The 128,885-nt window shown below is 39.1% G+C and overlaps 1 protein-coding gene across 1 annotated transcript; it reads left to right on the top strand.

Moving 5' to 3' along the window:
• The first annotated feature begins 11,879 nt into the window (after positions 1 to 11,879).
• LOC126412208 (sterol regulatory element-binding protein 1) lies at positions 11,880 to 108,533 on the top strand. The gene is made up of 15 exons (XM_050081691.1): positions 11,880 to 12,001; positions 12,573 to 12,793; positions 13,039 to 13,326; positions 25,811 to 25,973; positions 26,108 to 26,298; positions 26,462 to 26,734; positions 28,022 to 28,217; positions 36,022 to 36,206; positions 53,208 to 53,389; positions 58,439 to 58,687; positions 59,508 to 59,917; positions 61,797 to 62,128; positions 65,422 to 65,598; positions 80,194 to 80,329; positions 105,721 to 108,533. The coding sequence occupies exons 1-15, from the start codon at positions 11,881 to 11,883 to the stop codon at positions 105,936 to 105,938; spliced, it is 3,342 nt and encodes a 1,113-aa protein (XP_049937648.1). The 5' UTR covers position 11,880; the 3' UTR covers positions 105,939 to 108,533.
• Positions 108,534 to 128,885: the final 20,352 nt, after the last annotated feature.

Below are 128,885 nucleotides of genomic sequence, written 5' to 3'. Positions count from 1 at the left end.
TTTATACATAAACATAAAAAATGTACAAGACAACTTGCTTCACAGTCGTTCACACACACACACACACACACACACAATCAAGGGGTAGGGAATCCATATTATCTGGACAGGATCCCATCACCATTTCTAACTACCAATTCCTACGACTAACACGGTGTTGGCCAACCCGACTACATATCTACTATTTATTACTTTTTACCTCTAATCTTGTTTTTTCTTCTGAATTCCCTATGTGGCAGACGTCCCTCTTATTGTGCCTGCGAACATGTATAAGACACAACAAACTTAGACATGTGTCAGTCTTACCAAGATTTTTTGTTCGAAGTTTGGTTAGTGCCCTTTATTGTGTTCTATTGCGACACTTCTTCTCTCCTCTATTTTCTTCCCGTTTTCTCCTTTTGTCACGAATGGTTTTATAAGGCCTGTGAACATGTTTCGGATTAGCAATGTCACAATGTTACACTCACAGTTGTTACACTATCTTGGTATCAACAAGTATTTCTGGCGTATCAATGCTGCTGTTCACTCTGTAGATGATTACATCCGGTTCTTTTTAACATGCACTGGGTGCACTAATTCACGCAACTGTGCGTAGCTATCCACCTCTTATGTATTCATGGGCATACAAGATGCGTTGGTGCGTCCTCGTAATGACCTACGGGACTGGCCACCTTAAATATGTTCTCCAATGACGGAAATACAACTATGGGGAACTTTTCTGTAACTTACAGAGTTCCTAATCCATCTTTTTTTTTAGGGGTACACCCAGAAATACTTGTTTTTTCCATTCTTTAATCATGCGTTTTTACAAAATACTCTAGTGCACTTTACTTTCACCACATCTAGAGGCGAGATATTATTATTAATAATGAAAACGCAAAATATCGGCACATATAATCGAGACATTCTACCACTAAGCTCAGTATATACACAAAAAAACAAGACACTTTAACAAAACCCTTATTCTAAGCCTATATTTACTACGTCCGCGCACTGGTCTAGTCATTCGTAATCCTGCCCGTTAATGTGGGATGGACCAGGCTTCAGAGGGCGGACTTCGACAACTTCCTGGTTGTTATTTTGGTAACCAATATTCCTGTTCCTTCCCGATTGCTGATTACCGCCCCACGTCCTTTGTAATTTATTATGTTACACCGGAGAGTGTCGCTCATCTTCTGTGTACCTTCTTTTCGAGTTGCCATTACTCTTATTTTGATTGTGGCCGTTGTAGTTCGGCACTGACCTACTATCCCACTGAGGACCATTATTGCGACGGTTGTTATTTTGTTCACGCTGTCGGCGTTTCTCCCGCGCCTGTTCCTCTTGAAATGCGATTTTACAGTTCGCGCAAAATACCCTTAAATACCTCAGTATCACTACCACAACGACCGGCAAGTGATTGTTGAAACAAGATGAGAAGTTTCATGTAGCATAATCTGTTGATTTCCGCACTGCTACATGGGTTGTCTAGGTACTGGTTCCTTTTTTTCATATTTTCAAAAAATTTGACCGGACTCCGGTACCCTGCCCCTATCTCTGGACATCATAATTTCTTGTTTGATCCTTTCTTGGGTTTCTTTAGACCAATACTTGCCCAAGAAGGCATTTTTGAATTCTTCGAGCGAGACGCTCGTCTTCGCTCCAACACAGTGTTTGCAGTATGTATGTGGAATGAAGCTATTACAAAGCATGCTCAAATAACGCTCGCTGTTCACAGTTTCGTCGAAGAAAAAGGGTCCAATAAGTCTATGACTGGAAATTGCTGCCCACGCTGTAATCCTCAGAGCATAATGTTGTCGTTCATGAAGCACTTGTGGGTTTTCGGTGGCTCAAAAGTGTACATTTTGTTTGTTAACCGGACCGTCTAAATGAAAATGCGCTTTGTCTGAAACCCAAACGTTGTTGAGAGTTTCTTCCCTATCCTCCGCCCACTGAGCAAACAGTAGACTCTGCTGCTTGTGTTCTTCAGTGACCTGCTGTGCACAGGTCATCTTGTATGGAGGTCACTTTTAAGAATGCGTTGAACGGAGCGTTTGGATATTCCCAGTTGCACTGCTGCCTTTCTACACGATTTCCTGGGACTTCTCGTACCACTTCAATATTCTCCAGCAAACAAACAGGCTTAGGCCGAGGTCGCTCCGCTTCCAATACTGTTGCTTCCTGTACAAATTTATCGTACAACCTGTGGATGGTCTTCTTCCAAGGGACGCATCGTGTGTTAAACTGTTGTCGAAAACGACTCTGAGTCACAACAAGGCTTTTCGATTCATGAAAAAGTAACACAACTGCCGATCTTTGCTGTGTCGTCATTCTTCCATTGTCAGCCATTGCTGCTTACTAGTCTCCTAGCGGCGGTATCGTGAATTACACGTCATTTCGTAACTCATTTGTTTTTCCAAGCTCTGCTGGTACTGCTGTAGAGACCCCAGTGGGATATCCAATGTGTGACGTAAAATGTGAAAGAAACAATTGGTAATACATTTCGTGCTCCACCCTGCGGTTTATTGTGTTATTATCCAAAGAGTTACGGAAAAAAGGATACAATTTTTAAATGGAACAATAATTGTTTCTATCATGCACTGGAATCAGTAACACCAGCTGTGTATACATCAATTTAAATTGCATTCGTACCACCTTTAGTTTGGGAGCTACAACCCTTCAAAGTTTCAGGGGTAGATACCACAAACTGTACATAATACATGGCTGTGTGGTGGGTGATGGATGCTCTGGCTGTGGGAAGTTAATTTAAATGAGATGTTCAGATGTGTGTCCATGTTCCTGAATGCACAAAGCAATGCGCCTTCTAATGGATCCGTGGACGAGATGTAAGATCGCCAGTGTCATGGAGCAACATGCATCCTCGATGCACCGTTTTAGATCATCTTGGGATGTGGGCTCAGTGACATAAACACGATCCTTTAGATATCCACACAAAAAGAAATTTAATGGTGTTACATCAGGCAACCTTGAGGGCCATGAAAGAGGACCATGCGCCCCAACCACCTTCCTGCAAACCTGTTGTTTAGTTCTTCCACAACAGCACGCGTCGAATGGGCTGGGTAGACATACAGGTTCAAGGAGACCACCCAAGCTGCGTCGAATGGGCTGGGTAGACATACATGTTCAAGGAGGCCACCCAAACTGTCGACTATAAATTCGCGATACAACTCACCTGTGAGTGTACCTGGGAAATAGTGTGGACCGATGATTTCATCCCCAAGGATTCCACACCATGCATTAATAGACCACCTACATTGACGGTCGACAGGTCGTACCCAGCGAGGATTGTCTGCGGCCCAGTAGTGGATGTTATGGTGATTCACTGCACCATAATGTGTGAACGTAGACTCATCAGAGAACATAACACCTTGTAAAGACTCCAGTGTGAAATTACTCATGGCCCATTCACAGTATGTAACTCTCGCACGGAAATCGTTCCCATGCAGCTCCTGGGTCAGTGACACCAGCGCCTGCAGCTGACTGACACCAGCGCCTGCAGCAATGGCTCGTAAGCTGACATGAGGATCGTGGTGTACTGCAGCTAAAACAAACACCTCCGTCTCCTCACTTCTTGCAGTTCTTCATCTATTATTGCAGTGCATTACCAAGCGGTCTGTTTCCCGAAGTCGTTGTTTGGCACGTAAGAATGTAATGGCTGATGGAGCTCTTCACCAAGGATATCTCAAGGCATATGCCATGGCTGCTTCAGTGGCATCGAGTTGGCACTCGCTGAGCATCTGCAGCATGTCAGTGTACTCGTTCTTTGTGTATGCCATCTTCATCTAATGTCAGTAACTGCAGTATATTGAGACCCGTTTGTGTGGCTCGAGTTGTCGGGTATACGGCCGTGTCCGGCGACAGTCGGCAGTCTAACAGTGCGTCGAGGAAACTTCTCGCTCCATAACACCGGCGACGTTACAACTCGGCGGCACCACATTTAGAAGGAGCATTGCGTTATGTGCAGCATGTGTGGCATATGTCCAAAAAATTCTGAAAGGTTGTAGCTCGCAAACTAAAAGTGATAAGAATGTAATTTAAATTGATATATACACAGTTGGTGTTACTGATTCCAGTGCATGATAGAAACAACTATTGTTCCATTTAAAACATTGTACCTTTTTGCTGTAACTCTTTGGATAAAAACACAATAAACTATGTTCATAGCTCCGCAGACAGTGTAACGTTTCTTATGGTGACCTACTGCAATAAATATTTCTGTCACCTATTAATTCGTAACTTACAAAGGCAAACACATTTAGTGAAAAACTGTGTCATGAAATTTTAATCCTGTATAGCTGATGCCAGTAGGAACCAAAGTTATTAATGTTGTGTAGGTCGATAACATGCAATTTTTAAACTACAGAAACTTGGTGCCACATGCTCAGATTGGCCACGGGACTGCACTGTTTCCAGATGCTCTGGATAACTCATGACCGCATATACTTTGCCTGCCAGACATCGCGATGCGTCCACACTTGGTTAGTCCCTAAACAAAACCCATATACTGTGCCACCATGCTTACTGTATGACTAAATCACATGTGACGTGTGTGCTCCGAAGCGAAGCTTATGTGTGAATGCCTCTGACACGAAGTGGAGACAAACAACAAGACCTATTCGACATGTGTGCAAGTCACATTGGGGCAGTGACAGAACGAGAGACGTTTGCATGTGTGAACTGACAACCATAGCACTTCCCGTCAACTGACAAATGTTAACATGGCAATCCCATGGCCAATCGGAGCTCATGGTGCCAAGTTTCCGTAGTTAAAAAATGATGCGTTCTCGACCATACACTACATCAGTAATTTTGGGTCCTACTGGTATCAGCTATCCAGAGCCATATAAACTACACGATTTGCGAGACCAAGCATTGTGTAAATTGTGTATTAAAGACTGGAAATAGCTCCCGACTACAGCTGTTAAACTAAAAATTAGATATTCAAAATATCTATATCAACGAATACAGTAAGATTCTAAAATCTTGAAATGGTGGCATATATGGTCATGATATTTACATGCCAGCTGTTGGTTATTTTTCCATTACAAACAGCATTTTCGTCTGCAAGTGTTATTCCTTTTATAAATGTGTTTGTGGTCCAAGGTTTTTCCCTGTGCAAAATCTGTTTTCAGATCCAACATTTAGGTTCTATCTTCTTTGTATTTAACTATTGTCACAGTCTTAATACCATTACCTGCATTATAACATTCATACCCACTCTTATAATTTCAATGGACGCGATACTGAAAGCTGTGCAACTACATAGAATTTGTGACATCCTGCCACTACAGAAAGCCACAAGGTGTGGTGCCACATTAGTTGTGTGTGTGAAACTGACTTTAATTTCCAAACTGGAAACAGCTGGTTTTTATTGCCTACCTAAAATAGTGCTGCTTCTTTGAAAATTTGCCTACTTATGTCTGAAAAATGTTTCCTCTGAAACTTATATTTATTTGTGACGATTGTACTTGTTTATGAAAATAACTAGCTGACCTGACGAACTCTGTTCCGCCTTAGAGCAAATAAATAATCAGATTTTGGATGTTAAGTTCAATTTTTTATTAGGAAATACAAATAAAAAATTAAGTATTTTAATGATTCTTTATTCTTTATGTTTTTTGGTGCATACCTTCCGCTCTTCAATTAAGTACCTTGTGGTACACGACATTTTTTGTTTTATTATCAGGCACAAGAACAAACAATGCAGCTGGTCTTCCAACCCATGAACATGCCACATATACTATCTGCACCAAATTAGGTCATTTGGAAACAACTATCGTATTTTTGGGTGTTTGTAAGAAAATGAGGTGATTTGGGTGTTTCGCCACATAGCAATGAATGCAATGGCTTAGGTGGCGGGGTCAATAATGGCAATTTCACTTTCCCACTAAGGCAGCACAATCCGTGCATTTCTCTGGAAAACTTCCATGCGCCACAGTACTCGCAAACAACGTCCATCAGCTCAATGAAAATGCAAGGATGCAAGCAGTAATCAGTGGTGCAATCGTATCTAAACGCTGCTCGATTCAAATCATCACGTGAAAAATCTCTTCTTGTGCGTCGAAAATTATCTACATGTTGATCTCTGTTGTTCGCTCGATGATTTCGCATTGCCAACCGAGCCGTTTCACGGGCTGCCTCACTTTGCACTTGTGATTGAGAAGCACGAAGTCAAGCCATACTAACGCGGCGATCTTCACGGGCAATTTGTTGTTCTTCTTCAGGCCTTTCGTTTGCAATGTTTTGTACCCTTCTTGCATTATGGCTTTGACGAGAAATATTCGATCGTCTTGGTCACGGCATTGTTAATGATGATTCAAAGAAAATACAAATTATTTCTTTAAATTTTTAATTAATGATATATACTGATACTTAACCATAGACGTTTAGCTGTCATTTGCGTTTTGTTATTCCATATCAGATGAGTTTTTTTATACCACGTTTTATAGTGACGTTTAGCTGACATTTGCGTTTTGTTATTCTATGCCAAATGCGTTTTTGTTATACCACATTTTATAGCAGTCGAAAGAAGTATCCTATGTCCGTCTCCTGGTTCAAAGCTACCTCTCAACCAATTTTCAGCCGAATCGGTCCAGCCGTTCTTGAGTTATAAATAGTGTAACTAACACGACTTTCTTTTATATATATAGATGTGTACTGTCTTTTTCGTATTGCTGTTTTATACAGTGAAGCTTCTATAATAGATTCTTCCGTGAATGTTTGGTGTACTTTACAGTGCAGTAGTAAAAACAATCCCTGTATTGTGAATTCTATCAAATGGGTGCCAAATAAATTATATTGAGTGCAGTTATTTTACACAGAGTGTAAAATTTTGGTATCTCTGTTGTACCTCGATGCATTTGTTGTATCAAACTTTCTTACTTTTTTATTTAGATTAAAAAAAATTATTCTGTTACCAAAGGCAAGCTTTACTCACGTAAACTGGACTTCCTAAAATTGCTTAAACTGGACCCCTTACTTTTAACGTCTTCCTGTATTAGTACATACTCTTATTCTCTTGCTGATTCCAAGAGGGTAATAGGAAGGGCTGATAAAAAAGTGGAGTCTATCTAAAATGACTGAAGCTACTTACTGATATAGTTCAGAAACCGGTGAGTTGAAAGAAGGCCATTGAGCAGTTTATGTTGCAAAAACAATTCTTATGAGGGTGTACACTGAGAAGTACAGTATACCTGATGAAGCAGCAAAAACAAAAAGGGCCTGAGTTACACTTTGGGTTAAAAATCTTGAAGAAGAGCCTGATTTAGTACTATCTTGTTATGGAAGCTTGTTTCTTCATGCTCTCTCGCAATGACTTGTGAAGAATGGCTACAGAACTGGCAGAGAGAAACAACACTGAACACCTTTCGACGAAATTGCTGGGAAAATGTCGGTAGTTCCTAAATGACACAAATCTAAACTCTCATAAATCAGTCCTACAGTAATATTTTACAGCAGGGCTGTTTGTTTCAGCAAAGAAAACACACAGAAATTCTAAAACTTTCTGAAAGATGTTATACTATACCTACACTACATCTATAATGTTTTCTCCGATTTAATACCTTCTTCTGATTTTGTTTAGTGCTAATTTGACTATTTGTTTTTGGGATTCGACTTTGGGAGCTATTTTTTGAACTAGATAAGTGTAAAGTTTTTAAAAATGTTTTTCGTAATAGCTTTTCGTTTATTCACTATTTATAAAATGTAAATGGCGCATAACATTATAAAATAAATATTACACACTTTTAAAACAGTTTTTTTACTCTTTTCTATGTGTTAAATAAAAAAGAAATGGGGGTCCGCTTTTAGGCACTTTCCTTTCTACATATGCCATTGCTGCTCATTCACTCACAGCAATTTAAGCAGCAGTCTTAGGTTCCTGCCTAACTGCACCAATGGAAATTGTGACATAGTCGAAAAAGACAGACAAATGTTAATATATTAAAAACACGAAAATTGAAAAAAAATTGATATACAACAAGCGACGAACCTATGAACCAGAACACAGGAATATGACGCCTCTAACCATACAGCTACTTCAAACATTGAGCGTTATAAACAAAGCAATTGTTGATATTGGAATTTACTGATGACATTTTACTTCGAAGCGTCGTTAACTGATATTTAATTATAAGAAATCCTACAAGGGGTGGTATCCTTGTGATAAATTTTCAATGCGCCAAAAAATAACTTTAACAAGCAAACGAATATAATCCTGAAAGAGGGTGAAACATCGCGATTTCCGATTTGCCTTCCAGTTTTGATTTTTCATTGGTCACTTAGTTACAGCAGGGACGACGTGATGGGTAAAGTACAAAACGCTATGTAGTTTCTGTTCTCGCAATGTATTTTAGGTCGAGGAAATAAGCGCAAATCTGTCATGGAGCCAGATATCGATTTTGTTTACAGCGACGATACACATTCTGCGGCAAAGCATTTCGGTTTGCGTGACTATTACAATACGACATTAGGAGGTGACTAAAATAGCTTCTTGGATCTTCCACTGCAATTTCTTTCAACAAGGTCGGCGAGCAACCGAGCTTACGTCTTTTCCAGATCCGTTCACGAACCCAAACACGTCTCTTAATACTTTTATCTTTTTTCTTATGCAACAATTTCACGCAAAGAATCATTATCTCCGCTACAACTCGTACAGCTGCCAAAACTTTCATTTTAGAGAAGCATATGCGGCACTCACAAACGATGAAACTGGAGTGTGCACTGATGGCGGCGTGTCTACAACTATATACGAAACCATTTGCGCACAACTCGTTTCACGCAACGAATGGCGCAAGCCAGTGTTGTCGCGTAAACTAGGCTTAAAGTACTGTCTCGTGTCATGTTAATAACAAAATAAAATAATAAAATGTCAGTGCAATGTAACTACATCGATAGTGTAGTTAGGCCCAATACTATTTATTATTTATATTAATGACTTCCCACAGTGGGTAACGCAAGGAGAATCAGTGTTGTTTGCTGATGACAGCAATATAATAACTACAAACAAGACACCAGAAATGTTAAATGTAAAAGCTGAAAAGGCACTTATGGAAGTTCACAACTGGTCAAATAACAACAAAGTAACTCTTAATGTGAAGAAGACTAATAACATAAACTTCCGTGTAAAGAAAAAACCGAATATGACAAAACTTAAAGTTCAAAATGAAACTGTAGAGTGTGTAGCCAGCATAAAATTTTTGGGTATGTATGTTGATCAACAATTAAAATGGGATGAACATATTAGGATGCTTGGGAAAAAAATTAGCACGGCATGCTATGCCTTACGAATATTAGTCACTGAGTGCAATAGTTCATGCCAGAGAATGACATTTTTTGCAGACATACATTCTATAATAAGTTATGGCACAATATTCTGGGGTGCAAATGCCCAAAATGTGAAATATGTGTTCAGATTGCAAAAACGAGCTGTCAGATTAATGAGCAAGAGTCACAAAGAGCACACTGCAGTGAACTATTTATAAAAGTGGGGTATTCTGACAATCCCAAGTGAATATATCTTGCAAGCTACATTTTTTATTCACAAAAATATTGAGCAGTACTTAGCAAACAGCTGCATACATGATCACCAAACCAGAAACTGTAATTGCTTGTACCTAGACAGAATGAATAAAACTTAAAACCCAAATCATTATGTTTTACCAAGGTGTCAAGAAATACAATAAATTGCCAAAAGAAATCAAAAGCATAAAGGAACTCTGTAAATTTAAAGCATTCCTTAAAGAATATTTATTAAAAAATAGTTTTTACTCGATTAGAGAAATCATGCACCATAAAATTTGCATAAATAAATAATCAGGTTAAAAAAATTATAAAGTGGACATACTAGATTGTAATTTACCCATACAAGTATTAGAGGAGTCTTGTAATATATTTCTTTTGATTGAAGCAGGTTCTTCTGCATTATGTAATTCAATGATAAGTTGTGTGTGTAATATACATATATATATATATTATGAATTTATTATATATAGCTTGTATTTCATTACCTTATATGACAAAATAAGGTACACATGTATGTATAATGACGACATCCATATAAAGAAATTTGTTTATGGATGAAAAAATAAATAAATAAAATAAAAAATCATTCCAAAAGTTTACTTGCAGATACATTTTGATATATTATTACAGACACAGCTTTTACAAAGTTCAAGGTTGGTCTTTATTTATTCTGCTAATTACACTGGCGGAAGTAACTCCGAAAGATGGCCAGGCGATGATGACCGGGCAGTTGAGCGCCCCAAAAACCAAACACCATCATCATCCGAAAGATGACTTCGTGTAGTTTTTAATATGCTGCTGCACTCCTTATATGCAATAAAGAATCGCTTCGCAGTGTGTTTATACGTGCCAGCCACTTCCATAATAATTCTGAAAGTCGATATACAGTGCACACAAGCGTACTTGTAAATTACTTAAGGCTTCCAGCAACGTGTTAAAGATTTTTGCATCAGAATATAAAACTCTTTTCTGAATTCTAGTTGTATGGTCATAGTTTATTTGGAAAGTTTTAGTTCTAGTATTGTGATAGTGAATTCCACAGTTCACCTCCAAATCACTGTAGTTAAGAACCACATATTATGTTAGGAAGTAAAAAAAGTGAAGTTATCTGACTCTTATGGCATTGTTTCAAGGTGTTCCACCACCAGGTTAACACAATGTTCTGACCACACTGTTCTTTAGAAAGAAATGAAACCTACTTGCTTTTGCTACAGTCACATAAGGTTATGGAAATGGTCAGTACTTGGGTTAAAGTGCACTAGCAATCCTCCAGCATCATATCGAATAGATTTCGTTAATTTTCTTGTCTCGTTACGGTAAATTCGCCACGACAAATTAATTGGTGCTATCGCCGTTTTCCTGTTCGCCGTACTGTCAGCCGATCGAAAATCCTCTACTAAAGAATTACAGGCAGCTGTCTTTGTAACTCTGTCGCTGTATTCCCTGCTCTTAATTTTGCACGGACGTGTATGACTCCCGTACATTTCAATAAATTCGCCAATTAACTCTCTAGAGCACTGACGTATATCTGTTACTTTAAAATTCACTGTACCCACACATGTGCGTGAAACGTGAGACTGAACAAACAGTTGACTCAAACATGTTTCGCGCACCAGCTTTGCTGTGATCTTCTGACCACATGCTCCGACCTGTCTGCACAGATGTGATTTACACCTTCAGATTAGCGTTCCAGTTTACCACATTGTATTCGTCTATTTCGACAATCTCCTGACAAAACATCAGGGTAGTCAGTATTATATTTAAATGCATTATGCTTTTATGTTATACTTTCTGACATGTTCCACACCTTCGAGAATCATCTCATTTTTTTGGGTCTATGGAACGAAAATTGAACCTAACCTAAACTAATCTAATTTGATCAGCTGCGCAAACCGCTTGTTCGCACCACAGGCACATACGTCTGTGGTTCACATGCAATTATTGTCTACGCCATTTGATGTGCGCAGCTTTTGGCGCTGACAAATCGGTGCGTTTGGAAGGACCTTAGTAATAACATTCCGGGAGTAGTTCGGATTTACCCTAATGCGGACTGCGTCAATTCAAGCACTCCAGACTTCGCGCCGCCGAGTACAGACAGTAACACAGACAATTTTTTCAGTCAGTGATTCATTAACACGCAAGCACTTGTGTCTACAAACACTTTCTGTACAGACAAGTTGGCGCAAATATTTGAATGTGGAAATTGCTGTTCTGTGCTACACACAAACTGTTCGACTGCTGTGCCACAACAATACCTTCAATTCCAACTTCTACGCACATCGCCTGTGACGTAAAATCGTCTGATTCCTAGCGTCCACGCCATTGGCTGACGAAAGGTGTTTTGATTAATTCGTAAACATGGCGGACCCGGGAGGGTGGAATGTTTCACAGCAACAGGAGTTGGCAGAGTATGATAACGAGAACAGCTTCGCGATGATGAGTGACACGTTTAATATCAGCGACATTAACAACCTAGATGGTAATCAACAGTGTAGACTCATGTCATTTTCAGTGAAACTTGCTTGGTACTTGTTTAAGTTCGTCTGCTGAACGTGGAGTTTGGTTTCTCGTTTCTTTTTTTTCCCCCTTTGCAGTGACATACCAATCATAGCACGCAGCACGTGCTAGTGTTCTGCAAGAATGTGTTGATATTTTGTTGTGTTTATTTATATATTAATTTTCTTTTATGTACGCGCTTGTGCTGCAGTAATCACGGTTGTCGGTTGCACATGTTACAAATATTGGGACTGATATATCACTATATTGCTTGTCGTGTTGGTAGAAAGAGAATTGTTTTTTAATCAAACGTACAGTGTCTTATTAACATTTAAACATGATTAATCGTAAAAATATAAAGTGTGCCATTACGAGGAGAGAAGAGACAGTGACTATTCGTAGCAGCATTACCTAGTAAAGTATGCCGTTTCAGTTATTACTAGTAGTATTCTTTAGAAGTATTATATAGATTGTCGCAGAACTCATATGAAATTTAGCGACACTTATGTATGACATATTTTTTCTTGATATTAGGAGTTTATTATATTTTGCAGATCTGATATCAAACTGCGAGAATGAGTTGTTCTCCAAGAACAGTAACATATTTGCCGATGACGCCCTATTGTCGCAACTGACCGAAGAAGATGAATCATTTGACTTTATGAACGTATCGAGCTCTGTGCCATTTCCAAATACTGTCGTTCAGCAACAGGCAGTGGATCATCAGAAAACAGCTCCACAACTTCAGAACTCTGGACTGGCATTTCAGCAACAAGTAAACTAATGACAGATCTGTTTTTGTTCCTTTGTTTGCAGTTAAAATGCAACATATTGCTTGTATTTTGTCAATTGTTATTTGTTCATTATTCATGTAATATAGATAGTTACAAGGTAGAACAAAGTCATTCCTTTGTTGTGTGAGTGTAATGATGAATGGGCAGTTCTTGTGTTATTCATAAGGAGAAAACTGAATACTGTGATGTAAGTATGCTATTTACCAGTACTTTATTTGCTATTTAGATTTCGCAGACAACTAGGAGCCAAACCGCAATACCAACATGCGTCTCTCAGACGTCTCTTCAGCAGACACCAAAGTTGTTGCATCCAGCTACCCAGCAAGCAACTCCTGCTGGACCTCGCATTCAATATGTTCAGCCACGTAAGCAACAGCCTATAGTGAAGCAAGTGGCACCAGCTCCCACTACACAAAAAACTACTGTTCCTGTGCTACAGAAGGTTCCAGGCCAGTTAAATCAACTTCTCACTCTTCAAGGAATGGGACAAGTTTCGTCTGATAAAGTGCAGCAGGTAAGTAGGACATGACAAACCAGTCGCCATTCAATAGCATTTGCTGTTCACGTGCTTTACGTTGGCCCTTCTTTGATTGGTGGAAGTTGACCAACCTCTTGCCATGTAACTGTAGTGGGATCAAGATGAATGTTCAGTAGGCCTACAAGTCATTGGCTTTGGCCAATGACATAATGTTAATGGCTACTTTAAGATCACCTTTTGGTGCATGTATACAGTTTTGTTGTTTATTGGCTAAACTAACGAATGTGGAACAATAGGAAAACGGGTTTTGGTGATACCGATTTGTAGCTTAGTCCAAGGTATAGGTTAGGCTGGAAGGTAACAAATCCGTAGCTTGGCCCATTCGAAAAATCATCAATAAAATCACGTCATAGTCACCATATTGTTTACGCCATTTGCCATATTTCTTAGGTCACCGGCCAAAGTTGATGCTAGTGATTGTTAATACAAAAAATAAGCAAAGAGGTTCTACTTGGTACTTCAGTGACTTGTCATTACCTTCGTGTTACATTAGTGATGGATTAGTACAATACACATTCATTTCTGTTATTAGCTATAAGCTGACTGTTTTGGGAGGCGGAGGAGGGGTTGTCTCGGCAGCCGATCGCGAGCTTCTGCTCCCAGCATACTCTGCTCAGGTGCCTAGTAAAAGTGTGCAATCAGTAATTTAATTTGAAGACCAACATTCGTATTAGGCTTATGTGCCATAAGCCGCCTCTACCTAAAGATTGTCAGTCATAGGTGGTCATGTGTTGAACAAACTAAATTACAAAGTGTCTGTGACCTGATGTGTTCTCATTTCTTTGCATTTCAACTCCGAGCTCTCTCTCCGCTTTGGCCACCCAGCTTGTGGGTTGTATAAAATGTAAACTATACATTATGTCCAACAATGTCTTCAAGCTTCCATTTTATGGTCATTGTTCATGCTACTTATCTGTTTGTGCTGTTCATATTTCTTACAGCTTTTTCAGCCACATTACCCATTTTAGTGTGTATATCATTAAAGAAATATTTGAATTCCATATTAAGTCAGCGGGAGTTGAAACACAGGCTTGTGATACTGACAGTTTTGAATGCTATGTGCATGTGCATTGAATATTATTGAAGTTATACGGACTTAACTGGAACTTGTGACTTGTCTTGTGTAGCATGGATTTTCTGTCTGATTGCGTGGGGAGGGGGGGGGGGATGCAGTCAGCTCTGAAAGACTTTAGACATTGGCAGGGTGGAGATTCAAGCCCTGAGAAGTGACCTGTTTATGATTTCACTGACACTAAACATTACCAAAACATGTACTGTCAAATTAACAGGCGTTCTGTTGAAAAGGGGTTTTGGGTGATAGTTCTTGTTACTAACAACATGAAGAATTCTACAAATGAGAAAATAAGGAGTTTCATTGGGTACATAAATGTAAATATGTAAACTCCAGGATGGAATGTGACAATATTAGAGAAGAAAAGTTGCTGCTCACCTTATAGCGGAGATGCTGAGTTGCGATAAGCACAACAAAAAGGAGGACAATTATGGCTTTCGGCCATTAAGGCCTTTGTCAGCAATAGACACACATACACACACGCACTCACGCAAATGCAACTTGCACACGTCTGCAGGCTTAAAGAACTGAAACTACAGTGCAAGCAGCAGCACCAGTGCTTGATATGAGTGGTCACTGGGTGGGGTTAAGGAGGAGGCTGGGGCAGGGATGGGGAAGGATAGTATGGTGGGGGTGGTGGAAAGTTTAGACAGAGGACAGGAGAGAAGGTGGGGAGGGAAGGGGGTTTAAGTAACAGAAAGGAGAGAAATTAAAAGACTGGTTGTGGTGGTGAAATGACGGCTATGTAGTGCTGGAATGGGAAGAGGGAAGGGGCTGGATGGATGAGGACAGTGACCAACGACAGTTGAGGCCAGGAGGGTTACAGGAACATAGGATGTATTGCAGAGAAAGTTCCCACCTGCGCAATTCAGAAAATCTGGTGTTGGTGGGAAGGATCCATATGGCACAGGGTGTGAAGCAGTCATTGAGATGAGGGATATCGTGTTTGATAGTGTGTTCAGCACAGGGTGGTCCACTTGTTTTGTGACCACAGTTTGTGGGTGGCCATTCAACAGACAGACAGCTTGTTGGTTGTCATGCCTAGATAGAATGCAGAACAGTGGTTGCAGCTTAGCTTGTAAATCACATGACTGGTTTCACATGTAGCCATGCCTTTGATGGGATAGGTGATGTTAGTGACCAGACTGGAGTAGGTGGTGGTAGAAGGATGTATGGGACAGATCTTGCATTTAGGTCTGTTACAGGGCCATGAGCCATGAGGTAAGTGGTTGGGAGCAGTGATTGTGTAAGAATGGGTGAGTATATGGTGTATGTTCGGTAGACGGTGGAATACCACTGAAGGAGTGGTGGGAAGAACATTTCTCATTTCAGGTCATGACGTGAGGTAATCAAAACCCTGGCAGGGAATGTAATTAAGTTGCTCCAGTCCCGGATGGTACTGAGTTACATGGGGAATGCTCCTCTGTGGCCAGACTGTGGGACTTTGGGTGGTGGTGGCATACTGGAAAGATAAGACATGGGAGATTTGGATTTGTACAACGTTGGGTGCATAATTACTGTCAGTGAAGGCTTCATTGAGACCTTTGGTATTCTTTGAGAGGGACTGCTCGTCACTGCAGATGCGATGACCACAGGTGGCTAGGCTGTACGGAAGGGACTTCTTGGTATGGAATGGGTGCCAAGTGTCGAAGTGAAGGTATTGCTGGTGGTTAGTAGGTTTGATATGGACAGAGGTACTGATGTAGCCATCTCTGAGATGAAGGTCAACATCTAGGAAGGTGGCTTGTTGGGTTGAGTAGGACCAGGTGAAGCAAATGGGGGAGAAGTTGTTGATGTTCTGGAAGAATGTGGATAGGGTGTCCTCACCTTCCATAGAGATAGCAAACATGTCATCACTGAATCTGAACCAGGTGAGGGGTTTAGGATTCTGTGTTTTTAGGAAAGCTTCCTCTAGATGGTCCATGAATAGGTTGGCATAGGATGGTGCCATGCAGGTGTCCATAGCCATACACCAGATTTGTTTGTAGGTAATGCCTTCAAAAGAGAAGTAATTGTGAGTGATCATACAGTTAGTCACGGTGACTAGGAAGGAGGATGTTGGTTTAGAATCTATAGGGCGTCTGGAAAAGTAATGTTCAATAGCAGTAAGGCCATGGGCATTAGGAATGTTAGTGTACAGGGAGGTGGCATCAATAGTCATGAACAGGGCACCGTGTGATAGAGGGACAGGAACTGTGGAGAGTCGGTGGAGGAAATGCTTGGTATCTTTTATATAGGAGGATAGGTTCCGGGTAATAGGTTGAAGGTGTTGGTCTACATGAGCAGAGATTCTCTCAGTGGGGGCACAGTAACTGGCCACAATGGGTCGTCTTGGTGGTTGGGTTTATGGTCTTTAGGAAGCATGTAGAAGATGGGAGTGCGGGGAATGATAGGGGTAAGTAGAGTGACGGACTCAGGGTAGAGTTTCTGTGATGGGCCTAAGGATTTGAGTAGTGACTGGAGATCCTGCTGGATTGTTGGAATGGGATCACTGTGGCATGGTTTGTAGGTGGAAGTATCTGACAGCTGATGGAGTCCTTCCGCCACGTAATCCTTGGGGTTCAAAACAACTGTGGTGGAGCCTTTGTCTGCAGGTAGGATTATAAGGTCAGGATTAGTTTTTAGATGGTGTACTGAAGTTCTTTCTGCGGATGTAATGTTAGTGTGTATGTTGAGGGATTTGATGAATGATGGTGAAGCAAGGTTCGAGGTTAAGAAATTCTGGAAAGTTAACAGAGGGTGGTTTGGAGGCAGTGGGGGTGGATCACGGTTGGATAGAGGAGTGAGCTGAGTTGGGCAAGGTTCAGTATAGGTCTTTGTTTGAGTCTCATTGGTTGAGTTGGTGGTGAAAAAGTGTTTCCACTGTACGGACCTGGAGAAGGAGAGAAGGTCTTTAAAAAGCCCTACATGATTGAATTTGGGGGTGGGGCAAAAGGTGCGGCCTTTGTGGAAAGGACTGATATTTCTGTGGGACTAAGGCTTCTGGAGGAAAGGTTCATGACTGTGTTGCAGGTCTGTTTTTGTTGTGCCTATCGCGACTCAGCATCTCTGCTATTTGGTGAGTAGCAACTTTCCTTCTCTAATATTGTAACTATGTAATTTGTAGTTTATGTAAAAAAATATTATGGTACTTGTTTTCTCCATTTCTGAAACAAACTATGACATTCCAACCAGCCTAAACCATGGATATGCTATAGTTAAATATGTAATTACAGACCCTCATTAAAGACAAAAGTTTCTGCATGTGACACATTTGTTGTCGTCACTAAGCCAAAATCAAACTATAATTTTATAATCTAAAATAGACCTTGGGCTACAAAATAGATCTGATGCTACTGTTCTGATGTGATAGCACTGATCAAAAAAATAGTATTGCAATCTTCAAGGTCTAGTGTACAACATGATCCAATCCCTTAACATGCCCATTAATGGTTTTGCTATCTGTACGAGACCTGTTGAGGTCTGGTAAGCAAATTGATCCAAGCCATCACCCACAAGAAAAAACAACATATTGTAAACAAAGAGTGTGAATGAATGACACCTACAACTAAAACACACAAATCGAAATGTTGCAGATGCCATCTACATAGCGTAATTCACACTTACAAGATTATACCAATAGCTCCTGTTGTTCACCAGACTTGATTACAAGTGAGTTACTAGCTAAATATACAGAGGACAAAGTGATGAAAAGTTAAAACTTCATTACCATAAATCATACTTCATGTATGCAAAGGAAAACGTGTACTAAGTACAGAAATAACACATTGAAAGACTGAATAAAAATGTTTCGATTCCTTAGAAGAAAACAAACAGGTAAAGACTGTTAACCCTTAACTCACGGTGTGTGGTCTCTCAGACCGTGCCAGAATTTCTAAGTCGCTCTCATAGGTCAGCTATGGCAGAATGTTTTTATACACCAGCTACCCTCCTTTATTCACAAACCCTACAAATTATTATTGTTAGTTGCGTTATCACCTTATTTGATTGTTACTGACGTGTTGTTGACATGTGATGTGGTCTCCTAGACCACGTCTCATGAAGTACGCACCTATTTTCATCAGTTCAGTACAAAATGTGTTCGCAATAATGTGACAATTTGACGCATTCTAAGTTTGATGAAATTCTTAGTCAGTGGATGGAGAATGGTGTCAATGACATAGAACAAGAAGTATATAAATAACATAATGATTATTCAGTAGCCAGTGATCAGAATTCTGCTAGCGAACTAGAGGACCATTCAGAGGAAGAACTTCAGTACAGTGGTGATGAGGACCTTTCTGTTTCTCCAACAAAATACTTAGTGTTAGTTAAAATTAAATGTGTTCTGAGTGGAGGTAAAGAAAGATGTAGATCTCAGTAGTGAATATTAATTTGGCAGCCTTTCTTTTACTGGCTATTGAGCTCAGTTTTTATATGCAAGTTTAAACCCCGTAAATTAGTTTTATGCGATAATTTGCTTTTTACAGAGATAACATAATTTTTCAGAATGTAAAATTCAGTTCTCTAACAGTTCATTTATGTGTACTATTGAAAAAGCTTCACGGATGTATGTGATTTACAAAAATAAAATTCTGTTGACTTTATTTAGTGCAATAAAATCAACAAGGAGTACCGGTATTGCCCCCCCCCCCCCCCCCCCCCCCCCCCCCCCAATGAACGATGGACCTTGCCCTTGGTGGGGAGGCTTGTGTGCCTCAACGATACAGATAGCCGTACCGTAGGTGCAACCACAACGGAGGGGTATCTGTTGAGAGGCCAGACAAGCTTGTGGTTCCTGAAGAGGGGCAGCAGCCTTTTCAGTAGTTGCAGGGGCAACAGTCTGGATGATTGACTGATCTGGCCTTGTAACATTAACCAAAACGGCCTTGCTGTGTGGTACTGCAAACGGCTGAAAGCAAGGGGAAACTACAGCCATCATTTTTCCCGAGGGCATGCAGCTTTACTGTATGGTTAAATGATGATGGCGTCCTCTTGGGTAAAATATTCCGGAGGTAAAATAGTCCCCCATTCGGATCTCTGGGCGGGGACTACTCAAGAGGACGTCGTTATCAGGAGAAAGAAAACTGGTATTCTACGGATTGGAGTGTGGAATGTCAGATCCCTTAAACGGGCAGGTAGGTTAGAAAATTTAAAAAGGGAAATGGATAGGTTAAAGTTAGATATAGTGGGAGTTAGTGAAGTTCGGTGGCAGGAGGAACAAGACTTCTGGTCAGGTGAATATAGGGTTATAAATTCAAACTCAAATAGGGGTAATGCAGGAGTAGGTTTAATAATGAATAAAAAAATAGGAGTGCGGGTAAGCTACTACAAACAGCATAGTGAACGTATTATAGTGGCCAAGGTAGACACGAAGCCCATGCCTACTACAGTGGTACAAGTTTATATGCCAACTAGCTCTGCAGATGATGAAGAAATTGAAGAAATGTATGATGAGATAAAAGAAATTATTCAGGTGGTGAAGGGAGATGAAAATTTAATAGTCATGGGTGACTGGAATTCGACAGTAGGAAAAGGGAGAGAAGGAAACATAGCAGGTGAATATGGATTGGGGCTAAGAAATGAAAGAGGAACCCGTCTGTTAGAATTTTGCACAGAGCATAACTTAATCATAGCTAACACCTGGTTCAAGAATCATAAAAGAGGGTTGTATACATGGAAGAATCCTGGAGATACTAAAGGGTATCAGATAGATTATATAATGGTAAGACAGAGATTGAGGAACCAGGTTTTAAATTGTAGGACATTACTAGGGGCAGATGTGGACTCTGACCACAATCTATTGGTTATGAACTGTAGATTAAAACTGAAGAAATTGCAAAAAGGTGGGAATTTAAGGAGATGGGACCTGGATAAACTGAATAAACCAGAGGTTGTACAGAGTTTCAGGGACAGCATAAGGGAACAATTGACAGGAATGGGGGAAAGAACTACAGTAGAAGACGAATGGGTAGCTCTGAGGGATGAAGTAGTGAAGGCAGCAGAGGATCAAGTAGGTAAAAAGACGAGGGCTAGTAGAAATCCTTGGGTAACAGAAGATATATTGAATTTAATGGATGAAAGGAGAAAATATAAAAATGCATTAAATGAAGCAGGCAAAAAGGAATACAAACGTCTCAAAAATGAGATTGACAGGAAGTGCAAAATGACTAAGCAGTCATGGCTAGAGGACAAATGTAAGGATGTAGAGGCTTATCTCACTAGGGGTAAGATAGATACAGCCTACAGGAAAATTAAAGAGACCTTTGGAGAAAAGAGAACGACTTGTATGAGTATCAAGAGCTCAGATGGAAACCCAGTTCTAAGCAAAGATGGGAAAGCAGAAAGGTGGAAGGAGTATATAGAGGGTCTATACAAAGGCGATGGACTTGAGGACAATATTATGGAAATGGAAGAGGATGTAGATGAAGATGAAATGGGAGATACGATACTGCGTGAAGAGTTTGACAGAGCACTGAAAGACCCGAGTCGAAACAAAGCCCCCGGAGTAGACAACATTCCATTGGAACTACTGACAGCCTTGGGAGAGCCAGTCCTGACAAAACTCTACCATCTGGTGAGCAAGATGTATGAGACAGGCGAAATACCCTCAGACTTCAAGCAGAATATAGTAATTCCAATCCCAAAGAAAGCAGGTGTTGGCAGATGTGAAACTTACCGAACTATCAGTTTAATAAGTCACAGCTGCAAAATACTAACACGAATTATTTACAGACAAATGGAAAAACTGGTAGAAGCTGACCTCGGGGAAGATCAGTTTGGATTCCATATAAATATTGGAACATGTGAGGCAATACTGACCTTACGACTTATCTTAGGAGAAAGATTAAGGAAAGGCAAACCTACATTTCTAGCATTTGTAGACTAGAAAAAGCTTTTGACAATGTTGACTGGAATACTCTCTTTCAAATTCTGAAGGTGGCAGGTGTAAAATACAGGGAGCGAAAGGCTATTTACAATTTGTACAGAAAGCAGATGGCAGTTATAAGAGTCGAGGGACATTAGAGGGAAGAAGTGGTTGGGAAGGGAGTGAGACAGGGTTGTAGCCTCTCCCCGATGTTATTCAATCTGTATATTGAGCAAGCAGTAAAGGAAACAAGAAAAATTTGGAGTAGGTATTAAAATCCAGGGAGAAGAAATAAAAACTTTGAGGTTCGCCGATGACATTGTAATTCTGTCAGAGACAGCAAAGGACTTGGAAGAGCAGTTGAACGGAATGGACAGTGTCTTGAAAGGGGGATATAAGATGAACATCAACAGAAGAAAAACGAGGATAATGGAATGTAGTCGAATTAAGTCGGGTGATGTTGAGGGAATTAGATTAGGAAATGAGAGACTTAAAGTAGTAAAGGAGTTTTGCTATTTGGGGAGCAAAATAACTGATGATGGTCGAAGTAGAGAGGATATAAAATGTAGACTGGCAATGGCAAGGAAAGCATATCTGAAGAAGAGAAATTTGTTAACATCGAGTATAGATTTAAGTGTCAGGAAGTCGTTTCTGAAAGTATTTGTATGGAGTGTAGCCATGTATGGAAGTGAAACATGGACAATAAATAGTTTGGACAAGAAGAGAATAGAAGCTTTTGAAATGTGGTGCTACAGAAGAATGTTGAAGATTAGGTGGGTAGATCACATAACTAATGAGGAGGTATTGAATAGGATTGGGGAGGAGTTTGTGGCACAACTTGACAAGAAGAAGGAACCGGTTGGTAGGATATGTTCTGAGGCATCAAGGGATCACAAATTTAGCATTGGAGGGCAGCGTGGAAGGTAAAAATCGTAGAGGGAGACCTAGAGATGAATACACTAAGCAGATTCAGAAGGATGTGGGTTGCAGTAGGTACTGGGAGATGAAGGAGCTTGCGCAGGATAGATTAGCATGGGGAGCTGCATCAAACCAGTCTTAGGACTGAAGACCACAACAACAACATACCGGTATTAAAACAACACTTATATATTTGTAACCATTAACGTTATATAACATGAATTAAATTTTCAAATGATGTACAGCTTAAAACTGGGTTTAAAGATAGGGGTCTTGGAGACCACACCTCGTAGTATACGTTACAGGAAATTCACCTTGTGAGTTAAGAGTTAGACAAATGAAACTGAGTTTCCAGATGACGACTTTGGCATAAATAATGATGCATTCAAATCATTGACCACCAGTTTCACTGATGAAATTTTGACAATGCCAGCAACTGCGTATACTGATCAATCACAAATGCATTTTTAGTTATATATTTCAGCCTCAAGATCTTATATGATACCGTTTTGTTGGGTTTGAGTTATTGCCAAGTTAACACCAGAGAATCATCTGATGATTTGGTAATAAGTTGAAACCGATAGAGAGACCATGTATGCAATCAGAGGCTGAAATATATAACAAAAACATAATGTTTATGAGACTGTCTCTGTGTTTCCCTAAGGCATTGTGACTTGTCTAAGATGATTAGATTTACTCCATAAAATAGTGTTTACAAAATTTACAGACTATACTTCCAAAGTGCAACTCTACTAATAATTTTTATAATTTTCTTTAGTTACAAAGTGATGTTCTTCAAGCTGTGATTATGTTTCTTACACTAGTCTTAAAATTTTGTACTAAGTTGGTAGGATCACACTTGAACTGTTTGTGTGTTAGAGATGAGAAATGAAAGTGCATATCTCAGAAACTTTGATGTGCTTTTCTAACAAAGTACGCCTAAAGCGGTCTGCAGTCAGTATGATCATTCAATATTATTAATTTTCTTCCTGTTGTTGTTGTTGTTGTTGTGGTCTTCAGTCCTGAGACTGGTTTGATGCAGCTCTCCATGCTACTCTATCCTGCGCAAGCTTTTTCATCTCCCAGTACCTACTGCAACCTACATCCTTCTGAATCTGCTTAGTGTATTCATCTCTTGGTCTCCCCCTACGATTTTTACCCTCCACGCTGCCCTCCAATACTAAATTGGTGATCCCTTGGTGCCTCAGAACATGTCCTACCAACCGATCCCTTCTTCTGGTCAAGTTGTGCCACAAACTTCTCTTCTCCCCAATCCTATTCAATACTTCCTCATTAGTTATGTGATCTACCCATCTAATCTTCAGCATTCTTCTGTAGCACCACATTTCGAAAGCTTCTATTCTCTTCTTGTCCAAACTATTTATCGTCCATGTTTCACTTCCATACATGGCTACACTCCATACGAATACTTTCAGAAATGACTTCCTGACACTTAAATCAATACTGGATGTTAACAAATTTCTCTTCTTCAGAAACGCTTTCCTTGCCATTGCCAGCCTACATTTTATATCCTCTCTACTTCGACCATCATCAGTTATTTTGCTCCCCAAATAGCAAAACTCCTTTACTACTTTAAGTGCCTCATTTCGTAATCCAATTCCCTCAGCATCACCCGACTTAATTAGACTACATTCCATTATCCTTGTTTTGCTTTTGTTGATGTTCATCTTATATCCTCCTTTCAAGACACTGTCCATTCCATTCAACTGCTCTTCCAAGTCCTTTGCTGTCTCTGACAGAATTACAATGTCATCAGCGAACCTCAAAGTTTTTATTTCTTCTCCATGAATTATAATACCTACTCCGAATTTTTCTTTTGTTTCCTTTACTGCTTGCTCAATATACAGATTGAACAACATCGGGGAGAGGCTACAACCCTGTCTTACTCCCTTCCCAACCACTGCTTCCCTTTCATGTCCCTCAACTCTTATAACTGCCATCTGGTTTCTGTACAAATTGTAAATAGCCTTTCGCTCCCTGTATTTTACCCCTGCCACCTTTAGAATTTGAAAGAGAGTATTCCAGTCAACATTGTCAAAAGCTTTCTCTAAGTCTACAAATGCTAGAAACGTAGGTTTTCCTTTCCTTAATCTTTCTCCTAAGATAAGTCGTAAGGTCAGTATTGCCTCACGTGTTCCAGTGTTTCTACGGAATCCAAACTGATCTTCCCCGAGGTTGGCTTCTACTAGTTTTTCCATTCGTCTGTAAAGAATTCGTGTTAGTATTTTGCAGCTGTGACTTATTAAGCTGATAGTTCGGTAATTTTCACATCTGTCAACACCTGCTTTCTTTGGGATTGGAATTATTATATTCTTCTTGAAGTCTGAGGGTATTTCGCCTGTTTCATACATCTTGCTCACCAGATGGTAGAGTTTTGTCAGGACTGGCTCTCCCACGGCCGTCAGTAGTTCCAATGGAATATTGTCTACTCCGGGGGCCTTGTTTCGACTCAGGTCTTTCAGTGCTCTGTCAAACTCTTCACGCAGTATCGTATCTCCCATTTCATCTTCATCTACATCCTCTTCCCTTTCCATAATATTGTCCTCAAGTACATCGCCCTTGTATAGACCCTCTATATACTCCTTCCACCTTTCTGCTTTCCCTTCTTTGCTTAGAACTGGGTTTCCATCTGAGCTCTTGATATTCATACAAGTCGTTCTCTTATCTCCAAAGGTCTCTTTAATTTTCCTGTAGGCGGTATCTATCTTACCCCTAGTGAGATAGGCCTCTACATCCTTACATTTGTCCTCTAGCCATCCCTGCTTAGCCAATTTTCTTCCTACGCTTCTCATTATAAGTGTACAGTAATATTGGGTGGTATTTATTCTGGTGATTTATTTGTTTATGATATGTAACAAGTCACTTTCTTTAATTGTGATACAATTGTCATTAACTAGATTACAAGCTGCTGCAAGCTTATTGTCAAATGGAGGTGTAACAGTGCTGGTTATACTCAAACATGTGCAGCTAGATGCTATGGTCATGTTACAGGCAGATTAAATGGAAATTTAGTTACTGGCAAGAAGTAGTTTGTGGAATAAGCAGCTCATTACACACGCAAGGTGTAATAACCTTTTCATTTTATGAGCTTTTTGTTACCTGTAACTGAATTTCTGTTATATCCACCAGCACGACTACAGCTTCCAGCTGCACAGGGGTTGTGTTATCTTCCTGTAACACCTTCATCTGATGGTGAGTCTGCAGTGGCGTGAAAACTAGTTTCTGGTACGGGAAATAAATTGTATTTAAAATATGTGATTTGTTGCGCATTATACTCATATAAAAGAAAAAAATGTAGATTGGGAATTTGTATAAATAGCATCAGAGACTTTTAAATTTTGTTCCTAAAGATTTTTAAAACTTTTCTCCTGGCTTTAGGGTGTCCCCCTCTGCACTTAGTGAGCAACAGCTCATAAGAATCATTTTTAACCCCCCACCCCCCATCTGCCCTAACTTCTCATACCATTCCAAAATTATTTTGGTTCCAACAGTTCGCAACTAATTAAGTCATATACTGTTACTTTTTTTTTCTGAGAACAAATTTATTTGTATAGAGGTTTATGGGTTATATTCACTTTTCATTCTTGGATCTCAATTTATAGGTACTTCTCCAAACACAACTCTTAAAATCAGAACCACAGATGACATCAACAGCAGTCATGTACACTACGTCACATGTAACGGGCTCAACAACCAGTCCCTCTCCTGCTGGAACTTCAATACACACACTAGTAAATACTGCCAATGGTACAATTCTTGCTACAGGTGAGGGCTTGGTTTGATGCACCACTTCTTAATTACACTCTCATATCATAACTGAATAGTCCGGATTCATTCATTGATTTGTGCTTTTACTTGACCTGTCAAATGTATTTCATCACTAATAATAACAATTACAGGAATTCCAGTTGTGCTGGACACTGACAAACTTGCTCTCAATGGAATAGCAGCTGTGACTCCAACTACTCGAGAACCGAAGGTGAAGGAAGTAAAGAGAAGTGCTCATAATGCTATTGAAAGACGCTATCGAACAAGCATAAATGATAAAATTATTGAATTGAAAAATATTGTAGTCGGAGTTGATGCAAAGGTTGGTACTTAACATTCCTGAACAAAAATATTTTTCACTTGGATTAGCAATCTTACTCCTCACGACAGAATCCATGTCGTGTGGAATAGCTAATAACAATAATGCAGAATACATTTTTATGTCATTGGTCACAGATTGTGGTATTTTATTTATTTTGTTGCAGTTAAATAAATCAGCAATTTTACGTAAGGCCATTGATTATATCAGATACCTCCAGAATGCAAATGCAAAGTTAAAGCAAGAAAATATGTCTCTAAAAATGAGTGCTCAGAAGCAGTCCTTACAAGAGCTGCTGAAGCCAGAAAGTGTGAAGTCTGAAATGTTCATTGATGGGGAGATTACACCACCACAGTCAGACATTTCTTCTCCATCGCTTTCACCACCTCATTCGGACAGTTCTGTACCACCATCACCTGAGAATTCATTTGAAATGGAGGTATGTTATTGCTTTGTTAAACTCTTATGTCTTCAGACATATGTATAATAGATATCGCTTTCTAACAGACGGAAGGTTTTGATATGTTTGAGTCACTTGCTGGTACCAATGAAGTAACAGATACATTTTCATTTCAGGTATTATTTACACTCTCTCTTCTCTTCTCTCTTCTCGTAAGACATAATTTTAAACTTTTTTCTGTGTCACTGCTATAGTCGAGTCAGCGTAAGTTGATCCTTGACAGTTGCAATGGGCTGGGCAGCACAGCTTCATAGGCCTATCACAACAAAAGAACATAACGCGATTTAATAACGCCTCATTGTTACCACAGCTCTGTAGATGGGATCTTCCTTCGCAATCTCTACTGCAGTGTCTTGTGAAAATGTAAAAGTTTCTTTTGGTTATTTTATGTAATAAGTTATGTATTTGTTGTGTGTTCATTCTCTTAGCTAGTGGTTGAGAAATTACGGTCACAAAGAATGTAAACTGAGTGCTATTTCTCATATCACACCAGCCAACCGATATTATTTATTCATTTCAGTGTTAAATCCTACTAGACAATTCTTTTCATAAAGTAAACTTAATTTGAAAAACTAAACTGAACACTGGAATGTTTTGTGTCATAATGATGAGATAGCAGATATTATTTATCGCACACATTATAAGATTTGAACTGTATCAGTAATAGATGGCGTATCTACTCTTAATTTGGGCAGAAACTGGATTATGCATCATTGGGCAAAAACTGGATTGTGTATCAGTTTTCAATCAGTGTATGTGAATTTCAGGAGCTCATTGCAGCTGTATATATGTATGTTACATATAAATAGAAATGCAGTTCAAATTCTTGACTCAGTATCCTCAAAACTAAGAATTTAATAGGATTGAGAAGGAACCCAAGCAAATAGAATAATTATTTGTTGTCATAAACTTTAAAGCTTAAATATCTGCCCTTTATTATCTTGTATGTCGTTGTGTGTGTCCTTTTCTCATTGAGTCTATAAGCTGTCACTGATTTTATAAATTTTTTTCATTACTTAGCTAGTGGTTGCAATACACACTTCCTGCTTAAGTTTCTGCTGCTGCTGCTGCTGCTGCTGCTACTACTACTACTACTACTACTACTACTACTACAGTTGTTATATTTTTAACTGGAATTTGAGTAGCCATTTCATCAGTAGAGAGTTGCAGTGAGGTCTCCAACCAGATTTCATAAACATGATGCACTTTTATCCTTGTTTACTTTTCTTGAATTCAGCAATTATCATAGTTGTTCTTTCCTCACAGATGAAGAAAGAAGATAGTGACTGTATGCACAGGGTCAGCAGTGGAATGCTTGACCACTCCAGAATGACACTTTGCATGTTCATGTTTGTTGTTATGGCATTTAACCCATTTGGTATAGTTCTCAACAAATACATGAACACAGATACTGATTATCTCCAACCAAGTACAGTAGGAAGAACAATTCTAAGTGATGAAGGTAAATATTTTGTTCTCACTGTATAAAATTTGTTTTAATTTATGTGTTTCAGTTCGCAAAATAATGTGTGTAAAGTGGTGCTTTCACAGCAGATACTGGTTTTGTCAGCTTATGTATTCTGAATATAACTCAGAATGTTGTTAACTACCTGTAGATTTTGCATCTAAATTCACTGTTGTTGTCTAGCCTGAATAAAGACTCTAGAAATAAATTTCATGGATTTGCAAACATTGCCAAATGTGACTATTTTAGTGATTAAAAAGCTGCTGTGGAAGTAAAAGCTCATTAGAAATTGCATTGTAGAGTGTCTACAGCTGTAGAAGTATGAGTGTCTACATTATACAATTATTTACAAGGCAACTATATGGCAATCAGATTTTGTAACCTTTTATATTTGTGCAAATACCTATCCCACTAAGCAGTTAGACACAACTCTCAAAATTTCTTGAGAAAATAGACTTTGAGGATTTCCAAGCTTCTTTAATGCCCTGAAGTAAGGTAGATTTTTCAACAGGCAACACAAGTCTATGGTAGATTTTTCAACAGGCAACACAAGTCTATGGTAGAGTGTTCAGCTGACTTGTAGTTTAGTTCCTTCAATGCAAATTGACCTCATGTCTGGTATCGGATGGATCGCTAATTTGAGTCTTGCTTTAGTCATTTTTTTCTTTTTTCCATTCTGTTTGAAAACCTATGTCATTTAAATAATTAAGCAAATATATCTCAACTAGCAATTACGAAAAATGCACATCTTGTTATTTCTAATTGCGTATCACAAACAAAAATTCAGGTTTCATCGCAAATTACCAATCTTTTATAAAAGATGTTGTGGACCAGGGGCTCCACATTGATGAAAATTTTACTTGTCTCTAAGAAAGGCTGATACGGGTGTCCGCAGCTCGTGGTTGCGGAGTGGCGTTCTCGCTTCTCACGCCCGGGTTTGATTCCCGGCGGGGTCAGGGATTTTCTCTGCCTCGTGATGACTGGATGTTGTGTGATGTCCTTAGGTTAGTTAGGTTTAAGTAGTTCTAAGTTCTAGGGGACTGATGACCGTAGATGTTAAGTCCAATAGTGCTCAGAGCCATTTGAACCATTTGAACTGATACGGGTGTCCTGGTAGGATGGATGCGTGGTTCCTAGGGCAGCACACCTATACTGACCCCCCCCCCCCCCCCAACCCAAACACACACACACACACACACACACACACACACACATACACACACACACACAGAATTAAAGTAACACAGAATGGTGAATAGTAAAGTATATTACTCAACTTTGGTAATGCAAGTTTAGCCTATCTGTCCCATGTTGACTACAGTTCCATGAACATAAGCTAAATAATGTGCTCAGAACTAATCTTCTGTCTTGATGTATTGTCTGAGGAACTCTTCTAAACTAACAGTACTCAGTTAAATCTCTAGGCAGACAATCTCTGTCCATACATGATAATTCTATTCGCTGTTCCGTTAACACTGAAGACTGACTACTGTCTGTCTTTTGGCCACTGTTTCTATCGACGACTTGAAGACATGATAAACGTTCTGCAGGAATTAGCTAGCAAGACTCAGACTGACTTTCAATTTGCAGCTCTAAACTTCTGCTCTTGCACAGTTACTTAAGCATGTGTCTCTCTTCCTGGTGCTGCTGCCACTCTAGGAGGCATGATTCTCACAGGCAGCCTGATTGGTTTGTGTGCAGCGATGTTTCTGTTGCGGATGGACGTCCTCAGTGCTTCTGGTACCGGCTGTCACAACCACTTCTTGTGTGGCCTCTCATTCATCTCTAAATATTTTGTCTTCAAAAAGCTCATAAAATGTGCTCCTTTGTTTAAAAACTTATTGTGGCTTAGAATTGTATGCAGGCCACCCATATGACAGGCGAACATTCTACAACAGAGCTATGCAGTTTGCTGAATATATGACCGTGCTTTAAGGTACTAAAAATGCTTTGAAAGCTTCTAAATCAAATTTCTCAGAATTTTTTAAGAGTTAAGTCTAACTACTTTAGGTACATATAAAACAATACAAAAATCAGATTGTCATGTGATCCTCTTGTAAGTGTCAAATAGTGATAGTAAATAGGAGTTGAAAATTGCTTTACCTATATTGCAGTAAAAAAAAAAAAAAAAATCCTTATTCTTGGGTAGTAAACACAACATATAAACTAATCTAAGTCTGTGCTGTAGAAGTGACCATATAACGTATAAGAAACATCATCTTCCATCGAAAATACTTAAAAGATAGACTCCCCACTGCACCCCCCCCCCTCTATATGCTCTCCCCCCCCCCCCCACCCCACCCCCACCCCAACTCAGATTTAGTGTTAAGAGGGCCCAGTGGACAGCCCATCAAAAATTGAACACAGATAAAGCATGAAAGCAGGAAGAAGGTGTACTAAACTGTGAAAAAGTAGGCAAATTAGGAACAGTGAATGGTCCTAGAAAAAGATGTTGCTCGTGCAATTAATGGTTTTTTCTTTTCTACTTTTTCTTTTTTTCCATTCTTTTCTTTTGCTGTAGTCAAATTTGTGTCTGTTTCGTGGTGTAACTACGATGTATAAGATAGGGACCTATAATGAGAGCTGATTCTGTACAACTACTCTGTTAGCAGCCGAAAGGAAGTGGCTTTCGAACGGGAACCGCAAACATTTGACGACAAGGCGATAAGTCAACTGAATCTTCCACCGGAAAACATACCTGGTGTGTCATATACGGCATTAGTGACAGTACATGTGTCATATGATAGGTATATATTATCGATGCTCCTAATTTTCTATGTCTAGTGACTGAGTGAGATATGTCTCCTTGCATGATTTAGGTGTTCGTATGAATTTGAATGTGATCACTCCCAAGGAAATGATGAAAACATAATAGTTTGTCACATAAGCTACAACAAATAAACGCAACAGTTTCACAATCACATAGTTTGCTTGTGCTCCATCAAAACATATGTTTTTTATTTGTTTTGGAGTTACATTCCATTCTGGAAGTTTTGGCTCTTAATTCCTTTGTTGTAACATAGTTCATGCCCTTTTATTTTATTTATTGTTTTCATTTCTATGGGATTTCTATGTGGTATCTCGCATGCTCGCACTATTTATCACATTAACTTGCAACGCTAATGTAATCTTACCCCATGACTCTGCTTCTATAACCACTGTATAGTATGACAACTGCTAAGACCACAGAAAAAGCACAAACATTTTAATGACCGGACTTACAGTTCATAATGTTGTGGGGGGAAAAAAAGGCAAAAGGCATGAGGCAGTTTTGAACTTTGCCAGCACTTTAACCACTTACCCATGATGTTGCAGCTCTTTCACTGGCGTCTGTGTTGCACGTGTTAAGCCTGGACTGCCCACTGTGTGTGTGTGGTTTTTTCCCCAACTACAGTTCAGTAACCCTTCTTCCTGTTTTCATTCTTGATCTGAGTTCAGTTTTTGAAGGGCTGTTTGTGTCATCTTACCACTAAGTCTGAGGGGATGCGATGAGGAGTTTCCCTTGTTAGTAATTTAACGTTTAGCAAGCTCAATAATATTCATATTCAACACAGGTATTTCTTGCATTCAGAAGTATTATTATTGTGCAAAACATTAAAAAGTCTTGTAATTGCATTTTTTGTTGAGTGGCTATTTATAAATTGTATAAATTAAAGTAAAATACAATGCATGTCCAGAAAATAAGTGTATTGTGACCATAACAGGCTGTTGATTTTTTGAGGATGGTACAAGGGATCCTGTGACCAGAACGAGCGTCACAGGCACGTGGGGGAATGTAAAATCACTTTGATGTGTCCAGTAGGGTGAGAGATGTCGTTAAGAAATCCTGCCAAGTGGGAGTGAAACTGTGAACCGCTTTCTATTTGTGGAAGGAGTAACACCTTCTGAAATTTTTTCACGAATGGAAACAATTTATGGCGATGTTATTATGAACAGAACAAGTGTGTTAAAGTGGTTTAGGGAGTTTAGTGGGGGCAGAACAAATGTTCATGATGAACAGAGGAGTGGAAGACCTTCTATTTTGACTGATGAGTTGGTGCAAAAGTTGGAAACTGTTCATGGAGGCTGCCATTTGACAGTGGATGAAATTTCAGCGATGTTTTCAGAACTCTCTTATAAGAGATAATCACTGAAATGCTGGGACACTAAAAACTGCACACAAGATGGGTCCCAAAATATCTGACAGAGCAGCACAAGAAAAATCAGGTGAATAGTGCTCGCAAGTTTCTTGAGTGACTTGAATTAGAAGGTGAGCTTTTTCTGAGTTCTGTTGCGACTGAAAATGAAGTGTGTGAAAGACAGTTGTGACAGTAGTATCATACCAATTCCCCATCTGCTAAAATATTTAAAACCACAATTTTGGGGGAAAAGCCATGGCCTCGGTGTTTGGTAAGTAAAAAGGCAGCATTTTGGTTGAATTTCTCTCTCAGGATGAGACCTTCAATACACAATAATATTGTGAGACCCTAGAGAAACTCAAAAGGAGCATGCAAAACAAAAGCAGGGGAATGTTAAGACAGGAGTGTGCTTGTTGAATGCCAACACCCATCCTCACACAGCCTTAGCCACCGAGGTGCTCCCCGGCTCAGATGTTTTGAACCTGTCCTCCTATGCCCCTGACTTGACACCTTCAGACTATCATTTTTTCACCTCCCTGAAGACACCCATGAGTGGAATTAAATTTTCAGCCAATAAACAGGTGGAGAAAGAGGTTCTGAAGTGGGAGAAGGAGCTGGTGGGATAGTTCTTCGAGGAGGTCATAAAGAAGCTTGTGCTATTGCTCACCACATACTTTGAACAGGATGGTTATTATCTGAAAAAAATAGTCAACAGGAGTTTCAACTATATTCTTTTTTTTCCAAATATGCTTTTTCTAAATAAGTATAAAAGCCCAGTACACTTACTTTCTGAAGATGCATGGTATCATCATAATGGAAATGTGTGAAAACAGCCACAGCATTATGAGAAATGGTCAGGGGTGTCTACACTTTTTTCACCTTGGATGCAGTGATGCATCTAGCCTGGCTGGAAATTATAACTAGCCCTTGGTGTAATAGTTGTGAATATCGCTACATGATAATGTAGAAGGAACATTTGCTCTTGAAACCTCAAACAGATCAGACAGTGGTAACATGTGCAGAATTAAAGCATTTTAGAGATTGTGTTGGTGACAGTAATGTTAATAATAGGACTATCTACTGGACTGTGGTCAAACATGCCAAATCAGGCAAATGTTGGAAGTCTAGTTGGTTTAGTATAGGCATCTCCTAGAACTTCACTGCTCTGGAGACTGTCCAAAAGAGTGCATTACTATCCAGAGAATGTGGGAAGAAACTGAAGAGAGCGGAAAAAATTACATCTTAAAGATAGTTGTGCAGTCCTCTCCCCCTTTTGAATTAATGTCATAATCACTCGTGAGTCAACTGACTGAATCGTGAGGTAGTAAACTCCATCTATGAATGTGGAGACTCATCTCCCTACTGTCCATATTCTCAAATGTCTGGTGCTTGGCCCACTCTTTTTTTTTTTTTTTTTTTTTTTTTTTTTTTTTTTTTTTTTTTTTTTTTTTTTACATTCATGATTTACCCAGGACATTGGAGTTCTCTTCAAAAACTGTGATGTTTGCTGATCACACAAGTTTACTGATAAAGGCACAAACACACCCCTACTATACACATCGAGGAGGATAATGGGATGGACTCACAACTGATTCACAACAATGGCTTAATCTTACTAAGACTCGTATTACACAATACCAAACAAATCAAAATGGCTTGTAGTTACCAGAAGTACAGATCAGTGAACATGGACAGGGCTAGACTCCATTTTCTGAGGTAATAATATCTCTTTGTGTGACATGAGTGTGAAACGTATTATTAAAAAAAAATCGTCTGGATGATTGGGCGTACTGCCTTAGGAGAGTAGTCCAATCTGTGGAAATTTCCATTAAATATGCATCTCTATCTAGCTTTCAGAATGGAGCTATTTATTCCAATATGAATGTGTAATAGTTTTCTAGTTGTCATTGAAAAAGAAATTGTAAATCCACAGATAATAAAAACAGATTAAAAGTGAATCTTATTAGGCCACCCTATCTATAATTTATCAAGATATTTAGGCTCCAGGATGTGAATTCCAGTTAAAACTAATGTTCATATTAAACAGATTCTGAGTTTGTCAGTATATGAACAGCTGATTGTGGTTTATGATGTTACAAAAATGTTTTGTTTCAAAGTATTATGGAAAACAGCAACTGCATTGTTGAAGATGGAAAGTTACCAAAAGTAGAAATCAGTTACCAAAAGTAGTAATCAGTGAGCATGCACTACTTTTTCAAAGCAGCTGTTTTTCTCCTGTAATACACTTTCTTACACAGGATGTAACCAAAATCTGTGGCCAATCTATGAGGAAAAATTTGTAAATGTAGAGGAAGAAATATGTTACACAGACATGGATCCAGAAATATTTTATTTTCAAGTTGGATCTCAGTTTCTCCTACTCTTCAACACATTAATCATGGAAAACACAGTATGAAACACATTCCTAAATGAAATAATCAAAATGCCCTCCATTATCAAGGATACGTGCATCAACCTGTCATTGCATTGACTCCCTGGTGTGCTGATGTGTCTCTGGAGAATTGTGTTTTGTTTCTCAACCTTCCTCAACACAGTCACAAAGTCTCTGTACATCTTGTGCTGGGGTTCTGTACATGAAAGCTTTCAAACGCCTCCACAATTAAAATGCTGGTGGATTTAAATCAAGAGAATATAGAGGCCAAGGAATTGGGAGGATGACTGTTCAAGTACCTATCCAGTCATCTAGATTTACGTTTTCTGTGATTTCCCTAAATCACTCCAGGTTAATGCCATGGCTGATTTCATTCTCCATCCTTATGTAATCCAATCTTGTGCTCCACCTCCAGTGACCACAGTATCAGAGGACCTTAAAACTACTAAAATCATCCTGCGTTCATTTCTCTGGGTGTTGGCTGTTGACTGCAGAACATTTCATGTAAGAAAACATTTCATGTATTGCTTTTACGTTCTGTTTCTGTGCATTTCCCGTGATAAATGTTGTTACGAAGAAAAGGAGAAAATTAGTTCTAACATGAAAGTCAAGTGTTTCCAGACGCATGTTCTTATAACACATTTCCTCTTTGTGCAAGGAAGGTTAGCTGGAAGTTTGGCCATATCTTTTTATTACACCTGGTATAAAGTAATGTAGAATAAATCCCCATATTTATCAATGTGACTCGCTCAACACTGTGTATTATTTGTTATTAGTGTACGTTACAGGAATGATCTACAGTACAGTTTGATGTGTTTCACATCCTAGTTAGCTCTCTTTCATGATGCAGTTTACAGAACATATGTGAATGAATGACTAACAACATTTATGGTGCATCTGAAAAGTCTTTGTAAACCACCATAACAGGAACAGTTTGACTAGTGCTAAAGCTAATCAATGTTAAAATACCATTGAATTTCTGGCAAAAGTTCCTGTGCTGTAAAAGAGAAATATAATAGAGATAACAAAGAATACAGATTCCTAAAGGAGAGGAAACTCAGTATAAATCATCACACAAAACACACACAATCTGTAGGAAATGAGAGGCTATATTACTGCCATTTTGATACTTTGTGTATCTTTCTGTTAATAGAGATTTTAAAGATGAAATAACAACTTAATATTGTTTTAACTGAGTGAGAATGACTACTTGCGCTTAAGTGTAAAACATAAACTTTAATTCTCTCTGAAAAACTAATTTGTTGTGCATCCACCTTTTCTTTTCCTGTAGGTTCTGATGGAGGCATATGGAGTTTGACAAGCACATCACTGTTTTTGTGGTTTTTCAATTTTATAATTTTGGTTGGCTGTCTCATTAAAATATTTGTATATGGCGATCCAGTAATGCCTTCAAAATCAGCTGCATCAACTGTATTCTGGAGACACCGAAAGCAAGCAGACTTTGACATAACAAAGGTAAAGCAGACTTGAAATCTTGAGACCTTAACGGTCTTTCCCTTCATGGTTATACACTGAAGAGCCAAAGAAACTGGTACACCTGCCTAATATTGTGCAAGGCCCCTGTGAGCATGCAGGAGTGCCGCAACACAACGTGGCATGGACTCGACTGTTGTCTGAAGAAGTGCTAGAGGCAATTGACACCATGAATCCTGTGTCGCATTGTCCTGCTCGAATTGCCCAAATGTGTTGGAATGCACGATGGATATGAATGGGTGCAGATTATCAGACAGGATGCTTATGTAAATATCAGTACATGTCAGACTCATATCTAGACATATCAGGGGTCCCATATCACTCCAACTGCTCTCACCTCACAACATCACAGAGCCTCCACCAGCTTGAACTGTCCCCTGCTGACATGCAGAGCCCATGGATTCATGAGGTTGTCTCCATACCCGTACACGTCCAGCCATTCAATACAGAGACTCATCCGACCAGGCAACATGTTTCCAGTCATCAACAGTCCAATGTCAGTGTTGGCAGGCCCAGACGAGGCGTAAAGCTTTGTGTCATGTTAGTTATCAAGGGTACATGAGTGGGCCTTCAGCTCCGAAAGCCCATGTCAATGATGTTTTGTTGAATGGTTCACATGCTGGCACTTGTTGATGGTCCAGCTTGGAAATCTGCAGCAATTTGCGGAAGGGTTCCCCGTCTGTCATGTTGAACGATTCTCTTCAGTGTTTGTTGGCCCTGTTCTTGCTGTATCTTTTTCTGGCTGCAGCGATGTGGGAGATTTGATGTTTTACTGGATTCTTGATATTCATGATACACTCGTGAAATGGTCATACTGGAAAATCCTCACTTCATTGCTACCTGGGAGATGCTGTGTCCCATTGCTCATGCACCAACTATAACATAATGTTCAAACTCACTTAAATCTTGATAACCAGCAATTGTAGCAGCAATAACTGATCTGACCATTGTGTCATACGCTTTTTGTCTTATATAGGCGTTGCCGACCACAGCACCGTATTCTGCCTGTTTACATATATCTGTATTTGAATATGCATGCCTGTGCCAGTTTCTTTGGCGCTTCAGTGAAATTACCTGAGTACGACTTTGAAAGGTTTGTTCATAGATAAGTGTGGTGTGAACCACCACTTTTTTTTTTTTTACATTAAAATCATCTTAAGCTGTTAAGCAAATTTAAACAGTGGAAACTCTAGGTTGATATGTCAACAATATTGGGAGAAGGAGGTATTGCTGATCACTGTAAAGATGAACAACAAAAAGACATAAACATAGCTTTCGGCCAAAGTGTGCGCGCGCGTGCAACCCCCTCCCCCCCCCCCCCCCCCCCCCCCCCGCCCCCCCCTCCCGACACACACACAAGCAGGCAAACACAAACACACCTCACCTCACATACACATGACCACTACCACTGGGAGCTCCGACTGGAATGCAACTGTCACGTGAATAGCAATCTGGAATGGGGCAGGGGAAGGGTATGGGGAGAGAAGAGCACTGTCTGAATGCTCCACCAGGCAGCACTCTTCTCTCCCCTCCCCCTTCTCCCCCCACCTGTATGTTGCAGCCCCGCCCTCGTCCCCCGCCCCGTTCCAGGTTACTATTCATGTGAAAGTCGCATTGTGGTTGGAGCTGCTGTTGGTGGCAGTCGTGTGTGTGAGAGATGCTTGCTTTTGTGAATGTGTGTGTATTTTCTTTGCTGAAGAAGGCTTTGGCTAAAAGCTTTTTGTTGTGCCTGTCCACAGCTCAGTTGATCATCGTTATGGTGAGTAGCATTCTGTCCTCCTCCTCATATTGCAGTTATCTTAGGTTGTATAACATCATCATTTTGTGACTGAGCCTGTCACGTTGTGGTTATGCTTTATTTCATGTACTTATTTTATTTCAGTTATGGACTTTGCAGGATCCCCCCATGGTACTATATCTCAATAAAAGTCTCTCAATCTAGCCATGAGCTCACAGAAAGTGATGTAGGTGACTTACTGTACAAATGGCCTTTTTTTTCCTATTTGAGAATGCAAAAGTTAAGTTAACACCTTGTTGGATCAATGTTGAGAGCTCCTCCCTGCATGTTCTGTGCTATTCCCATGATGACGTGGTCTCTTGTAGCAGTTCTTACATTGCTGTTGGATTCATTCAGACATGCAGACTGACTACCTATGTGGCTATAAGTGGAGATGTGGTAGCTAATCTACTTTAAATAATTTCTGGGATGTAATTACTGCGTATTTATTGACAAAGATTATGAAAAAGTTAAGTTACACTATTAGACACAAATAATTTCAAAATTACCAAAAACTTTGAACATGACATGCAGAGATATCAGATTTGAGTCGCAGTATTAACTGAAGAGATAGGCTCGCAACAGTAATCTTTAGTACTCTTCATATAACCTCGGAGTTATTCATGTGTTGTCGGCAGGTTAATTTTCACACGTTTCGTGAAGTTAATAGTCTGCTGCACAGTAGCACTGTAGCAAGTTTTAATAACACTCGGGCTCCCCCAAACACCTAATTGTCCATCTAAGAGGAACATCACAATGTCTTCTGTTTTTAAATTTCAGTGTGAGTAGGTGCCATATACTGGAATGTTGTGCAAGGTAGAGACAGGTGCATCATGCATTCTGTTGAGAGGGAAGTGGAGGATACTTTCCATTGGTGTCATTGTGCTCTTTGTCTTTATCTCACACCACACACTGCAGTTGTTGCCACGTCTGGCACTGACAATAATGCGTTACATGACGTAATGAAATTTTCTGTCTGATGCTGTCTGAAAAAATTTATATGATTGGAAAAAAATCACTGTTACACCTTAATAATTGTGTTTGTTTTATGTTAGCAATAATCAAAGCTACAACCACTAAATACAGATGGTGTACAGAAACACCAAAAACACAACATATTACCATTATTAATAGGGTGTAGGAAAACTGTAGGCATTCAGAATCACTTCCAGTCATCTCAGAATGAATAAATACAGGTCCTGTATAGTTTTTAAGGGAATCGTATGCCATTCTTCCTACACAATTTTGGCAAGTTCAGGCAATGATGATGGAGGTCGATCGCAATTGTACACCATTCTCTAAAAGATCACCAAAGCTAAATAATATTGAGATCTCATGACTGTGGTGGCCAGGGCAGATGTGACAATTCCTTCTCGTACTCAAAACCAGTCCTGGATTATCTGAGCTTTGTGAAAAGTGTCCCTGTTGCCTTAAAACACAGTATTATTATTCGGGAACAAACATTGTACCATGGGATGAAACTGGTCAGCAAAAATGGTCATATAGTCCTTGGCAGTAATGCGATGTTGCAGAATAACCAAGGGGCCCCATGGATACTGTGCTATGGCTGCCCGACTCATCATTGAATCCACACCATGCTTCACTATTGGTAGATAAACCCAGCCAAAAGTTGGAAATCATGTGAAACAAGACTCATCCAACCGAGTGACAGTCTTCCATTGCCCCATAGTCCAAGCTTTATGGCTTCAACACCTGAGTTTCCTTTTATAGACACTTCCACCAGTGAAGAGTGGTTTTGGAATTCCAGCGATTCCCTTGTTAAGGAGCTCCTTTCGTGTTGTTCTGGTGTTGATAGGGTTTGTGAGTGCAACATTTGGTTCTGCAGCAACTTCTGCAGCCGCTGTTGTCTTATTTTTCATCACAATCCTCTTCAGTGACCATCTGCCACAATCACTCAATACACACTTTCATTTGCATTGTGAGTTAGCAGATTTGTTTTTCCGCTTTCCTTGTATGCAGTAATATCTTCAACACGGGGTATCTTGAACACCAAACACTTTGGGCATGTTTGAATTCACTTAGCTCCGATACAGGGAATTTACAGCTGCAGAACACTGTTCGACCATGTCTCACACTTGCAAGATGCTGAGGACATTGCATAGATGCCATTGGTGGTCATATATAACAGTGCATTATGCAGGATTGGCAAGCATGTATTTATTGAGGTATTTCGATATTTTCGTCCAACTCCCGTAGCCTCACCATACCTGGAACAAGAGGAAAATCAATGATAAATGCTCTTCACTCACCACAAATTGCAAATTACAGACAAGGGCAGTTAATTGTATCAAAAGAAAATTGAGTTTCCCTTCGTCTTTATCTACCCTTATCCTTACTACAGGTGGATGCCCTTCATTCTGGGGTCTGGTGACCTGTCTTTCCTTTTTCTGTCATTGCCAAGAAACTAACAAGGAAAAAAATCACTTTTATATGTGACTATTTCCAGTACTACACATTTCACATCCTGAAGATAAGTACTGGCCAGCAGGTCTGTCTTTTATATCACATTATGGACAGATGACACTGTTGGTTTTTGTGTCACATAGTGTACTACCTTTTCCTACTCTGCAATGCCCTACTGCGTGCCTTCTTATATATACATAATTCTGGTGCCAGAAAATTATTTTTTATTTTATTTTTTTGTAATTTTACACCTGCTACATCAAGTGACGTGGTTGCAGTGTGCACATAGCCCTTTCAGACCCCCACCCAAACTTGAAATAAAAATTTTGAAATAAATGCATTTTTGTAACTAAAAAAAAATACAGAATCATGGACCAATTTCTTAGAAAATTTTATTTTTTAATTTTGATACAAATTTTAAACTCACACGATTGTGTGGGTCGGGATTATCTTACATATTTATGTCATTTCTTGCAGTGATATTCACGAAAGCAATTATTGTCTTTTGACAAACACAAATAAATATTACACCTCAGACATCTGGTTCTCGTCCTCTTCTTGCAATTTTTTTGCCTGCAGCAACGAGCTGAAGGCAAATCATCAACAGTTGGCCAGTGATGATGTCCGTCTAGCCGCTTCTCATCACATGGTGTGTTTGCTGATTTGTACATTTTATTTGGTGGCTCTTCATTGGATTCACATTCATGTTCCTGTCCTGAAGAAGAAGAAATTAGCGCTTTCCCAATCACTTGTCGAAATCCAAAAGATCTAAAATGCTTTTCTTTTGTACTTTATTGGCTTCGCATTCAACTTTGTATTGTAACCAGGAATTGACGCAAGCCAAATCAAGTAAATGAATCAAAACTTTAAAGTCCATTTTTTTGTCTTCAAGAAAGTCCTGTAGGTCTCCATCATTTGATCGCAGAGGTCCACTCCTCCCATACACAGGTTGTACTTCACCACGACTGCAGGACATGGCACTAAGATGTACTTCTTTTCTGATTTACTCCACCTCTCAACATTGCTTACAGGTTCACATCCTGTACAAGTTGAGGCAAGGGTCACAGCTTTTGAATCTTTCCACTGGACAATGACTATTTTATCATTGTCCCTGCAGAATTCTTCCATATCTCCTCTCTCCAGTCTTTTTTCTTCTGTCAGCTGAACTGGTTTCACTCTGTTTTTCATTATGGTTCCTGTTCCTTCCAGCCTTAGGTCAAGTAACTATTGCAATAATGGCAAAGCTGTAAAATATCTGTCAAAATATAGTCTTGCACCTTGAGGTAATGTTTGAGCAAGGCGAAGTATTACAGATGGCCCAAGACCAAGGCCAACATCTGGCAGAGGAGTTGATTTACCTTAATAAAATTCAAAATCAAGTACTAAACCTTTCGTTGTTGCCAAAACAAAGTTTTTAATTCCCAAAGGGCGCGGTTTGTTTGGAACATACTGAGACAATGTGCAGCGTCCAGTAAATGGTACCATTTGCTCATCAATGGAATAATCATTTTCAGAGGGGCGTGGAAGTCTCAAACAAGCACTGAATACAACATTAATTGCAGGTTGTACTTTCCACAATCTATTAGTTTCTGATTCACGTGGAATGTTGTTAGTGTCCACAACATGCAGTGCTGTTCTGAGAGTGAAGAACCTGTCTCTAGGCATACAATCTGCAATAGTTGGCATACGCAATGACTTCTGCCAGTACATACGTGTACGAGGATATCTAATGCATCCCACAAGTACATGCATGCCATACAGCTTTTTTATGTCTTGAGGATTTGTATGAAGCAACTTCCCTTTCTTCGAAAAGTAGTAACTGTTAGTGCAGTCAGATGCTAACTGAAAAAAATCTTCTGGGTAGTACTCGCTGAAATAGCTCATTGGAGTTTTAATTTCCTGTCCTACCTCACTCTCTGAGTGCGCAAAAATTTTGTAGATGAATTGTCTTTTTCTCCAAGTGGACAAACGACGATGTGTTTCCACTGTTTTTTTTAGAATTCTTTCTACTGTGTTGACTGGGAAAATTGTCCTGAACTTCTGGAGCAACTGGTAGTATTGTTGCAGAAGCATTGTTACAATTTTCCTCCTCCTCAGAAGATTCAGAGCTTTCTCCAAGTCTAGGTTTGATTGTTGGAAGAGTCCAAGTTGTATCTAACAATTCGTCATCACTACTGAAGACTTCCACTTCAGAGTCATCTAATATGGCTAGAATTTCCTCGTCAGTAAGCCCTAAAACGAAACAAATAAACAAACTGTGAAAATAATGCGTAAATACGATAGTAAAATGACTTATCTATTCCGTAATGTGTTCCGAATCGTAACCACAAACATCGACCGAAAATGACCATATGCCGGTAAAATAGTCCCAACACGCAAAATTGTGCGTGTGGATGTTACAGTCATTGTCACTATGAAAGTATTCAAATAATTGTGGCGGACATATTTTTATTTACTTCTGTACACCTTTCGGAATCTCAAACACATTTTTCCAAATGTCAAAATGCAATAAATAAAGCACAATAAACATTTACCTCGGCAGACATGCTTCCGACCCGCCATCTTGAAAACTACCAAAGATTAAGACACAATATCTCGCATCTGTAACGAGATATCGATATAAATTGAGTTGTATACGAAACAGCGATTCCTGCACAGTCGCGTGACTTGGGACTCAACTGCATACCGGAATAATATGATGCTGCAGCGCAAATAAACCGCACCCCCACAATTGTGCGTATCGGGTCTGAAAGTGATAGTACTCACCTAATTGAATGAAAATGAGATCAGTCAGTATCCATGTGCCGCAAATGCGTATTGTGTCCTCAGTCGAATCATTTTTTCAAGAAAGTTTCATAGTTTCATTCATGATCAAATAACTACCTAAATGATGTGATTACTTTAAAAACAAATACACCACAGAAAGTTCATCAAACTTACCGAAAGTTATCCAATGCTCTCCAAAGTCAGCAAGCAGTGATGTTGCCAGGCAGGGTTTGTGAAGTCAGTGAAATTTAAAGGGTGGGAATGAAACATCACTGTTAAAAACGTTATATTAATTCGTCCAGTAAAGGAGTGGCATAAATGTTTAATTCATTTTCTTTTCTTTAACTGCATCACAAACTGAACCCTAATCCTGTTGAAGGTATGAGTAGGTAGGTTATTATTTTACATTGCTTAAGGATGTTTCACAATGCAGTATGGCAACATGGGTAGCATCTCACACTGAGGTCACTGCTCATGTCTTCACATTTTTGCTGCAATGTTGCAACAGTAATTTTAACACAAGTCATAGTGTCATGGACAATTCATAACAGCCTTCTGAAATTTTTTTTGTGGGACTGAAGCTCCTTTCTGCTTAACTTCATACGTTTATAGTCCGTATGACAAATAATCGTTATTGACAATTCATGTGGCTTTGTTGCATAATGTGACATCAATGGTCACAACAACTCATATTTGCTAGTGGCAAAACAGAAAAGCGGCAATATTCTGGCCATAGTTGTATGTATAAATATATTTACAGTTATTAATTTTACTATAAAATTCCAAAAATTGCAAAGAATTGTTCAGTAATTAGTATGCCTTAAATGTTATTTGTTGTACTTCACAATAGCAATACAAACTATTTTTGCAGTATTGTAAAACATTTGTGGTTTATTTTAATGGTTAATTATTTTCATTACTAAATTTTTCTACAAGAAGCAACAGGTTAATATTATTATTGTTGTTGTGATCCTCAGTCGGAAGTATGGTTTAATGCAGCTCTCTTCACTACTATATCCTCTGCAGGAATATTCACGTCTGCATAACTTCTACAACTTGCATCCATTTGTACCCATATAGAGTCACATTTTTGTGCCCATACAAAATTTTTACCTCCTAGTCTTCTTCTTCAACACTCTTCTAACGTTCCCTGTCTTTGAAGCGGTCTTTCGTCTTCCACGACGGTCGACCCTGTCACCCCTGCGTAATTGATGGGGACGGCCGTTACCCTAGGAGGTGGTGCCGTTTCACCTAATGGGATTTGTGAAACGTGATGTTGAATACACACCAAGCGTACATGACCCTCATGGCTGCAACCAGAACAAGTACGAGGCTGTCCATCGTACATTACAATTGCTCGACATCCACGTATGATTCAGTAGGATGGCACGTGTTTCTTTAATTCAGTTTTGACTTGTCGGACACCGCTGAGGACCGGGTAAGTTTCAAAGGTGTTCCATTTTTCAGCCACGTGGTTAATTACCGTCCCATACAGTCGGAAAACTGCAGTAAATACATTTGGTGCCACTTCGAAAGGGAGTTCGAAGACTCTTAGTGTGCATAATCCTACTTGCCTGCATGGTCAACAGTAACTGCCCTGACGTGACCATCGGAGTGTTTGAACTTGAGAGTGTTTGCACAACTGCTCACCTCACAACAGCGTGACATAACTTGTCATTGACCATCTTGACGTAGACAATGCTACTTGTGATGGATAGTAGGATACCGATGATGTGCTGTGGTGGTATTTGAACTTTGTCAAGATTTCAAATGCGCGTGGTCGGGCTGGAAGCTGATCTTGATGGTAGCTTTTCTGTAGGAATGAACCTTAACGACTCAGTGTCAACGGACGCGAATAGTAGCTGCGGCAAGGAAGTAAACAAACTAAGCGCGCTCATGACTCTGCAGATGGGACGCAAACAAGATGTTTATGCCACTCATCTGCTGAAAGCATACTGCAATGGTTCATCTATTTGTGCTGTTCCATGGTGCACTGCATTCGCATAAGGTCTCTCTTGTAGGAGTAAGTGTATGCTCAGATGCTTTACATAACCTTTGTTGTGTGACGGCTTTAGTATTCGGTAATGCGAATGAAGCATTTCACATGCCTTCGGCGTGCCGCGATAAGTGTTTCGGCCTGATGAGTATAGTTGGAGGTATTGAGTAGTGTGTGCCTGCCCGGATAAAGCAGCTAGACGGTTCGGTTGAGTGCTGAAAGCTGCACATTTAACACCTTAGTTGCACGCTATGTAATTATTTGAATGAGTAGTGTTTGTGCGAGTGATACAGACAAGAGTCTGTAAGTAGAAAGTTTATTTTCATGTATGATTATGATTTATGTCATGTATTTTATGCTCAGGGACTGATATTGTTACGTATTTGTACTGTCTTATCTGTGACATTGTAAGTGCATCTTTATCATGTACTTTTTAGAAGTTGGTGGCTTTGTCTGCTATGTGATTCGTCAATAAGAAGCCGCTGCCATGCCTAATTGAAATTTGACTGTTTACTTCATAGCATACAAAGCTTTAACCCACTCACAGGAAGTTTCATACAACCTCAAATTAAGAATCACGCACCTACAACCAGACTATTGCTTCTGCACAGGGTGGTCAGAAACAGTCTGAAAAACTTGTAACGGTGTTGCATGGTAGGTTTTGCTGAGAAATAATTGTTAAGAAAAAAATTTGGTACATGGCGTAATTTCAGAGTTAGTTACCATTGAAGTCAGCCAACCGTATTGTTATGTGTGCAAATTTGAGCGGACCGCCAGAGACAGTGTTTGCTGGATGTGTTCTTCGTTTGGTTTCCTCCAAGCGAACAAGAGAGCAATACAAAAATTAGATGTGCGAGGATAGTAAGGATCGAACCTAAGCCATAGGCTCAGCAGTCGTGCGCTATCATCTACGCCATGAGATCAACTGGCACTGATTGTATTTGGCAGGCCACTTGAAAACTGTTTCTGACCACCCTGTAGAGAAGGAAAGAGATGGGCTCACAGATAGAATCAGTGTATTCTGACTTCATGTGGCAGAGGACAACCAGGTTCTCTTTATATGTTACGCAGCCATAGTAGAAATGTGGACGGGTGCATGCAATCTGTACTAATACAGAAGAGAGAATGCACGCAATTTATACTGGATATTCCGTACAGCTGCAAAAGTTAGTTCATTTTCAAGCTTTTTTTGCCGTTTCATGCCAATGTAACTTCCACATGTAAGACCATGTTTCAGGAAGTAATAGTAATATTTATTTAATTTTCTTTTATCTGTCGTATCCAGTGAGGATGTGAAGACACGTATTTAAGCATGAAGTAAGTTATGCTGTGCATGAACATTGTTAATTATATTTTATTTAATTACACTAGGGGTCTTACGAATTTATTGTCCTTCTCCTGGATCTTTTTTTTAAATGAATCTTTCCTCGTGTTCCATACCTGTACATGTGTCCACTGAAGAACTAATTTCTCAAAACTTACCCCATCCATTTTTAATTATATTTAAAGCTGGGATGAAGTAGCCTAACTTCAGCAGTGATCACAATTATATTATGTAACAATTTTAGCTATACATATCGGTGTGGAATTTAGATACATGTACTGGGGTTGACAGAGACATTTAAATAATTTCTGCTACCAAACAAGTTCACGGTTTTTCAAGTGTTGGGTAACGTAGGGCACAGAAGGTAAAAAATTTGCATGGCACAATTTGTAACTATAAGGTACAATTTATTTACATACACAGTCAGTAGATGTATGAGGTCTACAATGCGGATTCTAATTTCAGTTTTTTCTTGATTAACTTTGGTTAAACACACTTTTCCTTGTCTGTGCTTTGCAGAAGTTATTGTCAGTCTGAAACTTTAGTCATTACAGTCAGACAGCGTTTACTTACGTGTGGGTCACATTGTGTACAAAGGTGTAACATTTCAGGGCATAAAAACCAGAGTCAAAATGTCATACGGACTCCCAGTTAGTTAGACCCTTGGTGGGCCTTGGCCTCCTCAGTAAACTTCCTCCATATCCCTCTGTTCTCAGCTTTTTTGTTCCATCCACATATCCCCATTTTGGCAAGGTCAGCCAGCACATTGTCCATCCATCTAGATCTTAGTCTGCCCTTCCTTCTGGTGGAATACAATCTGGCATTCATTATTCGTTTGGGCATCCTGTCTTCCATCATCCTCTCTATATGTCCAAACCAACGTATTCTTCACTATATCGTTCCTTTGTAAAAGTTCTTGTATTTCATGGTTGTATCTCACTCTCCAACCTTCTGCCTCTCTCTCAGGCCTATAGATTTTTTTGTAAGATTTTCCTTTCAAATACCCTTAGGCTGTTACTGTCTGCTTCTGTCATTGTCCATGTTTCTGATCCATATGTGATGACAGTTTGCACAAGGGAATAGCATACTATCAGTTTAGTTGTACTTGTAATTAGAGAGTTTTTGAATATCTTTACCTCCTTGTGTTCACTCCATTATCACATTACCCAATTCCATGATGCCCCAGGATGTGTCGTGAGAACTTATCCCTTCCCTTAATCAAGTTATTCCATAAACTTATAATCTCTTCACTTCTATTCAGTAACTCTTCATTTGTTATGCAGTTTACCCATCTAACCTCTAGCATTCTTCTGTAGCACCTCATTTCAAAGGCTTGTATTGGCTTCTTGTCTGAATTATTTACATTTCAATTCCATACAAGGCTACGCTCTATACATACACCTTCAGAAGAATTCTTTACGCTTAAACAGAGTTCTATTTTTTAGAAACTCATTTCTTCATATTGCCAGTCTTCATTTTACATTGTTTCTACTTTGTCACATCTGTTGTCACTTCCCAAATAGCAAAACTGATATACTTCTTTTAGTGTTATATTTTCTAGTCTAATTCCTTCAGCATCACTTGATTTAATTTGACTACAATCCATAACCCTCCATTTACTTTTGTTGATTTTCATCTTGCAACCTCTTTTGTGGACACTATCCACTGATCAGCTGATCTTTCAAGTTCTTTGCCATCTGTGCCAGAATTGCAGTATCACTGGCAAACATCAAAGCTCAATTTCTTCACCCTGAACTTCAATTTCCTTTCAAATTTTCCCTTGTTTTCTTTGATGGTTACTCATTGTATGTATTAAAAACATTGAGAATAGACTGCAACCCTGTCTCACTCCCTTCAGTAAATAACTCGTGTCAATTTAAAAAAAAAACTGTAACCTGCTGTGATGCTGAGGGAATTAGATTAGGAAATGAGACACTTAAAGTAGTAAAGGAGTTTTGCTATTTGGGGAGCAAAATAATTGATGATGGTCGAAGTAGAGAGGATATAAAATGTAGACTGGCAATGGGAAGGAAAGCGTTTCTGAAGAAGAGAAATTTGTTAACAATGAGTATAGATTTGCGTGTCAGGAAGTCGTTTCTGAAAGTATTTGTGTGGAGTGTAGCCATGTATGGAAGTGAAACATGGACGATAAATAGCTTAGACAAGAAGAGAATAGAAGCTTTCGAAATGTGGTGCTACAGAAGAATGCTGAAGATTAGATGGGTCTGTCACGTAACTGATGAGGAGGTATTGAATAGAATTGGGGAGAAGAGGAGTTTGTGGCACAACTTGACAAGAAGAAGGGACCAGTTGGTAGGACATGTTCTGAGGCATCAAGGGATCACAAATTTGGCATTGGAGGGAAGCGTGGAGGGTAAAAATCGTAGAGGGAGACCAAGAGACGAATACACTAAGCAGATTCAAAAGGATGTAGGTTGCAGTAAGTACTGGGAGATGAAGAAGCTTGCACAGGATAGAGCAGCATGGAGAGCTGCATCAAATCAGTCTCAGGACTGAAGACAACAACAACCACCTATTAAACTGATGGTTCAGTAATATCCATTGCTGTCACCATCTGCCTTCTCTGGAAGTGTAATTATTACATTCTTCTTGAAGTCTGAGGATGTCAGCTATCTTGTGTACCTTGTGTACCAGATGGAATAACTTTGTCACCTAAAAATCTCAATAATTCTGAGTGAATGTAGTCTTCCTTCAGTGTAATGTCTTTCAGTGGTCTGTGATATTCCTCCTAGAGTATCTGTCTCTCTCTTGTCTTCCTTCCTTCCATAATATTATTCCAGAACAATCTTATCAGTACACTGACAGTTATAATGTGTTGTGATGATTGACTGATGGCTTGCTTTCCTCTTAAACTCCTGACTGTCAGCCAGTTATGGCACTAGTAATTTTGCTCACAGAATCTGATTCAGAATTATTTCCTTCCGCACTGCGTGAGCTGTTACTGCTCCCTCCAGTTGTATGTCTGCAATTTGTGGTCTAGTGATTAGTGTCACTGCCTCTAGATAGAAGGGAACCAGGTTTGATTCCCAGCTGGGTCGGAAATTTTCTTCGCTCAGGGACTGGGCGTGTGTGTTGTCCTCATTTCATCTCATCCTCATTGTTGTACAAGTCACCAAAGCCATGTAAAATAGAAAGATTTGTGCCCGATGGCCAAACAACCCCCAGATGAGCTCTCCCAGCCAATGATGCCATATGCTTAAGAACTGGAATAATTCGCATTTTGTGATAAATCCTAAGTAGATGTGAATTCTGCCTCAAAATGTGAAACCGCGAATCACTTAATAGTCTGTTTCACAGTGAATGGAATCCAGATAGCCATGTATCAGATATAGTTTGAAACAGCTTTATTTTCTGCATACACAATACTGAAAATGTAAGCATTTACTGGCATTGTACACCATTTGGCAAAGTCCAATTTGGAAAGATAATGTGCACAAGAACCTACTTAGAAAATGTAGTGTACGAACACAGTGATGTATCAATGCGCTCAATGATCCGGTGTCATGTCAATGTGGACAGTTGAATGGTCTGTTTAAGATACACACCACTTAATGCAATGTAGTACTCAGCAATGGAACCTAGCATTTTATAAGAAAGAAACATATATGTTTGTTTGTTTGTTCGCTTGCTAAACCTCAAAAGATAGTATAATGTGGACAGTTCTGATGTGGCAAATTTGTTGACTGTAGTTGCATTGAATACCGCTAGAGGTCGGGCCTGAACTACATCCTTAACGATACTCTGCTAACTTCAACATGCAGTCGCATGGTAGCCGTCCCCGAATGCTTTGTGTTGTGTGTTGCTCAGTGTGTGTTGTTGTTGTTGTTGTTGTTGTTTTACTTTAAATAAATAAATGTAGCGATTAATCCTGGTCCATCGTGGATTTCGATTACGACCTTTACAACATCAGAAGAGATTGCGATCCCTGTGACAGTGTGTAATTTCTGCTGTTGACTGCTGCCCAGTGAAATGGAGGCACGGTTTGTTTCCCTGCACTGCTACTGGGCCTCCGGCGGTCAAAATTCTAGTCTTTTTACACTCGCAGCCGTCTGTGACTATAGCCTATAGTGCCTGCTTTCTGCGCTATAGCAATTAGGAAACAAAATCTGTAATGTTTTTTTATGGCGATGAAATTCTTCCCTTAACATTAAAATCGAGTTGCTGTACGTTTGGTTCTACTTCCATGCTAAGTGTCTTGTCAGTTCTATCTGTAGCATTGTCAAGTATGGGTCATAGGGCTACGAATGTCCACAAAATGTTGAAATTAGTGTGTGCAGATTCTTTGATATTCAAATTCAGCAGGAAAAGACAAATAATGTTCAAAAACACCTTATATCGGAGACACATTCACTTAACTCGTGAGAAAATGCTGCTGCTGCTTTCCTCAGAACAATCCTTTTTGAAAGCTTGAATGCAGCCAAACGAAGAAAACAAAGACCATTTTGGAAGAAAAATGTGTTGGAAGTTTTTGCAAAAGCAAACATTCCAGTCAAAAAGTCCACAATCAGCACTTTTTTAACAGTCAGTTTCAGATAACTAATAATTGGTTTGTCTTCTCTGAGACACCATGAAAACCTTTTACATTTGTGCATCTAATCATTAATAAACAAAGAAAATAGATGTGAATTTTGTGAAAAATAGATGCTACATTTTCTGGTCCCTGCATATGGTCATTTCGTTCCTCAGCTGTTTTTTGCTGCCTGTTTGGTTACACTTAACAATGCTGTTCACTGTTTTCTTCCGGGTCTCACTTATTGCTTGACTCACAGCTTTCACAAGGAGAGAATCTCAACTTCAGAGAGGGTGAACTTTTCATTGTTATTTTTTATTTACACCCACATATATTCAATAACATTGAAAAGATAATGATATTTAGGTATCTGAAATATTTCATGCACGTCTTTCAGCAGTTTCATTGATGATATACTGTGGAAATTGTCGTTTATTTCATGCCACAATCTTGAGCAATTCAGATTTCTTCAAATCTTCTCTGGGGCATTATCCATGATAGTGACTGTTGCCTATATGATATTTTTCATAGTGATGTTTGGAACCATTTGAGAGAGACTACACTATTCATCCTATCATTGTAATCACCTACCTTTTTATTCATCCCTTCGCATTAATCAAGTGTCTTTTTTGAATTAAAGGCAGTTTGACACAAAACTGTTCTATGTATTGCTCTCGTTCTCCAACAGGCATTGCTATTGTCCTTTTGGGTGTTCTATCACTCCAACCTCTGTTTAAGTGACTGGTGTTAGCCCAAGTTTCATGTACTCGGATATTATTATCAGATGGCACACCCATAATCCTCTGCAGAAATCTGCATCACCATGCAACAGCATTTGTCATTTCCATTAATGTTTTGTGTCCAGTAGTAATTAAGTACTTACAAGTTTGTGTGTCTCAGCACTGTGTACAATGAAGATTTGCTGCCTTTATGAAGGATGTCTTTCTGAAGCTACAGGAGCAGTTTCAATCGTGTTTGATAACTCTTTCCTTATAGTAGTCATAGAGGACAATGAATGGCGTCTGTCTGAAAATTGTCCAAAGCTGTCACTTGCCTCTTCCTCGATTGCTTTTTTATGTAACTTTGTTGTAACGCTCTCATCACAACCCATATTGTACCTTTTGTACCGTAATGTTACAGCAGTGTTTTTGTTTATATATAAAGCTGTTTCTGATCTCTTTAAACCCTAAGCAACAGGTAATAAATTCTGAACTTTTTTCTTTGCTTTCTCAAATTACTTCCTCACTGAGCACATTAATTCAGTGGCCTGGCTGTACAGATTGATTTTCTTCTTCCATTTCATTTCACATGTTGGGCTTACAATGTCTGTTGGACTGAATGTGCTTTGAAATGAAATAAAAGTGAATAAACACCGAAAATGAAGTAAACAACAATCTAATTTTCAAGTTAAACAAAGTGAAACACCAATAATTGTCCATTGTGAGAAACTCACTGCTGTGCTTCACAGCTGTAAGCATTTGTTTTACATTGGAGCAATGTGGATCATTCTACCTGCTGACGAGTTATTCATCGTTGCTTGGCTTGCTGCTATCATTAGGCAGCAAAGGAATGGTACTGAGCTGTTTCATCTGCCAGATTGTAATTCTTTTGATTGTTTTAGGCGTTTCCTGCTGCCTGTCTCATTATGTTGTGTACCTTGATGTTGAATGTCGTGTCTATTCTTTTTCGCTTTACTCATGTAACAGAATTTATCATCTGTGTAAATAATACGTTGTTCATTTTTCTCTTCAGTAATGTAAATTGTTGTTGTTGTTGTTGTTGTTGTCTTCAGAGCAGAGACTGGTTTGGTGCAGCTCTCTGTACTACTCTATCTTGTGCAAGCTTCTTCATCTCCCAGTACCTACTGCTTAGTGTATTCATCTCTTTGTCTCCCTCTATGATTTTTACCCTCCACGCTGCTCTCCAGTACTAAATTGGTGATCCCTTGATGCCTCAGAACAGGTAAATTATAACTTATTATAACATGTAAATTATAACTAAGAAATTTGAAAACAGATTTCCCCCCCTTTCTATTACTTTATGAAAATAGTTTTTTTAAATAATTATTGCAAATAAAATTTGAAGTGTGTTAAGATACATGTAATACATTACATACGTGAGATCTTAGCTATTTATATTTTGTGGTAATGCCATCAATTTTCTAGGGTGAGTTACCTGCAGCTACACAGGAACTTCGCCGTTGCCTTGTTGCGTTTGGTCAACCACTTCCTGCCTCAAAGCTCGAGTTATTGTCATCAACAGCATGGCAGATTTTAAGACAACTGCTGCACCGACTCTGGGTTGGCCGCTGGTTAGCAAAACATGCTGGTGGCTTTTTTGCTGATAGGTAAGACCATTAATCCAGAAATTAAAGAGATATTGTGACTGAAAATGTGTTCCAAAAATATGGTAAAGCTATGAACACAGGTCAACCCTTTCTGCTCATAGGCTGATAGACATAATCCATGTAACAGTAAACTCAATTTTAACATTGATAGTAATATTTCCTTCTTACACATTAAAGACATTTCTTCTCTCTGCATTTATATTTTTCACTTTTGAATGAAATACCCTCTCAGAACCTTGGTTGTTACCTTCACTGTGCCATATTTGTTCATTACAGAAACTGTGATTAATTGGTTTTTTCACCAGTTATGTCTGTCTGATGCATCTCCATCCCAATATAAACATTACAGGGGAGTTTCATTGTCTGTAATTTATAGTGTTTTTTCAAGTGATATTACAAACTGTCCTTATGGGGCAGCTGCAACTGTACAAGTCCGTTTTGAAAAATGAAGAAACCGCAGAACAATTGGTTAATCCACAATCTTTTCTTATGCACAGGACTGGTTTAGGAATACCAATGTTTAATCATCTGAGGTCAATAAACACCCCAGGGTGTTGTCATGGAACCAAAGGTTTTTTGTCCCTTTGCCCTTTTGACACAGATTTTTATATTTTTACCCAAATGATGGAATTCTTGTTCCAAAATCAGTCATGTACACAATAAGATTGTGGATTAAGCAACTGTTCTGTGGTTTCTTCATTTCTCAAAATCAAGTTATATTATCAGTCACTTGTCATCTTCCCTCCCCAGCCATCCATCAGATTGCCCAGATAATTATCTATTACACAAGGACCAAAGTAAACAAATCAGGTACTATAGATATATATAGCCTGGAACTTCCCCTTGTATCTTCCAGCTGTTTCAGTTTAATTTCACATGCATGAATAAACACTGCTTTTCAAGAAGGCTGTCTCTATAATGGGCTTTCAAGAATTGTTGTTACTCCTGCATGAAATATGCTAATCAGTACTAGATGCACAGTCTTACGATGGTCAGACATAAACACTCCTCTTCAGGATGCTCCATAACATGACAACAATTTCTGACCTCTGTCTCACCCAGGATGTCCCAGAACCGAGTGATCTTTTTACCAAACAGTTGTAGATTTTGTGCCTATTGTTCTCTGTTTACGAAGACCACCAGCTTTAGTGTATTAACCAACATTCTGTTACAGGTTCATGTGCCATAATTTTATAATGATTATCAGTAACAAGTCTCTCTAATGTGGTTTCACGAAATACTTTTGCTTCTGTGTTTTCTGTACACTATTAGATATGATCAGAATGAAGAGGGAAATGAGCGTGCAAATTTGTGTGTGTCATCAAATGGCTACTGCTTTTGTGATTGGTGCTTTGTATATTTTGGAGAGCAAATTGCAGTTAGAAAGAAACAAAAATAATTGTTGTCGATTTCTTTTTTTTTTCCGTCCTCCTCCTTCTTCTTCTTCTCTCTCTCTCTCTCTCTCTCTCTCTCTCTCAGACAAAATTTAAATTGTTTTTATTTTATATTTTGAACAATATAAAGAAAATAACAGTTAGAATAATTTATTCATTTTTGCTTGTTGCATTTCATATGCTTTCTTGTATTTTACACTTCTTGGGTCAGTCTACTGAAAAATGTAATAATGGGGTTTGCTGTATGTAGACAGCCACTGTTGATAAGCAGGGTGCAGATTTTCATTTCTCATAACATAGTCATCAGATCAGATTTCATTACAAGGTTAATATGTCTCTGCAATTTAATGTATCATCAAATTGGAGTTTTCATCTTGCGTCTTGAGAAATGATGGGCACTAAAGATATTTATCTGACCCAGGAACATAAAAAAATTGACTCCGTGGGTAATATTGCTGTCTTTCTGTCAATGTCATTTATATTGCTACATAGCCACGGTATCATTCACAAGATTCTTTGTGTCAATTAGAATGTTTAAATATTGGGACTGTGAAAATTACTGACAGTGTTTGGTTGTGCTAAACCACGAGGATAAATTTTAACCCCTTATTGTTTTCTAATGAGAAACAAAAGTAAGGAGGAAGAGTCCTAGATTAGGTAAAATAGTTCCATATTCCTGTCTGCAAATGGTAACTACTCCAGAGCGTATCACCAGAAAGAAAAAAAAAAAGATGATGTCCATGTTAATTTGGAGATTTGGAGTGTGGGAACATTATAGGAAGTGAGGAAGTTAGAGAACTTGGAAGTGAAGTGGACATGTCATTTACATGATTTGAGTAACTGCATTGGACAGGATAAGGGTAAATAACATCTGGAGGAGAGGAGGCTGAAGAAGAGTTGCCATAATGCTATGAAATGAGACTTTAGAAAATATTATCCACTTGGAAAGCTACAGCATGTCGATCATGTTCTGTGCAAAACAATACATTATGCAAAACCAAGACCTTATTTTAATTCATCTGTATATGACAACAGCAGTGAATATCGCTCAAACCAGCCGATGAAAGGTGGCCCCTATGCCCACACAATTAGCACCATTGATCTGCCAGCAGTGGCACCTACACATCCTGGACATGCCTGCCAGGAACCATACTTCTCTACATGGACTTCCTTGTTGACACAGCTGTAAATTCGCTGGCTGATTCCGTCACTCTCCTAACACAGGAGCTCATGATAATGGGCAGTCCCATCCACTTATGGAACTCTGAACCGTGCAGGAAGAATGATCCCAGTATCTACAGTTGTGGTATCCCTTGTTGGCGCAGTTGTGCATCCAGTATCTGTTACGGTACATGTGAATAACTGTACTGCCACTACCATCATTTGTCCAACACCAAGAAGTCTGCATCCCTATCAGGGCCAGTTAAGATTGCTCAGGACTTGTGGCATTGATGATCAGTACGACCCATGTCCAAAAATATATACTCAGATTGTATTTAAGCATATTATTTTATATGATATGTGCTGATAATGTCAAATCATTATTTTGCCAACATAATAAACAGTTAACACTAAATTGGAATTATAACTTTCCTCCTGAAATCTGAGGGTATTTCACATGTGTCATAAGTCTTGCACACCAGGTGAAATTGTCATGACTGGTTCTCCCAATGCTGTCAGTAGTTATGACAACTGGAAAGCACTCAGTAGATGAAATGGTTTGTTTACTGAGATGTCATGCATTATCACTGGTTGGGTGCAGCTGAGCACATGTGCCACTTCCGTACTCCCTCATTGCTACTGCTTCTCCCCTTCCTACCACTCACCTCAGTTTGCAGTCAGTGCTGCCACCGCTTGTCGCCGCTAGCCTAACAGCTGCCAATGACAGGCAGTGAGGCATGAGGACTGGTTTGTTTGGATCTGATTCTCAGAGACTGTAGACACAGTGGCCAGAGACGGCATTAACGTGTCCATGAGTCATAAGTGATTGCGTCAAAGTGTGTGTGCGTGCACTCGTTTTCTGACAAAGGCTATGGCCAAAAATTTAGTTGTGAGAGTGCGATTGTCTTTTGCTTGCCTGTAAAAAAAAAAAAAAAAAAAAAAAAAATGCGGCTTAGCAATCATCTTTATGGTGAGTTGCTACATATCCTCATTATTATTGATTCTCACAGTACTTTCACAAGTTATCTGTTGCATGGATTGATCACTGTGGTCCCATTTCATCAACATGCTATCTGTGACTCTTGAATAGCTGGCCATGCTAGTGGATTTCCATAACAGGCCAAAACCGCAGGCCATTTCTGCGTCTATCTCTAACGGATTGGGCCTGCTGATCTGAAGCCCATCGTTTCCCACTAACGTGCAGATCCTGCCCATCAGATCTAGTCTCACCGACCTGGCTGCAGGCCGGCACTGTATTTGTGTGGCATAATGCACCGTGGACCTAGGACTGCAGTGCTCCTCAGCAGGTCAGAGGCCATGGGCGATGGATTTCAGAAATTGCAACTGTCTCACCGCAAGTATGTTGTAAGGTGTGGCGTTATATAGATGTTTTGTCTGTTCTAGTACATTTTGGCACTTTAAAAGTAGTTTATATATTACAAAATATGGATGATTGGAAGGAGAAAATTGTGGCAGTTGCTGGCAGTTTGTAAGCTAAAATATTTCTGAAAGAAAAATCAGATAATATCTGTAAAGTAATAGACGTTGCACATTGGGTGATAACTGACAATAATGAACATAGAACAACTAACATTTTATTGGTGGTCACCTATATTGTTGGTTTACACAACTCTTCACTGGCTTATACACTTCTTTCAGAAGGCCTTTTTTTCTGATGTTTTTTTCTGAAATCAGTAACATATTTTAAATCTGTCTTGTGACTCCAAAGAAATACGTATTTTGGCCAACAAATTTGTTTCATTTTATTGAAATAAAATAATATCAGTGGTATTAATGAAACATATATACCATTTGGCTTGCTTTCTCCATCTAAAAATAGTTCATTACAAAAGATGTTGCTGTTAGTACTGAAGATTGTTGCTCACATTAGGAAATGCTGTCTGCTTGCAAGTTTTATTTAGATATTTTCTCGTTTGGCACTATTGTTTTTTTGTACCATAGCTGCAAAGATGGATTCTCATCTTATGTCTGTGCTTACCCTTGAGATCTCAAAACTTGTCTGGGAAAAATGCTAAAACTTGTCTGGAAATCAGGAAATATCAGGGAATTTCACTTGGGGATACTTGTGGCAACCCTGATTCCCAATCACTGTTAATGATAACATGACCAAACAACAGTAGAAGTCTGTCACCATATAGTATTTTACTTCCATTGCAAAATATATTCTCCATCTGCAGAAGAAGATATTTGTTTGATTTCATATGTAATTCAGTTTTATAAGAATTGCAATTGTGGGACAAGTGATTTACAAAAATTAAATCAGATTACTGTGATCTGATACTGTATGTTAAGTTAGTAGCCAAGTTTCAAATGATTTGCACTTGAGATGCTTCTGATAGTTTCTATTCAGAACTACCCCTCTGTTATGAAGTTATGAAACTTCTTTTCTTTATTTAATATTTATTGTGGAACTGCATGTACATTTTACTTGCATGATATATTTGTTATGTTGACTTTTCATTTTTTATACTAGCTCAACACGACGGGAGGCCATTAATTCTGCTCGTGACCTGTCACAAGTGTATCATCGACTGAACCAGTTACATCTTGTGGGAGGATCTGCAGATGGTCATTGGACAGGCATTATGTTGGCACTGAGTGCTGTCAATATGTCTGAAGCAGCTGCCCATCTGTTAACTGTGGAGCAAATGGCAGATGTATATGTTGCAGCTGCACTTCGTATAAAAGAGTCATGTCCCTCTTTCATGCAGATACTAAACAGGTGAGATACATCCTTGTTAGTGGTTAAAAGTTACAAAAAAATTCTTGTTTATTGTTGATGACTGTAACAGAGTAAGGAGAAGGTGGCGTGGTATATATCACAAGTGAAGTATGTGCATTTTCAAATATTTAAAGCATATAAAGATCCTCTCTTGGATCTTCTATTTTGGTAGTTTAATGTGAGACACTAGACTTGTATTTCGCCATGTTCATATTTTGATTTGTCAGCCCTGTTTTAAGTTTTCTGTCATTTCCTTAAATAACAATGAGTATGTTTGACAGTATGGTTCCTCCAACAAAAGCATGACCTATCCTCAACCCTATTTTTCTACTATTAATCACTAAGCAAGGTGGTTTGGTGGTAAGCATACTGGGGTCTCATTTGAAAGGAGCATAGTTTAAACTTCCGTATTGCCATCTTAATTTAGGTTTTTAAGATTTCTGTAAGTTGATTAAAGCAAATGCCCAGATGGATCCTTGGAAAATTGCACAACATATTTTCTTCCCACTCCTTGCCTATTGTACATTGTACTCTGTCTCAGTGATGTCATTGTCGATAGACACTTAAACCCCTGTTATCTTCTCCTCCTACCCTTTTTCCATTTTTAACTCGTACAAGTTCTCTGTTATTAATGATTTCATTCATTACATGTTTTTGTGTACTTGCTTTTGTTATATGTGGAAACAGTGATATTGTAAGTCAGCATTGTTAAGACATTTGAAACAAAAAATTAGTGAATCTCATGTGTGACAGTCTAATTTTTTGAAGCATAAGTTTCTATATTTAACTAGCTAATAGGCACATCTGGTCTTCCTTATAGGTATTATCTTGGTTTGGCACGTAATGTATGCCGTAGCCAAGTTCCTGCAAGACTTCAGTGGTTGTTTACATCATATGGACATCGCTTTGTTGTATCTGGTCGATGGATCTATGGACCTGCTGCTGCAGCACCATCACCCTTTAGCCAACTGGGCTCGCGTGCTGATCCAGTAGCATGTGTGGCACGTGCTTACCGTGATCACCTTCTTCTGTGTGCGTTACAAACTTTGGCTGCACCAGGTGCAGGAAACACTCCATTAATTGGAACTACATCTCAGATGTCAGAGATTTCAGAACCATATCGCCGTACCCAGACAGCAGATGTTCTCACTTACGTCCAGCTACTTATGGAAAACGCTGTTGCTGCTACCGCTTCCAAGCATCAGCATGCATCTGCATTTCATGTCACAAGTAAGTAATAAATACTATTCTGTGATTTTCAGTTCCTAAAAAAATATGATTTATACGTACTGTGTTGCAAATGTAGTGACAAGAATCAATTATCTTTTGAATTTTAGACTACAGTAAATATTTGAATGTAATACGTAATATTTTCATTAAAAACAATTTTAGCTTGAAAATTTTGGAACATTAAGTGTTCTTCTACCAATCAGTTTCTTCTTCAGCAGATAATTTGTGTTGGTATTTGCAACAGTGAAGTGATGGTTCAGTCATACAGTTGTCAGTACCTGCTTTCTTGGGAACTTGATTTATTACATTCTTCTTGTGGTCTGGGAGTATTTTACCCATTTATAGCCTGCATATAAAGTGGAACATTTTTAACATGTGGATTGTTCTCCGAAGGGTATTCATAATTAGGAAGAAATGTCATTTACCCTAGGTGCCTTGTTATGCCCTAGATCTTTTAGTGCTTTGGCAAATTCTTTTTGCTGTATCGCATCCACCATCTCACATTCATCCACTTGTATTTCCCTTGTATTGTCATCTAGTTTCTTTCCCTCGTATAGCCCTTCTCTGTGGTCCTTCTACATTCTAGTCTTCTCTTCTTTGCTTAACACTTGCCTGCCCTCAGAGCTCATGATGATATTCATCCAGCATGTTCACTTTTCTCCAAAAATTTCTTTTTAGATCTGCGACGTGCTGCTCAAGATACCTTTTAACCACGCATTCCAGAATTTTATGCACGCAATATGACAGTGATATTTGTCTGTAGGAATATTTCCATGTTGCTTCTTTCTTTTTTCTTTAAAATTGGGATATGGGTTTTGGTTTCAGTTCCAGATTCTTAATTTTATCCTTCCACATGTTTTTAAGATTTTTAACAGCCTGTGTTTGCCTCTTGAGGACTAGAAATCAATTGTTGGTAGTAAATGTATCTTGAATTACTGTAAAAAATTGCGCAGTTTTGTGATGATAATCTTTGACTTGGTTGGTTTCAGTCACCTTCTCTGCTGTTTGCGAGGTTAACCTAGATGGTATACTTCATATCTAGATGATTTGGCAGTGTCGAGGACTGTAATATCTTCAAATTTGTTGCCATAATTTCACAACTGGGGTGTGCTGATTTAAGTTGTTATGCTATCCAGCCCCTTGCCTCTTTTATTTAAGCTTTATTTTCATTTGTGCTGGGCATCCTTAAGCTGAATGAAATTTTGCTTCATGCTGCATTTTTATATGCTCTTAGTACTCCTCTGCTTTCTGAAATTGCTGCTGGACATTCATTATCCTACCAATCTTCCTCGTATTTCACCTGACGTGTGTTATGCTTGGTTGTAGCCTTTTCAGTAATCTTTACCAGCGCTCTACTGTTACAAGGCAACATCAGTCGGTCATAAAAACTTCCACCTCTGTAACAACTGAGTGTTGCTGGCCCTTTTAAGAAGCCATATGTTAGTCTGACCTCACAGATGCATCTCTAATATGTTTGCACCTATGGCTTGTCTTACCTGATCTGTTTAGGCACAAAAGTGTCTCACACACACACACCACCTCTGTCCCTGGTTCGTGACATCTAGGACATTCCATAAGTTACATATGCTCCCTATGAAATGTTAAATTATGACCACTTCAAGAAGTTAAGCTATGCCTATCTGGATATGAATTTGTTTAATTTGGGAGTTCCAAGCTAGGGCCAGCTCCAGAGATGCCTGCCTTGTAAGCTCTCTGTGTGCTCTGGTACACTTGGAGTAAGTATCCCACAGTAGCTGTATAATACTAGCATAGGATTAAATGTCTCTGTTTCTTTTACAGCTGAGTTCAGGTTATTTGTTCTATATTGTGTATGATAAATGTACCAGTTTTTTTTTCTTTTTTTTGTTTATGTTTGCAGGTAGTGAAGATGAAGTTGCTCACTGGTGGTCAGGTGTTATTGGTGTAGTTGCTTATTGGATGTTGGGTGAGGAAACTCAGGCAGAAAGGCTCTACGCCCGCGTTGAGGCAATGCCCGAGATTCTGGAAAGCCTAGCTGACCCTTTGCCACGAGCTATGTTAGCCGCTTTCCGTGCTCGACGTGCTGCATTAGTACACTGCAGTAGCAGGAGTCCGGGAAGACGGGCACGCTCTTCAGCCCAACATGCATTGGCCCTGTGCAACACTGCAGGCAGTCTTCTTGATGAGAGTTTGACTTACGCAAGCTGCAGACCATCTGACAACACAGTTCTGGTGTGTAGTTGTAATGGTAGTAAAACTATAATCTTTTATCTTGCGCAATATCATGCTGAATTATTGTGGCTAGTGTTGTATAAAAGCAGTTGTTAAAGATAGCGATTTGTATTTTATAGCTCATCTTCAGAAAACTGCACCTCTTTAGGAAATACTTCTAGTGTTTCAGTAATAACATGTCTCTCAGTTTATTTAGTGATTTACATGCATTCTAATGCCATGTTTTCTCCATCATCATTATGATGCACGCAAAAATCAACACAAGAAAGCTAAGCAAAGTAGTGTAGTGGATAAGATACTCATCCTGATTTAAGGCTTTCCAATGTTTCCTAAATTACCCGAGGCAACTGTTTCCTTCCTCCACCCTTCTCTGAGATAAAAATATCTTGAAAGATATTAATATTTGAAAGACACTTTGCTGATGTTGGAAATACACTATGCTCCAACCTCCCTTATTTTTGTGTCCTACAAGAAAATGAAACTAACAGCTACTGCTAAGGCTACATCAGAGCCTCAAACCTACCACATAAATGATTGGTTTCCAGTATTTGATGCAAAAGTGCCATTGCCTTTGCCTTTGCCAGCTTACCATCAACACTTATATTTCAAAGAACCTCCAGATCCTTCATGTATGCCTATATCAAAAATGCCATTGCCTTTGCAAAGCTTCTCATCAACACTTATATTCCAATCAGCCTCTACATCCTGTACATATGTCCATTATCAAACATTGACAAATAATTTTGTCAATGGAGAAAAGAACAGCAACTGATTGTGAAATCTGTTATTTAATAACAGCAGATCTAGATTTCAACTATTACATAGTCATCTTCGTTGCATATAACAACAGGTGACATTAGTCCCAGAGTGTCACGTCATAAACAATATTGGTGGTGTAGCTCTTACAGGAGTTAATCTTAGACTCCGGTAAACTCTACACCACTATTCTTGTTTACTGAGTGACACTCAGGGCTAATGCTACCTGTTGTTATATGCACTGAAGATGTCTGTGTAATAGTTTAAATCTAGATCTGCATTAATAAAATATTTCGATGAATTGCTGTTCTTTTTTCCATTGTTTATATTCAACAATTGCTGCACGCTGTGAGATCACATGGATTCAAATGTGAGTAAAATGATTGTGTTTCCGATTCCATTAAATGCTCACTACCTACTGTCTTGTTAGTCCACTCGCTAGGTGCTGTAGATTTGTGCAATCATTTTGTATAGTTTGAGTTTATGTATCAGATTCTCCACACACACACACACACACACACACACACACACACACACACACACACACACACACCGGGAGGGGGGTTCACATGAATGCGCCAGACATCATTCATTTTCAGGTGAGTGGTTGACTTTTCTCATTTCTTGTTTGTTACTTCTGTGCTAGAATATCCATTGTCTTAACATTTTGTTTCAGTTTGACAGGCTGTCTAAGAGAACTGGCTTTGATGAAATTGGGTGGTTTTAAGCTTTGTTGTGCTGTCTTTGCTATATTATGATCATTTTCACTTCTCTCGTGGCAGTTAAAAATTTTAATGTTGATTTTCAGTTACTTGATGGAAAAAAAAAAAATCTCAAAATTGAAGCTGTGTCTGCAATTGATACTTACTTTATTTGTGTGTGTTTTTATGATGTGTTATGAATTTAGTTGTCAGCAGGTTGTTTCGTTTGATTCATGATCCCTGGTGTGCATTGTAGTTGCATTGCATGTGACATATAAAAGATGCAGTACTTCTACAGTGCAACCCCAGTGTTCAGAAGCATCAGCAAAGTACAGTAATAGGATTATACTGTGAAATTTTATCATGTTAGCTCTGCCAACAAAACTGTTTTTATCTCTTTTTCATTGCATTTAAATTGTATTTTCCGATAACAAATTCAACACCATATGCGATACGTTAGTAGTTGAGAAAAGAAAAAAAAGAGTATTTATTAATCCCAAAAGGGGAGACCACACCTACTCATCTTCACCAATTTCGTTCCCATTTATGGTGTATGCAAGACTTGGCCAAAAATGGAAGTAAGAGAAACGGGAGCTCCAGATGGCCAATTGGTTAGGAAAAAATAGCATTTTAGGCTTGGGTCAGTTGAGGCACAAGCCATTTATGTCAGCGTAATTTTCAGGCACCAGTGGGCGGGGCGCAATGGAAGAAGCATAGAATGGCAATCCAGCAGTCATGGGGGCTGAATCCCTAATGGAATTTTTGTTGTTGTTGTTAGTTACACTGCTAATAAATAGAAATAACATTCAGTATATTGTAATTATTAATATTTTCGTAAAAGCCATGAAAAGGAGAGGCAAAGGAAAATTTGGGATTGCAAGAAACTTCCAGGGAGGGACTGTAATGTGTACAGGACAACTTCATACATAAAATTAGATACTTTTATTATTTTACAGGTTGTGATTTACATGTGCTGGGGTATTTTAATCGAAAGAATGGGAAGCAGTAATTTTCTCAGCTTCTTGAACACGTTTATAAACACTGCATTTTTTACAGTGGCAATATTCTCGCTGTGTTCTGATAATATTCTAAAAAAATCCATGTTGCTCAGTCAAGAGCTAGCAACTGAATGAGCTCTGTAGTCATAGCTAGTGGTTTGCCCAGTGGCCAGTGGGCCGATTCTTATCCATTGTGGGAACCAATTATTCGGTGCAGCTCCTGAGGCTGCTTGAAGGTCAAACTGAAATTAATGAAATAAAATGTGCATCGTTACAATCCCTTCTTGGAAAGTTGTTTGCAGAGTCCTCATGGAAGCTGTAAGTACAGTAGTTCCTTGAAATTTATTTCAAATCTCAAATTTTCCTTTGCATTTCCTTTTCATGCCTTTTTTGAAAATAGTAATAAATACAATATATTAAGCATTATTTTGGGTTATTTTCAGTGTAAGTAATGTAAAAATTGAGAATAAAAAAAGTTTCATAGTAGAGAACTGATCCCACAACCCTCAGATTACCATTTAGTACTCTTTCTGCTGTGCTAACTGCTGCTGGAAATAGCACTAACATAAATGGCACATACCTGTCCGGCTGGCACTAAAAGTGCTATTTTTTCTAAATGCCATGGCATCTGTAGCTCCCACTTGTCACTTTCATTTCTGGGTAAGCCCTGTATGTACCATAAATTTGGATGGAATTAGTGATGACCAGTAGGTATGGTACCCTTGTCAGATGAGTATTGTACTTGGAAAATGTTAAAATATTTGTTGTTATTGCATGTAAGTATCTGTGTGTACTCATCAGCTTGTATGTTAAACCTTAATCTTACTCACTTCACCAGCTTGCTCAGTTACTCATATGTGACTGTCTTCTTGAGACGAGAACATCTTTGTGGGAAGATGAAATGGGCGATGTGGATGTGAACGCAACAAACATCACAGTTCCAGTCTCCAATGCAGTTCTTACAGGATTTCAGAGGGATCTGTCATCTTTGAGACGTCTTGCACAACTTGTACCTGTAAGAAAGTAACTTCTTTACTACTGTTATTTAATATTTACATTTTCTGATTTGTTATTTTCCAGTGATTGGTCTTTTCATTCTCTGTGTCTTATTTTCATTTTACCTTTCAGTTAGCATATCTAAATTCAGTTTTGTACAGTTTCTGGAAATACAGTATATGAACAAATGAGCTAAAGAAAAAATCTAAACAGCTAAATAATGTAGGAAAAGACAGATTGCTACTTATCGTAAGGAACACACCTTAAGTGGCAGTCATGCACAGTTGAGAGACACTTACATCAGGCTTTCGGTCGCAGCCTTCATCAACAAGAGAGAAACACACACTATTCGTACACACAAGCATGTGCACCTCATGTGCACATGACTGCCAACTCCAGCATCTCGGGGCAGAATGCTGAAGTTGGCAGTCATGTGTGCATGAGGTGTGCTTGCTTGTGTGTATGAATGATGCGGGTTTCTCTCTTGCTAATGAGGGTTGCAGCCAAAAGCTTTATGCCTGTCTACAACTTAATGTGTCTTCTTTTGGTAAGTAACACTCTCTTTTCCTATAGTTGATATTCCTTCCTGGAGCTTTCATTATTTGATTTAAACAGCTAAATATTTTAAGTGTTTCAATTTTTAGAAACTGAAGGAATACCACCTAAGGTAGATATATGAAAGCAGATTTGAAACTTTATCCTTTTTAATTAATGACTATGTATCTTCCTAATAGTACAGAAATCATAACTATAATGGACAGTACTGAAGTATTCATTTGTACCACCAGTTTATGAAATAGAATAAGCAACTGATTTGAGGTCAGAAGAAGTCACGGTGTCAAGAGCATCTGTCATGAAAAAAAATCCATCGTAATTATGTACCCTTCTCCATCTTTGATGTTTCCTCAGACATAATTAAGAAGATAACTTACAACAGAATATCACATCTACATCTGTATTTTGCAAGCCACTTGATGGTGTGTAGAGGAGGGTATTTTGTGCACCACTGTCACTGCCCTCCTTTCCTGTTCCAGGCATGAAAGGTGTTTGGGAAGAATGATTGTTGGTAATCCAGTGTGTGAGCTTGAATCTCTCTGATTTTATGTTCATGATCGATTTGTGAGAAATACTTAGGAGAAAGCAATGTATTGATTGACTCGTCTGCTCCTTGAATTTTAACAGTAAACCACTTCATGATGCACAATGCTGGTCATGTAGCATCTGCCACTTGAGTTTGTTACTCAGCTCTATCAATCCTATCTGGTGTGGATCCCAGACTAATGAGCAATATACACTTCCGGAGAATTCCTCCAATGAATCTGTGGGGCATCTACCATACCTTTGACTACTTTTATGTCGTCGTACACCTCAAATCGCGTCACACACACACTCCCAGGTATTTAATGGCTGAGTGCTTCCATTGTTTGTTCTGCAATCGTGTAGTTACACAATAATGCATCTTTCTGCCTATTTATATACAATACATTACATTTGTACACTGAAGAGCCAAAGAAACTGGTACAACTGCCTAATATCGTGTAGGGCCCCCACGAGCGCACAGAAGTGCTGCAACATGACATGGCATGGACACAATTAATGTTTGAAGTAGTACTAGAGGGAATTGATACCACGAAGCCTGCAGGACTGTCCATAAATCTGTAAGAGTATGAGGGGGTAGAGATCTCTTCTGAACAGCATGTTGTAAGCAAGACATCCCAGGTATGCTTAATAATGTTTATGTTTGGGGAGTTTGGTTGCCAGTGGAAGTGTTTAAACCCAGAAGATTGTTCCTGAAGCCACTCTGTAACAATTCTGTGCGTGTGGCATGTCGCATTGTCCTGCTGAAATTGTCAAGTCGACAGAATGTGCATTGGACATGAATGGATGCAGGTGATCAGACAGGATGCTTACGTACGTGTCACCTGTCAAAGTTGTATCTAGATATATCAGGGGTCCCATATCACTCCCAACTGCACTCACCTCACACCATTACAGAGCCTCGACCAGCTTGAACAGTCCTCTGTTGACATGCAGGATCCCTGGATTCATGAGGTTGTCTCTATACCTGTACAGTTCCATCCACTCGATCCAATTTGAAATGAGACTCGTCCGACCATGCAACATGTTTCCAGTCATCAACAGTCCAATGTCAGTGTTGGCAGGCCCAGGTGAAGCGTAAAGCTTTGTGTCATGCAGTCATCAAGGGTACCCAAGTGGGTCGTCGGCTCTGAAAGCCCGTATCGATGATGTTTCGTGGAATGGTTTTCACGCTGACACTTATTGATGGCCCAGCATTGAAATCAGCAGCAATATGCAAAAGGGTTGCAATTCTGTCTCGTTGAATGATTCTCTTCAGTTGTCGTTGGCCCCGTTCTTGCTGTATCTTTTTCCGGCTGCAGCAACATAGTAGATTTGATGTTTTACTGGATTTCTGATATTCACAGTACACTCATGAAATGGTTGTATGGGAAAATCCCCAGTTTTCCAGTCGTTTATTAGAGTCTAACTGATATGATCAGAAGCCCAAGAGAGGCGCTTCAGACAATATCAAGTTGTTGGCAAAGGCACTCAAATCAGTTGTCAACTGCCATAGCCCGTTTATGCCATATTTTTCCACACTGTCCTAATCTATAAGTTCGTCGTATGTTCCACATTGATTTCTGTTGTTCTTTCACACATTGTGCTTGTCTGTTAGCACTGACAGCTCTGTGCAGGCACTAATGCTCTGTCGTTAACTGAAGGTTGTTGGTCACTGCGTCGTCCGTGGTAAGAGGTATTGCGTGAAATTTGGTATTCTCGGCACATTATTGACACTTTGGATCTTTGAATATTGAATTCTGTAACCATTTCCAAAACGGAATGTCCCATGTGTCTAGCTCCAATTACTATTCCGTGTTCAAACATCAGAAACCTTTTTACTTGGATCACATGAGTGCAAATGACAGCTTAGCCAATGCACTACCATTTTATACCTTGTATATGTGATACTACTGCAATCTGTAAATATGCATATCACTATCCCCTGATGTTTGTCACTTCAGTGTGTATTGTGAATGGTGATGGTCCTTTGGCAGTTTCCCGGAAGATACTTTTATGTCTGAAGACTTCTTCCCATTAAGAAAGTGTTCTTGACGGTTGGTGACTGGAAAAATTTGCATTTTACGATAAATGCAAAATAGTTACTAAATCTGCCTCAAAATGCAAAACACGAAATTACTTAATAGATGTTATTTTTTAACGAATTGTATCCAGATGAACTATTTTATCAGAGATAGTTTGAAATAACTGTTAATTTCTGCTCATAAATATCAAAAATGTAACCCTTTTGAGTTACTGTTACTGTACATCATCTAGCAAAGCCAAATCTGGAAAGATTGTGTGTAAGAAACTGTTCACAAAATAAAAAGTGTACAAATGCAATGACATATCAATGCATTCTGTTTTGCCATGCCAATTGCAGGTGATTGAATGGTCTATTTAAAGATGCATTCTGCATAATGCAATGTAGTGTTCAGCTGTGGGACCCAGCATTTTCTAACAGAGAAATGTGTATGTTTTTGTTTGTTAACTAAAGCTCAGAAGATGGTATAATGTGAACACTTTTAACATGGCTAATTAGGTGGCAGATGTTTTGAACTGTGGTTGCGTCAAATACCGCTAGAGGTTGGACCTGAACTATTTTAACAACATTCTGCTAACCTCAACAAGTAGCTGCATGGTAGCCATCCCCACATTCTTTGTGTTGTGTGTTTCTCATCATTTTAATTTCTTATTTTGAAATAATTGAAGCAACTAATCTTGGTCCATCAAGGATTTTGATTACGACCCTTACAACACCAGAAGAGATTGGCAATACCTATGACAATGTGTCAGTTCTGCTGTAGGCTACTGTCCTATGAAAGAAGGGCAGGGCTTGTTTCCCCATACTGCTCCTCATCCCTCTGGAAGTCAAACTTCTAGCTTGCGTACACACGTAGCCATCTGTCAATATAGCCTATAGTGCCCACACACTGTGCTACAGCGACTGGAAAACAAAATCTGTAATGTTTTTTTGACTGTGTCAAAATTCTGCTCCTGACATTAAAACAGAGTTACTTTATGTTCAGTTCTACATCTCCGATAGTTACCTTGTTAGTTCTATCTGGCGTATTGTCAAGCATGGGTCACATGGCTATGAATGCCTGTGAAAGGTCAAAATTACTAGCCTGCAGATTTTGTAATCATCAAATTGGGCAGTAAAAGACAAATAATGTCTATAAACACCTTAAATTGTAGACACTTTCAGTTTACCAGTGAGAAAATGTTGCTGCTTTTCAATAGAACAACCGTTTTTGAAAGTTTAAATAGTCACCTCCTCCTCCTCCTCCTCCTCCTCCTCCTCCTCCTTTTTTTCCTTCTTTTTTTATGGTTAATTCCCGAGAACTAGGCTTTGTTGTTCTTCACTAATAGTGTGGCAACCTTTAAAATTTGTGTAGCTGAACATTTAGAAAAAAAAATTAAAAAGTGGACATGAACTTCAACAAAAATAGACATGAAGTTTGCAAAAAGTAGGTGTAAACTTTGCCAAAAGTAGATGGGAATTCTGCCAAAAATGATGTTAAATTTTCTAGTCCCTACTAGTGGCTGCTCTGTTTTGTTCTGATCTGTTAGCTAGGAGCTTTTAAATCCAATCACACAACTGGTCCGATACGCAGTGCCCTCGTAGGTGACAGTACAGAACTGTAACATTAGCCTTTTGGAAGTAAAGAAACACAGCATCAACCTGGCTGCCAGTATCTACTGCCTTCTGCAACTCGTCCACAAACAAGATGACTTGGTGTCACATGACCATTATTTGCTAAATCCGTGCTGATTCCTTTCATGAGATTTTGATCCTACAGAAATGTAATAATAAAACATGTTCCAAAAATTATATAAAATACTGATATCAGTGATACAGGCCTAAAGTTTAGTGCATCTGTCCAATGCTCCTTCTTGAAAATGGAAATAACCTGCCCCATTTGTCCAGTCACTAGCAATGCTTTGTTCTTGCAGCAAACCTACAGCACACTGCTGGTGGAGGAGGAGCAAGTTCTTGTGCATACTCTGTGTAGAATCACAAGTGTGCCCCATCAGATCCAGTGGTTTTTCCTCTATGAAGTGTTCACTTATTTCAGTATCTGTCATTTGGACATTTTTAGGACAATTAAAAAAAGTATGACCCTACTAGAAAACAGAAATAGCCTGCCCCTTTTGTATTTTATACAATTTTTGGAACATGTTTTATTATTACATTTCTGTAGTATGAAGTATTGAGCATAAATTGATAAAGTTCAAGAATGTTGTACAGTACATTTTAAATGAGTGTCTGCTTTTAACATGGCTGGCTGTTGGATATGTATAGCTGTAGTTTGACCGTGTACATCTAATACTTATCTTCTAGACACAAAGACCAAAGGTGTAATTACTACAGTAAATCCAAACAATGCTAATCTTCTACACCACTAACCAGGAAAAACTTCCCATGCCAGTTGTACAGGGTGACAATGATTGAACTACATGAAATAAAATTGTCGTCATTTCTAAATGGTTTGCATTAGGATGTTTAATCTGCATGTTTGGCTGTGAGGCCTGATGGGAATTACCGTGTGCATGCGTACACACGTTGTTTTTGTGAGCCATTTTTATTTGGATGGGTTCGTCAATAAGCAAAATTGGCACATTTGGAGGACTGAGAATCCGCATTTCGTGATCAAGAAGTCTCTTCACCCTCAGCGGGTGGCTGTGTGGTGTGCAGTGTTCAGTCACGGAATAATCATTGTGGTATTCCTTGTTTTGGCACAGCGAATACCAAATAGTATGTGATGGTTTTGGAAGATGATAACCTTGCCATTATCCAAAGTGACCCTGATTTTGACCAAATGTGGTTTATGCAAGATGGAGCTCGACCCCATTGAAGCAGAAGAGTGTTTGATGTCCTGAAGGAGCACTTTGGGGATTGCATTCTGGCTCTGGGGTACACAGAGGCCACTGGCATGGGCCTCGACTGGCCGCCATATTCTCCATATCTGAACTCATGCAGCTGCTTTCTGTGAGGCTATATTAAAGATAAGATGTATAGCAATAACCCTAAAACCATTACTGAGTTGAAAACAGTCATACAGGTCTTCGGCAGCATCAATGTTCTGACACTCAGCAGGTCATGAAGAATTTCGCTATTCATCTGCAGCACTTCATCGCCAATGATAGCACGCATGTCATAACCTGAATCCAAATATCTGTAGTGACATTTAAATGTTGAAAAAAGTGTGTGCAGACGATATTTTGTATGTAATTTAAGTTTTTTTTCATAGTGTTCAATAACTGTCGCACTGTAAGTTAAAAGTTCAAATATTTCCATGTCCTTCAAATACACTGACCAAAAAATTTACTACACAATAAATGATGATTAATTATCTGTTTAATCAAAGTGTAGCAGTCTATGCGATAACTTTTGACAGTGCATTGTATTGGCATTGCTCTGGATGTAAAAAATTGGAGTGTAGCTGTGCAACCTGAAAAACACATCTCCAGATGTGAGGAAATAATGTTTCTCACTCTTCTAGCTGTTCCTTGCGTTGATCTCTGGCCATCAGATGTGTTTGTAGAGTCTTTCTGTGATTATCGTAATCAGCTTTCAAGAATAAACACGCTATTAAGCCCTGGAGGTGGCCACAAAATGCGTTATGTTCCCCGAAGTAGTGAGAACGAAAACTTTCACGATTTCTAGAATCGTGAGAAGGTAGAGGGAAACTGGCAACAATACATGGAAGCTGAGATCAGTCTCAATAAGATCAGTATCAGCAAGAGACAACCACTTCTATCAATTCAAGGTCTTCACAATTGTCACACTACAGCTGCTGAAGCACAAAATTGACTCCACCAAGTTTGAGGGGTCAGTGTTACCAGTCTTCAATTGAGAAGACCTGCTACAGCCCCAGAAAGAGAGCATTACACTGCTCATCTGTGTCATCGGGGAATATAGTGTCTGGAAAGTACAAAAATGGGAGCATATGTTGTTCATTGATGAGTCTTGATTTGACCTGCAATCCCCTAATGGTAGAGAGAGGCTCTGGAGAACTTTGGAAAGTATTCCCCATGCATATTCTCATTCAGGACACCTTTTCATGGTGGTTTTTGGATGTGGACAGGAATCATCCTGACTGCAAAGACGAATTTGGTCTCCGTGGACCATAGGAGTCGTACAGCGCATTGATATGTGCAGGAAATTATTGTGGATCATGTTTTTTGCCTTTTGCTTCATTTATTGGTGATGGCTTTACACCAATGCATCACACTGCATGCCTACATGTTCTGAGAATTGCGCAAGAGTTACTGGATGAAGCGGCGACTCGGCTATGGCTTGGCATGCTCAAAGTTGTAATTTGAATCCTATTCAACATTTATGGGACTAACTGGAGAGATCTCCTTCCAGAGATCCAAGATGGCCTGTGGGAGGTTCTCCTGAAAAAATGGGAGATGATCCCTCAAGAGGACGTTGCAGCATTAATCGGGAGCATATCTGATAGGTTGAATCCCTTGATAGTGCAAGAGGAGGTATGAAGAGAGGTTTGTCAAGTGAAGAGTGAAGTGTTGAAAACCAAAATGGACATACATTACCTTCATGAACTTTCCCAAAATTTGCTTGAAGTGTGAATCCATTTGTGTTCTTTCTGTCTCTTGCTTAATTTGTTTGTAATTGTCTTCTATTATTAGCTCTTTTTTTATCCATTGTTAAATACCTAGATGAAGCCATACATAATATTTTATCATTAAGTATTAAGTTAGTGTCATATAAGTGATTAATTTAAAAAAACTTAAGTGTTATGTTTTTTGTGCCGCTTAGTGTGCATTGACAAACTAATAAAGTATCACTCATGATTATTCTTCATCACAAAAGTTTCTCTAACTTCCTTTACAACTTCTCAGTATTGTTGTTATATAATTTTTCGGTGTGTCTGCACACCTCCAGGTCAGAGTGACGATCCATGAAATGCTTATTGCTGTGTCCCAGCAAGTATTTCCTCTCACTGAGGCGCTGTGATTGCTGTCCTGCCCTGTGCTAAAGACAGACATCATCCCTCAATTCAGCTCTCCACATGCTAACTAAAATCAAATCAACACGCAATATCTGAATATTTATATTTGACATTTTATGTTGTGATTTTGTTACTATAGAAATTACTTTTGTTGCGAGTATCGTTTGTCAGTAAGATGATGCAGGATTACACCTCGCTTCTGTTTTGATGTAAGTATGGTCAGTGTGTATGAACGTATGCCATGATCCATTTATTGATTCAGCATAAGACCAAAAACTTCTTAGGATTTTCTATCAGATTGGTAGATAGAATTTTACTTTTGAAGTCAATGAAAGTCTCTCACATGTGGCACACCTTACAATAATTTTTGCTTTTTTTTTGTTTGTCTTTGTGTCTTTTCCTACATTTAAATCTGCAGTGATGCTCACTCTGTCTTCAGAGCAGCTTTCTAACACAACTATCAGACCACACTAGATATCTGCTATTCTTTGCATCTTTTCTCAGTGCGTACCTGTGTAAGGCATATTGTTCTTGAATTGAGTCTATTTGTGTTCAACATTTTCAGACACTTTTGTGTTCAACATTTTCAGCCCCGGAGATGAATGTTTCATGTTGACTGCTCAGGTTATCTGAATTTGTTTCTTGTGATACCTGTTGAGCAGAAATATCTTTCTTTACATTCCTATTTACAGCCTTATACAGTAATGCTGTAATGGCGTTAGATCACTGATTAACTATTCTATGGTAACTGAATCAAAAAGTTTGAGCCTCTTGGTTACCAGAACTGAGATACTACTCAAGGTAATTTTTGCATAAGATGTCTGGAACAATGTGACATGATTCACTCTCACTAATATCATCCTAATCACTTTAGTCTCCCAGTTTGTAGCTGATTAGGTGAAAACTACCCCTAATACTGTAATATGACAAGGAAATTTACACTCGGCCTTCTCCAAGCTTCTCTTCAAATGTCACCTTAGCAAGTGAAATGAAAAGAATAATATTAAATTCAGATTGGGAAAATATTAAAAATGTTTTGCCTCAAGGTTTGGTAAGTGGCCCACTCCCGTTCTTGTTCTACATAAATGATTTACCTGGGACATTGGAGGGCTTATCAAAAACTGTGTTTGCTTATTGATAAAGGGGCGCAAACACAGTCAAGGTAACAGTAGAACAGGTTTACAGCAGGCTCACAGCCAAAAGCTTAATACATAATTTTATGTAAGCTCATATTCTAATGTAATTGGATAGATAAAAAAATCTACTCACCAAGCGGCGGCAGGAAAACACGCATATAAAAGGTATTACTTACACAAGCCTTTGGAGCCAGTGGCTCATGCTCCTGGCAGAAGAGTTGGAGGGGAAGGAAGACTGGTGAAGAAAAAGGATTGGTTAGGTTTAGGAAAAGGGGTAGAGTTTGGAAAAGTTGAAACTACATGTCATATACCAGTTGTTACGTAAACACTCAGGGTGTATATGACCTGGAAGATCCTGGAAAAGCCCAGGAATTTTTTAGAATTCCGGGAATTTTTCATTGTTTTAGTTATCAGTTAAATTTTTGTGATTTTGATTGGTAAGAACGAATACTCTAACAAAGTATATTACTGTATCCTGCTTCTGCAGAATAATAATGCAGCAACAAAACGTGAACGAAAGAAAAAAAAACGAAAATAAAACTTAAGTTGCAAAGGAAATACACCATATACAGCAACAAAACAAAGTGCTCATACAAGCGTCTGCCAACAGCAAAGTGTGTCAAATGCTTTAGGAATACTATGCAGTGCTTCCTAACAACAAATTGCCTCCCATGAGCGTGACGTGACAGCTGTTTACATTAGATTCGTTTGAGCAGTTGCGGGCGGGCTCTTGTGCATAAGCAATTGAGTCGTGTATGAGTAGTACCTTCTCCCGCATTTGGCTACAGATGTGTGGCTGGCCGCCACTATCTAATATTGCCCTGGTTCGGAAAAATTGGAGATCCGGGACTGATCCACAGAGCAGTCTGAGGTGTAGTGGAGAGGTGGTTAGTCTCCACATGACCAGTGTTAACATTTAGTGATTTTGCTGTTTCCTGTTCATTTATTGCTCTCACATTAAATGAAAACAAAATGGATTTCTGTGGCCGGGAGATGTCAAATGAATTAAAATAAGTTCGCATAGTCATGGAAGGCTAAAATATGTTACTAGTTTCAGGTTTTATTTCCACCTTTCTGACAGTCAAGCATTAATCACCTAGCAGAACAATGAAGTTATTTTTGTCGATTTGCTAAAGAGATTTGGCTTTTATTAACCTTTTGCACTGAGGCAGTCAATTTATTTGAAACTAAGTGTTTAATTTCCCACTGTTAACTAGTGGGCTTCCTGTGTCATCGTAGCTGCGCAAGTGCAGTGACGCCTGTTATCTGGCATTCTCTGGCAACTGCTGAAATGAACCAATTTCTAACAGGTCACAGGAAAATATTGTGAATGGTGGTTTGAAAAGCGTTACTTTCAAAGTAAATTTCCTTTTACGCAAGATGAATTATGTGCGAGAATGTACAATGAATTTCTTAAATCACAGAGCGTTTGACTCTCATTTAAAGACCACCTCTTTGAGGACAACCATCTGGACGAATTTTGAGCCCAGAAGATCAGAAATTTACGTCGTTATTAAAAATTTTACTGGCACATTTGTGTGAAGTATCTTAAAGTGTAACATGCACAAAAAAGATCAACATTATATGTGGAAGCGTAGCTTCTCTTGTAGCTTATTAATCTTAGAGACCAATATTATAAGTGAAAGCTGTTTTTTCTTGTAGCAACACTATGTATATTAATTTAAACCATTAACTTTTCTTATTTGTGTATTTGCACCACTTAAAGAGTGATCTTGCTATTGGCTGACTACATCACGTGTCCTATTTGCTGTGATCAGCTGGCAAGATCACTTGATATGAGCTATGACTGGCTTAGAAAAGTGCGTCGCAATCTCGATTTCTATGCTTTGGAAAGTAACATGCGGTGTTTGGTGGAATTCGAATTTATACCTTCGTAACACGAATATATGCAGCGTACATGTTGCTGCACATCAGAGATCTTTCCAAAACATGCCCCCCCCCCCCCCCCCTCGAGTTTCGTTTTCTAATGTGCCGGGAAATTCTACGTCTGTGTATATAACCATAAATGTTCAAAGGATTTATATGTTTTACAGTGCCGAGAAAAAGTATACTGTCACTTGACACGGAAAAAGTGTATTTTCATCTGGGAAAAACCCAGGATTTTTTTTCCCTTGTCCATGTATACACCCTGACACCATTCAGCCTTTTACATCGACATAATTATCACCAATTTATCAGTTCGGATGAATGTGTTTAGGGTGTATTCTGGCAATACCCAGTATCCTGTTGCAGAGGATGCACTACCACACGACAGTCGTGTCCTTGGTGCCTGTTCCACATCACATGCAATCTGCATTCTTCCCCCAGACACCAATTTCTCAGAACTCTGCAGTTGGGGACTGGTGCTACAACATGCCCTTGGTTCTTGCCACCCACATGGCCATAATTTCTTCACTGTAACTTTTCTTTTCTTCACTCCGTTTTAATGTTCTACATTTTTCATTTTCCGACCTGTCTATTTTTCGCCGTCCCCCTCCAGTCTCTATCACACACAATCCACTTAGCTTTTTGCTCTTATTAACTCGTGCATGATGCTGTAGCAGCAATGTCTGTCTTCCATATTATCCTTTCATCCACTCTTAAGCCCTCAAGTTTTCAAACCTAGCTTGATGCAGTTCCCAATGGTGGGTCTTTCCTTCTCAATCTGTCTGGTACGTCTCCCCTGATCTGGGGTTGTGGGTGAATTTTCTGAACTGCATCTCACCAGCCCTGTTCCTTCGCCCATCTTTCTTCCCCTTCAACTCTTCTGCCATGAGGAGGAGCCACTGGCTCCAAAAACTTGCATACCTTTCGACATGCGTTTTCCTGCCACCACTTGGAGAACGGGTTTTTTTATCTACACAACTACATTAGGTTTTCGAGAATTGAGCAATTTTGTTGATATATTAGCTTGTGAAAACTTAACATTCTGTAATTCCAAACAAATCAAAGTGACTTAAGTAGAGATCGGTGGGCATACACAGGAGAGGCACTGTGTGAAGTTCTGGGCATCCAGAGGGATAAGAAACTCAGGTCAATTTTACCAAAAAGCACAGGTCTTCTTGCTTCGCACACAGAACGGTCTTGTCATTGTGCTGACCTGCAGCCAAGATTGTTAGTAAGCTTTACATACCATCCTGTGGTATAATCTAATCAGCTGAGGTGAAAAAAGTGTCTATTTTACAGAAGCATGCTATAAGCATGTTGTGTGAAGTTGATAACAGAATGCCCGCATCTCGTGGTCGTGCGGTAGCGTTCTCGCTTCCCACGCCCGGGTTCCCGGGTTCGATTCCCGGCGGGGTCAGGGATTTTCTCTGCCTCGTGATGGCTGGGTGTTGTGTGCTGTCCTTAGGTTAGTTAGGTTTAAGTAGTTCTAAGTTCTAGGGGACTGATGACCATAGATGTTAAGTCCCATAGTGCTCAGAGCCATTTGAACCATTTTGATAACAGAACATCTTGCTGAAGCCTCTTCTGGGACCAATTGAGTCTTTCGTTATGTGCCAATACTTATCCCCCATAATGGCTTTTGTGGTTAACAACAAGAATGAATTTAGTACAAACTGTTCAATTCACAACTGCAGTACTAATTCATATACACTATGCAGTCCTCTGTAGGGTTTAAAATAGTTGTATATTCTGATGCTAAAGTCTATAACATGATGACAGTGGCCATCTCGCAGGGAATTGAAATTCCCAAATACTCAAAAGCACAGTAGAAGAAAACCTCATTAGCAACTCTTTCTATAATTTGTTTGGCTATTTTGACTCAGTAATATACATTTTGCATAACTTTAATAACTGTCAGTATGCAGACAGGTGATAGTTGTATGGGTAAAGTTACTTAAATTCTTTGTTTGAAGTATTAGATAAAAGCAAAAGCTGAATGGTACAGGGCTGGCACTTTCTTTTCCCAAAATAGCTGTTTCCCTCCCAAATACATACATAAAGTTATTCAGAAGTAGCCAGCAGGGAGTGACAACTATACACACATTTTACACCATCATTACCTTATACGGCCTAGTCAGTTAGTCTGGCTACTACTGTATATACCGTATAAACTACCAGTGCTTTTGGAGTATCCCTGTAGCCTTAAAAATGTCAATTCAGGATGAAACTTGATAAAGCAAACAGTGTTTGGTAATAGATATATGGTAGTGGAGAAAACGGAAGTTTCAAAACGCTTGTCACTGCAGAAATGCTCCTGTTCTCCCATTGTTTGTAGTGTCTAGTTACGGACTTTGTTTGAATCATTTGTGTTTGGCATTTTCTGATATTATTATTCAGATAGGAATAGAGAGTGAGAAATTGATTTGAAAGGGAAATGTTGACTCACAAAGGTTCACAGCAAGGTGTATCACGGCCTTTGATGATTTTTTTTATTCAGATTTGTATGAATCAGTTTTGTACTAAATACTGCAAGTAACAGGAGTTGCTAGTTCTCAGTAGGTACGATGTTTAAGGCATGTTTTGTCACATTATATGTTGTGAGAAAATGCAGTTGTGATGTGTATTCCGTGTGCCTATTTAAAATGTACATTTGGGATGACATCAAGTTTGCAACTAATTGAAGGCATTTAAATTGTTTCACAAGCACAAATTACTTCTTCTGTGGCGCTACAGCCCAGGATGAACATTGGCCTTCCCAATGAGCTTCCGCCATCCATCACGGTCACGTGCTACCCTCCTCCAGTTTCTGCATCGAAGCTTCCGTAGGTCTTCTTCCACTCCATCCATCCATCTTACTCGAGGTCAACCTTGGCCTCTTTGTCCTCCTGGATTACCAAAGCGAATATTCTTTATCACCTCAGACTCCTCCATTCTTGCCACATGACCTGCCCTTCTTATCCTTCCTGATCGTATGATTTTTGTTACAGGAGCATCGGCGTATATAGTGTGCAATTCTGCGTTGTACCTTTTCCTCCATTGTTCTCTCATATGCACAGGGCCAATTATTCTCCTCAAAGCTTTCGTCTCAGATCCGTCGAGCAGCCTTGCATCGGTTTCCGTCAAGGGCCACATTTCCGAAGCATAAGTGAGAGCTGGTCCAACAAGTGATTTATAAATAGTGAATTTTGTTGGGTGGCTGAGGAGTCTTGACTGGAATAAATTACTCAAGGAGAAATATACCTTATTTGCTGATATCAGCCTAATCTTAATTTCAGTTGAGATGTCATTAAAGCAAGTGACTGTGGAACCAAGATGCTTGAAGCTATCAACTCTTTCAAATGTGTGTCCATTCACACTGAAAATTGATGGCATGTTGGGCTGATATTCTTTTCCACAGGCCATGTATATGGTTTTATCTTCATTTATCGTTAGACCAAGCACAAATTACTATGAATTTTGTATTACTTTAGTTGGTGTGTTGTTAACATATTTTGCAGTGAATATTGCATTGTTTTATGGTATGATTTCTTTTAGTCTGCATTGGCACGAGTTTTCCTGTATGAAGCGACAGCACGAATGATGGCTGGTGCTGCACCAGGACGCACACAACAACTTCTGGACAGAAGTCTTCGACAGCGACATAGTCGTGGATCAATTATCTGTGGAAAAGGTAAGTTTTTGAGTGTGTGTTTTGTTGTACACACAGTTTTCGTCTTGTATTGTAACTTTGAAAGCTTCTTTGTCTCTATGTAACTACTGTAGCCTACATCCATTTGAACCTTCATTCTGTTGTCAGATCTTAGTCTCCCTCTCTAATTTTTGCCACCTTCATAAAAGTCATGATGAAGCCTAAACTAAAATTTTAGTGTTTAAATAGTGTTACTTTTTCATAATGCAAAGGAAGATACAATTTTAGCCATGCCTGTAATTTTCAGTAACTGTAGTAGTATTTTTTCAGGATAAAAGTCAGTCATCAGTTGCAAATAGATTTTATTATGCTTTTGTCATCTTGAGAAGCTCAGTATTGGTTTTACAGATGTCAATACAACGGAACCTCGCATAGTGAGCATATTTCGTTCCAGAATCCTACTCATAGTGCAAAACACTCGTTAAACGAGACAATTTATATCATATAAATTAATGTAAAATGCATTTTATCTTATTCATGCCATTTATTCAAAGAAAACTTTACATGCAATGTTATGTACTTTATTATTCATGATATATAACTAATTCTTTTTTACTAAAAAGCTATCTGTAGTCATTTGTTTCTGCAGACTCTTCAACCCTTGCCGAAAATGCGACACAGCATTATCATCAAATAAATTTGCAGCGTACATAACCACTACTTTATTGGGATGATGATTTTCAGTGTACGATGCAACCAATTTCCATGCTTTCAGCATTTCTCGTATTACACCGAGGATTGCTGCTTTGCTGTTACGCCCTCCTCCTCCTCGTCCTCGTCCTCCTCCTCGTCCTCCTCCTCTTCTTCTGAAGAACTCTCACAACTTCCTGCTGTGAAATACGTTGCAACTCGATAAGCTCTTAGGTTGTCATTTCTTGGGCTGTGATCTTTCATGAGCTCATCAATATCATTGTTATCCACCTGTAGTGATATACTCTTGGCCAAAGACACAATCTTGTTGACTATAGCCTTCGCAGGTACTGACTCAAATGCCTCAGAGTCACATTCAGCAACACACTCCGGCCAAAGCTAATGCGAGCTTGTGCTCCGTCTCCAATGACCTTGTTGTCGAATGGATGTTAAACACTAATGTCCTCCTCCTCCTCCTTGGAATTGATTTTCATTTATCCATATAAGGAGTTTAGATACTCTTGTCCCTCCCTTTGAAGTATCTATCTCCTGAAACTTGTCCTTGTTCTTGAAGATAGTGCAAATAGTTGATGTAGACCAATTGTATGTGTCTGATAAATCAACAATGCTTACACTACTTTTGTGTTTTTCAGTGATTTTACGTTTCATTTCTAAGGCTACTTCCTTTCTCTTTTGGTCATCGTCTTGCGGCTTTATCTTCGGTGACATTTCTACGAAGGCCATTAAAATTTGCCCACAAAAAACAATGTGTGAAAACAAGTTTAGAAAAAGTTTGATCCCAAGCTGCACTAAGAGGGCAGTGAAAGAATGCTAAACCCAGACTGCAGTACATACTAAAGACATTGTTTATATGCCACTGCCGACAGTGGAAGGTCTTCGTATTCTTTAATGTTTCCCCTGCCACATGCGAACAGCTGGTGATGTCACACTAAATCGTCATTACTCATTATGTGAAACATTGCTCGTTAAGCAAGTCTTTCTTTACAATTTGTTTTGCTCATTATGCGAATTGCAAGTTATGGGAGGTGCTCGTTAAGTGAGGTTCCATTGTATCTTCTCCATAGAAACATAATACCATAGTATGTCCAGAAGTGTACATATTGAATGTGATTATTTTAAACACCAGTTGACAATTTACAGCAAACATTGTTATCTGTGGTCATTTGATACAGTTTAAGGATGAGGAAGATCACAGTTTAGTATCTCATTGACGACACAGTAATTAGTGATGCTCAGTCTTGAAATAAACAAGAAAAGGGAGTTTTTCAAAGGAAGTATTCTAGTACTTGTCTTTAATATATTTACAGACACTATATCAAAATCTAATTTATGAAAACGTAGTCGGAATTTGAACCCCATAATGAATAAATGTAAGTGCAATATCATAACCACTGCACCACATCTCTCTGTGGGCACCATTGAGTTTGGGAGCATGATGTGGATGCTGGTGTCATCAGCTAACATTGATAATTCAGGAATTGCAGGTGGCCAACGTCGGTACCAGTGACTTGTGTCACTTTGTATCAGAAGAGATTCTCTCTGGTTTCTAGTGGTTACCAGAAGTGGTAAAGGCTGGCAGTCCTGCTTGCAAGACGAAAGCAGGACTCACTATTTTCAGCACAGTTGACAGGACCAATTGCGGACCTGTTGTACAGAACCGAGTGGATGTTATGAATCAGTGGCTGAGACGGCTCTGCAACCATATAGTCTGTAGATTCCTCAGCTTACATCATAGGGTGGTGGGTTTTTGGATTTTGCTAAATAGGTCAGGAGTTCATTATACGCAGGAGGTGGCTACATGGGTAGCAGGGGCTGTGTGGCATGGACATGGGCAGATTTTTAGGTTAGAGGGTCTCGGGAAACACAAAAAGGACTTCAGTCTGAAAGGGTGCAGGCCAACACAGGAAGAACTTAGATTAAGGAATCACCAGTATAACAGTTATAAATTTCCATAGCTGTGTTGGGAAAGTACCAAAGCTCAAGTGCTAATAGAAAGAACTGATTCTCAAATCGTTATAGGCACTGAAAGCTGGCTAAAGCTGGAGGTAAGTTCACTAGAAATTTTAGCAAAGGACCTAATGGTGTTCAGAAAGGATAGGCTAAAAACAGTTGGTGGTGGTGTATTTGTTGCTGTTAGAAGTGGTTTATCTTGTAGTGCAATTGAAGTAAATAGTTCATGTGAGTTAGTATGGGTAGAGGTCAATAAAATAATAATTGGATCCTTTTACTGACCTCCCAAATCAAATGATACAATTGTTGTAAGGTTCAAAGAAATCTTGATTGTAAATTGAGACATGTACCTGACTCATACAATTATAGTTGGTGGCAACTTCAATTTACCCACAATATGTTGGCAAAAATACATGTTTAAATCCAAAGGTAAGCATAAAACATCATCTGAAATCACGCTAAATGCATTCTCTGAAAATTATTTCAATCTTAAATAGTAAATGGTTGTGAACTCACACTGGATCTCTCAGCATAATCCTGAACTAATAACAAGCAAGGAAATGGATACAGGGATTAGTGAACACACGGCTGTTATTGCGAGACTGATTACCGTAACTCCAAATCCTTCAAAAATAAAAGAAAACTATACATGTTCAAAAAAGAAGATAAAAATTTACTTGATACCTTCCTGAAAGACAATCTCCATTCCTTCCAGATTAACAATGTAAGTGTAGACCAAATGTGGCCTGAATTCAAAGAAATAGTATCGATAACTATTCAGAGCTTTATACCTTATAAATTGACAAACAATGGAGCTGATCCCCCTTGGTATGCAGAACAGTGCTGCAAAAACAATGAAAAAACATGCCAAATTTAAATGAATGCAAAATCCCCAAGACTGACTATCTTTTACAGAAGCTCAAAATTTATTGCAGACTTAAATGTGAGATGCTTATAATAGTTTCCACAACAAAACTTTCTCAAAACCTGGCAGAAACGCCAAAGAGATTCCGGTAATACGTATGAAGTATGCTAGCAGCAATATAAAAATGCAGTAAATGAAGCAGGCAAAAAGGAATACAAACGTCTCAAAAATGAGATCGACAGGAAGTGCAAAATGGCTAAGCAGGGATGGCTAGAGGACAAATGTAAGGATGTAGAGGCTTCTCTCACTAGGGGTAAGATAGATACTGCCTACAGGAAAATTAAAGAGGCCTTTGGAGATAAGAGAACCACATGTATGAACATCAAGAGCTCAGATGGAAACCCAGTTCTAAGCAAAGAAGGGAAAGCAGAAAGGTGGAAGGAGTATATAGAGGGTCTATACAAGAGCGATGCACTTGAGGACAATATTATGAAAATGGAAGAGGATGTAGATGAAGATGAAATGGGAGATACGATACTGCGTGAAGAGTTTGACAGAGCACTGAAGGACCTGAGTCGAAACAAGGCCCCCGGAGTAGACAACATTCCATTGGAACTACTGACGGCCTTGGGAGAGCCAGTCCTGACAAAACTCTACCATCTGGTGAGCAAGATGTATGAAATAGGTGAAATACCCTCAGACTTCAAGAAGAATATAATAATTCCAATCCCAAAGAAAGCAGGTGTTGACAGATGTGAAAATTACTGAACTATCAGTTTAACAAGTCACAGCTGCAAAATACTAACACGAATTCTTTACAGACGAATGGAAAAACTAGTAGAAGCCAACCTCGGGGAAGATCAGTTTGGATTCCGTAGAAACACTGGAACACGTGAGGCAATACTGACCTTACGACTCATCGTAGAAGAAAGATTAAGGAAAGGCAAACCTACGTTTCTAGCATTTGTAGACTTAGAGAAAGCTTTTGACAATGTTGACTGGAATACTCTCTTTCAAATTCTAAAGGTGGCAGGGGTAAAATACAGGGAGCGAAAGGCTATTTACAATTTGTACAGAAATCAGATGGCAGTTACAAGAGTCGAGGGACATTAGAGGGAAGAAGTGGTTGGGAAGGGAGTGAGACAGGGTTGTAGCCTCTACCCGATGTTGTTCAATCTGTATATTGAGCAAGCAGTAATGGAAACAAAAGAAAAATTCGGAGTAGGTATTAAAATTCATGGAGAAGAAATAAAAACTTTGAGGTTCGCCGATGACGTAATTCTGTCAGAGACAGCAAAGGACTTGGAAGAGCAGTTGAATGGAATGGACAGTGTCTTGAAAGGAGGATATAAGATGAACATCAACAAAAGCAAAACAAGGATAATGGAATGTAGTCTAATTAAGTCGGGTGATGCTGAGGGAATTAGATTAGGAAATGAGGCACTTAAAGTAGTAAAGGAGTTTTGCTATTTGGGGAGCAAAATAACTGATGATGGTCGAAGTAGAGAGGATATAAAATGTAGACTGGCAATAGCAAGGAAAGCGTTTCTGAAGAAGAGAAATTTGTTAACATCCAGTATTGATTTAAGTGTCAGGAAGTCATTTCTGAAAGTATTCGTATGGAGTGTGGCCATGTATGGAAGTGAAACATGGACGATAAATAGTTTGGACAAGAAGAAAATAGAAGCTTTCGAAATGTGGTGCTACAGAAGAATGCTGAAGATTAGATGGGTAGATCACATAACTAATGAGGAAGTATTGAATAGGATTGGGGAGAAGAGAAGTTTGTGGCACAACTTGACCAGAAGAAGGGATCGGTTGGTAGGACATGTTCTGAGGCATCAAGGGATCACCTATTTGGTACTGGAGGGCAGCATGGAGGGTAAAAATCGTAGGGGGAGACCAAGAGATGAATACACTAAGCAGATGCAGAAGGATGTAGGTTGCAGTAGGTACTGGGAGATGAAAAAGCTTGCACAGGATAGAGTAGCATGGAGAGCTGCATCAAACCAGTCTCAGGACTGAAGACCACAACAACAACAACAGCAGCAAGACATAATAAGTGCCTTCTCTGCGTGATAGGAATGGAGATAATATCAGTTACATTGTTGCTAAAACAGGTTATTAATCACAGCCTTCTGAAATTCTTTCACTGATGAAGATGAAGTAGATATTCCATAATTCTAATGCTGACAATGTGAGTAGATATGCCCAGAGTAGTGAAGCAACTTAAATCACTTAATAAAAGCAAGTCTTGCAGCCAAACTGTATACCAATTAGGTTCCTTTCAGAGTATGTTAATGCAGTAGCTCCATACTTAACAATTAAATACAATCGCTCACTCGATAAAAGATCTGTACTCAAAGACTTAACAGTTGAACAGGTCACACCAATATTAAAGAAAGGCAACAGGAGTAATCCACTAAATTACGGGCCTATATTATTAATGTCAACATGGAGCAAGATTTTTTAACATGTATTGTGTTTGAACATTATGAATTACCTCGAAGAGAATTGTCCATTGACACACAGTCAACACAGATTTAGAAAACTTTGTTCTTGTGAAACATAACTAGCTGTTTACTCATGCGAATTGTTGAGTGCAATTGGCAAGGGATTTCAAATTGATTCCACATTTCTAGATTTCCAGAAGGCTTTTGATGCTGTACCTCACAAGCAGCTTGTAATCATGTTGCGTGCTTATGGGAATATCATGTCAGTTATGCTACTGGATTTGTGATTTGCTGTCAGAGAGGTCACAGTTTGTAGTAACAGACAGAAAGTAATCGAGTAAAACAGAAGTGATTTCTGGCATTCCCCAAGGCCCTCTGCTGTTTGTTATCTGTATAAATGATTTAGGAGATAATCTGAGCAGCAATCTTAGGTTGCTTGCAGACGATGCAGTCATTTATCATCTAGAAAAGTCATTAGAAGATAAAAACAAATTGCAAAAGGATGTAGATAAGATATCTGTATGGTGCGAAAATTGGCAATTGACCCTAAATAGTGGAAACACCTAGAAGATGTAACAGCTCTATTAGAGGGACTGCCTACACTATGATTGTTTGTCCTGTTTTGGAGTACTGCTGTGCAGTGTGGGATTCTTATCAGATACGATTTAGTACATTGAGCAAGTTCAAAGCAGAGTAGGATATTTTGTATTGTTGAGAAATAGGGGAGAGTGTGTCATGGACATGATACAGTATTTCGGGTGGACATAATTAAACAAAGGTGTTTCTTGTTGCGGCGGGATCTTCTCACGAAATTAGTAACACTATTTAAGCACTAAAATTTTAGTTTAGGCTTGATCATGACTTTTATGAAGGTGGTAAAAATTAGAGAGGGAGACCAAGATCTGACAACAGAATGAAGGTTCAAATGGATGTAGGCTACAGTAGTTACACAGAGACAAAGAAGCTTTCAAATATTTTGTTGACCCCAATCTTTATAAGGAGAAATGATCATCACAATGAAATAAGGAAAATCAGAGCTCGCACGGAAAGATATAGGAGTCTTTTTTTCCGTATGCTGTTTGAGAGTGGAATAATAGTGTTATTGTGAAGGTGGTGTGATGAACACACTGCCAGGCACTTAAGTGTGTTTTGCAGAGTATCCATGCAGATCTATATTTAGATGTAAAAATTGATCAAGAACTTTTAGAGATTTTTGGTAACAACATTTCCCCTTTATACATGGTGGTCAGAAACAGTCTGAAAAACTTTTAAGGTTGTTACAGGATAGGTCCTGCTGAGAAACAATTGTTAAGGAAAAAATTCAGTATGTTGTGCCGCTTCAGAGTTAGTAAGCATTGAAGTTAACGAATCAGACCTTTGCATGTGCAGAGTCAAGCGACCCACTAGAGACGTTGTTACCAAACATGTCCCCCAATTGGTTTCATAAAACCGAATGAGAGAGCAATACAAAAAATGGACGTGGAATGGTAGTAAGGATAGAACTCAAAACAATGGCTGAGCAGTCTCATGTGCTATCATCTACACTTTGAGAACAATGATACTAATTGTATCTGGCAGCCTGTGTGAATTTTCTTGCTCAACGGCCTGATTGGCTAACTTCATGTAAATTAAGTTGGAAATTGCATAATTTATCGAATTTTTTTCTTAACAATTATTTATCAGAACAACTTACCTGCCGCAATCTTGCAAGCTTTTCAAGCTACTTCTGACCATCCTGCGTATTACATATTTATTTATATACTATACATACAAAAATTATATATATAAAAACACATACATATTCATGTGCAGCATTATGCCAAAATTTCAAAGCAATTGCTGAAGAACTTTCGAAGATTTAAGACTATGGGAAAAAAAAAAAAAAAAAAAATTCTAATTTATATTTAAAAAACAAAGATGCTGTGACTTACCAAATGAGAAAGTGCTGGTAGATAGACACAAAAAAAACACACACACATAAATTTCAAGCTTTCACAACCCACGGTTGCTTCATCAGGAAAGAGGGAAGGAGAGGGAAAGACGAAAGGATGTGGGTTTTAAGGGAGAGGGTAAGGAATCATTCCAATCCAGGGAGCGGAAAAGGGACAGGTATACACTCTCGCTCGCGCACACGCACACACACACACACACACACACACACACATATACAGACACAGGCAGACATGTGTAAAGGCAAAGAGTTTGGGCAGAGATGTCAGTCGAGGCAGAAGTACAGAGGCAAAGATGTTGTTGAGTGACAAGTGATGTACGAGGGGCAGCAATTTTAAATTAGTGGAGGTTGAGGCCTGGTGGGTAACGGGAAGAGAGGATATATTGAAGGGCAAGTTCCCATCTCCGGAGTTCTGATAGGTTGGTGTTAGTGGGAAGTATCCAGATAACCAGGACGGTGTAACACTGCGAAGATGTGCTGGCCGTGTACCAAGGCATGTTTAGCCACAGGGTGATCCTCATTACCAACAAACACTGTCTGCCTGTGTCCATTCATGCGAATGGACAGTTTGTTACTGGTCATTCCCGCATAGAAGGCTTCACAGTGTAGGCAGGTCAGTTGGTAAATCAGGTGGGTGCTTTCACACGTGGCTCTGCCTTTGATCGTGTACATCTTCCGGGTTACAGGACTGGAGTAGGTGGTGGTGGGAGGGTGCATGGGACAGGTTTTACACCAGGGGCGGTTACAAGGGTAGGAGCCAGAGGGTAGGGAAGGTGGTTTGGGGATTTCATAGGGATGAACCAAGAGGTTAGGAAGGTTAGGTAGGTGGCGGAAAGACGCTCTTGGTGGAGTGGGGAGGATTTCATGAAGGATGGATCTCATTTCAGGGCAGGATTTGAGGAAGTCGTATCCCTGCTGGATAGCCACATTCAGAGTCTGATCCAGTCGTAGAAAGTATCCTGTCACAAGTGGCGCACTTTTGTGGTTCTTCTGTGGGAGGTTCTGGGTTTGAGGGGATGAGGAAGTGGCTCTGGTTATTTGCTTCTGTACCAGGTCGGGAGGGTAGTTGCGGGATGCGAAAGCTGTTTTCAGGTTGTTGGTGTAAAGGTTCAGGGATTCAGTACTGGAGCAGATTCGTTTGCCATGAAGACCTAAGCTGTAGGGAAGGGACCGTTTGATGTGGAAGGGGTGGTAGCTGTCATAATGGAGGTACTGTTGCTTGTCGGCGAGTTTGATGTGGACGGATGCGTGAGGCTGGCCATTCGACAGATGGAAGTCAATGTTGAAAGTGGCATGGGATTTGGAGTAGGACCAGGTGAATCTGATGGAACCAAAGGAGTTGAGGTTGGAGAGGAAATTCTGGAGTTGTTCTTCACTGTGAGTTCAGATCATGAAGATGTCATCAATAAATCTGTACCAAACTTTGGGTTGGCAGGCCTGGGTGGCCAAGAAAGCTTCCTCTAAGCGACCTATAAATAAGTTGGCGTACGAGGCGACCATCCTGGTACCCATGGCTGTTCACTTTAATTGTTGGTTTGTGTGGCCTTCAAAAGTGAAGAAGTTGTGAGTTAGGATGAAGCTGGCTAAGGTAATGAGGAAAGAGGTTTTAGGTAGGGTGGCAGGTGATCGGCGTGAAAGGAAGTGCTCCATTGCAGCGAGGCCCTGGACGTGCGGGATATTTGTGTATTGGGAAGTGGCATCAATGGTCAAGGGACTGCGTCAGCTTTCAGACAACACTACATACAAAGTTTGCCAAGGTAATCCCATTCCGCCTCGACTGACATCTCTGCCGAAACTCTTTGCCTTTACATATGTCTGCCTGTGTCTGTATATGTGCGGATGGATATGTGTGTGTGTGTGTGTGTGTGTGTGCGCGCGCGTGAGTGTATACCTGTCCCTTTTTCCCCCTAAGATAAGTTTTTCCGCTCCCGGGATTGGAGTGATTCCTTACCCTCTCCCTTAAAACCCACATTCTTTCGTCTTTCCCTCTCCTTCCCTCTTTCCTGATGAAGCAACCGTGGGTTGCGAAAGCTTGAAATTTGTGTGTGTGTTTGTGTGTTTTTTATTGTGTCTATCTACCAGCGCTTTCTCGTGTGGTAAGTCACAGCATCTTTGTTTTTTAGTATATTTTTCCCAAGTGGAATGCTTCTTCCTATTTTATTCATAAATTTGTATTTATATAGATAATGAAAATCATTTAAGTTATTACTTACACAACACAATTCAAAATTGTGAATGTACCTGTAGTTTCAGAATGAGTGTCCAATAAATGTATCAGTAGTCCGATGCATACTATTGAATGTGTCGGGTAGCAATGTGAAAATATTGTATGCTGTGAGCTTCACAGTTTGTATGAATTTTATAAAGGACACTTTATAAGTATTTATGTACGGGCTGGTATTTGAGCATACCTACACTTACGTCTACAGGATGTTCAGAAATTCCTATTACAAACTTCTTGGACTTACAGAAGGAACTGAGTGCATAATATTTTGAATAGGAACCCATGCCCAGAGGCATACTATTTCCACACTACAACCATTGAAAACATTTTATATGGAGGTATGCAATAGGGTAGTCATGGTGTTTGTGGGGAGGGGGGGGGGGGTTTATTTCAGATCAGCTAATGATCATTTCACATCTGTCCTACCTCTCTGACTTGGTTCAAGCCTCATTTACGTGTCTACGAGTGTTAGTACAACATGGTTGAGAACACATTAGCAGACCACAACATGATCTTTCTGAATATCAAAGTTCATGGTAATGAAAGAGATGCCCATCACCTTCTTAGAGATCGTTATCTACAACTTCCAACTCCACAGCGTACCTTTTTCACCACAATCATGCAATGGCTTCGAGAGATGATTCCAGCACCATCAGCAGGTATTACTGTGTTGCTCCAAGGAGATTCCACATATCATAGTTGGAATAGGCTATCGCCATCACTTTCTTCAAGATCGGTATCTACAACATTCAACTCCATAGCGTACTCTTTTCGCCACAATTATGCAATGGCTTTGAGAGAGGACACCCACCACCATCATCAGGTGTGACTGTGGTGCTTCAAGGAGATTCCACAAGCCCAAGTTGGAAGAGGCCGTACTGCACACATTGAAGAGGACCTGTCGAGTATATGAGCAGTTCCTTAGCTATTAATGAGTGGTGCTGTAAACAAGTGATATACTGGCTCACGCCTAAACAATTACTTGTAAAGGTGGTCACATTACCGACATGTTTTTCAAACGGTTGCAGCACAGAAACATTATGTTTCCGGACATGAGTTCCAGTTCGAAATACTATTACTCACTTCCTTCTATGAGTCCTAGAAGTTTGTAATTAGAATTTCTGAACACCCTGTATACTCTCCTGTATACTCAGCAAGCCACCTAAGGTGTTTGTTGGAGAGTACTTTGTGTACCACTGTCACAAATAGTTTATGGGGAGAATGAGTGCCAATAAACCTCCATGTGGGCTTGAATCTTGCTAATTTTATGTTCCTGGTCTTTTCACGAGATACACATAGGAGGAATCAGTATGTTTGTTGATGATTCTAAGAATATGCCCCTTGGAACTTTAACAATAAACTGCAACTTGAAGCAGAACATCTTTCTTGCAGCTTCGCCCACTGGAGTTGGTTGATTATCTCTGGGATCTGTAACGAAATGTGCTACTCTTCTTAGGATCTTCTCAACTTCCTCTTATCAGTCCTGTCTGGTAAAAATCCAGTACTGGCGAGCAGTATTCAAGTATTGGTTGAATGAGCATTATGTATGCTACTTCCTTTATTGATGGACTACATTTCATGAGGATTATTCCAGTGAATCTGTCTGACATCTGCCTTACTCTTGATTAATTTTGTGTGGTCGTTCCACATCGGATCTTTCTGTACACATACTCTTAGATGTTTTATGGGAGTAACTGCTTACTGGGATTGTTCTGCAATTGTGTAATCATGTAATAAATGGTCTCCCTATTTATTTGCAGTATGTTACATTCATTTACATTGAGAGTCTTTTGCCATTCCTTGAAACAAGTGTCAATCCTCTGCAGGGGTCCTGCATTTCGCTACAGTTTCCTAGCATTGCAACTCCCCCATATATAACATCATCATCTGCAAAACACCTCATGGAACTCCCAAAGTTATTTACTGGATCATTTATATGTTGTTGTTGTTGTTGTTGTTGTTGTGGTCTACAGTCCTGAGACTGGTTTGATACAGCTCTCCATACTACTCGATCCTGTGCAAGCTTCATCATCTCCCAGTACCTACTGCAGCCTACATCCTTCTGAATCTGCTTAGTGTATTCATCTCTTGGTCTCCCCCTACGATTTTTACCCTCCATGCTGCCCTCCAGTACCAAATAGGTGATCCCTTGATGCCTCAGAACATGTCCTACCAACCGATCCCTTCTTCTAGTCAAGTTGTGCCACAAACTCCTCTTCTCCCCAATTCTATTCAATACCTCCTCATTACTTATGTGATCTACCCATCTAATCTTCAGCATTCTTCTGTAGCACCACATTTGGAAAGCTTCTATTCTCTTCTTGTCCGAACTATTTATCGTCCATGTTTCACTTCCATACATGGCTACACTCCATACAAATACTTTCAGAAACAACTTCCTGACACTTATATCTATACTCGATGTTAACAAATTTCTCTTCTTCAGAAACACTTTCCTTGCCATTGCCAGTCTACATTTTATATCCTGTCTACTTCGACCATCATCAGTTATTTTGCTCCCGAAATAGCAAAACTCCTTTACTACTTTAAGTGTCTCATTTCCTAATCTAATTCCCTCAGCATCACCCGACTTAATTCGACTACATTCCATTATCCTCGTTTTGCTTTTGTTGATGTTCATCTTCTACCCTCCTTTCAAGACACTGTCCATTCAGTTCAACTGCTCTTCCAAGTCCTTTGCTGTCTCTGACAGAATTACAATGTCATCGGCAAACCTCATTTATATATATTGTCAAAAGTAACGTTCCTGTAAACCTGCCTGGGGCACTTCTGAAGTTACTTTTACTTCTGAGGACTTCTCTCCATTCAGGATGAAATGTTGTGTTCTCTTTGCAAGAAACTCTTCAGTCCATTCACACAGTTGGTCTGATGCTATGTACACTAGCATTTTATTCATTAGGCAGCAGTTTGGAACTGTATCAAATGGCTTCTTGAAGTAAAGAAACATTGTATCTACCTGGGTGCCAAGCATTTACTGAGTTTCTGGACTTCACATGTTCATTATTTTGGGAACCCATCTTGAGTCCTACAGAGGAGTTTTTCAGCCTCCAGGAATGTCATAAAATGCGAGCATAAAATGTGTTCCAAAACTGACCAATGTCAGAGATATAAGCCTATAGTTTTGCTTGTCTGTTCAGCAGTGCTTCTTGCAAATGGGAATGACCTATGCTTTTTTCCAATAATCATCTACATCTACCCCCTGCAAACCACTGTGAACTACATGGCAGAGAGTACATTCCATTCACTTTTGGCGAACAAGAAGAATGATTGTTTGAATGCCTCTGTGTGTGCTGTAACTATTCTAATCTTATCCTCACAGTCTCTGTGAGAGCGATATGCAAGAGATTGTAGTATATTCATAGAGTCAACATTTAAAGCCGATTCTTGAAAATTTGGTATTAAACTTTCTCGCGATAGTTTACATCTATCTTCAAGACTCTGCCAGTTCAGTTTCTTCAGCATCTGTGCAAAACTTTTCCCCAGGTTAAACAAACCTGTGACTATTCACGATGTCCTGATATGTGTATGTTCAATATCCCATGTTATTCCTGTTTGGTATGGGTTCCACACACTTGAGATACATTCTAGAATGGGTCGTACAAGTGATTTGTAAACAGTCTCCCTTTTAGACTGATTGCGCTTCCCAGTTTCCTACCAATAAATTGAAGTGTGCCACCTGCTTTATCCAGAATTGAACTTATGATCACAGAGGCACATTCCATTTCGTATCCCCACAAAGTGTTACATCCAGATATTTGTAACACTTGGCCAATTCCAAATGTGACTTATTGATATTATAGTCACAGGATACTATGTATTTTTTCATTTTGTTAAGTGCACAGCTTTACATTTCTGAACATTTAAAGCAAGTTGCCTATTTTTACCACTTTGAAATCTTAACAAGATCTGACTAAATATTTATTCAGTTTCTTTCACAGTTCTTCATTATAGATAACTGCAGAAGTGCAGAACGTCTGAGGTTACTATTAATATTATCTGAAGGGTCATTTAGATACAACATACTGCATCATCTGCAAAAAGTCTGAGGTTAGTATTAATATTGTCCGTAAGGTCATTAATATACAACATGAACAGCAAGGGTCTTGACACACTTCCTGGGGCACACCCAAAGTTACTTCTACATCTGACGACGACAATTCCCCAACCAAGATAACGTGCTGTGTTCTCCATACCGATAAGTCATCAATCCAGTCACAAATTTCACTTGATACCCCATATGATCAAACTTTTGACAATAAGTGTAGATGTGGTGTGTCAAATGCTTTTTGGAAATCAAGAAATACTGTGCCTACCTGACTCCCACCCTCAGACTTCGAGAAGAATATAATAATTCCAATCCCAAAGAAGGCAGGTGTTGACAGATGTGAAAATTACTGAACTATCAGTTTAATAAGTCACAGCTGCAAAATACTAACGTGAATTCTTTACCGACGAATGGAAAAACTGGTAGAAACGGACCTCGGGGAAGATCAGTTTGGATTCCGTAGAAATGTTGGAACACGTGAGGCAATACTAACCTTACGACTTATCTTAGAAGAAAGAGTAAGAAAAGGCAAACCTACGTTTCTAGCATTTGTAGACTTAGAGAAAGCTTTTGACAATGTTAACTGGAATACTCTCTTTCAAATTCTGAAGGTGGCAGGGGTAAAATACAGGGAGCGAAAGGCTGTTTTCAATTTTTACAGAAACCAGATGGCAGTTGTAAGAGTCGAGGGGCATGAAAGGGAAGCAGTGGTTGGGAAGGGAGTGAGACAGGGTTGTAGCCTCTTCCCGATGTTGTTCAATCTGTATATTGAGCAAGCAGTAAAGGAAACAAAAGAAAAATTGGGAGTAGGTATTAAATTTCATGGAGAAGAAATAAAAACTTTGAGGTTCGCTGATGACATTGTAATTCTGTCAGAGACAGCAAAGGACTTGGAAGAGCAGTTGAACGGAATGGTCAGTGTCTTGAAAGGAGGATATAAGATGAACATCAACAAAAGCAAAACGAGGATAATGGAATGTAGTCAAATTAAATCGGGTGATGCTGAGGGAATTAGATTAGGAAATGAGACACTTAAAGTAGTAAAGGAGTTTTGCTATTTGGAGAACAGAATAACTGATGATGGTCGAAGTAGAGAGGATATAAAATATAGACTGGCAATGGTAAGGAAAGCGTTTCTGAAGAAGAGAAATTTGTTAACAATGAGTATAGATTTAGTGTCAGGAAGTCGTTTCTGAAAGTATTTGTGTGGAGTGTAGCCATGTATGGAAGTGAAATATGGACGATAAATAGCTTAGACAAGAAGAGAATAGAAGCTTTCGAAATGTGGTGCTACAGAAGAATGCTGAAGATTAGATGGGTCTGTCACGTAACTGATGAGGAGGTATTGAATAGAATTGGGGAGGAGTTTGTGGCACAACTTGACAAGAAGAAGGGACCGGTTGACAGGACATGTCTTGAGGCATCAAGGGGTCACAAATTTAGAATTGGAGGGCAGCGTGGAGGGTAAAAATCGTAGAGCGAGACCAAGAGATGAATACATTAAGCAGATTCAGAAGGATGTAGGTTGCAGTAAGTACTGGGAGATGAAGAAGCTTGCACAGGATAGAGTAGCATGGAGAGCTGCATCAAACCAGTCTCAGGACTGAAGACCACAACAACAACAACAACAACAACAACAACAACCTGACTCCCATGATCCATAGCTTTCAGTATGTAATGTGAGGAAAGTATGAGTTGAGTTTCATATGATAAACTGTTTTGGAATATGTGCTGGTTGGCATGGAGGAGGTGTTTCTGTTCAAGATACCTCATTATGTTTAAGTATGTTCAAAAATTCTACAACAAATTGATGTCAAAGATATCGGATGTTAGTTTTGTGGATCAGTTTTACTACTCTTCTTGTAGACAGGTGTGACCTGTGCTTTCTTCCAACTAACTCAACTGCAAATTCAGTATGTAATCTTATAGGGATTCCATTGGGCCCTGGAGCTGTATTCAGTTTTAATGATTTCAGATGTTTCTCAATGCCACCGACCCAATATTCATTTCAGTAATCTTATTAGTGGTTGAGGATTAAATTGGGACTGTTCTCCTGGGTTTTCCTTTGTAAAGGAACATTGGAAAATACAGTTAAGCATTTCAGCTTTAGCTTTGCCGCCCTCTATTTCAGTTCCTGTCTCATTCGCTGGGGACTGAACTCTAACTTTGGTGCCACTAACAGCCTTTACATACAACCAGAATTTCTTTTGATTTTGTGAAAGATCATTTGACAACATTCTGCTTCAGTAGTCATTGAAGGCTTCACGCATTTCTCTCTTGACAGCCAAGTGCATTTCATTCAACATCTCTGTATCTATAATCCTATGCTTTGTTTTGCACCTGTTATGCAGTAGTTTGTTTCTTTAGAAGTTTCCTTATAGAGTGTGTATACTATGGAGGGTCCATCCCATTACGAGCCATTATACTGGGTAGATATCTATCCAAAGTAGCTTGGGCCATAGTTCCTCTACATGCTTCTGTCCCGTGCTGAAAGTTTCAAATTCATCATTGAGATGTGACACTACTGATTTTTGATCTAGTTTACTGAATACGTATACCTTTCTGCTTGTTTTAGTTGTCCTTTGTACTTTGGTAATCATTGTTGCCACAGCTGCTATGTTTTTTCTTTTTTTTTCTTTTCTTCCCTTCTTGGTCACTGATACCAGTTTTAATGTGGACACCCTCAAAGACATCAGGTCTGTTTGTTGTCATTTGATCCAATATTTTTCCACTGTGAGTAGGGTTCCAAACTACCTATTCCAGTTAGTTTTCAGAGAAGACATTTAGTAATGTTTCACAGGATCTCTTATCACATGCGCCACTAACAAAGCTGTAATTTTCCCAATTGATTGTTGGATGATTGAAATCTCCACCAATGATTACAGGATGGTGGGGGAACTTCAGTACAAGTGAACTGAAGTTTTCTCTAAAGTTTTTGGTTACACCAGGAGATGAGTCTGGTGGGTGATACAAGGATCCAATTACCATTTTATGTCTGCCCAAACAGTCTCACATCCAGCTTCAATTTCTATTTTGGTGGATCAGGAACACTTTGCTCCCCCAAAGAACTACAGCACACATCTGCTGGAAGAGGGCAAATTCTTTCGCATACTCTATGTAGAATCATAATGATATCCTGTCAGGTCGAGCAGCTGGCTCTGTAATGAGGTATTTCTGTTTCTTTTTATCCCAGGTTCACTGTGTCTGCTATCAACTTTTTTTTTGGTGGGACAATTTAAAGGAGGCACAACAGTGCAATCCTTCTTTGTAAAACAGTTTTGGAAAAATTTGTTTAATATCTTAACCTTTTCTGTGTTGTGCTCAGTTTCAAAGCCATTATGGTCTCAGAGTATTTGGTATGATGGCTTTGACCCTTTTACTGATTTAATAGAAGACCAAAACTTTTTAGGTTTTCTGTCATCTCAGTAGGCAGAATTTTACCTTTGAATTAGTTGAACTCTTCGCACACGGCTCTCCTTGCGTTAATTTTAGTTACTTTTAATTTTTGTTTTTCTGTGAGGCTTTGGTAGCAGTTCTTTTAACACAACTGTCAAATCAGGCAGGTCTTTTGCAACCCTCATTATTTTGTTCAGCACATACCTGTTGAAAGTCTGTTGTAAAATGCTCTTGAACTTTGTCCACTGATACTCAGTGTTATTCGTGCTGCAGATAAAATTTTCTCCCCCCCCCCCCTCCCCCTCCCCCTCCCCCTCCCCCAAGTAGGAAGATCTTCCTGGGTTTCTTTGTATTCCTACTTACAGCTGATTCAGTGACACCGTTGTAAAGGTACATGTTGATATAAAGCATAAGAATTTGTCTCACTTTCATTTTACTAGACTGATGAAAGATTTTCATGTGAAAAACGTGACTTGAATTAGTGGTAGTGTAAAGAGCATGTACTTTGCTCGGATTTTCTTGGAATTTATGAACAGATATGAGAAAGAAAAATGTGGGTACAGTGCAGAAAGCAATGATAGATGTGTAACTTGGACAGGCCAGTGAGGTGCCACTTGCACTTGGCAGTCATGCTTTTCAGTGGACCACAAACGAGAGGGGCCTGGCGACAGTGGTCACGTACTAAAGAAAAATGAATGTTGTTGTATAAAGTCTATGCCGTACAATCTCGAGTTAAATACAGAGGTATGGTTTTAGTCAAGCATTGAAGCATCATTTATGAACATGTTGTCTGAAAAACTTTATTAATTATCAGTTGTTGTGAGTTGAGAATTTATTTGAATACAGAAGAACTATGGAAACAGTGTTTTGTGATTTTGTAGTGAGTTGTTTGAATGCAGAAGTTCTCTTATAGCACTCTCCCTCTGCATTTAGAAAAGAAGTCAGCGGTCAAATACGCGGCACTGCATAACAGGACCACAACATTAAGAGAAAACAAGACAGTGACTGGGAAATTAGGAAAAGAAGGTAACTGTTGTTACAGGAAACGAATAAAGACAAGGCATCTCACAATAAATTGAGCACTTGAAATCAACCCACAACAAGAATAACGCTTCACCATAACTGCATTATCACTCCCTGTTCTACACTGAGTTGAAAAGTTTGTCTCTTTTGTGACTAGCAGATCTAATGTTATATTCAAGAGTCAGTTCTCTGATTAACTGCTCAAGGTAATTTTTAGGTAAAGCACATAGAACAAGTTCACATGATTCTTTGTGCCTGCTATCTGGTAAGTTAAAATCTCCACCTAAAACTGTAACATAACCAAGGAATTGACACGAAATATTCTCAAAGTTTCTCCTCAAGTGTTCCGCTACTACTGATGCTGAGGCAAGGGGTCTACAAAAGCATCTGATGACCATGTTCGATTCATCTCTAAAACTTGTCTTCATCCAAATTATTTCACATTCGGTATCTGTACTAATCTCACTAGACATTATCCTTTTTTTCCCCTCCAGCTATATACATACCTCCACCACCAGTATTCAACTTATCTTCGTGGTATATTGTGATAAATAGTGTATGCTGTGTATGTGTGCATCATGTTTCATAGTTTTAGCATGTACAAATGATGATCCATGTATCACAGAGATCCACAGCATTCTAACAGGCAGAGAGATTTCTACATGACGTGTTGTTTGATGCAGATGTGCACAATGGATTATATGCCACTGATGACGGGCTATACGCCTGAATACTGGTCTGGCAAGTAAATGATTTTGAAATGCGCAGGATGTCCGTTGTCAACTAGTTAACATCTTGTTATCAATTTGGTCAACACGACATACTTCCAGAGAAGGAGATGATGTAAAAACAAGTTCATTATTTGCAGGTAAATGGATATGTCTTGAGAAAGTGAAGAACTTTTAACAATTGGTCTCTTCCATTTATCACACAGTGTAATATTTATGAAATGTTCAGAAAAGTTGCACAGCAAATCATTTTTATTGCACAGGCTTTAACCCTAGGATGCCCAAGCCCTTTTTCCTAACTTGGATGCCTAAGGGGGGGAAGGGGGGTGTTTGACAAGCCCACAGGTATTAAATAAGTTTACTGACGAAAAATTACAACTTTGAAAGTGGTTTATGTATTTTAACTAAGGCATCGGTTTGTTACAAATATTGGATTGAGTGAATAAAAAATTGACATATTACAATACAAAATACAGATGTGTTCATATACGTTAGACTACTCCGAATCCTCAACTTCAAGGCAAGAGACACACTTCACAGTTTTTTCTGAATGTGTGTTACACACGTTAATGACACTGTCCACAATACTGCTTTGGTTTACTTAGATTGTTGTACTTCTGCTTCTTTGTTTTAGCTTTTCTTATACAAATATGGCACCAACCTTTCCCCGCAGGAGGCTGACTTGCTTCTGTCGTCACTTCTTTGATTTTCTTTTGTAGAATAGCCTCCATTGATTGAACAATTTGGTTAGATAACCCTCTTGCATTGGCACTTCTTTCTTCTACCAGCAATTTCACTAGATCCATCCCAGCTTGCAGAAGGTAAAGTTTCCATTTGTTGTGTCTCTTTTCATTCCATCTTGGATGTTGCTGGATGAATATGGTGGTTGCATTGATAGCACAAATGTCGATGAGAGAGTAAAATACAGATAGAGGTCATCTCTTTGTTCCCCTCTTGCAGGTGTACATATGCGCCATTTGATCAATGGTATCAATTCCACCTTTAGTGGAATTATAATATGCATTTATCTCAGTTTTATTCTTCTCTCCTCCAACAGCGCCTTTACCTTGGTGCATTGTTGACAGCATCGGTAAGTTTTTATTTGGTTTCGTTTTTGCTATGTACGGCACCAAAGTTACTGGATGCCTACCTGTTGATGGGTGTGTGAACAAGAACATTGATGAATATAGCTCTCGATTTGATGTGTTCGCTTCCTGTTTGACTGGGGAGTTCCTACTGTAGTAACTTTGTAGTCTTGGTATAACTCTTCCGCCAAATCCACCGATGTGTAGTATCGGTCTGTAGTAATATTTCGACCAGTATTTTTCACAGGTGCTACCAAACGTTTGACGACAGCTGCTGAACCCCATTCTTCTTTCGACTAATTCTGAACATTATCTGCATAGGGTTCCGTATTCAAGTTGTATCTGTCAACTGCTTCGGACATCATGCGTATAAGGATGCCATACTTGCCCTGTTTATCCTTCATAAATACTTTGAAGGGGCAGCGCTCTCTAAACAAGCTGAGCATCTCATCAGTGGTGAGGTGGACCCCTGGTTTATACAGTAGTGGAAACCTATCAATCACTTTGTTGAAAACATCACAGATTGCTGTGAACTTGTCTGCTTCCCTTCTTAGCTAGCGGGTCTTTTGTCATCAAACCTTATAATTGCAATAAGTTCCTTAAAACGTTCTCTTGCTATAATATCCTTGTAAACTGGCCGACCCATTATGTCTGACCAAAGATCGTGTACCCTGACAGAATTGTCCTTGTTTGCCCCCATAAGTATCAGGATTCCTATAAAGGCATACAATTCTTTCTCATTAGTCAAAGTAACATTTCGCCTAACTGCCTCTTCATTTGAATGTTTTACTATAACATCCATGATGTCAGGCGTAAGAAGTAACTTCAAGGCTTCTCCAGGTGAATGGCAAACACCAGCTGGAGTTACTCTTGCCTGCTCTCTTACTATATTAGCAACAGACCTCCGAGGAATTCTAGGCTGTGTTGTTACATACCTTCTTCCAGACTTGGCCACAATAACATCCTGATGGTCACTGCCTGAAGCTGCACTATCTTCATCTTCTCTAACATCCACATCACTTTCCCGATCTGAATCGTATTCCATAACACCATCCTCATATTCACTTTCACTCCCCGAGTCAGAATCTTCATCTAAAATTTCATTCAGAACTCTTTCTAAAGACGAGTCACGTATTCTTTTAGTCATTTCTAAGTCTGGGTTTGAACAGTAGGGAACTGCACTAACTCACTGCAAGTTTACAAGATAAATAACAGCTGACTGACATCAACAAATGCTTCCTCTGAAAGTAAACCGATTGTTGTGAATATCAAGAATACCAACCAACAAGAAACTAACTTGCATTGTTGTGGAGATGAGAAATACAAAATCCTACTAAGGGAAATTTTAAGTTTTATCAACCCACAAAAAATTGCTGTACGTATTCAAGTGAAGAGCAAACAAAAAACTAAGTATTCTTATATTTGTGTTGATATTGTGTTGAATTTGTAATTAAAGAATTGCTTTTATGTATGGCGTAAAATACTGTTTTTTTAATTGATTAGAATGTTGGTTGCTGGGCACTCTTATAAGAGAGATGGAAATTGTTAGCTGTACTACGTTTCTGTAGTACACTCGAAGTAGAGCAAAATTTTGAAAGGTACCCCTAAATATAGTAAAGTTATTATCCGCACACTTGACATACATCTCAAAGACCTCTGGGAATTAGAGGAAACATTTAATCTGTTGTCAGTCTCCTTTTCTGTTGATATGGGCTGTATATTAATTGAATCATAGGGCTAATAGATCTAAAGTGTTAAACATAATTTCATGAAGAATTTTGTACAAAATCAGTCTCATATATATCTCTAACTGAGGAGGTTGAGAAACCAGCCAACCAGTTGCAAATAAAGTTTTGTTCCTCCTTGATGTAGGTTTCGATATTTGTAAAAATTTCTTCTTGAGAAATAGTGGGCCTTGTTATATCACATGATGGAACATTAGATTGATGAAGCTGAGCAGTTCTTGTCATATACAAAATTGACAAAACAAGAATCATCACAAGCAATGGCTTTAGATAGCAGCCAGATTACACATATCGTACCGCAGAATGAATGCTCACTAGTGAATGCCCACAGGTAGAGGCTCTTGTCAACATAAAATTGTAATAGTATCAATGTAATGGAAGGAAACATTCCACGTGGGAAAAATTATATATAAAAACAAAGATGAGGTGACTTACCGAACAAAAGCGCTGGCAGGTCGATAGACACACAAACAAACACAAACATACACACAAAATTCAAGCTTTCGCAACAAACCGTTGCCCCATCAGGAAAGAGGGGAGGAGAGGGGAAGACGAAAGGAAGCGGGTTTTAAGGGAGAGGGCAAGGAGTCATTCCAATCCCGGGAGCGGAAAGACTTACCTTAGGGGGAAAAAAGGACAGGTATACACTCGCACACACGCACATATCCATCCACACATACAGACACAAGCAGACATATGTCTGCTTGTGTCTGTATGTGTGGATGGATATGTGCGTGTGTGCGAGTGTATACCTGTCCTTTTTTCCCCCTAAGGTAAGTCTTTCCGCTCCCGGGATTGGAATGACTCCTTGCCCTCTCCCTTAAAACCCGCTTCCTTTCGTCTTCCCCTCTCCTTCCCTCTTTCCTGATGGGGCAACGGTTTGTTGCGAAAGCTTGAATTTTGTGTGTATGTTTGTGTTTGTTTGTGTGTCTATCGACCTGCCAGCGCTTTTGTTCGGTAAGTCACCTCATCTTTGTTTTTATATATAAAATTGTAATAGGCATCATAGGATAAAATATTTGCATAAGTTATGTGTACATCATGCCAGAGACTTATTTGGATAAGTTACATGTACATCATGCCAGGATCTTAGTCTCTGGCAGGATGTACACATAACTTATGCAAATATTTTATCCTGTGTCGCCTATTACATTTTTGTGTTGACAAGAGCCTCTCCCTGTTTCAACGTTGAATACGACAAGAGCCACTCGGCTTCATCTAATCTAATGTACCGTCATGTTATGTAATAAGGCCTGGCCCACTGCTTCTGAAGAAGATATTTTTACAAATATTGAAACCTAGGTCAAGGACTTATAAACCTTTATTTGCAACTGGTTGGCTGATTTTTCAACCTCTTCAGATTTACACAGTTGCTCTTTCGCAGCCATGTTAAGATTTCTATAACTATGCTGATAAACTTTAATTTTCCACAACTTCACAAGCCTCCAGATATGAATATTCCTATATTAGGAAATAGGTGAAAATTAAGTAGCTACTTTATAAATCAGGTCATTCATTCATTCATTCATTCTTTTCACAATTTGTTGAAGTAACTCTGTCTATAGGTGCTTATTGGCTCTCTTTGCTTAATACAGTGGTGCCCAGTAAGATGTAAAAGGCACAGTAATAAATGTTCGTTAACAATTAGTATTTTCTTGTTTCATATTAGAAGGCAATGGTCACAAGATGCACATAGATGTCTCTAGAACTTTAAATGAAGAAGATTTTAGTTATTTTAAATCTCATTAATATTATCATCAGATGCTTGTACAATTAGAATTGTTGACAGCTGTCCTTCATGTCCACAAAAATAACACCTGCTTCTCCATCTCCCCTTCATTTCAAGTCCTGTTCGTTAAGAGTTCCCACCCCCAGTACCTTTTTGACATTTGCTTGAGTCAGCTCACTGTGGACTGATCAATGAATGGTACTGAAGTAGATGGTAGATAACTATGACCAACTCATTTTGACAAGATTTTAGTCATTCCTTGGCGTTATTCCAGTAGAAAATGAGAGAAATTTGTTGTACTCTCTTGGATAATAATTTTTGCTTAAGGTATTTTTTCCACAAGTCTTTGTTTTTTTTTTTCACTTTGTATGCCATTGGAATGTGTTGAGTGTGAAATAACAGAGAAACTGTACTTGAAGAACTTTTCTGTCTTTGTATTCCTTTTGCTAACTTCAAGATATGAAACTGAAGGTTTGTACAATTCGTTGGTAGATTTTTATCAAAAGACACATCTCTGGCAAGAGGAGAGAAGCCAGTTTAATTATGATTAGCCCTCTTGATTTAGCCTCCCACCCACCCCATCCCCTCTGTCCATATATTACTTCAACCAATATTATCCTTTCAGTAAGGCCACAACTGTTGTTTTCTTCTCCTATCTGTACAGTAGCCACCTACACAAAACCATGTCTTATGCAGCTGATGGGATATTAAAGTATAATGGAAGAGAGAGAGAGAGAGAGAGAGAGAGAGAGAGAGAGAGAGAGAGAGAAGGTGGGAGGGTGTTGAATTCAGCTTTGAATTCAGCTGCCCATTTCTAAACCATTGAAAATGAAGGATCAAATTCCTTATGAATCTTTCCATTGGTGAAAAGACATCGACAACAAGGAATTTTACACCACCACTACCTCATTTTATGAATTTAAACAAAAGACATGCAACTATTTTTTCAAATGGAAAATGCTATTCTGTCAGGCAAGTTGACACTTGACTTGATATTATTGCCTAGTGTGTACCAAAATTGGAACAAAATGCAATGTTTTGTTGATTTGAATACCTTCTTTATGCCTGGCCAAGACCTCTTCACTTGACCCTTGTACACTATTTTACACATGGCAACGGTAATGAGAAATTCTTGAATAAGGAATTTTGTTTTAGTTTAGAGACTGCATTTTGTGGTAAGAAAATAACAGCTTATAAATTCATAAATGAAGTTAATAATTGACAAGAGCTGTAAATCTCGCAGTGAAATCTTTGAAGAGTAATAAAATGCAGTATTCTTAAATATTTTGTGCCTCCTGGGAAACATCTGGATTATTCTTAAAAACACAAAAATGGAACAGATTTGAAGTAGTGAGAAAATTCCATTAAAAAAATACAGATTTTTTTTGAGTAATGAATGTGTATTGTATTACTAAGATTGCTGTGATGTTAAGTATTTTAAATATATTTTTCTTCTTTGTTCAGATATACAGTTGTGATTGACTGCACTCATTGTTTGGTTTTGTAGATAAAAGCCAACAAGAAGTTAGTGGAGAGCGAGAGCATGCAATGGCCTTATATCTGGCTTGCCGCCACCTGCCAGCACAGCTTCTCTCATCACCAGGCGAGCGTGCTGGCATGCTTGCAGAAGCAGCGAAGACTCTAGAGAGAATTGGTGACCGAAAGAGGCTTGGGGAATGCTACAATCTTATGAAATCTCTTGGTAGCAGTTCTGTCACAAATTAAGTGATCTTAGTATTTTATGAGACACAATTGACATTCCAGATCTTTTTAGTTTCTCTCCAAGTCTGGACAAGCATTGAAACAATTGCAATTGACATTTCTGTCTTTTGTTTCTTAAACTAAGTAAACTCCATCAATCTCCTCCTGCAGTATGATTAATTTGTTTGCATTGAAAATCCAAAGATAACCCAGGCCAATGAAAAATGTCTTTAGCTAATTTTTGCTACGTAATGGCTCAATCCCAATCTCAAGGATTTTTGTATACTAAATTCAAATCTGACTTCAGTTTTTTCCCATCACATAAGTTTTACCGCAACATGACTTCTTTATAAACTAGAAAATTAGCAAAACATTTGTAATTGTAATGAAAAGTAATTTAATTTTCTAGCATGAGTGAAGGTTTTATACTAAGGACATGCGTGAAAAAAAGTCGTTATTGCATAGCACTTACGTGTCCACTGACTTAACGTAAATTTTCTGTATACGCCATTGACTTACATTAATTTTCTCTATCCTCCTTAAAGCATCTACCATTGCTTTCACTGTGGCGAATTGCCTTTTGTACGTCTCAAAGTGATGCACAGTCTCTCTTATTGTATGGGTGCTCCAGCAATTGTGATACCTTTTGTCATCACTTTAATGATTTGATGAAAGTGCTCACCTTGTTCCTCTCCGACATACACAAATTTGCAGGGAGAAAATTGTGGCATGTGCTCAAAAATGAAAATTGAGCCCCATTAAACAGCCTAACTTCATGGACTTTTTCAGCATATCAATTACAACAGAAATGTGATGTGGGTCTTTTTTATTACCTGAGAACTTGGTAACAAACACCTCCTCCCTCCCTCTTACTCAGTCATTTATGATTTGAAGATGGAATGAAACATCATTTTTCAAATATTAGATCCAAACAACCCAACTGCTTTTAATTTTGCCCCTGATAAATGGGGAATTTGCTCGCTGAAATTCTTGAAAATTTCTCCGTCTTAGGACAAACTATTCATGAAAGATAAATCTTATGTGCAAATATTCAAACTCTGGGGCCAAAAGGTTAGCATTAAGACTAAGTATCCACAGTTAATGTCCTTTCGTAAAGGTCACACCTAAAATGCTGCAGTTTATTAAAGAGTGCAACATATTTTGTACAGATTCAGTAGTTTCTTTTCCTTCCCTGCCTAACAGGTATACCAAGTCCTCTGGCTCAGCAGGTCTGTGGGACTGCCCCCATTCTGCACCATTGACAGCTGTCAGATCTAAAGAGTATCAGGAGTATCGGCAGCTGGCCTTGGCTCTGGCATGTTCGTGAAGATCACCTTGAAGCTGATATCAGTGTTCTTGATCTATGGTAGCAATTGCACAAACGCTCGCATACTGCTTCAGTCTCAGTTCTGTGTACTGCAGATTTTGGAGCGGTGTTATCGAATGCAAGTGCCATTTTGGGCCAACAGCAGTTTCTAGATTCTTCTCAAACCCAATGGCCAACATTATTGAGAATGTTGTGTTTGGGCCTGGGGGATGGAAGTTCTGTAGAATTTGTTTTGCAGATGACAGTGCTCAACAACCTGCGGAATAGTATTCGTGGGCCTGACATGGAGTACGTAAAGTGTGACAAAATCCTCTATTTGAAAACAAAAGTGTTATAGTTTACTTGAAGAAACATTCGGTGTACATGAACCACTAATGATTCCTTCCACTTCTATCCCAAAACTTAAAATAGGTAAAATTGCATTAAAAAAATATATTAATTTCAAAAAATGGTAGTTAATATGGATTTATTAAAAAGCTTATTTTTCCTTGGCCTGGATAATTTTTTTAATAGAATATCATCAGCTGTTGTTAAAAAGTAAGGGTATTTTCTTAATCATGTGATCATTTCATCTGTCTTTAATGTGAGATCATAGTTATTAAAAGAACTAGATTTACAGTTAAATGCAAAAAAATATTTTCAACAATTATGCAAGTACGAAGGAGTTAATTTTTGTTAGTCCACTTTAAATTGCTTTACAGTTTGTCCTTATTTCATTTAAAATCTCTTCATAATAGAAAATGTAGCGGATTACAAACAAAGAAAAAAAATGTTGCAGAGTTCTTAAATCATATTTATTAAACTTGTTGACGCACTGTAATTCTGGTGAATTTGTAATATTTTGTAAATATGTAGGGAAAGAGGAAACTCAGATTATTTTCATATAATTTTCCACATTCGTACTAAGAGTAATTCATGTGTGACATCACTCTATAAGTTTTATTGTAGAGAATAAACTAGCCACTTAAACTACCACAAATTACTGTATACAAACCCTCACTCTGTTTTGTTATTGTCTCATTCATTGGATGTTAAAGTAAGATGTGTTAGAATCTGAGTATTTTCTTTATCATATGGTTATAAATACTCATTGATTCCAAAACTATTTTAAACTGTTTACATATCTATTATTTCTTGTAATTCTTTTGTGCTTCTGAGTTTTCCAGTCACTCAGAGAGAGAGAGAGAGAGAGAGAGAGAGAGAGAGAGAGAGAGAGAGTGAGTGAGTGAGTGTGTTTTACACAATTGTACAGTACAACTTTTGTAACTTAAATAAATTTTATAAGAATAAGAGTTCAAGCAGTGTCAATTTATTCCTATCTTAGTTGCCTTAATGTACTCTCTTCTGTGGTGTGGATAATTTAATTTGATTGTTTCACTTTTATCTGTGCTGGGACACCATGCATGTCAACATAAGAGTGAAGAACGAGATTATGAACAACTTCCAGTTATTTTTTCCTCTCATTTATTCTCATTACCAGGCAGGGGAAATTTCTTGTTTGTTCTCATCAATGTAATAACCTACTTCACTGTGTTTACATGAGATTAATCATGGACCCATATCTAAGTTAACGCTTCTAAAACTGCACAATATTAGAGGTTGGAAACCGATATTGCAGACAATTAAATGGATCAATACAGTAGATCTGACTAACACATGGGAACTTTCCTTTGGCCTTGTCATAGCTAATGCCAGCCGAGGTGTTGCAAATTATAGTTGGCAACAGCATTTCAGGATGGATGAGTGGAAATATAATACACCTCCTGTCCCTCCCCAGAGAGTCTTTTGTTGACAACACCTCATTATATAGCTGACATGTAAGTTGAACCATCTTGCCATATGGAGAACAAAAGAGCGCTTGGTGGTAAGATTTGGAGTGGTTCTGAAAATGTGCTCCACTATGTGTTTCGACAAGTTGATTACAGTTTTAAACTATCCCTTAAAATGCAGAAACCTTGTTTTCTTCTGTGTATTACATATTTTTAATTTTTGTTCTTTTTTAATTACATAACTTGAAGAGATGAATTTTTTGATTATCATCATTCAGCACTAATTCCCAGGACTGATTCCTGCCTACCATGTGTGCATTTCTTTTCTGTATTTTCACTCCCTTTGCTAACATTCACAATCTCACTTTATTTCTGTCTGAGCCTGTGGGTTTCAAGCTGCTTAGTGGATCTGCTGGTGGGGCTCTTTTGTTTGATCCCTTTACTGTCCCCTTACTATCAACTCCTACTGACATTGGCTTGTTTTCATTAGACTTCATTAATTGCACTTATTCTCTGCATTGGTTGTTATTAAAGATGGTTTCAAAAATGAGTTTGAAGAGTTATATTTGTAAAAATATATTGAAATGTGATATTGCAGAGTGGAATTTCAGCGACAAAAGTGAAACAGAGGCCTAGAAACATTTTGTAAAATAGGTTTGAAAAGAATGGATGAGAAGGGCAACCATCCAATTTGTGTACTGTGTTTAGAAGTGAGGAACTTACTGAACCTAAGAAACTCTGTAATACATTTATACAAGACATAATGTGTTCAAACAATTTCAGATTTAGCAGCAAATAGGCAGTATTATAGTTTTACGCAAAGAATGATTTATTCTCGAGTACAGAGTGAGGAGAGAGAGAAGGGCTGGTCCTTTCAGGAATAAAACTCTCAACCATCACTGAAGATAATTTTTTTCTTTTCTTGAGAATTGTCACTTTCTCAGGATGATCAGATGGACGAAATTGAAGGCGACTTTTGCTAGGACATAAAAACTGTGGAAGAAGCCAAGTTGCTTAGAATGTTCGGACATGACACACTAATAACCATAAACCCAAATAAATCATAGTTTTAGACTTCAAAAGAGCAGGCTATAGAATCATATCATATTCTTGATACCAACAGAAAACTTTAAAAGGAACATCTTCGTATTGTTCTGATGACTGCTATCATAATTATCGAAGACATATGGTTCCAGGTTTATACTAGTGCACAGTACCCACATCAGACTGTCTTCCGAAAGGACACAGGGAACTAATTCCTGACTCTATGCTTTCGGTGATATTGTTGAACATTAGAAAATGGAAGAAAAAGTCGACCGCTATTGCACGCAGCATTAGGAGAGATTTGAGGCAAAATTCATTTCTTTCGCCATTGCAGGAAGGCTCATCGTCAAATGTTTACGAAGTACAGAGTTCCCAGAATTTAAATTCATTTTGTGGTTTTGTACGCTTATGGTTCAGCATTACATTTGGATATCATCCATCTTGAACCTATGTTTGAAACTTTGTGGGCAACATTTCTCTGTTTTTTTACGGCAATGCAGACTTTACGTTCAGTTACTTGATGGGCACATCGTTTTTCTACATGATGGGAGGCATTCTATATCATCTCAAAAACTGTAATTGTTTAAGATCAAAACATTCAAATAAAAGACTTACAATCAACACGATTTGTTGGAACTTAACAGGACTGTTCAGCTAAAAACTTTTGAATGAAATAATGATGTAGGTTTAACTGCAATTATGATGAAATATCTGCATGATGTTTATACGTATTTAGAAGCACATATTCTCTTCATGTTGGATGTCTTGTGGCTTCATAGGGAGATCAATGACCTGTGGGGTGGAACAGATCTTTGAAGGAAGTTGCCCATGATAGCCTTTACAAAATAATTTTTGTAAGTTGCCGGTAAGTCATAAATGCTCCTCGTAATTACTATGACATCGGCTTCACAGTTTTGTTGCAGGCACTGGAAAGATTTGAGAATTTTGTCAGCAAGCTTGTATAGTAGCATTTGCGCAGCCATTGTATTCAAAGGTCGGATGTACCCTAGCAACTTGATATTGAAAGCCCATACTTTCAAACGGTGTTAGACTTGATGGATACCATCTCCTAATGTCTTTCGTGCAAAATAATAGGTGCTGAAAACAGAAATAATTGGAAGCAACTATTTAGCATTTTTCATATCTTTTGTCTGAAAAACAGTGCAAACGGGTAGGACACTTTTAGGAATAGATGTGATACTCATACGTAAGAAAGGAAAGGAATTTGAGGTGCTTGAAGAACTTGAACTCTTTTATGCCACATATATCGAGTAAAAGATCCTTTGGTGTTTGAACATTTCTTTTGCCTATCAGTCATCGAAAAAGAAACTAGGATTCTGTTTCTAAAAACTCATCTCTGTGCAATCAGATAACATAAGAGACTGCATGAATGATATTAAGGAATTGTAATATGTGTTATTGTTACCTATAAATAGATAATATATTTATTCTTACATTCATTATTCTGAAATTATTGCGTAAAGTCAGGTTAACTTTCAGTTTTATTAAATACTTTTAATGATAACCTCATGCTCTATAAATAATATCTAACTGCTATGCCAGTTTTCCAGTTGAAAGTAATAAAACATTGATACATAATGATTGGTCATTGTAAATATTTTAGCATACAAGCAATTGTGTTAGGAACATAATCCTCAGAAATGCGTATTGAGTGTCAAGGTTCCATAGTCAGGCTGCCTTAAGTTAATCTTGCATAAACGTTTGCACACAAGTGTAAACAGGTAGGACACTTTTAACCTGGGCAACTATGGCAGATCAGTGTTGCCAAACATATGGATGAGTCTAGTCATCCCCTGAAAGGCATAGAAAAGGACTTAGATATGATACTTGTACATAAGAAAGGAAAGAAATTTGACATCCTTAAGGAACTTGAAATAGCGGTCCACCAGGGTAAGTGTGATAATTTAGTTACATAAAATGGCGAGAATGGTTTTTTGGATCCTTTTTAAATTTGGCATCAGTTAGATAAATGTGGATGATTTTGCTTAGGTAACCATTAGTATTATGTCTCTGCTTGTCTGTTGTATCATCTTTGGAATGTTGTGGAATGGCTGATGGCTCACTGCAGTCTGCAGAACCATAACCTAGAAGAAGGACTCTGCCAGCTGTCAGATTTATCCACCAACAAACCCTGCCACAGTGAACCCATTCCAGGAATCCAGCAGGATCTCTAGTCTTTCCTGAAATCCTTAAGCCCGCCCCAGAACTTCTCCCTGGAGTCCATCTCTCACCTCACCTCTGCCACTCCCTGCAGTACTAGAAACTGAAATACTTATGGCCACAATGGTGTGGCACTATTTATCATGATATTGCCATACGTGCTGGAACATCTATTCTGCAGCAATACTTTGGGAGGCTATAAGCTCATCCAGTGAATGGAGGAGGATGTCATACAAAAAGATTCTGGGTTGGCAACACATCCAGCGGCTTCTCTGGCCAGTAAAATGAAGATTGTGTCAGATTTATTATAGTCATTACAGTGATGATAGCTGGGAGACCAAAATCATACCCACTATATCATAGGTTGTACCATTCCACTGTCTCATAATCCTAACCCCATCACTCCTTTGGCACTTCCCTGTTTGTAGCACTGTACTGTCACTATCTAAACCCAATGTATGACCATGCTCTGAACGTATGGATGTGATGTCAGTACTTCTCCTGACATCCTGCTGTTTTCTGTTACCTACTAATAACTGTATTCCACAGGCTTGTGTGTTGGTCTGAACCATCCTACTTGGATGTATCGTGGTCCTCTCTCTCTGGCGCTAGTATAGCTTATGTGAAGATATCCATACACGATTACCCTTTGGAGATCACCAGTGGTAACACCAACTGGGAGAAGGAATTTGCTTCATACTCAACACCCTCTCAAAAACCTGGGTGTACATGACTCATTAGTGCAATAGCATTGTATCATAATAGCTCACTCTCTTTCAAGTATAAACTGAACACCTACCACACAAGACTTACTAGATTGCAATACAACCACACAACTTCTCATATTGCAACATAATTCCACCACAATGAGGTAATAATAAAATCATCATATGTAAAAACCACAACAGTCTATGATCACAACTATTTGTTTTATTCAGTGACCTGTTATAATCATAATGATCATCTTCAGATTAATCTGGACTTTTGATGTTAATGAAGGAAGCAAATAAAATATATAGCCATGACAGGCAATGTCACGAGTGTGCTAATGATGGCCCTACTTTACAGACCATGAGTGTTTACCATAATTTTATCATGTTTTTGTACCCTGTGACTATGCCAATCATGGCTGTATATTTTATCTGTCCCCTTTTTTTTTTACATCAAGAATACAGATCAGTCTGAAGATGACTATTGAACTGAAACTGGTCATTGAATAAAACAAATACTTGTGATTATAGACTGTTGTGGTTTTTACATATTGTCAAACTGTGGAACACTGTTGTCTTCAAAGTGGCCATGTCACCCCTTATCAAGATCATCATATATTTTACTCATAAAGCTGCTCCATGTTGCTCAGCCCACTGAAATCTGTTGATGTGATCCGAGTGCATAAGGCACTCCTCATAAATACTGCTCATCAACCCTTTATTTTTTCTCTTCCCTTCTTATCCTTAATGTCTGTCACTGGTAACAACACTGGAATTTATGGCAATGTGTCTACAGTTCCTTCCTGAACAGTGGCAGTTCATCTACATTTATATTCCGCAAACCACCGCATTATAAGTGCATGGCAGTACGTCCTATTGTACCAGTTAGGGTTTCTTCCCACTCCATTCACATATGGAGCACGGGAAGAACGATTGTTTGAATGCTTCTATGCATGCAGCAATTATTTTAAAAGTTGTCCTAACTATTCCTATGTGAGTGATATGGAGGGAGTTTTAGTATATTCCTAGAGTCATCATTTAAAGCTAGTTATTGAAGCTTTGTTAGTAGACTTTCTTGGGATAGTTTACATCTTTCTTCTAAGAGTCTACTAGGTCAGTTTCTTCATCATCACTGCAACAGTCTCGCACAGGTCAAACGAACCTGTGACCATCCGTGCTGCCCTTCTCTGTACATGTTTAATATCCTCTGTTACTCTTATATGATATGGGTCCCAAACACTTGAGCTGTATTCTAAACTGTGCCGCATGGGTGATTTGTAAGGAATCTCCTTTGTAGACTGATTGCATTTCCACAGTATTCTGCCAATAAACTGGAGTCTACCAACTGCTGTACTCACAACTGAGCCTCTGTGATCATTTCATTTCAACCTTACGAAATATTACAACCAGGTGTTTGTAAGAGTTGATCGTTTTCAACTGTGAATTGTTGATATTATAGTCGTAGGACACTACTTTTTTTTCATTTTGTGAAATGCATAATTTTACATTTCTGAGCATTTAAAGCAAGTTGACAATCTTAGCATCGCTTTGAAATCTTGTCAAGATCCAACTGAATGTTTATGCCGCTTCTTTGAGACAGTACTTCATCATAGGTAAATGAATCAAGAAGACTGAGTTTACTGTTAATATTGTCTGTAAGGTCATTAATGTACAACATGAACAGAAAGGGTCCCATCACACTTCTGTTGGACACACCCAAAGTTGCCTGGGACACACCCAAAGTTACTTCTACCTGACAATGACTCTACATCTAAGGAAACATGCTGCATCCTCTCTATCAAAAAGTTCAAAATCCAGTCACAAATTTCACTTGATAACCCATACGATCGAACTTTTGACAATAAGTGTGAGTACGGTAGCGAGTCAAATGTTTTTCAGAAATCAAAAAATACTGCATCTACCTGACAGCCGTGATCCAAAACTGTCAATATGTTTTGTGAGTAAAGTGCAAGTTGCGTTTCATGTGACTGATGTTTTTTGGAATCTGTGCTGGTTGCCATGGAGGAGATCATTGTTTTCAAGATGCTTCACTATGTTTGAGCTCAGAGTATGTTCTAAGATTCCACAACAGGTTGATGTCAAAGGTATTGGGTGGCAGTTATGTGAATCACTTCTAGACCCTTCTTGTAGAAGGGTGTTACCTGTACCGTCTTCCAATTACTGGGCACAGTTTTTTGTTTGAGGTATCTACATTCATGCTCATAAATTAAGGGTAATGCTGATACATGGTGAAACAATGCTCTGGTGGGCGGTTTGAAGGTTTAAATCACCTCAGGGTATGAGCATGCGGTACATTTGACCTGCGGTCGTCGCACAATGGCGCTGGCAGCAGCCCACATGTGCAGAGGTGTGTTGGTGCGTGTCAGAGTACGGTGCAGTGAGTAAGTGTGCAAACATTCTCAGACGTGTTAATGGTGACTATGTGTTGAAAATGGCTCAAAGAACACACATTGATGACGTTATAAGGGGTAGAATACTAGGGCGACTGGAGGCTGGTCAAACACAACAGGTCATAGCACGGACCCTCTGTGTGCCACAAAGTGTGATATCAAGATTATGGCAACAATTCCAGCAGACAGGAAACATTTCCAGGCGCTACAGTATGGGATGTCCACAGTGTACAACACCACAAGAAGACCAATATCCCACCATCAGTGCCCGCAGACGGCTATGGAGTACTGCAGATAGCCTTGCTCAGGACCTTACCGCAGCCACTGGAACAGTTTTCTCCAGACACACAGTCTACAGATGACTGAACAGACATGGTTTATTCGCCAGGAGACCTGCAAGTTGCATTCCACAGGAGAGCTCATAAAGCCTGGTGTCAAGAACACAGTACATAGTCATTGGAACAGTGATCCCTGGTTATGTTCACGGACGAGTCCAGGTGAACAGTGATTCTCACCAGGTTTCCATCTGGCATGAACCAGGAACCAAATACCAACCCCTTAATGTCCTTGGAAGGGACCCATATGGAAGTCATGGTTTGATGGTGTGGGGTGGGATTATGATTGGTGCACATACACCCCTACATGTCTTTGACAGAGGAGCTGTAGCAGGTCAGGTGTATCGGACATCATTTTGCACCAGTATGTCCGCCTTTTCAGGGATGCAGTGGGTCCCACCTTCCCCCTGATGGATGATAACGCATGGCCCCACCGAGCAGCCATTGTGGAGCAGTACCTTGAAACAGAAGATATCAGGTGAATGGAGTGGCCTGTCTGTTCTCCAGACCTAAACCCCATCGACCACGTCTGGGATGCTCTCGGTCGACGTATCGCTGCACGTCTTCAAACGCCTATGACACTTCAGGAGCTCCGACAGGCACTGGTGCAAGAATGGGAGGCTATACCCCAGCATCTACGTGTGCATGGTGATCATATCCCATATTGATGTCAGGGTACATGCTGCACAGGAAACAGTGGCGTTTTGTAGCACATGTGTTTTGGGACAGTTTTCTCAACTTATCACCAATACCGTGGACTTATAGATCTGTGTCTTGTGTGTTTCCTATGTGCCTATGCTATTAGCACAAGTTTTGTGTACGGCACAACATTCTGCAATTATCCTTAATTTATGAGCATGAGTATATAATAGATTATAGTTGGAAGAGAGGTTAACTCAGCCGCAAATTCAATATAGAATTTGAAGGGATTTCATCGAGCCCTGTAGCTTTGTTTAGTTTTAATAATTTCAGCTGTTCCTCAACACCACTGATGCTAATACTGATTTTACACATCAACTCAGTGGTATAAGGTTTAAATTGAGGCATGTCTCATGGTGTTTTTTTTTTTTTTTTTTTTTTTTTTTTTTTCGTAAAGGAACATTTGAAAATTAAGTTAAGCATTTCAGCTTTTGCTTTGCTATCCAATTTCAGTTCTTGTCTGATTCACTAGGGACAGAACACTAACTTCAGTGCCACGAACAGCCTATACATACAATCAGAATTACTTTGGGTTTTGTGAAAGATCATTTGACAATATTTTGCTATGGCAGTCACTGAAGGCTTCATGCATTTCTCTCTTGACAGCCAAATGCATTTCGTTCAGCCTCTCTCTGTCTGTAATCCTGCGCTTTATTTTACACCTATTCTGCAGTAGTCTCTATTTCTTTAGATGTTTCTTTATAGTGATTGCATACCATGGAGGGTCCCTCCCATTATGAACTGTTCTACTAGGTACATATCAATCCGATGCACGGTCAACTATTCTTTTAAGCTTGAGCCATCATTCCTTTATGCGCTCCTGCCCTTTTCTGAAAGTTTCAAGTTCTCATTGAGAAATGACACTATTGATTTTCATCTAGTTTGCAGTACACACATATCTTCTTTCTTGTTTTAGTTGCCCTTTGTACTTTGCTAATCATTGTTGCCACATCTTGATCACTGATACCAGTTTTGATATGGACATCCTCAAAGAAATCAGACCTGTTTGTTGCTAACAGATCCAGTACATTTGCATCATGAGTGAGGTTCTGAACTATCTGTTCTAAGTAGTTTTCAGAGAAGACATATTTAGTAATTGATTCACAGTATGTCTTACCATCTCCACCATTAAAGAAACTGCAATTATCCCAATTAATTGTTGGATGACTAAAGTATCCACTAATGATGGGGAACTTGTTCAAATGGAGTGAGGGTTTTTCTATACAGTTTTCTGTTACATCAGGAGATGAGTCTGGTGGGCAATAGAAGGACCCAATTACCATTTTTATGCTCACCCCTGATTCTGAATCCTGCCCAAACAATTTCACATGCAACTTCAGTTTCTATCTTTGTGGATTTGAGTTATTTGTCTAATGCGAAAAATACACCACCACCTTTTCCCATTAGCCTATCCATTTGATATACACTTAAATTTTTTACATTCATGGGTGATGTCATTTCTCTGACTTGGCCCTTGGTGCCAAGTAAGGATTGACTTTTTTTTTCTGCAGTGTCTAGATTTGCCAGCATGAATGATTGGCAAATTCTGTATTCAGGTAATTTACCAACACATGGTACTACTTGCCTTTGACATTTGCTTTGTCCAACCATTTCCAAACATCCCATAAGAGGTTTGAAAGTTTCTTCAGTGACCACCTCCCCCAACTCTGTTTTTCCCAATTTTAGGCGTAACTTCTTCAGACAGTGATGGTTATTTTCTCTCATGTACTACCTCGTACATTGAAAGTCCAATACTGGCATGTACTTCAGAATTATATGTAGCTACAATGTGGGGTAGCTAAACATCCCAATCATTGTGATAGCTGTCCACATAATAACTTAACATCTTGCTGACAGTACAAAAATGTGTTGTTCTATTCATTTTAGGCAGGAAAGGACTAGTTCTGAACTTCTGGATCCACTATAGATGGCATAGCTGCGTGACTCGGACATAAAGTTGGTGCTGTGATCTGTTATTATTGTATCAGGAACACCAAATTTTAATATCCAATTGTTTACCATGGCATGTGCCACTTCTCTCACTTTTTGATTCGGGGTTGCAACTGTCATGACATAACATGAAAAGTGGTCTGTGATAGTTAACATGTAGATATCCACCTTCTCAGATGGCTTGGATACCTCTGGTAATCTTTTTAGTGGCAATCGTTGATGACTGAGATCAGCATGTTGTGCACATGATACACATTTCTTCACATGCTGGTCAGCATCCTGTCCATATCCTCCACTAGTATTGCTCAGCTATTCTATGATTAGTTGTCCTTTGCCAACAAAACATGCTGATGTATGGTTATGTGCTTCCCTCAATACTTCACCCTTCATCGGTGTAGTACCATCAGGCTTGTCATCCTACACAATAGCCCCTTGTGTGTCATAAACTGTGGCTGTGTCCTAAATAAGTGGCAGTCAGTATCAGCAGTCTGCACTTCTTACCACTCAGCAGGCTTCTGGCAAGTGCTCGCATGACCCCAGTCTTTCTGCTCAAACTATTGGCATTGCTATGTTTCTTGCTGGGTTTGTGTACCATCTCAATGATCGAATTCACTCAACTTTAATGTCCAACAGGTTAATCTACTCAAAGGATCTTTCAGTCCTAACAACCACATTAACATCACATGGTCCATTATAACTTTAAACTTTCTACCATACAGTTAACAATGGAAATAACTAATACTGTAAATGACACTCAACATTTCTGTCTCTGTGGCTGAGTAATTTCATTTGGGCTTCAGCATTTCAATGCACATGCTACCGAGTGTTCGTTTCCATCTGTATCCTGACAGAGAATACAATCAATTGCCTGATTACTCGTGCCACAGAATAGAATACATTACTTCTCTTAATTTGAAAATATTAATACCACACTCGTATGAGACCTTAATTTCTCCCGGTGTGTACTGTGTTCAAATAACTTACAGGAATGCAGCTGGGTGACATCATCAAAAACTGCTGATATTTTGCCAGGAGCACACCCTTCCATTTTCAAGGCCAAAACTGCAGCAAATAAGCACTGTGCAAATGAATTTAAAACCTCATTTTTCAGAGAAACTCCATAAAGATAACACACCCACACACTGTAAACACAAGTGCCACCACAAACCAAAGATGACCGACGCCAGAAGTTATTAACACTTTCAACACTGCCCTCTTTACACCTGGCACTTGGCTGTGAACTGGCATATTTAATGAATGTTTGAAATTAGATTGCAAAGAACAGGAAAATGATAGGAATATGGTTCTTGCATCATTTAAAAGGAAAAAGTAAGAGCTTTACATGATAGTGAGTTTATTTTACAATATAAAATACAAATGGGTGTTATAATTAAAAAAGAAAACACAAAAATATCGTGGATAAAAAAGTTTTACATGATCTCTCTCTTGAGTAATGCCATTAGTACTGTATCTAAATTTAAAACAAAATATCACTTGACTGTCTAACTGCCGGTACCTGTAAACTAGAGTATTTTAATAGTTCAGATGTAGTTAGCCTTCGTGTGAAAATCCTGGAAACACTGTGCGACGCAAAGGCCAATGCCACAGTCCTTGCACCACCATCTACTTCCTTCCTGATGCTCTTACCCGTCTCTTTCTTCCCCCTGTCTGAACATACGTTGCAATACCTAGTAGTATTCACCTTGTTTGCAGTGGGTGGGACCTTCTCTGGAAAGTGCCTTGCAAATGTCCTCTCAATTTGTAAGGATGAAGCGGCTTGTTGCTGAAAAATATTTCCGCCCTTCTCAGCCAGTTTCTTCCCCACTCTGTGAATAAAGTCTACTAGGAATACATTCTACCTAGTGTTCTATTTATATAAAATAAAACTGTTGACAGTTGACACTATAAACAAGTGGAAAAACAGCTTTTGCCACCACTCAAAGTTTTTCGGGCAAACGGGCTCTTCACTTTATGAACAATTGAGACATCTACATATCTGAATCGTCACTTGTACTTTCGTCTGGAGAGTACAAATACTCTTTGTCAGAATCATCAACTTCAGATCCTTCATCTCCATAAAGAATATCTAAGATCTCTGCCTCCGTCAACTCGCTGCGCGATATTTTCACGATCGTAAACACCTGTGAATGAACTGCAGATAACTTCGACTTTGCAGTGCTCACAGCCACTCCCAGGATGAGATAGCCGATAAGTGCTTGCCTCTTGTGGAAGAAGAACGAAATACGTCCACATTAGTTGACGAAACTGCTTCGGAGACGCGCTTACGGAGCAAAATAAAGGCTCGCCCGTACGGTATGCGGGCGCCGTCGCCAACGTCAGGGTGGCCGCACCCGTATGGTGTACGGGCATCGTGCTGTAAGTGTTAACAGTGAAGTTAATAATCAATTGGTGAGGTAGCATAAACTCACTCTCTCTGTTTTTTGACAAGTGAGAGAGCAGGATTATATGTAGAATTTAAATAAATACTCCCATCTCTATTTATAAGGTTACTTACTAATTTAATTTCAACAGCATCTTTAATAACACTATCTCAATAGCTCGAAGTGCATTCCAGAATCTCCATGTTATTATATTTGATAGAATGACTGGCGCCAAGACAATGTTCTGCAATGGCAGATTTTCTCAGCTGTTGCAAGCATGTATGCTGCTGAAACTCAGTGCATTGGTACTCTACAGTCCTGATAGTCTGACCAATATATAATGTGCCACAACTACAAGGAATGTGGTAGACACCTGCCTTACGCAAACCGAGATCATCCTCTACGGAACATAAAATACCCTAATCTTAGGTAGTGGTCAAAAACCACACTTCACATCGTATTTCTGCAAAACATGACCTGTCCTGTTCAAAGTGCTGCCTGCATAAGGCAAAAAGGCTGTAGACTTTGGTGGCACCTCAGTATAATCACCACTCAAGTGGTACACAGTTGATTGATAGTGCAATCCACATCTAATCTGTCTTTCACTATAACCATTCTGATGAAAGATGACTTCAAGATGGGTTAACTCAGAGACAATCTTGCAGGGTCCAAGATGTCATGGGTCCTGTGACCCAAGGTATGAAGTACCCCTGCATGTTGAGCCAAAACAGTGACAGTTATCAGCCTGTAGATACAAAACAGTGTCAGTAAGCTTCCTATAAATGGCATGTCGCAATGTACCATCCACCTTCCTCCTACCAACACTTCAAGAAAGGGAAGACAGCCATCCTTGTCCACCTGAATCATGAAATGAATATTTGGGTGGATCGAATTCAGGTCATCTAAAAGGTTGTTCAGATTCTCACTGCCCTGAGGCTAAACAATAAAACTATCATCTACATATCTGACAAAAACATACAAGTTTTAAAGCCGCTGACTCCAAGGCATGTTCCCTGATATCTTCCATAAACAAACTGGTAAATACGGAAGATTTCAAGGAACGTGCCTTGGAGTCAGTGGCTTTGAAACCTTTATAGGAAGCCTACTTACACTGATTTGTATCTGTAGGCTGATACTTGTCACCATCTGGCCTCAACATGAAGGGGTACTTCATACCTTGGGTTACAAGGCCCATGAAATATTGGACCCTGAGAGATTGTCATCTCGAAGTCATCTTTTATCAGAATAGTTATAGTCAAAGGCAGATTAAACATGGGTTGCGCTGTTGACCAACTGTGCACTGGTGCGTGATGATGATACCAAGATGCCATCAAAGTCTGTGGCCTTTTTATGCAGGGATCATTTCAAAATGTGGAAATATAACGTGAAGTGTGTTGTGTGACCACCATCTAAGCTCAGGGTCCTTTTTGGTCCCGTAAAGGATGATCTCAGTTTGCGTAAGATGGATATCTATTGCATTTCTTGCAGTTGTGGCATGTCATATATTGGTCAGACTATCAGAGCCTTGGAGGACCGATGTACTGAGCGTAAGTGGCACCATGCTTACAACAGCCGAGCAAAGCCACTATTGCAGAACTTTGTCTTGGCACCTGTCATGCTATGGTTTATAACAAAACCGAGCTTCTGGCAGGCATTTCCAGCTATTGGGATAATGTTATTAAGGGCGCTGTTGAAATTAAATTAGCAAGTAACTTATAAATAGAGAAAATGACTTTTGTTTAAATTCTGCATGTAACCCTGTTCTCTCACTTGTCAAAAAACAGAGGGACAGAGTTTATGCTACCTCACTAATTGATTATTAATTTATGGAGTTTCTCTGAAAACCAAGGTTTTAAATTCACTTGCACAGTGCTTACTTGCTGGAGTTTTGTCTTGAAAACGGATGGGTGTGCTCCAGTAGAAATATCGGCAGTGTTTGATGACACCACCCGGCTGCATTCCCATTTGTTATTTGAACCAGACTCATAGTTAATAGCTCTTTTAATTTTTCAAACATAGACTAACAGTTGGTTGATCATTGGAATTTCACAGCTTTTTCTCAACAAAATGATCTACCAATTTCAGCAAACCCTTTGATGAATTTCCTATAACAATTACACAGTCCTAAGAAGACTGAAGTTGTTTTTTGTAATAATAAATCATGGACAGCACATATTAACCTTGGGTCAGTCTTCATGCCATCTTGGCTAATCACATGATTCGGATGGGTAGGAGGAACAGACCTGCAGTGTTCAGATACAGTATTAATAGTGACCTGCTTGACACAGTCAAGTTGTTTAAATATCTGGGCATAACATTACAAAGTAATATGAAATGGAACGAACATGTGAGAACTGTGGTAGGGAAGGCGAATGGTCAACTTCTATTTATCAGGAGAATATTAGGAAAGTGTGGTTCATATGTAAAGGAGACCACGTATAGCACACTGGTGTGACATATTCTTGAGTACTGCTCGAGTGTTTGCGATCCGTACCAGGTCAGACTGAAGGAAGACATCAAAGCAATTCAGGGGCAAGCTGCTAGATTTGTTTCCGGTAGGTTAGAACAATACGTAAGTGTTACAGAGATGCTCCAGAAGGTCAAATGAGAATCCCTGGAGGAAAAGAGACATTCTTTTCGAGGAACACTATTGAGAAAATTTAGAGAACCAGCTTTGGAAGCTGACTGTTGAACCATTCTACTGCCGCCAACATTCATTGTACATAAGGACTATGAAGATAAGACATGAGAAATTACAGCTCATACAGAGACATATAGATAGCTGTTTTTCCCTTGATCTATTAGTGAGTGGAACAGGGGAGGGAATGACTAGTAGTGGTACATGATACCCTCTGCCACGCACCCTATGGTGGTTTGCAGAGTATCAATGTAGATCTAGATAGTTTATCTCTGTGGATGCAGAGTGACACTTTCCAATACTTAGTGTTAGACATGCTAAACACAACTTCGTTAAACCCTTCTTCAGTCAGTGTGTGTGTTACTCCAGATCTTGAGAAAATACAACAATGCTGTCCAAATAAACTACATATTTTCTTGGTTTCAATCCCCTCAGCATTCTATCTAACGTAGTTGTACAGATAGTGACCTCATGGAATGGTAAACACAGTATTTGGCTAGTCTTCTGGAACTACTTCCAATTTACAAAATTCACTTTTCAAATCCATCATGGAGAAATGTTTACATTGACCTAGGTTGTCCAATATCTCCATTATGTTCAGTATAGGAGATGCGTCTGTAACCATCTTTGCGTTTATGTATACAAAACCTGTATTTCTTCATTCTATCTGATGACGTTTTAGGGAAGGTCACAACAGCTGGGCAGCATGGACTAACACTCTTTTCAGTAATGCCATCAGCCAACTGAGGATTGATGAATTCCTCCATTATAGATTGCAGATGCCTAGGTGTCATTGGTAATGGTTCACTAGGGCTGAACAAACCTGTGAGTCGTAGTAACAACTTTTCCATAGCTGACTTATCCTTTCCTGTTAAATGTTTCACTTTCTTGCATAATCTAGAAGTATTGATGGTTTCACAGTGGCCAATGTCCCCACTCAACCTGTTCTCATTTTCATCCAGGATTTCCAAAGTGGCAATCAACAATCCTCTTGTCACGCTGATACAATCTCAGTAAGTTTATCCTAAAAAGAAGCCACTACGGTAGCCTCAAGGTGATCTACAGAAGGAATAGATACACTGACTAAACTGTTTGCTTACACAATCCCAGGTTGTCCATGCTTATTAACTGCCTTCAGAGTGTCTACCTGCCTTTGTGACATGGCATTTTTCTCTCATAGTTTTGTCAGTTGTTTTATAAAATAATTAAATGCTTCCTGTGTCGACAGTACTCATGTTTCCAGTGTTTGTGCAACCTCTACCTAAAAGTTCAGTAGCTGCTACAGACAGGGAAAATTAGAGTAATTCCTGTGATGGATCATAGCCCACTGAGACTCTGAACACTTCATGCCCATAATAAGGGGTATAGCTGGACTGCTTACATATGCAACAATTTGTGATCCACTAGATCACAATATTGGCACCTTACTGGCTGTAAGTAATACTCTACAGTTTCCTTTAAAATGTGATAAGGTCCGGAGGTCCCTCTGGTTTCATTAATTGCAGCTTTAGATTTATGTTTGCTCCCCATCTATTTACCATGGTCAGAAAGCAAAAAGAGCCGCAAAAATAAAAACTGACTCACCAAACCTTTACTGTTGAACTGAATACTGCGGTTGGGGATGTGGTCTTGGATCCCACTGTACTGTGACCACTCTGGTAACATGTGTAGCAACTGGGACGGTCGAGCTCCGTGGTGGGTGGTGGAGCTGGATAGAATGTGGTCAGGAGGCTGGTAGTCAGTGCCAGGTAGATGTCTGATGAGACGACATAGAAACAGCATTGTAAAACAGTTTATTTCTTGCTCAGTATTACAATAGATATGATGTTGCCCCAGGAAACCAGCTGCCTACAGAACACAAGCAGTACACGTCCAGCCCAGTCAGCCCACGGCCCACAGCCATGGTTGGGTGGTAGTGTCGTGGAGCCAAGGAAGTGATGATGCCAACTCCACAGCAAGGCCACAATTTGAGATAGAATTGCATAATCACCATCCTGTTCACTGCATGAGGTGAGCCATGGAACGAGCTTCTTTATGCCCTCATTAAAGAACTGTCCCATCAGCTCCTTACCCCACTTCAGAGTCTCTTACTGAACCTGCTTGCCAATTGAAAATTTAATTCTACTCATTTCTTCATGGAGATGGAAAGATTATAACCTGAAGTATCAAGTCAGAAATTTGGGGAAGGGGCAGTGTTCAAAACATCCCAACAAATGAGTCAGAAAGCACCTTTGTGGTTATGGCTGTGTGAGGACGGGCATTGTCATCCAACAAGCACACACTTCTCACCAGCATTCCCCACCTTTTATTTCGAATGCTTATTTTGAGTTTCTTATAGTCTCACAATATTGTTGTGCATTGATGGTCTTCCCCTGAGGCAGAAGTTTTACCAAACTAATGCCTTTTCACTCCCAAAACACTGAGGCCATGACATTTTTGCTTGAAATTGTAGTTCTGAATTTTTTGGCTGATGGGGAATTGGAGTGATGCCACTGTGATGACTATCTTTTTATCTTTGGGGGATGTAATGAGCCACCAGTGTTTCCAGTCACAACAGCACTCAGAAAATCCTCACCTTCCAATTCAAGTTGTTCAAGAAATTTGCTTGCATCATTGGCCTGATTTTTCTTGTGCTACTCCGTCAGCAGTTTTGGGACCCATTTTGTGCACATTTTCTGGTATCCCAACATTTCTATTAGTGTCTCTTACAAGAGAGTTCTGGATAGTTGTGGAAACATTGCAAAAATTTCATTTGCTGTCAATTGGCATTCTTCACAAACAGTATTCTCAGTTTTTTGCACCAACTCATCAGTCAAAAGGTTCATTGTGAACATTTGTTCTGCTTCCACTAAACTCCCAACATCATATTTGTTCTGTTCATAATGCCTTTGGCATAAACGTCATGCCAGGTGGGATTTTTTACCGACATATTTCACGCAGCTGGACACTGAAACATGAGTTTATGCACTACTGTGTTCTTGAAATGCCTGCTCTGTACAGGGGATCCTCCTGTACCACTCAGTGTTGCCTATCCTCAACAAGGAAAAAAACCACAGCCTGCTATGGACACAGTACACTTACATTCTGAACGTGCCTCGTATACTGGCCAAGCCCATCCTTGTTTTGCTACGGCAGTGATTTTCGTCACATAAGCAACAGAACCATGGTTCAGATGTGAAGTAATCAAGCAATCCATACCATGGTATCTTTACCTTTCTGTGGCGTGATGTTATTTACACTTGTGACCCCTGTGTTTGATGTCAAGCTGAGGGAACCACGTCAACACTTCGGCAGCAATACTTGCTGCATCAGCGGGCAACCCCTGACAGAATTCTGCTCAGTCGTCTGTCTTGATCTGCCTCCCTGGCTTCTTGCATTAACCAAAGAATGTGTTTTAAATTTCACCCATCCATGCCCCCAAGTAAATTATTTGTGACACAACAAAAGATAATGGTTATTTTGTCCCGACACACACGCACTACTGCTGCAATTTTGTTAATAGTTTAAATGCACTGCCGGTTACTGCAGTCTGCATCATATATCCAGTCTGGGAAGGATTTTATTACTATATAGTGTGTGTTGGGCAGTATGCAGAAAATTGTTGGTTTTGGTTATGCTTAAGTTAGACTAGAAATAATTGCTTCAATTCAGATTTGAGTGTGCAGCATTCTACTTCTAAATTTGCTTCCAAATACTAGTGAGAAAATTTCTCTGCAAAAGGAACTTTCTCTTTTCAGTTATGGTGTATGAACTATTTACACTGTCAGTATGCAAACTTTTTGAAATATTAGTTCCACAGCAAATTACTAAGACATGCATACTTTTTTAGATTACAGTTCATTAAAGCATGGTCTTCATTTTAAACATAGCACACGTGACCGAATGAATACAAGATCAATTAACAACTCGGCCCACAAAATTCCATTGTTTCTGCTATTACATGGGAATTACAGATACAAAATCTACTTTTCCCTATATATGCCTAGAGGTGAATTGTGATTTAGTAGTCTGATAATGTACCTATCTAAACCATTTAATTAAGGTACTGAGCATGTTTCTAAATTTATGACTATGTCCGTGATTTGTCCTGTCATTTCAGTAAGTGTAAGCAAGACCATTCCTTTTCCCATTGATGCCCAAATGGGATAACACTCTCAATACACCCCACTCATCTCTTACTCCTCTATGAGAAATAGGCAACAAATGTCATTCATTACATTCCATAGATTTCACTGTGAAGAGCAACCTTTAGTGACATGGAGCAGTTCACAACACAGAATAAGAGATATAAGCCGATTTCAGAAACTGTCTGTTAATGCAATACCAATTATCATTGTCAGCAAAACAAGTATGCATATTTACAAAAAAAGGTGGACATGTTAATGTCACGTGGAAGTGGTCTTAAAAAAAAAAACCTGAATCAATTTTCATTTAAGAGGTCATAACAAGTTATTATTTCCAGTTCCTTCAACAGTCATCCACGTTGTTCTTACGTATTTTGTAATGTAATTTATAAACTTCCCATTAGATTGTCAGTATCTATGTTTCCTCTTATCTGTTTGAATACAATAAAAAGTTTGCTTGGTCCATTTGCCATTTACTCATATTGCTACATGCACCACACACCTCTATTTTATGTTCCTTACAAACTATGACTTCCACTACAATTTGTTCCCTAATCAATTTGTCTGTTTTCTCATTTCTTAGGAATTATCACCACACATATCTCCACTGCTCATTGAGAAACCCTAAGTTGTTGAGTAGTTTTGACACAAAGAAGTCATGTCTCACTTCCAAAAGTGAAAACTTGTAATTCATACTGATTGTAAGCTTTTCCTTTTAGACACATTGCTAGCCTAGTATAGCGTCCCCAGTGCCATATTACGAAAAGACTTTAAATTATTTATAAAGAAGACATTCATAATTTGTAAAAGATTTTTTTTTCTCATGTAGCCTTAAAATAATAATTTCTCTGTGTAGGTTTAGATTGCAAAGAAATAATTTATGACAGAATGATCTAAAGAGACGCCCAGTTACTCTCTTTTGTTAATTTTTTTAGTCGACCTTACTTCTTCTCTTGTCTTGAATGTGTCTAGAGGGACATCTTGCGTGTGCTGACGAATGTAAGCATATTTGTATGAGTTAAGCATATAATATACTGATTTAAATTTATTGTGCACTTTTAATTTGTAAGAGGTGATCCCGATTTCGTGTCCGCCTTCCTTGAATTAACCTGCATTCAAGTAAATTACAGCTCAACAATCGCAGCGGCCGATGCAGCCAACGACGCCATTACGTGGCGAATTTAACTTATGAAAAATTAGCGGAAGCGGAAAACTCGCCCGCTATTAGCGTAATATTAATTTTTCTCCACAGCCGCACGAAGTTGCAGAAATACTTAGCTTTAAGATTCTTATTTTCAGTACCATAGCTGAGAGCCAGAGCCAGGACTCCGACTACAATACAATGGTCAACGGAGGTAAGAAAAATACTCTCGCGCGTGTGTGGGCCGCAATTTTAATTAAG

Source organism: Schistocerca serialis, chromosome 7, assembly GCF_023864345.2.
Source record: "Schistocerca serialis cubense isolate TAMUIC-IGC-003099 chromosome 7, iqSchSeri2.2, whole genome shotgun sequence".
NCBI classification, from domain to species: Eukaryota; Metazoa; Arthropoda; class Insecta; order Orthoptera; family Acrididae; genus Schistocerca; species Schistocerca serialis.
Note: the sequence above shows the minus strand (reverse complement) of the source record. Positions and strands in the feature narration are given on the sequence as shown.

Coding starts and splice junctions, on each gene's coding strand:
- LOC126412208 (XM_050081691.1), top strand. CDS start 11,881: ATGGCGGACCCGGGAGGGTGGAATGTTTCACAGCAACAGGAGTTGGCA. Junction 12,002..12,572: donor CGACATTAACAACCTAGATG/GTAATCAACAGT, acceptor TATATTTTGCAG/ATCTGATATCAAACTGCGAG. Junction 53,390..58,438: donor GGTGGCTTTTTTGCTGATAG/GTAAGACCATTA, acceptor TTTTTATACTAG/CTCAACACGACGGGAGGCCA.